At 36.9% G+C, this 121,896-nt stretch overlaps 2 protein-coding genes across 2 annotated transcripts; one reads left to right on the top strand and one right to left on the bottom strand.

Annotated features, from left to right (window-relative positions):
* The first annotated feature begins 2,107 nt into the window (after window positions 1–2,107).
* On the top strand, window positions 2,108–29,587 carry mut (methylmalonyl CoA mutase). Its single transcript, XM_038286080.1, has 13 exons — window positions 2,108–2,189; window positions 3,034–3,466; window positions 4,722–5,089; window positions 5,173–5,330; window positions 9,053–9,224; window positions 9,316–9,564; window positions 9,663–9,774; window positions 17,332–17,447; window positions 23,572–23,687; window positions 25,410–25,541; window positions 25,618–25,765; window positions 27,341–27,508; window positions 29,216–29,587. The coding sequence occupies exons 2-13, from the start codon at window positions 3,070–3,072 to the stop codon at window positions 29,342–29,344; spliced, it is 2,265 nt and encodes a 754-aa protein (XP_038142008.1). The 5' UTR covers window positions 2,108–2,189; window positions 3,034–3,069; the 3' UTR covers window positions 29,345–29,587.
* A 7,778-nt stretch (window positions 29,588–37,365) lies between these two features.
* Window positions 37,366–63,885, bottom strand: opn8b (opsin 8, group member b). The gene is made up of 4 exons (XM_038286024.1): window positions 63,579–63,885; window positions 50,405–50,698; window positions 41,308–41,633; window positions 37,366–37,945 (listed from the first exon to the last, which is right to left on the bottom strand). The coding sequence occupies exons 1-4, from the start codon at window positions 63,646–63,648 to the stop codon at window positions 37,601–37,603; spliced, it is 1,035 nt and encodes a 344-aa protein (XP_038141952.1). The 5' UTR covers window positions 63,649–63,885; the 3' UTR covers window positions 37,366–37,600.
* Between the last annotated feature and the right edge of the window lie 58,011 nt (window positions 63,886–121,896).

Here is a 121,896-nt window from a genome sequence, read left to right as displayed (position 1 = left end):
CACTGTCAAAATAAACTTGTGCATAAAAGCATAGTTGTGTGCATTTTAGTCAGAAGTTGTGCATAACAAAAATTTGTAAACTCATAATAATTGAAATCTCATTCAAAACATGCAACATACAGTTTAAATAGTTACAACTTCAATAACTAATAAATACAAATTTCAAGTTTAAATTTGTGCTTTATTCTTTATGAACACAACAAGTTTGGACTGTAAGTGTGAATTCTATTAGTGTATTTTACAATATTGTTAGAAGTATTTCAAATATCTAATAGAAAATACATGTGAATACAGGACTTGTGTGTTCTGACATGTTTTCCTTTTACAGTGTTTTTTGTAGTATATGCCAGCTGCGTTTCACACAAAGGAAAAGTTCACCAAAAACAAAAATGTATTTGAGTTTCCTCAACAGATTTTAAATGAATTGCAGCGTTTTATATCTAAATCAGGTGCGTATACCGCTATGAAGGACCAACTCTGCCATATTTAAAAATAAATACAGAAATAAATAAATGCTCAATAAATGTATAAGCATACAATTAATTGCCAACAAAAAAGTGAGACATAAATGTATATAACTCTTAATTAGCCTCTTTATTTATTTGCCTTTGTAATATTTACCTTATTTATTTTTCTGTCCTTTATAATCTTCAACTTTATTTTTTAATTACTTATATTTTTAAGTATTTATTTATGTGCATGTTATAATATTTTTGTCTGTTTTATTCTTCCTTTGTATTTTCTTACCTTAGTTATTTCTTCGCCGCTTTTTATTTCTCTCTGCCCTTTTTACATTTCTCTATGCATTTTTCCTCATTATGCAAATGAGGAGGGGGTGTGTCCTAGAGAGTCAACTTCTGCTCATTGGTTGGCTTGGCGGCCCATCTTCTTAACTCACAGAGCTCAGAGTACTAAGTTAAATGTTCTCTTTTCTGTTGCTGTTGTTCAATTAAAGTATGTTTTAAGATCATTTGAGGCGAGAACCTTATACTTTTAAGCATCACCATATGGCCCATTCACAGATTTAATGCGTAATTTAAAAGAAAATGTGACGAACTTGAGAGGACCGCGCCACCAGCGGAGCTCCGAAGCTGACGGCAGCCAGGTCTAACCACAGCCCATCTGCAGCGGCCCTCTCTCGGCATAGCCGTGTGTGAAGCGTGTTGGTTAGCATTTTACTAAATCGGTCGAATCTACAGGAGGAGAGTCTGATGTCGAGTCTGAAGTCATTAGAACTCGAGTAGGGACTTTGCCAAACTTTGCCAAATACAACAAAAAATCGCGATCATAGCCTGGCTATAGACCTGGCTGCCGTCAGCTTCGGAGCTCCGCTGGTTGCCACGGTCCTCTCAAGTTCGTCACATTTTCTTTTAAATTACGCATTAAATCTGTGAATGGGCTATATGGTGATGCTTAAAAGTATAAGGTTCTCGCCTCAAATGATCTTAAAACATACTTTAATTGAACAACAGCAACAGAAAAGAGAACATTTAACTTAGTACTCTGAGCTCTGTGAGTTAAGAAGATGGGCCGCCAAGCCAACCAATGAGCAGAAGTTGACTCTCTAGGACACACCCCCTCCTCATTTGCATAATGAGGAAAAATGCATAGAGAAATGTAAAAAGGGCAGAGAGAAATAAAAAGCGGCGAAGAAATAACTAAGGTAAGAAAATACAAAGGAAGAATAAAACAGACAAAAATATTATAACATGCACATAAATAAATACTTAAAAATATAAGTAATTAAAAAATAAAGTTGAAGATTATAAAGGACAGAAAAATAAATAAGGTAAATATTACAAAGGCAAATAAATAAAGAAGCTAATTAAGAGTTATATACATTTATGTATCAATTTTTTGTTGGCAATTAATTGTATGCTTATACATTTATTGAGCATTTATTTATTTCTGTATTTATTTTTAAATATGGCAGAGTTGGTCCTTCATATACCGCCATCTACCGGACGTCTAGAATAGAAGTAATTTATTTAAACTTTTTTTATTTGCAAATTGCAAAAAAAAAAATATTTTCGATTCGATAATACATTAACTTCCGGTGCTATAGATCAAAGTTCACCGCTTTTGATTCTGATACCTGATTGGCTCAGGCTGAGTATAGTGACGTTTCATTGGACATCAGGAAACACGCCTTCCGTTAGCTTGAGCCAGAAAGCACAACAAACTACAAGGTCAGAAACTTGTTCGTAAAACTTCTGTTAAATGTGCAAAGCTAAACAGAGAAGTGTAGAAAATTGCTTAGTTTTGTCTAGCAGTTTGCGTCCTGCTGTTAAAACTGACGCGAAGAGCGTTAATGTGTACTGTTAGATAACTGGATGTAGCATTTAGCACAAAGCTAACAGTTTGCTTTGCCTCCTGGGTAAAAAACAAAAACAAAGTAGAAACATTGAATTGTATACTTTAGTAAGCAGTGTGCTATTCAGTTGTAGGTATTATACTGATGCAATCTAGCTAGCTGGTTAATTTATTTAGTCTTTACTGTTGACATTAAGAGATGCGCTTTTTACGAGCTGTTCAGAGTGACATATCTGCACACATACTGAATAATCAAAAGTATTAAAAATGTTTTAATGCATTAATTAACCCTATATATTAGGATTCTGTTAGCTGTGTGCTTCTTTAGAAACCAATAAGAGTGATCTGGATTTTATATAAAGACAACATTTGCCAAAATGTTTTGTTTGAGAAACAGATTGTTTATAAATCAGACATTACGTCATGAAACTCCAATATGGCTGAATTCCTCTACAGATGCAAAAGACTCCTTCTTAGTTGTGGACAGTATTCATTTTTTAAATTCTAGGACAGGATGGGCTTTATAGCTTTGTTCACCTTTAAAAATGTTTTTTGTTTTGTATTTATTAACTTATGATCTCTTTGTCTGACAGAATTAATGGGATGATCTTAAACCGGTCAGCTCTACATGAGCTTTTGATTAAACAAATTATACAGTACAAGGAAAATTATACTTCATGCATCTGCTCAATAATTTCCCGCTCCTGTGTGGTCCTTAAGGTTGTCCATGTGTCTGTGACTGAGCCAGCCGTCACGATGTTGTCTGCACAAAGAGCATGTGCAGCCCTGGCTCTCCGCCACCTGGTTGGGGCCCGTGTGTCCTCAACTCAACAACACCGCTTGCAGATTCACACCTCAGTGTTATGTCAAGATGAGGTCAAGCTGGACCCTGAGTGGGCCGACCTGGCTAAGAAACAGCTTAAGGGGAAGAACCCTGAAGATCTGATCTGGCGCACACCTGAGGGAATCAACATTAAGCCGGTGTACAGGAAGTCTGATTCAGAGGGACGTGCTGATGAACTGCCTGGAGTCTTTCCATACACTAGAGGGCCCTATCCCACCATGTACACATACAGACCTTGGACAATCAGGCAGTATGCTGGCTTCAGCACTGTGGAGGAGAGCAACAAGTTTTATAAAGATAACATTAAAGGTAGATCTACTTTACCCATTCTATACTAAATATGTAATTTAAGTTTTAAGGCAATTAAGGCAACAAGATTTATGCATTTTTCTGTTATATATTTATTTCTATATGCATTATGCTTTGCATGGTTTTTCAAAGGGTGTTTTACAAAGCTTTAGGAGCACATAAGATTAGCATACATGTGGACAAGAGTTTGCCACAATTGGTTTAAAAAAAGCTAAACAAAAATCTCTGACCCAAAGCACTAATTATCACTTCCATATCACTTGCAGGTTGCGCGGTGCCTCTGCTGTGCTTGGCTTACCGTGGCACTGGGTCAATGTTGTTGGAGGGCATTAGATCAGATGTAGCCATCTGACTAAATTAAAATGCAGTGGACATGCTGTCTGCTTATTTTTAGCCAGATACAAGGAAAAATACCAATTAAATTATCTGAGAAAACTTTTCTGTACATGAGATGAGTACAGAGGCCGGATAACCAACAAAATCACTGAAAACTTATTTTTTTAAAGGAATATAATCTGAATATTTTACAAGAACTGAGTTATTTAAATGTCTTCAGCAGGAGGAACGTAAAGAAAGGAATCACGAATCACATGGATGGAAAAAAACAATTCACCTGCTGTAACTAAAGGAAAAAGAAATTATTATTCAATATTGCTGATGATATTTTTCAAATTGATTTAGTCTTAAAAGTCCAAAGTGTTGTGGCTGATTTAAGCAAACATAAACATGTCGCTGTGAGCAAAGACTTGCTCCTAGTCATAGCTTCAGCTAGGTGTTGCCAAGCCTCTGCAGTGTTTAGGTCTGGGCAAAAAGCCTCTTAAGTTTGTGATTTGATTGAGCTGAAATGTTCACCAGAGGGGCCCCCGAAGAGACTGGAGATTAGTGTTTTGATCAACATAGTTTGACATGATGTTACTGTAAGGTCTGCTGCACGGCAGGCAGCGTGACGTCTGCGTTGTTTGTGCAGAAAGTCGTCTTATAAGCGGAATCTGTTTGGATTCAAGCTAATGGTTTGAAGGCGCCCTCAGTTACAATTTAAACCAAATATTTAACATATATTATTTTCTCTTAATGTCAGAAATTAAACAAACTAAACTTATTCTTCAATTTGAGGGTAATATATTATATTATTGGCTTATCCTTTAATATCCTAATAAAATGCAGTGTTTTATTTGTGGCATTTACCAAGCAGGAGCATTCCAGCCGTCTCCTTTTCTCTTCCTTTTTATAATTCCTGGTGTCTGTTCCATTTCAGCTGGTCAGCAGGGTCTCTCTGTGGCGTTTGACCTCCCGACCCACCGTGGCTACGACTCAGACAATCCCAGAGTCCACGGGGATGTGGGAATGGCTGGAGTGGCCATAGACACGGTGGAGGACATGAAGATGCTCTTTGACGGAATCCCCCTGGAGAAGATGTCTGTCTCAATGACAATGAATGGAGCCGTTATCCCAGTGTTGGCCATGTTCATCGTCACCGGGGAGGAACAGGGAGTGCCAAAAGAAAAATTAACTGGCACCATTCAGAATGATATTTTAAAGGAGTTCATGGTGCGCAACACCTACATATTCCCTCCGGAACCATCCATGCACGCCATTGCAGACATCTTTGCATATACCTCTAAGGTATGAAGCACAGGGAAGCAAAGCAGCCTGCTGCAACTTTAAGGCTGTTAGTAATTCCACATTATGATTTTCTCTGTTCACAGCACATGCCAAAGTTCAACTCCATATCCATCAGTGGCTATCACCTTCAAGAGGCCGGAGCAGATGCTATTTTAGAAGTAGCTTACACCATTGCTAATGGGCTGGAGTACTGCCGGACGGGTCTGAAAGCGGGCCTAACCATCGACGAGTTTGCACCAAGGTGTGTAACCTGATTAGCAGTTCTAGTAAGTGTCTTTAAATTTTGTCCCAACTTTGACAGGACATGGATTTAAAATCAAGTATTTATTTGAGAGTACAGCATTTTAATACAAAGAGGAAAAAGTAAATAAAATAAAGCCATATTTGGTTAACTAAGGATGACATTTTTTTAAATCTGATTAAATAATGCCTCTCAACACTACACTAACACTAAAATCACCTTCATATTCCAGCTCACTCTAAAAGTTTGCTTAATACACTGTCAGATGAGAAGCTGAGTTCTTTAATAAAAAAGGGAGATGAAAACTCCCCTGTTTAATGAAAAGTCCTGCTGGCTAATAACATTTTTGGGGAGTTTTGATTGTCCAGATATAGACCATCCATAGGGCTAAATATGGCCCCCTGTAAAGGTCAGAGGCTCAGCAAAGTGTTATGGTTAAAAATACAATCTCCAAAATTGTTCAAACCAGTTTCATGGATTATAGTATTACAGCCCTGGACCGGATTTCCGGCTCATAGCCCGTGGGTTAAAAAGAACCCACTCGAAAATTAGGTTAATAAATACAAAAAGACAATCGAAATCCCAATGTTGGCAAAGGCATGCTCTGAAACTAACACTATTAGCCAAACAGAAAATGAAGGGGGCGGGTCTTAGGAAAGTGTGTACCTCCTCCTCTTGTTTCTTGATTGTGGTACAGTGCTGAAGTTTTTCACAGAAAGTCACCTTGCGCTGTTTACGGCTCCATTTAACGGAGAGACGTGTAAAGAGTCAAAAAATAAATAAAAGTAACTTTGTGTTTGGAGAAAAGGGCGATAGAGAAAACGGAATTGCATGGAGTGGGCACAATGCAGTTCATGAACTCCAGCATGCTGTGCTCCAGGAAGCTTATTTACACATCCAGCAGCAAAAAGGTGCTACGCTAACATGAATTAGACCCTGGTCATCAAGCTGCTGTTCGTGCGGTCACACACACTACTGGTTTGCCGGGAGCTACGGCAGCAGCTGATGTACCAGCGTCACTAACTGACCGTGTATAGATATAGATGAACTTTTGCCATCTTCTGGACATTTATGGTATTGGATTTCCAAAAGTCAAATTTAATATTCAATCATTCATGCAATCTGGCTGGACAGGAACATCTGTGCAGAGTGTGGGCTGGAAACCCTAAGGTCAAAGTGGGAAACACCCCCAAAGGTGGTAGAGAATGATCGAGCCAAGATCCTGTGGGACTTCCAGATACAGACGGACCGAATTGTAATGGCAAACCAACCGGACATTGTGATGGTGGACAAAAAGCAGAGGAAAGCAGTTGTGGTTGATGTAGCAATACCAAGTGACTGCAACATCAGGAAAAATGAACATGATAAACTAGAGAAATACTAGGGGCTCAGAGAAGAGCTGGAGAAAACCAGGAAGGTCAAGGCATCAGTGGTGCCCATAGTCATTGGGGACCTCGGGGCAGTGACCCCCAAACTGGAGAAGTTTTTACAGCAGATCCCTGGAAATACGTCAGACATCTCAGTCCAGAAGGGTGCAGTTCTAGGAACAGCAAAGAGACTGTGCAGAACCCTCAAGCTCCCAGGCCTCTGGTAGAGGACCTGAGCTTGGAGGAAAAACAGGGAGTTTCTTGCCTGTTTTTTTTTTTTTGCTTTAATCCCTCCATTTTTCTTCTTTCTGTGATTTTATAAATCTTTTCTGGGAGTTGACCTGAATTGTAAGTGCCACATGCTGGGAAACATGCTTATTTAACAAGTTGGGAGGCCTTACCTTTGCAAGCGGTGGACAGATAAGATCAGGTGGTCTCATCTTTACAAGATGTATTTACACATGTTTAAAGTTTAAACAAAGTTGCATTTTTCTTGTTTTATCCAAGGTTCATACAATGATTGATAATGAATCTTCTAATTTACCTTTTTTGCATTTTGTACTTTGGTTCAATGCACTTTGAGATATCCAAGAATTTCCCTGAAGGAGTAATCCCAAGGGATAAAGTTGAATATAAGTCTGAGATATTTCTATAAAGCATCCTAAGAATAATATTTATCATTATCATCATTGCTGTTATTCATTAGTGGCAGAAACATACCGACTGTAAAGAAGCTTGATGGGATTTTACATCAGAATCTCTCTAAAATAAATATCCAACAGGAAGATGAAGCCAAATTATTTTCATTTCTTTATTTCTGTTTATCTGTAAAATAATGTAATATTCAGGACGACAAATGACATGAAGCAGCCAGAAGCTGCAAATCAATAAGGAGATATTCAGTGTTTTCTTCAAACCACAATCAATGTAGATCTTTGTTTGATTGCTAACAAACAAAGCACATACAAGCTTCACAAAAGCTGCCTCCTAATAGCTTCTAAGTCATTGTAGAAGGCAGATGGCTGAAGCCATTTCAAGCTAATCAGATTTTTCACCTGTCAAGCATTGTAACCCTGTAATCTCCTGTCAGTGTGTGAGTGCTGCTGTCTTTTCTTCCATCGAAGCAATGGGAGACTTTCAGGTACATTTAATTTAGACGAATCTCCTCAGTCAGAGCCCGGTCTGTTGCTTGACCTTTCTCCTTTTATAGAGACTTCAGAAGCAGCTCTTAAAGACAGCTTCTTCGAATCACCGCACAGCCACCAAGTTCTATGTAATGGATTATTTTCTTCTCATTCTTATCTCTTATGTCATTTTTTTCTTTTTCTTAAACCACAATCAGATTTTCCACTTATCTAACCTTGACTTCATCCATGCTGCAGGGCTTTTTAAAGGTTAAAGTTGTAGTTGAAATAGTTTGATTTCCTTTGATTTCCAAGGCTTGCATCCGAAATAATTGCTGTGAACAAAGTAAGTGTATTTAAATCTTTTAGTTAATAATCTGTTAAAGCTATGCCCTATTAAAAGGGGGTGTTACTCTACCAATTGCACGTCTACAGAATGAAGCATTTGCTCAATCTGTCAGATTGAATAAAGTAGAAATACTTGAATTTCATTCCGAAAGAAGGAGCCTATGAATCCTCCTCTAAAGTTAATCTTAAACATAGTCTCCAGTCTTTTCTCATCACTAAGACATTTTCTTTAGGATCCGCAGCATCCTAGATTTACAGAAAAACTCTACATGGAATCACTTCTGTATTTTCTTCATCAATTAATTATTTTCTTTTTCTTGCAACTGATAAAAAACAGATATTTGAGATGAACAAATAAAGGTTGTCCTGCTTCCACCTGAGCAGTGGAGCTATGCACCCCCTCCAGAGTTACTAGAGGCTTTTACGCTCCTGCTCTCATTAAATGTCTCATTTTCCAGTCTGTCCTATAAGCTGTTTGTTTACTATTATTCTCTATGAAACCTCTGTGGCCTTCAATGAACAGAGGAATTTATTCTGAGATTAGAGGTGTTTTGTTCTAAGGTTAATTTGCTGCACTGTATCTTATTCAGAGAATAAGAGGCTGACATAAGCGTGCCACTGTAAAAAAATCTTCCTTTTCTTCCTACTTCTCCATTTTGCTCCGAACTGTGTTGTGCCATAAAAAAAGTCCCTCTATAATGCATTGAGGTTACGGTTCTATTGTGTGAAAGGTTAAAGCGGTAATACTTTTAAAAATTTAGAACATCGTTATTTTTTTCTTTTTAATATTTGGATGTGTTGTTCCTGCAGATATCTCTTTATCTGATCTTAATTTGAGCATTTTTTTTATTTTTATTTTTCTTCTTTTATTTTTTGCTCTCAGGTTGTCGTTCTTCTGGGGAATCGGGATGAATTTCTACATGGAAATAGCAAAGCTGAGAGCAGCCAGGAGGTTATGGGCCACTCTGATAAAAGAAAACTTCCAGCCCAAGAACCCCAAGTCTCTCCTCCTGCGCACCCACTGCCAGACTTCAGGCTGGTCGCTCACCGAGCAGGTGAACATATTCAACCAAGATTCAAGCATGAAGCGGCGACAAGGTCAAAGAAACGATTAACATCACAGCTCTCCCCTGCTCTTATTTTTAGGACCCCTACAACAACGTGATCCGAACAGTGATCGAAGCCATGGCCGCTGTGTTCGGGGGCACCCAGTCACTGCACACCAACTCCTTTGATGAAGCCCTGGGTTTGCCGACTGTGAAGAGCGCTCGGATCGCCAGGAACACCCAGATCATCATCCAGGAAGAATCAGGCATCCCTAAAGTCGCAGATCCCTGGGGGGGCTCGTTCATGATGGAGGCGCTCACAGATGATGTTTATAATACAGCTTTGAAGGTATCACGGAGATGATAAGATCCGATCTATAAGTTGTGTCTTATATATATTTATTGTTTTGCTACCCACTGATCAGTGGCTTGTGTTACTTTCTGTAGTTTATTAAAGAGATAGAAGAGATGGGAGGCATGGCCAGAGCGGTGGCAGAGGGCATCCCAAAACTTCGTATAGAGGAATGTGCAGCACGGAGACAGGCCCGCATTGACTCAGGTACTGCACTGATGCATCATCTTTTAACCTTTTTTTCCTAACAGCCCCTCATAGATCTGAGTTTAAGCTGCAGGGCTACTATGAAAACTAACTGATCTATAGTTTATGATCGTGCAAATTGCAGAAGTTAAAGTTTCAAGGTTTAAAGTGTAAAGCAACATTAACTTGTTTTTCAAATCTTTCATGCAAGGCTTCTTTTTTATTCCTGTTTTCACATGAACGTTTTTATTATTAATGGGAAAGGGCTGGAAGCAGACCAGAAAGAAACACTGACAGTGAGCCACTTTTGTAGTTATTAAATAATGTTCCTGTTTGCAAGCCTTCAGCGTGATCCCAGCTTTCATTTCAACATCAGTTACCAGCGTGGAAATGAGTCAGACTCATTTAGATGTTCTTAGGCAAAACCTTTAACCCTAAACTTTGTGGTTTTGTTCTAAAAAGCTTTTTTCTTCCTATGACTCTGCTGAAGGTTTGATTCATACTCTGGAACGAAGCACCATCTATTTAGCTTTTTGAGGCATTTTAATGGCTTTTAACATTAGAAAAAAATATAAAAAAATTCAATGTCAGCTCTTCCTCATATTTATAATTTTTATTTAAGCAAAAATTCACAACTAAACTCTTAATAAACAGCTGTCGACAAATTATTAAAAAGGATCCTGGAATCAAATTCAGTCAGCATTTGTTTGGGTCGCCATTGCCTTTGCCTGCTTAAAAACCCAAATTTAAAGTTTTGCTCTGGCATCAAATGCTTCCCTGTACTGTAATTCCCCCTGACATGCTCTTAAACTTTTAATTCTGCAGGGCTTTTGCATAAAGACATCTAAATAATTTATGATGCTCCAGATGGGATCTCCTGTGCTTCCTCCTAAAAGTTTTTTGAAACTTTTGTAACATTCTTCAATTGAACAGGAGGCAAGGGGACCATGAGCACAATTTCATTTCCTGCTGAGGCTACCCATTCGACCTAGGACATTTCTCAAAATCTAACTTCAATGTATTAAAACATGTTATTTTTTTGCAAGGCCTAGGCTCAATTTTAGCCAGAGATGTAGAAATACCAAATCACTTATATAGAACCTGATTAACAACGTAAAGTAGGCTAAAAATCTAAAAAACACATCAGGCCCTGATGTAAAGAAATTAAAAAGATGATGCACAACTACCTTATTGACATATATCTGTCTGGGTGGGAATTTTTTAAACATGATAGCTTAGTTGTACAATATTACATGATTTAGAAATTTTATTAGGTTTAATTATTTAACACTTAAGTATGTGAACACCCTGCTATTTTGCATGATCTCCCACTTAGAAATCATGGAGGGATCTGAAATTGTCATTGTAGGTTCATGTCAGTGTGAGAGACATTATCTAAAAAAAAAACCCCAAAAAAGTGCTTTTGTTTAGAGCAGGGAATATTAGCCCGAACCCGACGGGACCCGAGAGGTCCTGCCGGGTTTGGGCGGGTTCGGGCTGTACTTTTTATTATTTCATTCGGGCCGGGCCGGGCTCGGGCTTTAAACCGTTATATGCGCGGCAAATAAATGATCATGTGATAACGTTCGATCTATACGCGATGAATGCAAATGAATGCAAAATGGATGTTACAGAAGTGAAACGGAGATTAGCCCTTAATGCGCACAATTGAAAAATGTCGGGCTGCAAACGGGTCGGGCTCTACGAAGCTGTCAATCATAACGGGCCGGGTCGGGCACGGGCCTGGTTCTTTCGGACTCGGGTCGGTTTCGGGCTGACTTTCAAGGCCCGTTTCATGCTCTTCTTTTGTTTGCCATTCCAGAGGTATAACATTTCCTGTAGTTTTTCACTAGGTTTGCACACACTATAGGAGGGATTTTGGCCCACTCCTCCACACAGATCTTCTCTAGATCAGTCAGGTTTCTGAGCTGTTGCTGGGAAACATGGAGTTTGAGCTCCCTCCAAAGATGCATTTAGGTCTGGAAACTGGTTAGGCCATGCCGGAACCTTGATATGCTTCCAAAGCCACTACTTCATTATCCTGGCCATGTGCTTTGGGTCATTGTCATGTTGGAAGGCTCAGCCTCGACCCATCTTCAATGCTCTAACTGAGGGAAGGAGGTTGTTCCCCAAAATCTCCCAATCCCTGACCTTGGTCATCCTCTCCTTAATAGAGTGCAGTCGCCCTGTCCCATGTCCATCTCACCAGAGCCTTTTCTTCTAAACCCTGCCCCTCCACATCACCACTCTCAACCATGGGGTCCTGACCCCAATTGAGGTCACAAAATGATTTCTTTTGGTTGCCAAATCATTTTGGAAAAATGTAATGTGCAAAATTAATGTAGCCTCCGACCAAATATTAGGAGGGCAAGCAGTTGGTCTCATACAGGCATTTTATTACTCAAAACGGTTAATGTTCACTAAAACAACAACAACAAACCTGTCCGTTAAGGTCACAGTATTTAAAAGAAAGCTGTGGGAGTGGATGGGGTAAGTGTTGAAATGTTCCTGGAGCTTGAGGTCTTTATGGAGAGTTAACGACATGACCATTCAAACTATGAAACTAATTATTGCCTCTCACCTCAGGAACCAGCTTAAAAGTTTCAATAAGTACTTCCCAAATAATGACTCGCAAGAAAATTGTGATTGAATAGGTCTTTCACCACCTTCACCGCACACTACCTGTCATCAGAGCTGCAGGACATCCTGCTCAATTTCTCCTCTGATCCCACAGTAGACCGTTTTCTCTGCATGCCTGCTGGAAGAGTTCTGCTTGTCAGTAGCAACAAAGCTGCAACTGGTCGACTGTTTCCATTTGCTTCCGCATATCTGCTGAAAATACTTTTTCTGTGCTGACATGCATTGAAAACCAAATACAGATCATGATTCCCGAGAGCCAGCCTTGGGGAGGTTTACAATTTTTTCTCTAGTGTCTTTGGAGAGCGCTTTGGTCTTGGTCATGTTAGTAGTTGGATTCTTACTGATTGTATGGGGTGGACAGGTGACTTTATGCAGCTAGCAACCTTAAACAGATGCATCTAATTTAAGATAATAAATGAAGAAGAGGTAGACATATTGAAGGCAGACTAACAGGTCTTTGAATGTCAGAATTCTAGCTAATAGACAGGTGTTTAAATACTTATCTGCAGCTGTATAATACAAATAAATAGTTATAACATTATATATTGTGATTACAGCAAACATGATCATGTTCTTATGTATCAGCCTACAATCCACGAACGTCACAAGCAGATTATTTCAAACTAAAACATGTACATCAGCTACAGTTCGTAGCTCATCTTTTGCCTTTCTTTCACAAGTCTTTGAGGGCATGGGTATAATTTTAGTCTGACATGTTTTAATTCTGTGAATTGAGTGCAACTAGATTAACTCCTCTGCAGCGTAATGCTGACAATACTATACCCACATTTTTACCAAAATGTTTTTTTTTTTCCCATCTCACCAGAGCCTTTTCTACCAATTGCTGCCCTTCCACATCACCACTCTCAAATTTGGGGTCCTGACCCCAATTAAGGTCACAAAATGATTTCTTGTGGTTGCCAAATTATTTTGGAAGAATGTAATGTGCAAAATTAATGTAGCTTCCGACTGGACATTAGAAGGATGGCGAGCAGTTGGTCTCATACAGGCATATTATTACTCAAAACGGGTTAGTGTTGGCCTTAAGTAGGCTTTACTAAAACAGCAACAACAGACCTGTCCGTAAGGTCACAGTATTTAAAAGAAAGCCGTGGGAGTGGATGGGGTAAGTGTTGAAATGTTCCGGGAGCTTGAGGTCTTTATGGAGAGTTAATGACATAACCATTCAAACTATGAAACTAATTATTGCCTCTCACCTCAGGAACCAGCTTAAAAGTTTCAATAAGTACTTCCCAAATAATGACTCGCAAGAAAAGAGTGATTGAATAGGCCTTTCACCACCTTCACCGCACACTACCTGTCATCAGAGCTGCAGGACATCCTGCTCAATCTCTCCTCTAAACCCACAGTAGACAGTTTTCTCTGCATGCATGCTGGAAGAGTTCTGGTTGTCAGTAGCAACAAAGCTGCTTCGATTGACTGTTTCCATTTTGCTTCAGCATATCTGCTGAAAATACTTTTTCTGTGCTGACATGCTTTGAAAACCAAATACAGATCATGATTCCCGAGAGTTGAGTGAGATCTCTATGTGGCCTTTTCTATCATGAAGCCATGAATGAAGCTGCTCTGTTCAAACAAGCAGGTCCAGACGTCACATTTAATACACCTCTGCTTTTGACCAGGAAATTATTTTTTATGCTTAAGCCTTTTGAAACATATATTATTGTTTTATTTCATTAAAAATAAAATTAGGTTTGTGTCATTTGTTTGCATTTTAAACTCAAAATAATAGGATTTAGCGACCATTGTCGGTCTGTTTGGGAAGTTGGCCTCTTCATGCTGCTCCCTGTTTTTCACAGGATCCCACTATATGTCAAAATAAAAGTGACTCATAGCTAAAGTGAGTTAAGGCTTGTCTGATTATGTTAATTCAAAGTATAATTACATTGATCCGGCATGTGGGGTCTTGGGCAGCAGTGTATGTTATATTGGGCTATACATGACAACAAACAACACTTCTTATGGCTTTCCTTTTGGTACCTTCTTCAGATTACACAAATAATTACACAAATAACACTAGTCTGCATGTTTTTCCTCTCTGGCTCATATTCTCATTATTTGAGGTGTACAGCCAAATTAAAACTTTTAACTCTAAACTTTTAAAGTTTTAAAAATATGAGTTATTTTTCTTCCTATTCACAATAATAAAGCACTTTATGTTGGACTGCTACAGAAAAAATAAAAAAAGGTTTTCTAGATGCTTCCTATTAAAGATAATTTATTCTGTAAGATATATTTTTCAGTCATTAATTACTTGAACAACACATACAAGGTCGCTCAGCTACATTTCAAAACAAAAATTATACAACACCATATCATGGCATGATTGTATCTCTGCCGCATTGTGAGATGAGCTGAGGCAGGCCGTGGGCGGCGTAATGTAGGTATTATTAACTGAGACTCAGTTCAAGGTTCTGCTCTGCTCTGCAGGCAAATGTCTTTCTCTATGTCAGTGTCCAGCTTGATGTAGGCAGGCCTTACTATTCATTGGGTTTTCTGACTCACCTTGTCGTTTCTTACACTCATTCTCTGCTTTGAATGACCTTGAATTCTGATCGCCTTTCGATGCCTTTAGATTTACTGCTGTGAGACTTCATTGTAAAATGTTTTTTGATATCATAACTTAATCAAATTTTTTTTAAAGTCATTCAGTTCACACTCACAAACACACACTGATATATATATATATATATATATATATATATATATATATATATATATTTATTTATATATATATATATATATATATATATATATATATATATATATATATATATACTATCGTTCAAAAGTTTGGGGTCACATTGAAATGTCCTTATTTTTGAAGGAAAAGCACTGTACTTTTCAATGAAGATAGCTTTAAACTAGTCTTAACTTTAAAGAAATACACTCTATACATTTCTAATGTGGTAAATGACTATTCTAGCTGCAAATGTCTGGTTTTTGGTGCAATATCTACATAGGTGTATAGAGGTCCATTTCCAGCAACTATCACTCCAGTGTTCTAATGGTAGGATGTGTTTGGTCATTGGCTCAGAAGGCTAATTGATGATTGGAAAAAAACTTGTGCAATCATGTTCACACATCTGAAAACAGTTTAGCTCGTTACAGAAGCTACAAAACTGACCTTCCTTTGAGCAGATTGAGTTTCTGGAGCATCACATTTGTGGGGTCAATTAAAGGCTCAAAATGGCCAGAAAAAGAGAACTTTCATCTGAAACTGGACAGTCTATTCTTGTTCTTAGAAATTAAGGCTAATCATGCGAGAAATTGCTTAGAAATTGAAGATTTCCTACAACTGTGTGTACTACTCCCTTCAGTGGACAGCACAAACAGGCTCTAACCGGAGTAGAAAAAGAAGTGGGAGGCCGCGTTGCACAACTGAGCAAGAAGATAAGTACATTAGACTCTCTAGTTTGAGAAACAGAGGCCTCACAGGTCCCCAACTGACATCTTCATTAAATAGTACCCACAAAACACCATGGTCAACATCTACAGTTAAAAGGTGGCTGCGGGATTCTGGGCTTCAGGGCAGAAGAAACAGCCATATCTGAGACTGGCCAATAAAAGAAAAAGATTAAGATAGGAAAAAAAAACACAGACATTAGACAGAGGAAGACTGGAAAAATGTGTTGTGGACGGATGAATCCATGTTTGAGGTGTTTGGATCACAAAGAAGAACATTTGTAAGACGCAGTCCAAATGAAAAGATGCTGGAAGAATGCCTGACGCCATCTGTTAAGCATGGTGGAGGTAATGTGATGGTCTGGGGTTGCTTTGGTGCTGGTAAGGTGAGAGATTTTTACAGGGTAAAAGGGATTCTGAATAAGGAAGGCTATCACTCCATTTTGTAATGCCATGCCATACTCAGCGCTTGATTGGAGCACAATGACCCTAAACACACCTCCAGATTGTGCAAGAACTATTTAGAGCAGAAGCAGACAGCTGGTATTCTAGTGGTAATGGCCGGTGCAGTTGTCAGATCTGAACCCCATTGAGCTGTTGTGGGAGCAGCTTGACTGTATGGTACGCAAGAAGTGCCCATCCAACCAATCCAACCTGTGGGAGCTGCTTCTGGAAGCGTGGGGTGCAATTTCTCCAGATTACCTCAACAAATTAACAGTTAGAATGCCAAAGCCCTGCAATGCTGTAATTGCTGCAAATGGAGGATTCTTTGACGAAAGCAAAGTTTGATGTAAACATTTTTTATTTCAAATAAAAATCAATATTTCTAACCTTGTCAATGTCTTGACTCTATTTTCTATTCATTTCACAACGTATGGTGGTGAATAAGCATGACTTATTCAGGAAAACACAAAATTGTTTGGGTGACCCCAAACTTTTATATATACACATATATATATATACACATATCGTCATTGGTTTCAGGTAAATTCTTACTTTTATTTGTCTTTGTGTGAATGTAGCCCAAGATAATTGCATTGTTTACTTTTAAAAACCTTTAATTTTGATAGGAAGGTTAGTATAAATCAGGAATGTCATAAGTTGGTCCTCGATGGTCGCTGTCCTGCAGGTTTCCCTGCTTCAGCACAGCTTAGTTTTATTCATAGCTGATTCGCAGGCTTCTGCTGAACTCCAATTATCAGAATCTGCTAATCTGAAGCAGAGCAACACTGAAAACCTGTAGGCCAGCCATCCTCGAAGACCAGGTTTGGCATTAGCAGTTATAAAGCATTGTAGAAAATTTGAGATATTTTCCCCGTACCTGGCTATGAAACAAATAGACGCACCAAAGTGCTCTAATATTTTATGTTTGTGTAATATCCAAAAAATATATATTCTCCCAGAGTTCCTTCATGCTCATTTTGAACATAAAGCAATAAGTTATTTACCATCAAAAAATAGCTTGTTATGGTTTCTTCACATGAAATCCTTCTCTGGTTCTTCTTTGTTCAGGGACAGAAGTCATTGTTGGTGTGAACAAGTACCGTCTGGAGAAGGAGGAGACCGTGGAGGTGCTCGCAATAGATAATACTGTTGTTCGTCAGAAGCAGATTGAGAAGCTGAAAAAGGTCAGTCCAACAATGAATTTAAAAATGCTGTGCTGGTGAGAGGATTGTACTACTTAGACAGGCTTTATATGGGGGGTAAACGTAAGAAACTGTATGAAAGGCAACAAACAGAATTTTTTTTTTTTGTCATCGCTTCTAAAGCTACGTTCACACTGAAGACAAATGAGACCTTAATACACTTTAGTTTGCCTTAAAGTGACTCAGGTTAGATTCTTTCATGACTGGGTCAACAGACCAAGTCCTAAACAGTAATCTGACTGTTTCAAATCTGATCTGGGCCACATTTGTATGTGGTTTTAATTCTGATACAGGTCTGATCTTTGGGAATCTGACTGCAGTCTGAACAGCCCAGTGAAATATATCTGAACTGGCGGGGGCCCGGGAACAAAACAATTAGACAAAGAAAGATGAGGAGGATGATTTAAAAGAGATTAAAAATACACAGTGGGAAGGGATGGCAAGGTTCGCAACTTGCTGGTGTTTGACGCCACAACAAAGGAAATACTCTGTTGAGATATGTTTGGCTCAGAGAAAGAGAGATCAGACCAGACCTCTTAGAAACCCCAGTTTCTGCACTGATAGAGAAAGTTGAGGATTTCAGCTCCTCCTCCTCCTCCTCTTTGAGGATTCAGTCTAAACTCTATAAAAGGGCTTTTTACCTTGATATTACAATGAAATATGGTTTGGATTCTGCTTTACATTGTTGTCACCATTTACATAATGTAACCTGGATACAAACATTGACAAGCAAACAGTTAATTACATGTACAGCTGGGTGTCAACTAAATAGATCAACCCTAATCAGTGAGGTGATTGGCTGATTGTATTTTTGTATTTCTATAATTTTCCATTCTATGGAATGCTGGTCACATCAGGCAAAATACAGTTGCTATTATGTCATTATTATAGGTCTTGTCATAAATGACAAGGCAAGTTATTTATGTAGCGTAGTTCTGTACAATTCAAAGTCCTTAAGTAAAACAAAAGCACATGAAATAGAAAAAGCAAAGCAAATAAAACAGTTTGACCACAAAACTAAATGAATGAAACCAATAAATTAATGAAACCTCAGTTAATAGTTTAACTTTTACAATCAAAGTCTGTTCAGAACAAATAGGTTTCATGCTTTCAGCACTTTTATAAAGTTTGATCCAGATAAGTGGAGCATTGTGCTTCTACATGTTTGAAATGATATAAAGTTAATAACCCGGCACCACTGTAATGTAAAAACTCTGTAGAAGAGTTTTTAACCTTTATTTTACGTGTAAAAAAAACATTTTGGCTGGTAAAAAAAAAACCTTTCTGATAACGATTAAAGACCCGCCCTCTCCAAAAAAAAAAAAAAAAAAATGAGTCCGTTTACTTAACGTTCACTACTTTTTCCCCCTCATTTGGTCACATAGCTCCTCCTCCACTGTGCGGTGCCTGCGCCATCTTTGTTATTAGTCGCCACTGTCTCTTAGTTACAGCGGGCCACTGTGACAGCAAATCCCATAATAAATCCCACGATATATATGCCTCTTCTGGAGCCTTTCTTTTCTTCTTATACACTTCGTAGACACTTTTTCTCTTTCAAGAATTCTCATTCGGCATTTTCAAAGAACCATGGTGAGAAAGGCGAGCTTCAATGACTGGCTGAATCTGTAGCTCACCACAGATATACGCCTGAAAGTGTGCATGTGCAGAAAAAGATAGCTAACGAGACAAGCACATAGGTCAGCCTTACTTAAACATATCACCAGAATATTTGAAAGTTAGGAGGACCAGTTATTCTGATGATTCACCCGGAAATAAACATTTGTCCTGTATAGCTTAATTCTCAACCTTAGTGGTGTTTTTTTCTAGGTTATTTGTACATTACATTTTCTCCAAGCCCCTGATACACAGTAGAGTTCAAACTGCTTTCTATGATTAGAAACACTACTGGCCCCGATGTAGCAAAACGTCCCCAAACCATGACACTTCCATGTCTGTTTTACAAAGTTCCTATGAGATTCTTTTCCTAGAAGGTTGCATCGGCTGTATGACAAACATCTATTCCGTCATCTATATAATTCAGTTATAGGAAAGTGATTCCCTAAAGTCGAAGGAATGTGGCTGTTCCAACCGTTGCATTTCCAAATTCTCCCAAGTGGTGCCTGACTTTACATGAGTGAATAAAGTGAATGTGATCGGTCAATTATCAAGGGGGCAGGATTGTTGTGGCGGAAGGTTTGCAAGCAAGTTTGGTTGTGGCCGGTGTCTTGGAAGCATCTTGCTAAGCAGTTAGCAACTTAGTGCTGGTAGGTTCCCAATGGGAAATTACATTGGGTCCAAGTAGCACGACACTGTCAAGGACGCTATGGACGGCGGAAACATGCAAGAGGAGGAGAATTTTGTGTCGGAGGTCGTGGATGAGTCTCCTCCGTCATACATTTTGCTAGGGCGGCAGAAGCTTGGTTTTAGTGTAGAAGGCTTACAGCTGTACATCTTTGAGCCCTTGCCTCGCAACGCTGCCAGTTCTGTTAGCTCTACGCCTGCTGAAGACACAGACGTCCATCCCCGTGAACACTGGGAGGTAACTCAATGGTAAAGAAAATGATTCTTATTTGAACCGTATATTAGCTGCGTCATATGAATCAAGATGACGATTGATATATTATTGGCAGAATTTAGGTGTAGAGCTGACGTATAACTAACTGGCCTGCATGAAATAACGAAAAAAAAACACAGATTTTAAGACACGATTTTTTTAAAAGTAGAAATCTTCTAATTTTGGGACAATATAGTCTGATAAAGAGTACATTTACATACATGTTTAAACCAGAATGATTTGAAGTTTAAATATGACTTCCCTATGACTTTAAGTGATTGTCGTTGTTCTAAATTTCAGGGCCTCCTATAGGTCCCCTGTTTTTAGCATCCTACACTCTGCTTTCAGTTGGAACCAGCTTAGGAAGACAGCCTTAGTAGTCAGACTCAAAAGCACATTGGACTTCTTTTTTTCTGGTTTTATAGAGTAAATCTCATAAATAATTGTGAGTAATAATGTTTTCTAATCAAATGTGTTATAAGGCTGTGTGCAATTATTGCCTTTTTAGGTAGAGTCATGATTTATTTCTCTAAAGAAGTTGCATTTTTTATTTTATTTACAGAAAAAACAATCTTTTTTTATGTAGGGTTTATTGTTAATTTGTATTACTTGATTTTTTCAGTAGTCTTACAATTAACATTGAATATTAATGTATATGTGAGAAAAACATGGTCAGGGCAAGGTTGTCCTATTTTTTCATGACATTGTGATGCTGACCTTCACCCACTGGGAGAAAATTTCCTTTTTTTTTCCAATAAGATATATTATTTAGAAAGATTGGGAAGAAAAAAGTGGGCACTGCTTGGCCGGGGGTGACCAGTCTGCGCTCTGAGCTATATGCTTGAAACAGATGAGTTTTGAATTCAGAGCATAAACTGATTGCCCTGCAGAAATACTTCTTTAAAGTCCTAGAATATGATAATCATTTTAACCAACAGCAATTCAAAAGAAAAACCAAACTAACATTCCTCTCTTTAGTGTACGAATTGACTGTCAATTGCTGTTTTGTATCACAGCAATGCTGGGTATAAATAATAGAAAGAAATATTCATGGACAAAAACATGTAAAGAAAATATGGAGTGTTGGTAATTGGAAAAAGAAATGACAATAAAGATTGTACTCGTGGGTTCATTTGAACAAGTTTTATTCCCACCTACTTCCATCTAATTATATAATACATTTTTAAGTCTTTTCACTGTGCAGTTTAACTTGGTATTTCCTTCATGTGAAGTTTGTTCTTTAACTGTTATGTCTAGAACTAAATCATTAAAATTGTACCCTTTACCATCTAAACCTTTAATAAATATAAGGTCTGTTTTGATCAGGGTTTCTCTCTTGTTCCCTATTTTTTATTACTTATATAACTTGTTATATATTTAGTCAAATATTTCATATTGGTTCTAGTAAATCTTCAGACCAAATCCACAGGAAAATATATTTCTACCATTTTCTAAATCACGTGCTTTGCTAGGATTGCCTTAAAATGTATCTGTTGTGTCTCAGTTTTCTGCACCTCCAGCAGCTATCTGAGCAAAGAGCACAGCAGATGACATGACGCAGAGACATCTGCAGCAACCAATACAGTCACTCTTCCACCATTGTTTTGTTTCAACCCAGTTAAACAAGGTCTCATGAACTGAAACTAATGTAAATCATAGGAGTTAATTTAAACATTGATTTAACAGCTTCCTTCTTAGTCTCGATAAAAGAGAATTTGAAGTTGTCTTTGTCCATTCAACCTGCCGCCCATTGGGTCATTGGGTTATTCAGTAAACCAACAATCTGACAAATAGTTGGCGAAATGTATGAGTGGAAAGTAGGGCTGAAAATCTAAATTGCGATTATTTTTGACCAAAACTGCGATTTTATTTAGATTTTCCTTTGAACTTATCCCGAGCTTGCGGATGTTTCAACCCCAGGTTTCGGTTTTTGAAAGCTTGCTTTCCCATAGTCCATTGTTACCCGACTTTACTGTAACCATTGTATGAAAAAGTGTTTTTACTTCTACTTCTGTGCATGGATCTTCTGCTCTCTTCAAATCTCTCTACCCTTCTGTGTGGCAACAAACTTCAAGTGTTTAATCACCACCTAAAGGGATGGTGGGAGAAATTTAGTGTCATACTCTTCTTAATTATAGTGTGATTAAAAATCAGTGCCTGTACAATTTGGAAATTGCGTTTTGTTAAATTACAGTTATATTGTAAATGCAATTAATTGCCCAGCCCTAGTGGAAAGTCTTTTCTCAAGCAACAATAAATTGGTCTATTAATCTGTCCAGTCATCAGTTTGTCCTCCCAGCTGTTCATCCTTTCTTCTGTCCATCCATCCTTACATCATCATATTTAATCAATGACCACTGCTGAAGTGTCTTCTATGAAGTTCAAATGAACTTTTCCATTCATTTAAAAAGACTAAGGGATTCTGTACATTTTAGCAGGCAAAATAGTGTGTATTTCAGAGCTGGTTGATTAATCAATAATATCAATAATAATTTTTTTTTGTGCATTTCGATATAATTTTTTGGAAGATTGGGATTTTCAAAAGTCCTATGATACTGTTCTTATATATATATATATATATATATATATATATATATATATATATATATATATATATATATATATATATATATATACTCATATAAATTAACTCAATCTGTGATGTCTCTAGCTGCCAACATTGAGTATGTTTTCACCTTTTGCTCTGAAACCTAATTGTTTTATAAGCAGGATGGACAGCTTTAGATGAAGGTCACCCCCCAGAGGGGATGATTGCTTTTAAAAACAATATGTCTGTAGTTATTTTTATTATGACATTAAAGTGAGGGGAAAAAAGTCTATTAATTGGATTTGGTAGGAAAATGGGAGATTAGATTAAGTCATATTGCCCAGCCTTATTAAAAAAAACAAAAAATACAATCTGAATGAAGTTTATTGTGAAGTTGGTTTGCACTTAAAAGGAATTTGACAAATGCAGACAAATTTTATATATATATATTTATATTTATATATATATATACACACACAGAATACAGAATCTATAGCTATATACAATATAAAACATACAATATACTATTTTAACATATTAAAATGAATGTTTATGATTTTTCTGGTTATTTGAATAGCTTTAGTTGAATTACTTGAAGATATTTTCAAGACATAAGAGTACATTTCATTAATTTAACAATTTATACATTTTAAAGTTAACATTTTGTTTGACTCTTTGTCTATGTTACAACAAGTGTTGTGATTTTGTTTGTACGATCAGTTAACAGCAGAGTCAAACTCTCCATCTCAGGGATCTTTTTAGAAACTACATTCATACTTTCATTATTTCGTTATAAAACTGTGTATTTAGCTTGCCTTTCATGTCAGCCTTTACCATGTTAGTGATTAGAAATTGAAAATGTGCTTTTCGACATAGAAATTTTATTTTAAAATAATGTAATGTAAATGTTAAATAACACAAATGAACTTAATGATTTATATATTCTATAGAGAATAGCAGTTTCTGTAATTTCTCTGTGTATTTCACCCTTATAACTTATTCAGGTGAGACAGAGTCGTGATCCTGAAGTGGCAAAGAAGTGTCTGACGGCTATTGAAGAGTGCTCCCGATCAAGGGAGGGCAACCTCCTGGCCCTGGCTGTGGAGGCAGCACGAGCCAGGTCAGAGCTCCTCCACCAGAACAATCTTTATTTCTGCTTCAAGTCACATTCACATGCAGCACATCTTTCTTGCACTATATACTATATATATATATATATATATATTAATTTTTCCTGCGTGTGTAATTTCAGCAAGTGTGATGGTCTTACACTGAATGACTGGCACTCTTACTCTTATAAAGTAAAGTTATTCACATCTTTTCTTTAGAGGCTGTGAATGAGAGGTACTTAAACCTTGTAATAATTCTTCACCGGTTCTGTCATCTGGCTGATAATGAACCAACTGATCAAAGTCACCTCGAATCATCACCTTTTAAACATTCCCAGTTATCATTTTATGGACAAATTTTTACACTGGATGTCTAAATGAATGTATGAAAACTATCTTCAGATGCAATCATCTAGCTGGTAATAATTTCATATACAGTAGTGCTTGAAAAGTGTGTAGGAGTTTGTGAATACCAGTGTGGAAATGTTATATTGTGAACCTTTTTTGTGGGTCAGTGGGAATAAAAAAGGGCTTTTTACTCCACTTACAAAACAAAAATAAGGAAAAGGGGATAGTTTTAAAGCTCCTGTTTATAGATTAATAATATAAAAAAAAAAGATTTAGATATATCAGATCTGTGCTGGCTAGTCTCAGATTGTTGATCCGTTTCTTTAAGAGTCCCATTCTTCTGTGACTGCACCTTTATATGTGTATAATTATGTTTTGATTGCTGCAGATGATGGAGTTGTTCTAGAAATGATTTACTTGACCCCAGTGCAGCATTTGACCCTGCTGATCACAGTGTTTACCTCAGTGGGCTTAAACATCATCTCTTTTTTTCAGACTCTGGGGGACTGATTTTCCATATTTACAGGACAGAATGTTTGTCTGTAAAAGGAATTTCCTGCTCTTTAATCTGTGGGGTCGCCCTCAGCTCTGCTGTTTTTTTATTTATGTATTTTCTTCAGAAGCTATTTTTATGGTTTAATCTCCTCTTCAATCAACGTTACAATGAAATTTGGTTTTATATTGATAAATAACGTTCTGCTTATTATTACTTTTATATTATTTCCTGATGGATTTTAATGAAATTTGCTGTCTGATAATTTCAATGCTTTATTTATTTTTTTTTTTAACATAAACTAATTATTTCTTTTTATTGGGAGCCAGATGCAGGACCAAAACAGTAATTAATATTTCACAGAAAAACAAAACTTTGAGTCAGACACCTCCGACTGATGGTTTAAAGCAGGGGTTTGACAAAACTCAGCTTATTCCACGTTTTTACAGTATTAGGTTTATTAACCCCTTATCCACTCTGCTCATCATTAAAATAATTAAATTTGTATTATTTTATTATCTAAAAATATTTAACTGAGCTTCGAAGGCAGATTACAGTAAAACACTTTCAGATTAAAAGAATCAACTGGATGCATCATATTTAACCAATCATGATGATGAAATGTGAAGCTGTATACAAGGAAGTATTTATTTAGTGTTTTTTAGATTTTTACAGGCCTCCTTACCCTCTTTGTATTATTGCTTTGATTCTCTAAAACTCTATTATATAACCCTCTGATTGAAGGCATTTCTCCAGACATAATTCAAATGAAATACAAAAATCCTCTTGTAAAAAAGGTTTTTCTTTATTGAAAATGTATTTATTTTAATTTCAGAGGCAGCGGGGATGTGAAACCATGCTGAACCCTGTTCATTGTGTTTCTTTTGTATAGATGCTCTGTTGGTGAAATAACTGATGCAATGAAGAAAGTGTTTGGAGAGCACAAGGCCAGCACCAGGATGGTGAGCGGGGCTTACCTCAGCGAGTTTGGAGAGCATGAGGAGATCGCTGTGGCCAACAATAGGTAGAAAATAACCCCACTTCTCTTTTTGGCCTTAGTAATGTTTATGGTTGATTGACAGGTCATTCTCTTACATTAGAGTTACAGAGTTTAAGAGACACGAGGGCAGGAACCCACGGCTACTGGTGGCGAAGATGGGACAGGATGGACACGACAGGGGTGCCAAAGTCATCGCCACCGGCTTTGCCGACTTGGGATTTGATGTTGACATCGGGCCACTATTTCAGGTCAGTGATTCAGACTTGACAGGCGTCCTCCTGTCCATGGTGCACCACGTAACGGCGACCCTGCAGGGACAAGCAGGCATGGATGGAAAGAGTTTTCCTGGAGTTTGAATATGGCAGCCATGTTTGTTGTACCACCTCACACAATCAGGTGGAATTTAAAAGAACTTCTAAAGCTCACTACTAAAGAACTGCAGCAAAGATTGGCAAGAAGCCCGAAGTCTCCATGACAACTATTAGATATGTGCATCAGGAGTAGAGTTAACCTTGTATGTTCTGTATTTAATGTTTTATTATTTATTTTAAAGATAATAGATAAATCTGAAAGCCATCTGTCACTTTCGCACCCTGACCAATCGGTGGCGTGTGGAGTAATAATTAGCTGTTTTTTAACCAGATGTTCTGCAGATGCCAGTCATTGCTGACTTCCTTATTACCTTCTTTGGCCACATTTTCACAGATTTGCTAATTGGGTTGAAGCCTCTTTAGGAATGCAACTTGAGACATTTAACGATGCACAAACAGGTGCGCTTTAAGGTACGGAGGAAGCTGTTAGAATATAATTTATTTTTATAGTGTAGTCATTGGATTTGTTTATATTTTTATGCTATTACTGGGATCACTTTCAGAGAAAAAGTCACACGTATTTATAGATATAGCATCTTCAGATTGCTTGAAGTTATTTAATTATCATAAAAACAAAGTAAGGGATAAGAATAGACTATGGCAGGATTGTTTTTGACCTTGTCTGTCAAAATGACGGACAATATAAAAAGCTAGAGCAGCCTCTAATTTACATGCCATGTGTGCATGTTTGAGAGGCTTGACAGGTAAGAGCTCTTTTTGTCGCACCATCATATATAATCATCTGAAGTTAGCCAGACTTGACTAGGACTTTAACCAGAACCCTGTGCTTTTCTCACATGGACAAGTGAGCCATTTTTCTGCCACAAACACTGCAGGAGGGTTTGGGGTCCGCCCCCACTTCCTCTTCATCTTCCACATGGTCTCTGGAGTGGTACCACTGGGCAGACCTTACATCATTACAGTAGGAGAAAGCAATCAGCAACCAATCTAAGGAGGGAGGGAGAACACAGTTTCCTCTTTTACAGTAGTTCCCTTCTTCCCTCACCTCCAACATAAAAGCAGATCATAAAAAAGGTCAAATAAAAGCCTGGTCACCAATAAATTGCCAAATATTGGATAAACATTGAATCACTTTCTCTTCAGCCCTGAGGCTGAATTAAAAAGCTTTACAAATTTTTATTTCCTGACATCCATCTTATTATTCAGGCACTTCTCGCCGCTCATCGTATTTCCGCGTGTCGCTGTCAGAATGAAAAGAACGTCAGATGATGGGTTTGCTCTCAGCTCACCTCCTCTCAGGAGCTGTTTTTCTGTTTGATGCCTCTTGGTTTCTCTCACCCTCTGGAGACATATACAGGGACATGTGAGGGAAAATATTAGCTGCTAAGAAAGATATATAAAAAATAAATCCTTTATTGATGTTTTGTGGTGCTGGTTTATTGCTTTTTGTGTTTGTTATATTTCTGAGTTGCGAGCTTGTGTTTCCAACAGACCCCGCGGGAGGTGGCCCAGCAGGCCGTAGATGCTGATGTTCACTGTGTTGGGGTCAGCACGCTGGCAGCGGGACACAAGACGCTGGTCCCAGAACTCATCAAAGAGCTACGCAAGCTCAACAGGCCAGATATCCTTGTTATCTGTGGAGGAGTGATCCCACCACAGGTAACTTCTGAGTGACTTTACACTGCGTTATAACTTTAACCTCTTTTGTGTGAGTCATAGCATTAATCTATTAAAAATGCCTGCAGCTTCAGGGCTTTACTGATCAGTAAACTATTAGGATAAGTGTCTACCTACCTTTTTAAATGAGGTTAGAAATCCTAAATTAATTCAACTTTCACCTGTGAATGTGATGTTGAAACTGCAGCTTTTGTTAAAAAACGTATAAATTCATAAAGCTTTCTTGGATTCCTTAAAGGAATAGTACACCCAAAACATGATTAGCCTTCATTTTCTACTCACCCCCATGCTGAACAAAACTCTGGAGTACTTTTTTGATATCTCAAATGCATCTGGAGATCTGGGAGGCTTCTTGCTGTCTGCTGACATTCAAATAATGGAGGTCTATGGTGCCCGAGTCAGAAAGGTCCATAAAAGTCCACAAAAAACGTGTCAATATTCCTCCATACTGCTCTTCCAATGTATTCCAAGTGTCCTGAGTGGGTAGCATCCAGAATTTACTCGAAACGAAGTCATTTAGAATGTTTTTGGAGCATAAACAGTAGTGTATAGGATTTCCTGAAAGCGCGCGCCGGCGAGTTCATGCCGCTACGGAAACCGCGGCAGACCAAACCAGATGAAAGTGCGCATTCAGCGTCTGCTCTGCCGATAATGCAAGCGTAGAAGAAGAAATGTGCTGTTTACCTGTGCAAAGAAAGAAACAACGAAAGAAAAATGTCTGAGGACTTCAGTGTTGAGGAAGAGCATGAGTTCTTTGCCGAGCTGAATGCGCACTTTCATCTGGCTTGGTCTGCCGCGGTTTCCGTAGCGTCATGAACGCGCCGGCGCGCACTTTCAGGAAATCCTATACACTACTGTTTATGCTCTAAAAACATTCTAAATGACTTCGTTTCGAGTAAATTCTGGATGCTACCCACTCAGGACACTTGGAATACATTGGACGAGCAGTATGGAGGAATATTGACACGTTTTTTGTGGACTTTTATGGACCTTTCTGTCTCGGGCACAATAGACCTCCATTATTTGAATGTCAGCAGTCAGCAAGAAGCCTCCCAGATCTCCAGATGCATTTGAGATATCAAAAAAGTACTCCAGAGTGTTGTTCAGCATGGGGGTGAGTAGAAAATGAAGGCTAATCATGTTTTGGGTGTACTATTCCTTTAACATCTATTAGTTTATTTTTTTATTTCATTGTTTCATAACTTCAAGCCTCAAATATCTTTGTTTTGTTGTCTGTTATTTACATTTTTCTTCAGCAGAGGCCATTCTCCTTTGGATTACTTTCTTTTATTCCCTTTTATTAAAGTCAATGGACGTTTCGAGTTTTATCATCAGTGTAGTTGTGTTTTTATGTACTATAAAGCTGTGAAATAGACTGAAGGAAGAAGTTTATTTCTGAATAGTTTATTAATCACTGCATTTTGAGTTAATTTTGCTGCCAGTTTTTAAAAACTCAGACTTGTTTGCTAATCCTTTAAACAGTCTTTATGCTAAAAAAAAGACATTTACAGGTTTCTAAGTTCAGATTTCTGAATATTTCCAATGTAAGTCGATAAAGGTTTTCATTGCAAGAATGTGAAAATTATGTTTAGGGTTTTACATTGCTGTGGCTTTCCTACATTTTAAAATCTGCTGTTGCATGTTAAAGATGCCAACTCTGAGTTGTGTCTTACCTCTCTGTGTTTGTAGGACTATGAATTCCTCTACCAGAGTGGCGTCTGCGCTATATTTGGTCCAGGAACCAGGATTCCTCAAGCTGCTGTGGAAGTTATTGACAATATAGAGAAGAGCCTGGAGAAAATTCGACACGCCATGTAAAACAGTTTGATTTAACCTTTGTGTTACAGTATCGTAAAAGTTGAATTCTTTTCATCTGAATTTCTCTCCCCTCCTGGTGGATGGATGTGTTAAGTAGATCCTCTTCACATCGTGGATATTTCTAAAATGAGGGGAATAAATACTCATCGTGTCCTGACAGATGTAGACCTGCTATGAATGTAATTTTCCTTCCATTTCTAAGCAGGATGTAATTAAAAATCAACTTGTAGATAGAAACTGAAATAAAGTGTCCTTCTGTTTTATCTGTCCTGCTTCCATCACAGTAAACACTCTTTGTGTCAAAGGTCAATGTGTATTTTATTTCTTAAATCTGCATGTAGTGGTTAAAATAGTTTAAAAGAGCATCAATGAAAACAATGTTTAATGGGTTTGAGGTGGGATTTTTCTACTGGTGATTTACATTTTGATTGAACAGGTTGCTTCAAATAAACTTTGAAAGTGTGCTGTCATGGAGAGTACCTCATTTCTATGGTTTTTATTGAATGTATCATGATTTAGTTAGACAAACAAATTAGTGCATCTTTATGAAGCTGAAGAAAAAAATGCACAGTTTTAAAATTTGTATTTGTTAATACATAGTAAAATGACTTTTTGGTTTAATTGTTGCTGGGATGTGTCTCTACCAAATGATTGTGAGCAGTCAGATTAGGTAGATGGTATCTGTGAGCATCAGTTTCTTTCTCCATCCAGATTTAGGTTTGGATTCTCTTATTATTTTTTTTTTTCCAATTCTATTTTTGTTGTTATTTCTATTGGTAAAAAATACACCAGTCATCTACAGCAATCTGTTCATTACAACATTATTGTCCAGTAAACATCTGCAATTCCACAGGATATACAGGTGCTGGTCATAAAATTAGAATATCATGAAAAAGTAGATTGATTTCAGTAATTCCATTTAAAAAGTGAAACTTGTATATTATATTCATACATTACATACAAACTCATATATTTCAGATGTTTATTTTGTTTAATTTTGATGATTACAAATGACAACAAATGAAAATCTCAAATTCATCATATCAGAAAATTAGAATATTACTGAAGACCAATAAAAACAAAGGATTTATAGAAATGTTGGCCAACTGAAAAGTATGAACATGAAAAGTATGAGCATGTACAGCACTCAGTATTTAGTTGGGCCTCCTTTGGCCTGTATTACTGCAGCAATGCGGCGTGGCATGGAGTCGATCAGTCTGTGGCACTGCTCAGGTGTTATGATAGCCCAGGTTGCTCTAATAGTGGCTTTTAGCTCTTCTGAATTGTTGGGTCTGGTGTATTGCATCTTCTTCTTCACAATACCCCATAGATTTTCTATGGGGTTAAGGTCAGGAGAGTTTGCTGGCCAATTAAGAACAGGGATACCATGGTCCTTCAACCAGGTACTGGTAGCTTTGGCACTGTGTGCAGGTGCCAAGTCCTGTTGGAAAATGAAATCTGCATCTCCAAAAAGTTGGTCAGCTGCAGGAAGCATGAAGTGCTCTAAAACTTCCTGGTATGTGGCTGCGTTGACCCTGGACCTCAGAAAACACAATGGACCAACACCAGCAGATGACATGGCACCCCAAACCATCACTGACTGTGGAAACTTTACACTGGACTTCAAGCAACGTGGATGAAGTGCCTCTCTTCTTTTCCTCCAGACTCTGGGACCTTGATTTCCAAAGGAAATGCAAAATTTACTTTCATCAGAGAACATGACTTTGGACCACTCACCAGCAGTCCAGTCCTGTTTCTCTTTAGCCCAGGCAAGACGCTTCTGACGCTGTCTGTGGTTCAAGAGTGGCTTGACACAAGGAATGCGACAGCAGAAACCCATGTCTTTCATACGTCTGTGTGTGGTGGTTCTTGAAGCACTCACTCCAGCTGCAGTCCACTCTTTGTGAATCTCCCCCACATTTTTGAATGGGTTTTGTTTCACAATCCTCTCTAGGGTGCGGTTATCTCTCTTGCTTGTACACTTTTTTCGACCACATCTTTTCCTTCCCTTCGCCTCTCTATTAATGTGCTTGGACACTGAGCTCTGTGAACAGCCAGCCTCTTTAGCGATGACCTTTTGTGTCTTGCCCTCCTTGTGCAAGGTGTCGATGGTCGTCTTTTGGACAACTGTCAAGTCAGCAGTCTTCCCCATGATTGTGTAGCCTATAGAACTAGACTGAAAGACCATTCAAAGGCTTTTGCAGGTGGTTTGAGTTAATTAGCTGATTAGAGTGTGGCACCAGGGGCCATCAATTTTGAACCTTTTCACAATATTCTAATTTTCTGATATGATGAATTTGAGATTTTCATTTGTTGTCATTTGTAATCATCAAAATTAAACAAAATAAACATCTGAAATATATGAGTTTGTATGTAATGTATGAATATAATATACAAGTTTCACTTTTTAAATGGAATTACTGAAATCAATCTACTTTTTCATGATATTCTAATTTTATGACCAGCACCTGTACGGATAGGGATGATTGGTTTTCCCTCTATCACACACATACACCAAAAAAATTAAAAAAATTTATAACATACAAAGATTACAAACATAACAATAAAAAAGGAAAGGCTTAGAAAAAAAGAGGAAGAACGGGGAAGTGGATACAAGAACTATAGAAATGATGGACAAATCAGAGTGACATATCTTTTCCATCTTTTAATAAACAGATCCCTTCTTAGTCTTAAAATGAAAGTAATTATTTCCATCTTAAAGATGTTAAAATGTCAAACCATTCGTCCACTGTAGGTCTTAGTATCCAAAATAAATATTTTTCATTAGAAGATAAATTTTGTGATGGTAAAACACCAAAATATAATGTCACCAACCCAAAATTAATATCTGTCTGAAATACATTTTGCATAATTGTATATCTTCTGCCAGAAAGGTAACAATATTGGATAAGACCAGAATATGTGATAATGATGCTTCCAGGCCCCCACATTGTCTCTGACATATTGATGCATTGGTATAGTGTCTTTTTTGAGCTGGAGCAATAAAGAATCTACCAAGAGTTTTGCAACAAAACTCTCTCCATTTAGTTGGAAGTTTTCAGTTGTATCTGGCAGAATTTTTCCCAATGTTTTTCATTTAAAGTATGTGTACTGCCCCTCATTAGTTGCAAATCCCTATAGAGGTTTGAGATGTTTTTTTGGCCAGGACTTAAACATATGCATCCATAAATACTTTTATTACAATGTTATCCCATTGCTCTTGTTTTAATCTCTTTAATCAGTTGTTCAACATCATGGTGGACCTGTAGAAATCTAAAGAGGTCACCATTATTTAGACATATTTGTGTCTTTAGATTTTGAAAACTGTTCACTCACCTCTTATATACAGTAGTAAAGTTCAACATGCTGTTAATCCTTGAGATTTCTAGGTTTTGAATCTTGTATGTAGATTTTCTCGAAGTCTTTCTAACACTTGAATATGCTATGATTTGAACTATTCAGTAGCAGCTCTAGTTGGATATTCACACACATTCCCTCTCCCAGAATCCTCTCTGTTTACTTGCAGGCTTCTTCCTAGCATCTCTGATCAGCTGCTCTCTCAGCTTTGAGGCATAGCCTCCCCATGGCTCACTACGGTTGTGCCTTTGGCCTTTTTATCAGTGTTGAGGTGAAGTGAAGTCTTTGTTCTCTGACCTTTGCGTGTCAGCAAAAAAAAAACACAAACTCCTTTTGGGTTTCAGCTGAGCAGAGAACCTTCTTCCACATCTTTGCTGTGCCCCACCACATGGCTTTAGGGTACTGGCCCATCTAGCCATTTTCAGATGAATGATTTAGTTGCTTCTCAATGAGCTGTCTGCTGTGTCCCTGAGTCTTCATTATGCTTTTTACTCACCAGGGGAACTTCGAGGCTTTTACAAAAGTTCTGGAAGCCTGGGATGTATTAAGGGTTTGAGAGTTAAGCTTGTGAAATTGTAATCCATGTCACACTTCTGTTTTTGTCGCTGGATGCACAACTTTTCAATCACAAAATACGTTTAAAATTTCATTTTAGTATGACAAAATAAGGAAAAAATGCAAAATCTATATTCTTGCAGGGATCCATTTACGGCTAAAAAATGGTAATACATTTTATGTTTACGATAAAATGTACTGCTATATGTTTTTCCTTTCATTAGTTTGAATAAAGGTCATATTTAAGCAGGGTTGTAGGGTTTATTTTTCAACATTTGTGATAATCTTCTTGATATATATAGGGTTTGAAAACAAGATTAAGGGCATACAGTACATGACGTTTCGTCACATTCAGTTTTTTTTGCTTTGAAAATCACCCTAAAAAAACGAATCGGAGAAATTGCCTCACAGGCAAACACTGACAGCAAAAATTTACTAGGAATAACTGATAAACCACAATGAACATGCACATATAAACGTCTCTTGTGTAAACATTGGTGTAAAATACACAAAATGATATTAAAGATTGATACTGTATTCGTTTAAATAATTAAACTTGAGATATAGTCGACAGCTTGTGTTTATTCTGCCTTTATTAAAATGACAATTTGTGCACTTAGAAATGCTCAAGATTCTGAGCTTTAAACTCACAAAATCCTAAAGAAAATAGTCAACAGTAGTTTATTTCAAGAAAAAAAAAAGTTACATTCACAAAAATTCAAGTAAAATTATAAATATTTACTGTGGAGGGAAAAAGTTATATTTTTTCTTTTTTTTTCTTAAATCAATGAATACATACAAAAAATATACAGCCAATAGGAGAACAGTTCATATTAACAGATGCTGAAACACACCACACAGTACTTCAAAAACAAAAAAGAACATCTTCCAGACAGATTCATTTAACAAAATGCAGATGAGAGCAGTACAATAAATAACTGCTCCTTTCTTTGGAATGACAAAGATGCAAATCCCAAAATATGCCTGCCAGATGTCTCCTTTATTTCCATCTTTCCAAAGCATTGATTAGTGGATTTAAAATCTCTTTTTCTACGCTAGGCTCTGTTAAAAGAGACTGTAACCTGCAGAATGTACTGTAGCTCTCCTAAGTCTTAAAAAGTAATATTAGGTCTGTTGATGTAAAGTTTTAGAACATTTTGGCACGTGCTGATAAAATTTCCTGAAATTACAAAAAATAATGGACTTAAAAAACATTGATGCAAAGGAAAAGAACAAGACTAAGAAGAGTTGCTGAATCTTGTGCACAATGTGGGGTATAATAACAATGTAATGTTCTTATTCTATACCTGTTCTTACTCTCTTTTTATGTGTTTTGTTCCATTTGGCTTCTCATTTGCTTTAAGATTAATTTGACAGCTTGGCTTTGGTGCCAAGACAAAAGTCTGTCCACTAGGTTTAGGAATGTGTTCATGGGATTTAGTGAATGAGGTGTGCCAGTAGTCTTTACTTCAAGGTATTCTTTCTGGTTCTTTCTGGTATCCATGCCTCTGAACAACTTGCTTTGTGCAGAAGCCAGCTATTCCTGCAGAGTCTTAATCTGGAAAATATCTAAAATGTATAGGCTGCTGAAGCATTAAAAAGTTACCCCTGATCCTGAAAATCAGCTCACCATACCACAGTCTCTTGTGCACCAAATTTTAAAGCTCAACACAATACAGTCAGATAAGTACAGCTCCTCTGGCTACTGTCAAAGTAAGACAAATCTGTGGGATTTCCAGACAGAAAGCGTGATTCAAAGCTCAGTGGAGGCATCCATTTTACCACAGCATTTTGGGACATAAGGGTTGAGTTTAACTTTATCAAACCAGCAAATTGTTTCCCTAAAACTCTGCACTCTTGCAGCTGTGGGTTCGCAGTAAGTGGGTGGACTCTTTGCACCACACACCTCGCATCACCTGATCCCTCTGATTTTACAAGACTTGGCTCTTTGGAGCAGAGTTGCTGTCCTTTCCAATTGCTTTCACTCTATTATGAAACCACTAACAGCTGGCTGGGGAATAAGCAGCAGAGAGATACCACTAGATTTGGCTGATCTCCTGAAACTGATCCATTCTGTCACGTTTGCATGAACAGTCTGAATGCTAAGGTGGAATTGGTGTATATGGAATTATTAATTCAACGTAAAGGTGATTGCACTTCAAGCTTTCACTAAATACCTTCTCTATTAAACAATGTGACATATTTGAAAGATCTGCTGTTGTTTTAACATAAGGAAACCTTTCCTGTTGACCTGGCTCATACTTCCCAGTACCAAAACTGTGAAGACGTCACCTAATGATCCTGTAGACCTGAGATGATTGGGGACTTAGTTATATTAGGGTTGCCATTTTTCTCTCCATACAAAATTCAAAGCAGACTTTTTGAATGAAGTCTTCCCCTCTATAACTATTATGTTCCTGAGAATATCAAGAATGACACCTTTTCATCTCCTGAGATGCAGCTTATTCTAATCAAGTCAAACACCTTTATAGATAGGTGGCAGCTTTTACTTCATCCTCCCTCCACTTCTGGGGTATTTCTGTCCGTTTTCTCACTACACACTCCTTTTTTACGATTTTGTTAATCCATAAGGCTGTTTTGTAGTCAGGTTTTTGCATTTGATTTCCCTAGAGGGCACTGGCACCCTTTTATTTGCAAACCAGGGTTCTCTTCTTTAATCTGCATCAGAGGTTAGTTGCACATAAATGAACCAGACTTCCCCAGCAAAAGATGCCACTAGTGAACCGTTCAGTCTTACAGTGGCGTACAGACACCATTAGAAAGGTTTGGTCAGTAGTCTAGAAATAAATACTTCATAAAGTTTTAACAAAGCCCAACTTAGAACTGTTAGTTTGGAACATAAACTAACGTTAAATCACTTGACATTTATTCATTACAGGTGATACAATTGAAGGAGACTTGGTAAACTCTCAGGTTAGGGTGCAGTGGTCCTGGTTAAAATACATAGCAACCAGGTGAAAATGTTAATTTACAGCAAAAGGTGCTTTATGAACAATATTTTGCAGTCTTTTTAGCAATATGACAGCAAAGAAAAACTATGTTAATCCATCCTTCTGATCAGATGCATTAAATATTCCGTATTAAGCTACAGTGTGTTGGTTTGGTCAGAGTGTATTTGACATCAAGCAATGTCTCATATCTTTATAGGTTATTAATGGTACAGTGTCCTGAAAGAGTATTGTGATATTTTTGGCATTGTCACATTCAAATAACCGACCTTTGGGTGACCTATTAAGCTTTTAGACCAAAGCAAAGCGTTGCATACATTTGATAAGTAGATATAGTTATATGTGGTTTTCAGAAGCTTTTTGGTTCCAATCTTAAAATGATTAAAGTGTGAGATGCTCTTGTTTTCACCACCCCCAATTAAAGAGGGTCTTCTGGTCAAATGGGACAAAAATTGAACAGAAGGCTGAGACATGTTGGTGGCAGAATCATGCTGTGGGATATTATTCAGTAAGAACAGGGAAGCTAATCAGGGTGAATGGAAAGAAGGATAGAGATACAAAAATAATGCAGATTAAAAAACTGTTTCTGACAGCAAATTAAGTCTATCTTTCAACAAGGCTCCCTGTTAGGGTGCCACCAATTAGGAACTACAAGCATTAAAACATGTTAATCTGCTGATCAATGTGCTTACCGTAACTGATTGCTGTGTTCAGTTTGTTTAACATTTACTGGATGAGGATTATGTGCCAAAACATGATGGGGGAACATATATAAACAGCTGCAGAGCAGAAAGGTGAATGGTTTAAAGGTTTATTGTGTCATTGTAAATCGACATCTATTGGGCCAATATAAATGTCCAACAGCTAAACAAATAAACAGCTTTATGGTGCTAAAGTATTCTCCAGTTTATGAGCTATCTGTAGTGTGAAAAACATTTAGATTCTTTAAAGTAGTGGTAAGACCGTGTTACTGTGCTCTTCAGTAGGTCTGTCATACAAGGCTTTAACAGTATCAACATGCAATACATGATGTAACCAGTTACTTTAAGTATACAAACAGTGACTTTTAAAATGCATTTACTTATGTGTTGACTCTGTTTATAACCAGGTGTTTTTACCCACATTTTAGCCTTTAGAAGTCTTTACGGGTGCAAACTCCAAGCTTGAATTTAATACAGTTTCATGATTGTTGTTGGTTGAACATTCACAACATTTAACACAGTGCTTTTTACTCATCCTGCCAGTGCACCAGAGGACCCCCGTTATCTGGTGATGAAAAGAAAATGCAGAAGATGATTTTCTATCCTGAAAAGATGAGAGTTGATAAGTTTGCTGTCTTAGATTTGATGCATGTCCCGATTCCTTTACCCCAGAGTCACTTTGTTGACTCTGTGATCTCCTGCAAAGTTTCAAGCGCTACTTCTTTGGACTTGATGTTAGCGCTAACCATGTAAATGTTGTTGTCGTTGACGCTGTCGGTAACCCTGCACGGATTGGAGCCTCTGCAGAGCCATGACAGCTGCTTCACCTCCCTTTTGAAACTCTGGCTGAAGAAGTAGTAGATCAAAGGGTTGTACACGGTGGAGCTCTTCGCAAACATGCAAGGCAGCAGACTGACCTCAGGAGGGATTTTGCTGCTGTCATTCAAAATGGACCAGAGGCTTACCAATCCATAGGGCGCCCAGCAGCCTATGAAGCCAGCGCTGATCAAAACAGCGATCTGCAGCAGAACATCAGAACACAGTCAGTAAAAAAGATGTCCCACTGGGTATGTGGAAATATAACACAAATACTTAAATGGTTCAAAGAAGATTTCTTTAGCTGATTGTCTTAAACATTTCTGTGTTTTTGGTTTCAGGTTCTAAAAAATGTGACTGACATCATTTGACATCAGTAAATAAAAAAGGGGTCATATCCCTCCAGTCTGCACATCACTCAGTCTCAAGATACAACAGGGGTCAATACCCAAAGGTATCTGCAGTCATGACGTATACAAACAAAAGCTTATGCATCATGTATAATTCTCAAACTACATACAATCTCTAAAAACATTAGTTAAGGAAATCTATTTACAGTATATATACATTTAGTTTTTATACATCTTAACATTGAAAATTAGTTTATAGATGTAAACTTCAATACTAAGTAAACTCTAATATTAGCTGCTTTATTTTGTTGAAAAATCCAGTATAAATATTTTGATTGGATTTTAACTGAAGATGCATAATCATTGAACTGTTATTTGCTGTTTTTTTATAGTCAATAGAGAATGGTAAGGTCATATTTATACAGGTAGTATTGGGGATTAACAGCTCTACCTGGCAATCCAAAAACGTTAAAAGAAACAATCCACTGTTTCCAAGTTTAAAGACGTTTCGCTTCCCATTCAGGAAGCTCTTTCAAAAAAATGTAAAAAAAATCTACCCAGCAACAGATAAGATCAAGGGATGTGATTTATCTATTATCGTATTTTCGCGACCATAAGGCGCACTGTACTAAAAGGCGCAGTCTCAGTTATGTGTGCCATTACTGTATTTAACACACACATAAGGCACACCGGATTACTGTATAGGGCGCGGGTTTTATATACGTCTACTGCGTATTTAAAAATAGAGCGGGAGCAAAACTGAGTATGTTTGTGATTTATTCATTTATTTATTACAAAGTATTAATCAAACCTGGGAGCTGGCCGTGAGACAGACACATCGTTGATGACACAGAGCGCTGTGATCACTCCTCTGAAACAGTTTAAATATCTATAAGTTAATGTAAATTTGATTGCTCTCATTGTTCTACTAACAACTAATTGACTGTTTCCTTTAAAATCTGACTTTTCTCAAGTTTAGAAGGGTTTTTCCATAACATGTATGTCTCTATTTTGACCATATGTTGAGTAAATAACAAAAACAGCACATCATTATATTTCATTGTGTCAGCTGTGTTAAATACTGAGTGCATAAGAATGTGGTCTCCTCCCTGCCTTATTATATACATAGGCATATCTAAAGAATATAAGTAACAAGAACCTATTAGGGTGGTGGATAAGAACATATGTTAACAGGGATGGAAAACTATTATTTAAAGAATAGAATGTATATATAACCAAAGAAAATGTCTGTAAACTGTTGCACCAATTTACATTCAAACCTTTTATCAATATGTATGCAACTCTATGTGATTAACAGTCTTAGAAAACACATTAGCATATATTTACCATTTTACATTAGCTTTGTCAAACACTAAAGCTATTTCTGCACACAAGCTGCAGGAAGGCAAATCCCATCAAGCAGGCTGTAAGTTTGGCGTTTTAAAAAACTGTGCCAGGATTTAAAATAGGGTAGAAAAATATATTGCACTAACTTTTTTTTTTTTAAATTCTGTTCCTGTGTTTGAAACAAATTTCCCCAAGGAAGCTGATGAAATTCTTAGTGACCCTACGTGCTCTCCAGCCTTAAAACGGCAGCTTTCTGATCACAGCTTCTGCTGTCTGATATGTAAAATCCTTCGAAGAAGACCAAAATTTGTTCCTTAAGCTATTCCCCTGTTGAATTTTAAAGGGTTTAAATAACTTAAGATTCCAGCTTATGTCGTGGGGTACAGTGCCTGTTGCATAATTTGCCGCTTATTATGCTGTTTTTGATGTTCAGCTCTTTGCTCTAATTGTACTTACCCCCTGGGTACAGTATATTAGAAGATTTTCTGACTCTGAACACTGAAACAAGAAGTGGTTCTAATGTAGAGGAGATCTTAAAAACAACTAATCTTCATTGTACAAAGCAACTGAGGGAGGCAGAAGAATTTAGAGACAAAAAAAATGTCTTATAGAGAGTTCAGAAATAAATGATTTACTGAAGATGAAAAATCTGCATTTTTTCAGTTTTCATCATGAAATAATCCTAAATCAACATATTACATAAAAACTTATTATACTATCCAGTACATTTTCATTTAAATAGGGACTTGTTGTCTTCAGAACAATTATATATATAATTAGAAGTGAAACAATTAAAACTCAATTTACTGCCTTTGAAAAATTCTCCTGCACTTATAAGAAAAAAAAACAAGAACAGAATCAGTTATTGATTTAGAAACACATTTCAGAACCTCCCTCTCTGTTAAGAAATTTCTTTTTCAATATTTTCCAATCATTTCAGAATCTAGTGAGTGAAACAAAAAGCACTTCCAAAAAACTGCGACCCTTTGATGATCACTTAATCACTTAATGGTCATTTTTGCTTTATTTCAGTTTGTATCACCTCTTGTATCTGGAACAGGGCTGCATCTAGATAAAAATAGTGCATGCACACTGCTTTAGGAATTTTTCCCACAAAGCGTTTCTTAAACTGAATCATTATTATTCTTTCCCATCACACTCACATGCGTTGTTGCTCTTTTACGCTCACTGCAGCGACACTGATCAGTTGACTCCATCAGAAGGTCTCCCCCCTCTCTAACAATTCTCAAACTGTTTTATCAGCTCCATAACGACATCTAATCTCCAAGTCCTCTTCTATTAACCAGGGAAATGTAACGGCTGGTAGGATACAGTCAGCAGTTTTCATGCAGCTGTCATGCATAGCAACATGTTTACTGTTTAGTCCAGCAAATAAGTGACATAAATGCTCTTAGCTCAAGAAAACTTAATCTAATTAGCTTTAATGACCCCATTATGCTAAAAAAAAAACACACCTTAAATGATGTCTTGATATCTTTATCAGTATTAATCATCAAAAGGAAACTACAGGGTACTTCTATATGCTGGCATATTCAGGTCATTAACAAGTGTGATGACATTTGAGCTGAGCCAAATTGAATATAAGGCAAGAACCAATCATTTTAAAACCCACAGTCCTCTGAGTATCTCATGAAAACAAAGCTTGTGTTCTTGAGACAGCAGCTTCCCATCATATTAGCAAGAAAATCCCATTAATGAGGACTGATAATACTTGAAATCATTCCTTTTTCCATCTGAATCAAATAGTTGTGCTTGTTAAAAGGTGGAACTCCATTGATTTGGTCTGAATTTCTTTAGCTCCAGAAACTGTCATTAATTAGGTCATAAAGAACAGTACGGTAACTTACAATTAGAAGCCTTCGATGCAGTTTGATGATATTGGGGACATGTTTGTTGGTCGGAGACTTCTTGTAGGTGAAATAAAGCCTTATAGCTATGCCAAAGTAGCAGAAAACGATGATGATAGAAGGCATCAGCAGGTTCATGGAAAACAAAGAGATGACAAAAGAGAAGCCTTCATGTTTCATTTGTCCCCAGGCGAGAGAGCAGGAGAGGCCGAAGGGCTCCGGACCGTACCGGCCCCAGCCCAGAATAGGGAACAGAGCCCAGATCAAGGCGTACAGCCAGGTCCACAAACACAGTATCTTCACCTTCTTCCAACTGATCTTCTCCTCTGCAGAGAAACAAAGAGTAGCAGGTAAAAACATGTATTATTTTCATCTGTCTGTACAACGATCTCTGGCTTTCACCTTTATTTTATTACCAGAATCTATTTGAAAAGAAATGACTACAGATCAATGGAAACATTTCCAAAGAGGGTTGCTTTGAAACTATAAGATACTTCCAGTCATACCAGTGTGCACACTGGAGTTTTGACTTTATGCATATGATCATCAAACACAATTCCCCCAACAATGTTTAAAATGTCTTTATTTGATAATATACAGCTAAGTTTGCTTTGTCTGTGTTTCATGAGACCATTTCCCGAATCACCATAAAGAGGTAGATTTCAGCAAACAACTGTAGGATTATTTCTTAAAGTGAAGCTAAAGAAATGTCGTCAATGAAGACCATGGCTAACAACTAAAGATCAGTATGTGACAAAAAGGATTAAAGCGTTTTCTTTCTTTCTTTTATGTTTTTATCAGAGTCAGGTTTCACAGCAGGATTAACTGATTAATATTAAGCTGTTGTGACAGCGTTTGCTATTTACTGTCTATGTTGGAGCATCTAAAATTGAAATCACATGAATCTAAAGACTTGGACATCTGCTTATATCTGACTCTCTATGAATAGTGAACAGATGTCCTGAATATTGTAAGAGTGTGCCATTTTTTTTTTTTTTTTTTTGCGCTGTTTCCCCACAAATTGAAACAAAGTCCAGTATTTGAATGTTTTCCCCCAAAATATTCAACAGTTTTTTTTCTTAAGTTTAATTAAAGCAGAGCTGCATTTATTGTCACAGAGCCAAGCTGGCTGTTAATTAAAATACAAAGCATTGTCCCACGTCATGACCAGCCTGCGCACCATGCTCTTTAAATAAAACACAACAGGGGTCCGTAACAAAAAGCAGATTCAAATCTGCAATGCTAAATTGATCTAGACTAAAGTCGGGAACTCTGAGTTTTCGCTTTCACAATGGCTTGTTCAATCAAGTCTAAGTAGGTCCATCAGAGTTAAGTGCATTTGTAACAAGTTTAAAAAGCCATCATTAGCAGAGCCCCGATTCGATGAGTCACTATGAAAACAGGCAACAGGAAGGGCCTATTTCAACCCACTGGAACTAGAGATGTTAATTAAGAAATGAAAAAGAAAAAAAGAAACAGAAGAATGCAGCTGCAGCTGTAAAGGAGGGGCGAAGGAGAAGATTGTTGCTCAAGTGAATGCATCAGTTTATATGAAGTGGGTTATGGCAGGTCTTTTTATATTTCAGAATCAGAATCAGATTAATTGTGACTTGGTATTGATGGTGCAGATAAATTAGATATATATACAGAATACAGAATCTATAGCTATATAATTTCTTAAAAGCACTCTCCTCTCTGTTGTTTCATTTGTAGATCACTAAAATAAGATTCTTACCAGATCAAAATCGCACCCCTAGAATTAACTGTAATAATATATTTTCAAAATTACATTTTTGCAGGAGAAATTGAATTTCAGAAAAAAAATCATAAAATTATGCTAGTAAGAATGAAGTTGTATATACCTAGAAAAGTTTACAAATTTAAGGTGGACATGTTGACATTAGACTCAATATATATTTATGATATCTGAAATACATTTGTTCATAGTCAAAATAATACAAAAGCTGACCGGTAACAATAAGAATATGGAGATCTGATATTAATTTCTAGACACCCAGAATGTTTCTTCTAGATGTGAAGAATGTCACTTTGTTTGAAATGATGATTTCAACAAGTGAAAACGTTTTTTTTTTCAGATATCAGTAATCCATATTGAGTTTTACTAATACATATTAAAATGGTTTGCCATAGACTGTTGTCACCACAATAACAATATGGGTTTATTACTTGAATGGTAGTGAATCAATGTATCTATTTAGGTGAAATCATCTGGCAGTGGGTGTAAATGAAGAATAAAAACATTGTTCTAATAGATAGAACCTGTTCATCGTCTCATGGGTTCTCAGTTTGATTCTGTCTCCCATTACACAGTAAATACTGAGTTGCCCTTTCCAGCCGCCTCGGATGTTTTCAATCCCATAAATGGTCGTTATTAGCGGGTATCGGTGTCATAGAATGGCTTCAGATTGTACCAGTTGGCCCAGGTAGTATCACCGAGTGAATCCTAATCCTGACCCTATTAGTACTAGTTTTAATTCTCTGTAAAAAATTTGCTGATCATTTTTCAGTAAGATCCTTGTCAAATGGAAATGCAGTGAATCTAATGTGTCTAACGGACATATATATATATATATATATATATATATATATATATATATATATATATATCCGAGTTTGCTGAACAAAACCTGCTACCGACCAGTTTACCTCTGGGGAGAATGTCACAATGTGACTGAAACAGAGGTTGACCAAACTCTCTTCGTGAAACGGAAACCACAGAATTTCCCTTTTTTCAGGTTTAGAAAACTTTCAGTAAACCTACTTCATGAAACGGACCCCAGGTAAAGGATTTTAATATACGGTATACAAAATATAAGGAAAAATACATAAAAAAAAAAAAAAAAAAAAAGAAAATGTGAAAAAAAAGACTGGAACTGTTTAAATAGAGTGAGGTCAGAGAAAACTGATTCTCAGAAAGACCTCTTTTAAAGGTTATTTTTCTATTTCTTAAGAGAGTGTGAAGTAAAGCAACGCTGAAAAAGTGAATTGCATAATAAACATAAAAATGGAAAAACAGCCTCCGTCCCACATTGTCCTAATAATCATTCTTGTTGTTGTGCATTTGTCTTTTCGAAGCTCAAAGAGGCTCACTATTTCACTTTTTCTGTTTTTCTGTACTTCTGAGCTCCAATCATGAGTAAAATGCACAGTTTATTTGGTTTTACCTTACAATTTAGGGATTTTATTTTGTGTTTTGCCCAAAGCGGATATGTTTAACAATGTCACTGTGTCTCTTTTTCTGTCTATCGCATGACTTTGCCACTAAATTGCTTCGTAGGTTCCAAAATAGATCTGGGTCTACATTGGTTGTTGCTATTCAGACACAGTTAAAGAGACCAGACCCATGCATTTCACTGAGATGTAATTGCTGACTGTCCATCTGATCGGACTCTAAATCATGTCCAGTTTGTTTTAGCCATAAATGTGGAAAAAAACACCATACTGTAACTAATTTATTCAAATGAATCACAAACACAGAGAATCTAACAGTTCTATTACAAACACTTTGCTTGACCAAGTTAGGCCCCTCTTTAGCACTATATAAAATTGAATTCAGACCAAATGGAATTAAAATCTCAAATATAACCATATATCTTTAATTTTTATTCCAAATCTTGAGTTTCAGAATTGTTGGTGCATGCCCTTGTTGGTGTTTATATTTGCAAATATAGACTAAATACAAAGAAAGTGGGCTAAATAACAGAAATGTAACTGTGAATTTTTTAGTTTGTTAAATTTTTATATTTGGCACCCCATATACATTAGTGTGCCATGGAATGCATATAGAACATATTATATTTGAAAAGTGCTTTGGTTTGTTGTGTAGCCAATATATGTAATCCCCAAAGTCAAAAATGTTCTTGGATAGATTTTATTTGTAGCTCATCAGATTAACTACGTCTTTACCTAAGTAAACTGAAATCCATAATTACTCCAAAATGTTCTTTAGACAAGATGTGCTTTGACAAACTCTAGATATAAACCTTCTTCCACAGCGAAAACCAGTGGAAATCAGCAAACAGGTTATTACACTTTTAAAGGATATAAGTCACATTAAGCCTGGAAACGCTTTGTTATCAATCACCAATTACGTCTTTTTCTGTCTCCAAAACCTGGCATCTATGACTGAAATTACTATGGTTCTATAATCTGCTGAATGGGACCAAACATAAATGCAGTTCTTATTTGACACATTTGTTTGGCATATTGCTTTTTCGTATTATAAAAAAAAAAATCATGTCTTTTGATGTATAATTATCCCAAAAGGTACATCACATGTCCCTTCTTAATGTTCCCTCACTCTGTACTCCTGTAATGCTAACCACAAGGCTCTGAGCTGAGAGTACTCCACCTCCATCCATGTGAAATTGTCCTACTCTAGGTGTTGTTAACAGGTTTGTTAAAAAAACAACTAATTACATCTAATGTATTATATTTATTGTATATCCGAGTTTCCTGATATACATATTTTGTGAATTCTTATTTGTAACCCTTGGCTGAGTGGTAACGCCTGTTCTTTAATTGCGTAGGTTTTCTTTGTGTACTCCAGTTTCCTCCTGCACTCCAGATTCATGCATGCGAGGGTAATTGGCCACTCCAAACAGCTCTTAGGTGGGAATGCGTGTACAAGGTCTGTGTGTCTCTGTCAGTAACCTTGTACATAAAATAAATAGGACCTCATTTTTAAGTTGTAGATTTATAGATTTTTTTTCTCTGTAAATCAGTCACATCTAAAAAAAAAAGATGTCATTTTTTGACAAAAACAACTTATTGAGGTAAATAAGGCAATATTTAACCTCATCTTGGTCTAAAAGAAAAGCCAGACTTTTTGGATATTACGCTGTTTATTCAACTCTTCTTTGCTGGCTATTTGGAAATCTGGTAAAGATCATTTGATGTCATTTCCTGTGTGAGGGACATAACTTCGTGTGCTCCTGTGTTTTAATACTTTATAATTCTTCAGGAGCAGTTCAGACTCAAGTACTGACACATTTATATTCAGTTATTAAACTGAGCCACAATGCTGCCAGCCTAATGCCTGACAGATGCAAATTTAACATAACATTTCTCTTTCAGCAACTATTTAACATGGCAGCACCACAATACTTTGAAAGACTTCTAGAATGTTTTGAAGTAAATTATGCCAACCTGGTAAAGCAATCCTCCCCCTCTACAGACAGAAAATACTTAACTGCACGTTTGCTTCTTACATTAGAAATTGAAAAAGAAAACACTGCTTAAATTATAATTTTTTTTCTAACCTAACAGTCCTTAATAGGCATTTGAATTATAAGCTTTGTTCTTACTAAATAAGAATTTGTCTCCAGCCACAAAATAAAATCTTTTTAAAAACTCCATATTATAATGATTAAGGGGAAAATGTAGCCTGCAGCTATTAAACTTTTAGTTATTCTGTTAAAGAAATCCAGAAAAATTGCTTAAGCTAGTTGTTTTATAACCTTTATATTTAAAAGCACAGTCCTACAGTATGTTCTATGTTGTTAAACCTACAGGAGAGCCAAAAGAGCCACAAGCAGTTTTCTCAATATTTATTTAAGACGTAGGTTCCTCCGTGTGCTGTTTTAAAAATACATATGACCTTTAAAAAAAGCATGTCTTTCTTTACATTGGAAAATTGATGAAAAAAAGGGGGTCCATCCTCCTTTAAGTCTGCACTTTAACAAACCAGCACATCAAAAGAAGATCCAGATTTAATATGAGCAAATAATCTAGATGAATATAAAGAAATACGGTTTTCTGTATGCAAGTCATTTGTAAAACCATCTTAAACATCAGAAAGTCACATCGATATTATTTTAACATAATTCTGCACAGCTTCACAGCATTATTTTCGTTGTTTCTTTATTTTATTACATGACATTTTGTTGTAGATTTTACCCTTTTTTTGGGATCACCATCAATCATAAGAAAGTCTTGACTTATTAGACACATCCGTTTAATTTTGAGACATGTAAAGAAGGTAGGTGGCAGGAAATCAGGCCCAAATTATCAGAGACCCTTTTCATAGCAGGTTTACCAAATTCAAACGTAAATCATTAACTCTGAATAGACCTACCCTAAGCTTTGAAACTCTGAGTTTATTTCAGACCTCAGAAATAAATTTACACAGTCAATACTAAGTAGCTGTGCAGTTGTTTTCTGTAGTGCTGTTATTACACATCAATGTGTTCTGGCTGATGTCAAGTTCTGTTAAATACCTGTGTAATCTGTGTAAGTCTGTGTAATCCTGCAAATGTGGACAGATACAATCTGAATGTATGTGATGAGTTGTAAAGTGAAACATACTCATGAAGATAACTGAATAAGAAAGGACATCTATACGTGGTCTGACAACCCTTTCCCTATAAATATCTAATTCTCTGTGACTTAATGCTCGTCACAAGGACATGCTGTGTTTTTTATTTTAGACACCTAATGTGTCTAATGGAGCTAGTGAATGATTTATTCTCTAGTGCTCATGCAAAACTATGACAGAACTCTGCTAATTAAATCAGGAAATAGAATTATTGAATTATTATTACTGGGTTTAAGGAGGGTGGAGACACAAAGACATTCTGAGTATACTGAAAAAAACCTGCCCCTGAGCAGGTTAGCTTGGGAGCAGGTTTGTTACTATGGGAGCAGAATGTTACTGTGGTAACAGAAACAGAGGTTGAGTAAACTTTTTTTGTGAAACGGAAAACTCAGAGTTTTCAGTACACCTGCTTCGTGAAACGGGCAACAGACCTTGTGTGGTCTGTTGACACAAGAGTTAAATAAAATTAGGATTCATTGCTCCTCTTCCAGTAAGCAGCAGCTTAATCAAGCGTTCTACAGCTGGAGGCTGTCGTAGAAGAACGTTCACACAACAGGCCAAGATGACCCAAGTATGACTTTTTCCTTCTATGCAAAACATATAAGATGTTTTCACAGCAGCCTACTGGCCCAATTCTGATCTTTTCACCTTGCACTAAAATCAGCTTTGAGCCACTTCATATGTTGAAATGAACTGAATACCTATTTGATAGCTCTTATAAGAAATACCGGATATGTAACATGTATGCAGTTTTAGTGGTCATGTCACATTTAATCTGACTTTTACGTCTTTGCTTTGGCTCCTACAACACATCATTGTTAATAGTTATGCTCTGCTTTTTCTTACCTTCATCTTGATAGATGAAGGTAAGAAAAGACATTTTCGACTTTGAATGCTTAACAGCTAATATATAAGATATTAGTACAGAGATGCTGGCATGTACTATTGTTTCTGTAAACAGCAAGCTACTGTGTTGTTTAGTCCTGTTTTTCATGCCTGTGGGGCTCTGAGTTTAGAGAGGCTCAGACTAAAGTCTGACAGAAGTGGCTTGTAGACATTAGTGTACATTTTTAATTTTTTTTTTTTATTTAAGCAAGGACTTGGAATTGACCATCCTAACTAATAAACATCATAACATAATCTAATTAAGTGGTTCCCTTGCAGAGTTCCCACCAGTTTACAAGACAAGTAAACTTGTCTTCCCCCCATCTAAGTAAAGAATACAAGCACAGAAAATGAAAATTCACTGAATAATAAACTACAAAGCTCTTAATAAAGAGAACCATTAACTTACAAACGTCTATCTGAAATAAGTTTGGAAACATGAACTAACATTGTAAAAACCAAATAAAAAAAATAAAGACAGAATATGACTGTTGGGATCCGGAGGCTTGCCCACCAGAGGGCGCCAAGGATCCCTTCCTGGGGTTTGTCTTTCTGTTTGGTTTCTGGGTTCTGTCTGCCTTTCTCCTTCAGAGGGCGTTCTGGGTCTCCTGAAGTTGGAACTGACTTCACCAGCTGTTTCTCATCTGCTCATCAGGAGACCAGGATATAGGCAGTGGCAGGACTACACTCCAGCGCCAGAGTGTTAAGCCAGTTATGGTTAGCAAGCCTGAGCCAACCAGCCTGTCTGATTCTCTGACTCCCCTGAAAACCTGAACTTGAATCTAACCAGTTTTTGTCCTCTCTGCTTCTTAGGAAGAAACCTGAGAGAACCCTGGAACTCTGGAAGAGTTTTTCAGCTGAAACCTGCCTGCCTGCTCTCAGAAGGTCTGCTGAACTCAAACTATCAGAACCTGCCTGTCCGCTCTCAAGAAGAGAACTGGAAGAAACTCTGAACCTAAACACTGACAAGTCTGAAGTCGAGCCCTGCCGTTGCCTAGCCCTCTGCCAACCATCTGCCTCGGACCCTCCTGGTTCCCTCCCTCAGCTGCTTAGCCTGAACCACATCACAGGTATAGACCTGCACAACTCCTCTGACAAGATCATCAGCATCCTGGCTAATCTAACTGTCCCCATCTGCAGAGAACCCTGTTTGACCGGTTCTGGATCTGATTCCCTGCATCAGCCTGAAATATTCATTGTTGTTTCAATAAACTGTTGAACTTTTATTCCAGTCTATGTGTGTGTTCTGCATGTGGGTTAGGAACCTAAATCCCATCATGACAATGACAGGCATAAACAGAAATAACTAACATCGATTAAAAAAACTCCAGGCAAAATTATAAGCCTTAAAGGTAAAAAAAATAACAGGTAAAGTTTACTATCAAAGTAGGGCTGCAACTAATGATTATTTTGCTAATTGATTAATCTCTTGATTAATTTAGCAAGTAAACGATTAATAATCCGATAGCAAAAGGTTCCTTGAAGAAGCTTTTTTTTTACAGAATTAAACCAGGTCAAACTTGAGGAGTTCTGGATTGAGCTATTGACAGAAGAAAAAGTTTGCTTTCATCTTAAATACAAAAAATAATTATATATATATATATTTTACAAATGTATTTATAGTTAGTTATATTAATTACTGCTCTTAGTGGGTTTCTCTGTCAGCTAAAGGCATGTTTTAGGCTCTCAATCGATTACTATATTACTTGAAAATTATTAGTAATTGGATTAATCATGGTAAATCCAGTTGTTTCAGCTCTAATTAAAAAACAATCAGAAAGTTTAAAACTAATACACTAAAAAAAAAAAAAAAAAAAAAAAATGAATAAAGTTACCTTTACTTTAAGCCAGTCATTTCAGGGTGTGATTACTTACTTGGAGAGTGCAGATTGAGGGACACAACAAAACGCACAATGGCCATGACGGTGAGGTTCATGATGCTGGCAATCCCAAAGAAGAAGCCTGCCAGGCCGTAGTAAATGCAGGAAGCATTTCCACCAAGCCAGTGGTGACTCCAGGCAGAGGCAATGGCCAGGGGATACATGGTGACGGCTGTTCCAAGATCTGTCACGGCCAAATTCACACTTAGCAGCTCTGGCGGCTTCAGCCTTGATGATCTCCTGAATGCCATGGTGAGGACAAGCAGGTTTCCCACAACAGAGAGCACAGCTAAGACAGAAGGGAGAGAGAGAGAGACAGCTGAAATGGAGAGAAACTTTATGCAAAGATCCTTAGATTTGGATTAAAATGAAGCAAGGGAACACAAAGTTACTTAAAGGGAATTACTAGAAGCGGTTATTATTGTTTTTTAGAAAGGTGAAGGAGAGAAAAATAAAGTCAAAACACACTGATCCTATTTCCTTTGATCATTTTGGCCTGAACAGGATAGAAAGGAGCATATCCCAGCAAAACCCTGGGAAGAGCCTAAGCAACCTGTCGTTATGTCACATGGACACTTTAGTGCTGTGATTACACATAGCAAAAAATCCTTACATTTTTTTTCTAAAAAAAATCACTATTACTGTCTTTCTGTTTCAGAAAAGATATCTTCATACAAACTTTTGCTCCATTATAAAAATTACGTTGATTACATTGTTTAAAAGTACCAAGCATTATGTGTTAGAATTATGATGTGTGAGTCTGTTAACCCTAATAATATTTGTCTATTGCATGTCAGAACTAATGTTTTCCTGAGTAGTTTACTTAATTAGGACAGTTCTTCTGTCAGGCTATATGGTTATCTTCTTCATTATATACATAACACACAGAGTGGATCTTTCTTAACAGTAAGTTTTCTGTGTTTTTATCTGGGACACTGTGTAATAGTTTTATAATGCTGGAGCCATGGATGTCTCCTCTTTTACAAACATCTATGATGTAATGATGTGATGATGTGGCTGTTGAATAAAATGCTTCTTTAACTGTGATTCGAGGCCGAATCCAACGAGAGGTTAGCCCGGTTGATAAGCGCTGCCTCCTGTTAGTCAGGGAGACTTCTGTGGTCTGAGTAAGAGTACAATTTCTGTCAAAATCTGTTGTCATTTAATACATATATATTATGTATGTATGTATATATTTATATTATATTTGTCCTGAGTGAATCTCTTCTCTGGAAAAGAACTGGAGAGAGAAAGCTTAACACAGAGATTTCCTTAACATACCAAAGCCCTGAAAGGCAACTGAGAGAAAAAAAAAATCTTATCAGGAAAAGTTTTTTTGATCTTTATTTCCAAACCTGAAAATGATTTATTATTATTATTATTTTATGTATTTAGTTTAGGAACTGCGAAACTGATTCTTGGAAACCAGGCCTCTGACTATCCGTTTGAAGAATACAGCTGTCATTGAATTCTCTTGTTTTACCAGTGTTACATTGCTTGCAACATTTGATATCCAAGCATTAAGGCTAACATCTGGACCATTAGATGACATTCACTCTAGATCTACAGGAATTATATTACTCCAATAATTAATGAAATAATAATAACTTTACACAATCTGAAGGCAGAAACAGGAGAAATTGCACACCTGGATAGTGGGAACAAGCTAGAAGTACACAGAAAGAACCCAAATCTGAAATACAAAACAGTGACCCTCCGGTCCTAAATATTTTATCTGAATGGCTGCACTGAAAATAATCCCCCTTCTCAGTTTGTTTGGTAAGCTTAAAAATTGCAACATAGATGTTTGGCAGATTTGGATATCTCTTAAGAAAGGCCACGATATTGTTCCCTATGGACCACAGTGGAACTACTGTTGCTTTGCAGCAAGAAAGTCTCAGCCTGTGTGGGTTCTCCTGTCCTCTGGTCTCAGAACAAGAATATGATTATTAGCTCAGTGATTGCTTTTAAATTGCCCTTAAGAGTGAGTCTGTGTGCATGGTTGCTTGTCTTGTACATCTCTATTCGCATCTCCAGAAGGATGACTGAGATGGGATCATGGAAGCATAGAGGGCTGGATATACATCCTGCCTGTTAAACCAAGGTTCTTGAAATGCCAGAAATCCAACAAAAGTCTTAGGAAACTAAGGTGGTTGGGTACAGGTGACAAAATCTATGTTACACAGATTTCAGATCAAGCAAATCTACCCTTCACTGCCCCTTCACCTAAATAATACTGGAAACATCTTACCTTGCATGCAGGCAGTAATAGTAAAGACTGTGACTATGTGTTAGGGGCATTCGCTGATTTAAAAAAAATGATAGGATTCTTGAGTTTTCTTATGGCAGATTGCCCGTCAGGGCTGATGATGCTGAAAACTGATGATTTCTCTGTGCTCCTTTATTTTCGGAATCAAAACCACTCAATTATCCTAACCGGTACACTCACAAAGGAGCAGATTGATGAGTGCTTATTTATTTGGTTATTTGTCCGTCATGAGACCCCATGATTTTGGTGTCTGGGAAAATTTCTCTGAAACAAAACAACAGACTGAGTGCACCATATCACAGCCTAAATAAAAGCCATACCTGTGTGCATAAACAGTCAAGCCTGTAATGCCTCTAACTGTGAGAGAGAGTTTAAACCAATACCCAATGTTGAATTCCGAAAAGTGTTTTTGAAGCAGAATGTTTCCAGATAACAAAATTGACGAAAGACAAAATTCTGAATCTATAACAACCCATATGAAGTAAATGTTAGGGTTACCAATAAGGGAATGCAAAAACAGCTGTTCTTAAAACACAACAGTATATAATAAAATCCTTGTTCTTAGTTTAGATAATGTTGCTAAATGCAAATGTAGTGCTGAATTAAATAGTTTCACAGTTATCTGGGAACATATGATTTTCAAATTCGATTAAAAATGATCCGTTTATTTCGGCATCCTTATTTTTCAGGGTTTTATAACTCCAGGATGAATTGATTCAACATTCCTTAACTGGATAAATCAAGATCTTGCAAAACATCTGACAGGCTAATGGAAAAAATTACCAAATCACTTATTTAGCTTACAAGGGGCGCATTTGTTCTTGCTAAGCTGCAGCTTTCTAAAACCGTTTTCACCAGAGCATTTGACAAATATGGGAAAAGTCCAAAACTATGTCTTTGTTACTATGGTGACAATTATTTTCCAAATACAGATGCACATTTACAAACATTCCAGCAGATATAACGAATGAGAAATAAACCACTTAAAAAACAGAATGCTGTTATTCTCAGTTACATTTTCATTGGTATTTTCATCCTTACAACATGAGGAATAGTCCTGGAATTAAGACAGCACATACGGCTTGGCTGCATTTTCTCTAGACTTTAGACAGATTAAGTGTAAAATCCTTTTGCCAGAGTTGTGCAAGTCTGATAAGGTCATCTCTATCTGGTTTGTCAGGCCATTCTGAGAATAGTTTGCTTGTCCTTGTATATTTCAGCTTTTTTATTTACGCATTAGAGCATCCAAGTGCTACAACATATGTCCTAAACTAATTGGTTGGACTATATTAACTTTAGCTTAGCCATATGTTTCTATGTTGGTCAAGCAACGGGACTGTGAGCTCCAACTCCCCATAAGCCTGATCAGAATAAAGCAGGCACAAAAAAACAGTGGGATTGAAGGTCTCTATCACTATCATCCTCAGTAGACAAATACATTGATTCCAACACTGTAAAGCTAAGTATTGCCCATCGGTGATGGATTGTAAAAACAGTTTGAATCCAAAAAGGTTATTTTATTAAAGGAGAACATGCAGCTATTGAAATACTGAACAACGTGATTGCACTAATGAAGCACTGAAATTTCAGTTCAAATATTGGCAGATATGCATGTTGTCTTTTTAAATATCATTAACAAAATTTCAGCAAAGAATAATATTCTAAAAATTTTTTTATCCTAGACTGGATTTTAATAGCCCTTTAACGTTAAGTGATATAGGTAATCTTATTTTTGTGCCTGTGTAGGATCATCCTTCAGAAGGACTATCAAGATATCCAGATCTGCGCTCCAATTCAGTCACGTGGGTCGGAGTAGATTATTGAGTTTCCACCGCCGTACTGGAGTCAAAAGAAGTGATAGATGACTGTATAGCCTATGCGCAAACAACAGAGTGTAAAATACTTCTGATTTGCTATTGAATGTTAATTTTTTTCTATTCTGCAGATTTTTTTATTTAAATTTGTATGAGAAGCAGATACATTCAAAAAAACATCTAAAACTGATAAAGTCAGGTTCAAACACCCGTGAAATGTTTGTGCTCTGTGTTGGCTAAAATATGGCATTGTGGACTGAACTTGAGTATATTGCTAGATATGCATGTATTCTGGGTTTAAACTCAGCTTACTTTAGAGTTTGAGCAGGATTAATGGGAACAGGAACTATATAGATGGCAGTGGCTGGGCTGGGGGTTGGGTTGGATGTTGTACCTGGGGTAGGGGGTCATCAGAGGGTGGAGAACACATTGGGGTCAATAGGGGAGCTGGCTCCCTGGAAGAACCCTGTTCTCATATTCTTTGCTCCCCATCTCAGATGCTTCCCCCTCACCTGCTCTGTCACACTGCCAGACACATAGGATCTTGGGGGAAAACATCAGCGTGAACTGTGCCTGCATTTGGGTGAAGGGACGCTCGGGGGTGTCTGGCGCTTGGGCTGGGATGCCGTACTTGTCCTGGGGAGGTGGACTGCCTGTGTTGAGATTTCCTGGCAGCCATTGGTATTAGAGGATAGAACAGATGTAGGAGCCTGGAATGGCTTTGATTGGCTGTTGTGGGGGTGGGCTCTTTGGGGTTGGCTACATACTCTGGCGTCTATGGGGGTGGGTGTGCCACTTATGGAGGGATTCCATGGAGGGGCTCTGGCCTGCAAATCAGGAGATTTTTGTTGTAGTTCGATACTTAAAATTAAAAAAAAATTATTCACTAGATCAGTTATACGCATTAGGTTTAAAAAACCAAACCTTGTATGTCCTTTAGACGAGGATCCAATCAAAGAATTATTGGTGTTATTTCACAGAGAATTCAATATTTATTGGGAAAGGATTATTAGACAACTCAGTTGATAGGATATGAGATGTATTTGGTTTGTATGAGAATGCACAAGTACAAATATAAATTTAGAAACAGACTCCTTCTCTTGTCGTGTTGTCAAACACCTTGGGCTTATGGCATAGGAGCTGGTGGGGGTGTCTGGGGAAAGAGAGAATCTTGGTGTCTCTACTAAGACAGCTGTCCCTGCAACCTGGTTCCCAATGAGCAGCAGACAATGAGTATAAGTACATAGAGCAAAATGCGGGGTAATCCTCACCAAAGCAACAAGAAAATTGTCAAAGCAGTCGTGTGTCAGAATAGCCCAGTGAACGGGATTCTGCAAGACTCTCATACTGCGTTTCACCAGTGCTGATCTAACTGAACTTTGTTTTTGTTTTTTTGTGTTACTTTTGTGAAAAAAATATCAATAATAATTTTTCTGGATGATTATACTTATTCTGTTGAGGTAGAAAGCCTCAAAAGATTTCTACAAGCCAAAAGTTAATTTGAACTCTGAACCTCACAAAAGACTCACTCTGGGACTGTAAAGCAAGAAGCACAGAGGCCAAATCAACTTCCAGCTCACTGAAAATTACCTTCAAGGAGGCAAATCTAAGCCAATATAGCTCTAAAAACTCACTGAACAAGAACAAAAAGGAATCAATGGGGACACATGTTACCTTAAAAGTGGCTTTTCAACACTTCTATATACACTCACTGGCTAGATTTAATTAGAACTAATGCCTGCAAAGCACAATTAATATACAAAAGAACTAATAACAAAACAATTCACTTGCTTTTGTTTTCTTTCTACTAAATCTAACATTTCCACCACATAAAGGGAATTTATAGCTGATAGGACAACTGCCCAACAAGCCGCAGGGATGCAGTTTGTTGTGCAAGACAGAGATATAAACAGGGACGCTTTAATCATTCTAATGCTAACAGAGCTCAATATTGGTCTATAGCACTCTATTGACTGGGAGGGATTATACAAACGGAAGTGGTGAGTGGATGCAGCATGAGAGTAAAGGTAAATGGTAGAAACTGAATTATGCATTACTATTTGAAAAGGAATTAAAGAAGCATCTCCTTTACTTACCCTGTGGCTTTCCACAGAATGCAGCCCCTACTTTATAAAAAAAAACCTCATCAGGACATAAATGTTTTATTAGTTTGGCCATTTAATCACTTTTTTTTAACAACTTCAATGATCAGTACAAACAGGAATTAAATGCAATTTTTGAAACAATTCCTGTTTCTTTTGATCCACACACACAAAATGATTTAAAAAAATCTAACATATATACATACATATATATATATATAAACAGTCTGTAGGAGGGAACAGAAGCATTATCCCACTGTTTTGCACGAAAGCTGACTAAACATTTCCTGTTTTGAGTCAGTAAGGGTCACAATAATCCTTTCTCTTTGCAAAACACCAAAATACCAATGGACTTATCTTTCTTTCTTCGAATTCAGAAGTTTATTAGGATATGTTATTGTTAGCATATGGAAAAAAAAACTTTACTGAATGACTTGGGTTAGACATTTGGGTATCTCTCCACAAGTTTCCTTTAATTGCTTTCTAGAATTAAATCTATTCCTTCTAACAGAAGTAGAATAAATAAATTGGGTTAGTAGATCCAATTGCTGCTTAAACACACATTTCTTTAACCCAATCTTCCTAGATGACTCATCACCACATTCAATCATTTAAATCCTTCTTTAATAAACCAGTAAACTCATTATTTTGGAATGGGTCTTTCAAGTGCAGTTAGTCCCTAGTGATCCCATTGAAGTGCCCCAGTCTGTCCTGCTGTGATTCAGCCACAGAACAAGATGTTGCAATCACTAGTGCTGCCCAGCTAATTGCATCTTAAAAAGTGAAACTTGTATATTATATTCATACATTACATACAAACTCATATATTTCAGATGTTTATTTTGTTTAATTTTGATGATTACAAATGACAACAAATGAAAATCTCAAATTCATCATATCAGAAAATTAGAATATTGTGAAAAGGTTCAAAATTGATGGCCCCTGGTGCCACACTCTAATCAGCTAATTAACTCAAACCACCTGCAAAAGCCTTTAAATGGTCTTTCAGTCTAGTTCTATAGGCTACACAATCATGGGGAAGACTGCTGACTTGACAGTTGTCCAAAAGACGACCATCGACACCTTGCACAAGGAGGGCAAGACACAAAAGGTCATCGCTAAAGAGGCTGGCTGTTCACAGAGCTCAGTGTCCAAGCACATTAATAGAGAGGCGAAGGGAAGGAAAAGATGTGGTCGAAAAAAGTGTACAAGCAAGAGAGATAACCGCACCCTGGAGAGGATTGTGAAACAAAACCCATTAAAAAATGTGGGGGAGATTCACAAAGAGTGGAATGCAGCTGGAGTGAGTGCTTCAAGAACCACCACACACAGACGTATGAAAGACATGGGTTTCTGCTGTCGCATTCCTTGTGTCAAGCCACTCTTGAACCACAGACAGCGTCAGAAGCGTCTTGCCTGGGCTAAAGAGAAACAGGACTGGACTGCTGGTGAGTGGTCCAAAGTCATGTTCTCTGATGAAAGTAAATTTTGCATTTCCTTTGGAAATCAAGGTCCCAGAGTCTGGAGGAAAAGAAGAGAGGCACTTCATCCACGTTGCTTGAAGTCCAGTGTAAAGTTTCCACAGTCAGTGATGGTTTGGGGTGCCATGTCATCTGCTGGTGTTGGTCCATTGTGTTTTCTGAGGTCCAGGGTCAACGCAGCCACATACCAGGAAGTTTTAGAGCACTTCATGCTTCCTGCAGCTGACCAACTTTTTGGAGATGCAGATTTCATTTTCCAACAGGACTTGGCACCTGCACACAGTGCCAAAGCTACCAATACCTGGTTGAAGGACCATGGTATCCCTGTTCTTAATTGGCCAGCAAACTCTCCTGACCTTAACCCCATAGAAAATCTATGGGGTATTGTGAAGAAGAAGATGCAATACACCAGACCCAACAATTCAGAAGAGCTAAAAGCCACTATTAGAGCAACCTGGGCTATCATAACACCTGAGCAGTGCCACAGACTGATCGACTCCATGCCACGCCGCATTGCTGCAGTAATACAGGCCAAAGGAGGCCCAACTAAATACTGAGTGCTGTACATGCTCATACTTTTCATGTTCATACTTTTCAGTTGGCCAACATTTCTATAAATCCTTTGTTTTTATTGGTCTTCAGTAATATTCAAATTTTCTGATATGATGAATTTGAGATTTTCATTTGTTGTCATTTGTAATCATCAAAATTAAACAAAATAAACATCTGAAATATATGAGTTTGTATGTAATGTATGAATATAATATACAAGTTTCACTTTTTAAATGGAATTACTGAAATCAATCTACTTTTTCATGATATTCTAATTTTATGACCAGCACCTGTACTGCTGTCTGGGCATAGGGACAGTTTTAGCCAATATGACAAAAAAGTGATTTTTAAAAACTTACAGACTTCAGCTTTCAGTTTTAGTCATATTAATTTTAACAAGAGTAATTAACTAAATTTCTCCCAACAGCCCTTTAGGTGGCAGTAATATGCCTAATGTGTATTTTTAACCGTGCAGATGAAAATAGAGTTGCAGCTAGCACCTAGATTTCTGCATGCAAGAAGAATGTAGCACTTTTTCACACAACAGTTATTGTAAACTCCTGCAACAATTGACTCGGGACAAGCCAGATTTTAATGACATGGAAAACTGAAAACCTTGGAGTGGAACATTTACATGATTAAGGTTATTGTAAAAGGAAATTGTAATAAAATTGCAGTGAATTGCAGTGGCAATTTAGATCTGATTCAAAGTTTGTCTCATTAAAATCATAGATTTTATAAATATAATTTCCTAGCTATTGTGAAATCAACAAGTTTCAGAAATGATTATATAGATAAAATGATTTCCATTGGAGTTTAATGCTTTGTTAATGCGCTGTAGTTTATTTAATCATATTTTTTTAAAGTGTATAAGAACCATCCATTATACTCTGTTGGCATGTCTATAATTATACATTTGCTGTTTGGCTGATTGCTCAAATTTATTTGTTTTCTAAGCATTATAAATAAACACAGAAGTGGGTAGAGTTAAGCCTAAGAAAAACTTTTGGTTAATGTTAATTTAAGTTTCTTAAAAACATGCAATTGAATAAAGGCTTTACCATTTGCCCTTTTTCCATGTGTAAAATGTCTTTTTCAATTGTCCAGTAATAGATTTTTTTGTGGTTTTCTAACATGAACCACATCTTTTGAAAAAATATGAAATTTTAATAAAATGTAAATTTTAATTTAAAGCCATCTTGGCTTTGCTCTGTGTTTGGATCATCATTGGCAGCGGTTAGTGTACTTTCAGCCCAGTTTGAATGTGACATTTAGACCTAACTGTCTGTATGTGTCTTTGGCTGTTATGTCAGGGCTGGAGGCAGATGTAATGTGTGAGATAGCAGGAGGACTGTCAAAGCCACTGTCATCTTAGCTGATTACTATTCCTCCATCTGGAGCTTTTGCACATTACAACACTAGAGGAGAAAAGGATGTGGTAAAATAATCCTGTTGTGTAAATAACAGATTCACAGAATTGCATTCGGATTTACAACGGATGAGTTGCCTTGAGATATTCAGATGTCTGATATTAGGAATTTCTGATGTTACAGGAAAATTATTTTAGGCTAATATCAGCAGACATGTGTGATTTACCAAGCTCTTCCTTCCTTCAATACAGCACATGAAGATTAGTGAATAGCTCTGCTAATGAGGATTTACTTAGAATGTTGTTAAAAGCTATCTGCAAAAGTTAGCTACCTTGTACTAAAACTTCCCCAACTAAATTATAGATTTGATGAGTTAATAATAAACACTATCTTTAATCTGTCCCCGATTCAGGCATAAGCCCAAGCTAAGAATCTATTGATGAACTTATCTCCCCACAGTACTGCCCTGCTGCCTGCGTGAGGACAAGAAGTTCTACTTGTACCCGCAAAAGCAAAATCTGCAGCTCCATATTTCAACCTTTAACAATTTTATCTATAAATGCCCACTGAGCCCTTCATCTGTCCAATCTGCCAGTCATGATCAATATTTTATAGGTGGGGGACAGACCACTGAGAACTTTGCATTAAGGCTCAGCTCTAGCCCGAGGGGAACACTACATCTTTCTGCTTAAAAACAATACCCAGGAGATGGCTTCCATTCCAACTCCTTCACAATCGGTTGCAAAGATAACAGAATCACGTCAATCTGCATAAAGGAAAGGCTAGACAACACCTCTTCAGCATTATGTCTTGAAATCCTGTTCATGAAAGCCACATAAAAAGGTCAATGAAAAGGTCCAGACTTCGTTGCAGACCAACATATGCTAAGAATATTCTTCACATTTTGCCAAGAATGCAGACACTGCAGTTATTTTGTTTATACACTGATAGTTCTTTAAGAAAGCTTCCCCCCATATTATGAGGAAGCCCTCCAAAGCCCTGGAGACACACAGTCATGAGCCTTCTCCCAATCCATAAAACACAATTGGACCAAACAACCAAACTCCCATGACCGCATTATTATTTCTGAGGGGGCTGATATCTGCCTCTCCTGGGTTTAGGGTGAGGGGAGTAGGTTTGAACCGTCTGTCAAATCAACAACATAACTTTTACAGAACAGAGAACTAAGACAACAATTCAAACCTCTCTCAAATCTCCTTTTTTCTATGTACTAGTTCAGGGATAAAACATGTTTTTGAGTTTAAATTAACTCTAAATGTATAGCATTTAATGTAGCTCCATATGATTCCCGACATAAACACATTTGCTGCAAGATAAATCATCTATATCCAGCATATTTTACAGTGTGCCAAAATGACCAAAAGAAATAATCAATATTTGTTTTGAGTGATTACTTACCTAAAATTTTACTTTTAAGTTTAATCTATGCATCAACATAGACAAGATTGCAAAGGATTTTCCTCTGCATTCAAAGTAAAGCTAAATATAAATACACTCATAAACAAGCACAATAAGAACAAGAGATGGATTTTTAATTGAGAGCATGTGGTAAATAATTTTATACAGGCTAATTATTCAATTAACTTAGACATGGCTTAGTTTTCTTTGCACTTCCTTTCTAAGTGATGATAAAAAGTTTAAGGTAAGCCCCAAAGTCTCTGACAAGACAGCAGAATTGACGGTACAGTGTTTGCTCTTTTCTGAATGGTGTTTGACAAATTCATTCTTTATGATTTATGCAGCCAAAGGTTATTACTTAAAATTCTGCAGACATGTTCTGCAGCTCCAAGAAAACCACAGTTCTCTCTTCTATGAGTGCGAGTGAAAGTAGACTGAGATGCATGTCAGAAGCAACAAAAATACATAATAAACAATGAGTCATGTTATTGCTTCAATTTGAATTTTACATCCAATAAAAGCAAGGATATTAACAAATAAATTGGGCATTATATTGGCCATGGTCTGGGTTGTTGCTGGTGGTGTAACAGTTTGAGAATATATTCTTGAAACACTTGGGCTTCTTTAAAACCTGAACTTCATTTTAAAGCAGCCGCCTACCTAATTATTGTTTCTAATGATGTCCATCACTGAATGATTAATGTAACCCTTTTTTCCCCAAGGCTACCTTAAAGCAGGGCAATGCACCATGTGACAAAACTCAAATAAACTCAAGCTATTAAATCAAGAAAATTCAATGTACTCGATGGCCTCTTCAGCCAACAGATTAGAATTCAGTAGGACACATTTGGGATATGGCTGAACAGGCTATTTGCATCATGGATCAGCTGGCAGATCACCAGGACATCACCTCAAAATGGACCTAAATCTCTTAGGAATGTTTTTTACACTGTATGTCAACAAGAACTGATTCATCTTCTATGTAAGTGCCCACTGTATTTATGCCAGGATAAAGCTTAAATCTCTCTCTCTCTCTCTTTTTTTTTTTATCTTACAGCACTGGCGGTCCTAGACCAAATGTAACAGGGGGCCAGGAGGGGGCCAGTATGTTTTCACTGGGGCACAGAAAAGCATGATATAAAAAACAGGGCAAGGGATTCAAATATACCTATATAACAGCATGAAGTGAAATTTATATTCAATTAGATTTAATTGAAATTAAAAAAATGTCTTATTAGATCCATACACATTCATAATTTAGGAATTTTACATATTTCTGACTTAATTTAAGCTAAAATTACAGTTTTCTATAAAATATGAATTAGAACAAAAAAAAATTCAGCTTAAAAAAAAGAATAAAATAAAATTTAGCAGATGAAAACTTGGATCCTATCTCAATACCACTGAAGCTATCACTTTATTGTTTTTAAATGATTAGTAAAACAGAATTTGTAAAGAAAAAATATGAAATTGATCCAAAGGACCTATTGGTAACCATGTCTGTTATATCATCAATAGAATTTCTTTGAGTATTATGTATTCAGTACAGGGGCCATAACAGGGGCCAGGACATGTTCTACTGGCCCCTGTCTGGAACCACCCATGTCATATAGGTGATTGAAGTTTATATTTATGGGTGTGCATTTATATTGAATAACAGTGCAATATAAAATTGTTTTTTAGGATGCAGATAAAATATCTCATATCAGGGACCATCCTCAATATAACAACTGAGTTTGAATAGCAGTCTTCTGACTGATTCCAGCGGTCTATTTGTGCGTAATTCTGTCTCTATTTTAGAAGCCGATTATAAACCCATAAAGGTGGTATTTTCATCAACAGGTATTTTTTGAAATTTACCCAGGATCAATTTAGAAAGGCGGACAAATAACATCTGCATTGGTTTACCTACGATTAGACGTCAGGGGACAACATACCCAAACATCTCCCTGAAAGCAGGACAGCTGTTTTTTCTGGCTGTGTCTAAACAGATCGAAATATCCTGAAGCAGCTGACATAAAGTGTAAAGTGCGACTGCCCGGATATAAAAAAAAAGCGAAATCTAAGACAGAATAATGTGAATATTTTTCTGATAAAAAATAAAAATAATAATAAATAAAATAAATAAATAAATAAAAACTATTCGTGTCTTTTTTACTTACTTAAAACCAGCAGATAGCATCCTGTGCCGATGTCCAGCGCCGGTGACAGCGCTGAAGCGTAAATGTCCATTGGGAAGGTGAAAAAGACTTGTTCTTTTTTAGAAAAGAAGGGTCCATGCGATATTTAAGTAAAAGTCGGCCGCTGCAGGTGCTGCTGTCGGGTCTATCGGTAGGAGCGCACTGAGCCAAGGCAGGAGATTGCTGCTGTGCGCCCGCAGCCAGCGGGGTGCAAACAGGGAGATCGTGCGTTAAAGGGCAGAGCTGCTGTCCAAACTGTGCAGCCTCCCAGATGGTGCTGGGTGACTTAACCTTCTGAGAAGGAGGGACGGGTTAAAAAGGGCAGGAGACAAGCTTTTCTGATCCCACACACACAAAAATAATAATAAATAAATAAAAATAAAATGTATATATATTTATGAATAAAAAAAATAAAAAATCAAGTATCTGGTGAGTCAGCAGTTGGTAGACCAGGACTTGCTAAAAACGCATTAATGATCTTTGCGCCTCCATGATGCCACCTCCTTCCCTCAATGAAAACTTGAATTATTATGCAATGTTGACAAAAAACTAGTTAGAATATTATAAAAACTATTTATTCAACAAATGCCTGTTCAAAGTCTAAAACTATAAACATCAAACAAAAACATCTTTAGTGGTAATTAATTTCCCTTACAGCTAAATACCCCAAATTCAATATCTTAAAAAAATGATGATTATTGTAGAAAAAACACAAAATAGAAAAGAATAGAATTCAACTTTATTGTCATTGCACTGTCACAGTATAAAGCAACGAAATGTGGTTTGCATCCATCCAGATGTGCTATACAGGATATAAATATTATTACAGGTCTATGTACAAGCAAAAAGTAATAGTTAGGGATTGTAAAAAGTTGTGTATAAATATAAATATGAATATGGGAGCTACATGCACAGATTATACAGAATATACATAATAGGAAAAGGATTATATATGTATTAGCGGGTTTATAATACAAGATAAGTAATGGCAGATAAGATTTACAGATTTTATACAGATTGTGTATGTATGTGAGGGGAACAGTCCATGGTATGTGTGTGATTGTGAGGACAGTCCATATGTTATTATTGTAAGGGGGGATACAGTCCTTATAGAAATGTCAGCATTTGCTCTTGAAAACTCAATCAGTGCAGGTGATGCAAAGAAGATGTGGTTCTCCAGAGGTGTTAAGGAAGCCCTGATGGCTTAGAAGCAGCATTTGGCGTCTCTGCGTTATTGTCTCTGCTGTATTTTATAGTTCTCTTGACAATAGCACATTGATTTTTCCTGGGATTCTTGATCACACCCGTTGGCTGGCCAGTCAATGCAGGGTGTAGAGTGTGGAGATGTGGTTCTGCAGATGTGCTAAAGATACCGTGGTTGCTTCAGCACTGGCCTTCGGCCTGTCTCCATTTTTGGCTCTGGTGTGTTTTATTTTCCTCTTGACAATAGCACATTGATTCTCTGTGCAGTTTAGATCACGCCAGTTGGCTGGCCAATCAATGCAGCATGGTTTGGAGGAGATGTGGTTCTGCTGAGGTGCTAAAGAAGCCCTTGTTGCCTTAACTGCTGCTTTTGGCTTGTATGCATCAGTGTCTCTGGTGCTTTATATCTTCCTCTTGACAATAGCACATTGATTCGCTGTGGAATTTAGATCAGGACAGTTGGTTAGCCAATCAAGCATAGTGACATAATGTGCCTTAAATCAGTTATTGAGACACAAACTGTTTTCTTAGTAACACCATTAGTAACAGCATTATTTTGTCAATAACACAGAGATATAACTAATTACTTTTCTCATTTCTGCAATGCCGTTACTTTATTTGGAGCATAGCATGGTGTATTACTGCAACTCGATCAATTGAAGCGACTTTCCAAGTGCACCCTCTACAGCTTGAGAGAGCCGCTATTTATTGTAATTACAGGGGAGAGCAGGGGTGCTGAGATGGAGAGAGATGTAATGATGAGGAGACATTAGGTGGTGATGCACACAAAGACTGAGACCAACAACAACAAGAATTATGCAAGGCGAAGCACAGAGTGTCACAGATTCAATTATACAAAAAACTGATAGTGTTGCCTAATATTCCAAAAAAGTATATTTTATATATATGTAAAAAAATATATATCTTTAAAAAAAATATTCCAAAAAAGTTTAAAACTATGGACTGGACTTGGTTTCCAAGTTTGAAAAGTGGATCCAACGGATTGGTTTTTAATTTTTTTGGAATGACTATGACCTGGATGGCTGAGAACCTTCACCAGCATTTTAAAAACATACTTTATAACCAATTGTAACAATGTACCAAGTTCTAAAACATCTAGTTTGTTTTATACTTCTTACTTATATAATTAATAATAATAATCATATATAAAATATGCATGTATAAAATCTAATCAATACGTTTCTTGAGTTACTTTTACCACTACACACAAAATGTTAAGTTAGTTATACAATATTCTTTACCACTCTGCTTTCCTTTTAGGAGGGGGGTCTTGGGTGATATGGAAGCACTCTCGATATAGGCAACAAAAATAGCCGTCCCTGAACCTGAAAACCATGTGTTTCACTCTATTTATGTTCAATACTGTTTTTCCAAAGTCTGTTTAGTGAATAAATTAACAAATTAAAATTGTATTTTGGTTTTAAAGATATATGACACCTGTTTAAAAACATGAGTTGTTCACATTGCTCCAAGTTTTGTTTTTGTTTAAACATCAGCAGATTTTCTATCATTGTTTCAAAGAAACCAGCAACTTAACAGTTAAAAAGTTTTTTTCAAGTGCTTCTAGTTTACTGCTTTATGGTCAAACATATTTAAAAGTACTTCTGTAAAATTTGCTAATCGGTTAATCTGCTCACTTTTTTTAATAAACCAATAATTAGTGTTAACAATGATAATAATTAATAATCAGCCACAGAAAAATTATTTTACAGAATTTAGAACTTAGAGTCTGGATAGAACAACTTTGATCAGATTTATTTAAATGGACTGCAAAAAATTTAAATAAGTCATTTTTGCTTAAAATAAGTGAATTTTTTTTCTTGAATTGAGGAGGTAAGTTTACATTTAAAATAAGAAAACAACAATTGCATTGTCTTATTCGTTGAGCATATTATGTAATTATCTTTTTTAAGGGTAAAAATATTAATTCCACTGGCAAATCATCTTATTTACCAATGATCTTATCAAATTAAGGGAAAATATACTTAATTTAAGAAATCTTTAGTTATTTCTGGAACGCTTTAGCAGTTTGAAAACCTTTTTGATGCTTTAGCTCAATTGTTGCATTGAGTTTGTTTGTTTCTTGCAGTTAAAAGCTAGTTTTAGTGTCTGTATACTCCAGTTAATGATTACTCAATAACTTTCTTATAGAGAAAGGCAGACAGGGATTTATTACCCTGAGGCAAAGTAAGAGGAGTGTTACTGCCTTTATCATTGATTTTCACACTCTTTCTGCAAGCAGTTGGTGGACCAGGAGGACCTCATGGACACATTTATGCAAAGATGAAACTATGACATTAAGGATGAACTTGCTACTAGGGATTAATATAATGATCTTAAAGATTTGGATAGCCTTGAAACCAGAATTGATCTTCGGCTAATGGAAAGGAGGAGGGAGAAGTGCCGTAAGGATGAATCCATAAATCTCACCGGGATGACCACCGACAGACCTGTCACACAGGTTTTCTACATTTCCCACAGCTCTTCCTTCTAATGAGGAACCTTGGCACATTCAGAGAAGTTATTTAACTCTTGAGGAATAAGTTTGAAGCAGAATGGTCCCCCTATGTTTCTGTTGTGGTGGTATGGGCCATATGGATTCAAGCTGTTCTGCTACAAGGTCAGTCTTATTTAATAAAAGGAGGACTCTAATAGAGAAGTTCAAAATAATTAAAATCTCCCACTCTATCTATTTCCAAACTGACCTCAAGGTCTCCAGTCACATGCTTAATGTGTCTGAGTTCATAGAGTTCGGGAGGGACACAGAACTTATTGATCAAAAATTTGCCAGGGGCCGACGACTTAATCTCAATTTTACCTCATTGTCTTACAATGTTTTGACCCTTGATTGACAAATTCTCAACCTCTCTCACTTACAGACCTTACTGTCATTAGGTGGAAATCATCATGAGGAAATAATGTTTACTGAAATTAACTCCCCCAAACGATCCATTATTTTAGGAGCAACATGGCTCATGAAACATAACCCCATATTGTCATCATGCTTTTAAAAAAAATCTAATTTCTCCTTCTGCCTCTGTCAGTAAAGTTGAGGGAGCATATCCAGACATCCTCAATTTCCTTAAGATTACTGTAGTATGAACTGATCTCTCGGTTCACACTGGCTACATGATTATGCCATCAACACGGTGTGAGGTGCCTCATCCCCTAGAGAGGTCTCTACTCTCTGCTTGCTCCAAAAAAAAAATCAAGCTATATACAAGCCTGCTGTGGCCATATGTTCACTACAGAGACCTCAATGACATCACTTTTCTGCATGCATTGTTAGCTATTACATTCTTAAGCGCCTTTATATCAGCATATCATGTCAAGCTGCTGTTTAGAGGAGCTGGTGGAGATATCCAGATGTTTAGAACAGAGTCTGCTCAGTTAGCAGATAAAAACAACTTTCTCATGTTTTTGTTATTCTATAATTTTTGCATTAAACTTTAAGTACTTTTATTTCCATAAATGTATTTTTTACTTTAGTGATAACACTTGAATATACCTATTTCGGGTGCACTATAAATATAATTTACTACCGTATTTTAAATAATTATCATTATTATCATCTCCATCTCCATAGATTTTAGCCTCATCTTTCTTTTACAACCATTCTCAAACAGCGAGTATAGCATGCGATTTGCTTTTAATGGGTTGAACCAACTATATGGCATCGTCTTCAGATCGGAAGACCCCATGTTATGCAGCCGAACAAAATGCAGCCTTCTTTTTGTCAGTTTTGAAGGACGGTTCTGGTCTATTCTCCGTAGCCATGGGTATCCCATGATTGATTGTGAGTGCAAGCAGGCTGGCTGCTCTGTGTTTAGAGAAAAATAATGTAAATTGAGCTGAACTTTGAATATTGTAAGTGCAATTGAATATGATACAAGTGTGTGAATAGTTCAATCTGAAATGAATGAAAATAGTTATTTTAAATGGTTATTGTCAGACATGTGACAAATAATATTTGGTTTATTGATAGGTTGTATCTGTCCCTGTGCAAATGGGTTTGGCTGACATTTAAGCACAGATTCTAATATCTCTGCAGTGTGGGTACTGCAAATCAGATATTCGCGAAGACAGTACTCCTCCAAACATGCAAGTAGCACCCAGAGGAGTAGTGGGAAGTTCGATATCCATTCTTTTCCTCCTTTGTGTGTCAAATGTCGCATATAGAGTCAGGGGCAGTGGACTCTTCTGGCCTCCTTATTTTCACAGCCGTTGAAGGACTCAGTCCAGCTAAGCCAGGTCCTTGGAGGATACAGCTTCTGAAATGAAACACACCCATTAGCGCGATTATCTTCTTCTTTTATTTTAAGGCAGTTGAAAAACAACTTTCACATGCATCACCGCCACCAGCTGGTAAGAACTGCAACAATTTCATCAGTAGTTTCAGATTTGTAATCGTAAATTTGATTAGTACTTGAAAATTTGATTCGTATGAGTAAATGTGTGATTTGCACTTGTAATGGTGCAAAGTTCTAACTTTGTAATTTGCTTTTTTAACTTCCAAAAATAGTCACAGATGAAGCATTTGAGTTCACGTGTAATGTATAAGTTAACAATGAGTAATAAATGCACATTTTAAATATATTCCAGTTTATTGACTTTTATTTACAAGTTAAGATGCCTATGTATACGTTTTTACTGACAGTTATCTTACCCCATAGATTTTGCTCTTAATAAAATGGATGGTCCAAGAGGGCAATCCAGGAGGTAAGGACCAAGCTACTGATCCTGTGTGACCTGGATCCCACCAGGTGGTTGCATAATCTTCCCTGAGTTAAACAAGACTTTGATTCCCTTTCCTCATTCAATACTAGTCTTTCAGCACTTTTTGTTCTCTGTTGATATCAGTCAAAGGTATTCACTATTTAAGAAAGATTGGTTAACCAATGCCACAGCCGTGAGGTCCCTGTGTGTCAGGAAGAGGGTTGGAAAGACTCTTCTTAAGATGTTGATGGTTTACTCAAACTCAGCCAATCGTCCCCACATCCCTAACCCTTAACTACCAGGTTGGAGTGGAGAATTACAAGCTGCCACCTTGTTTTTTTATCCCTTCACTATCTCCAGGGCGTTACAGTAAAACTCTGTAGATGTGTGGGTCCATTCTTTCAAGTATCCTGGGACAATCCCTTTGTTCATTAATGATTTGAGCCCACTCCTCCAACTCAATTAAGTGATGTTGTACTAGCTTACACCGATTGTTTCCTCCTGTACAGATCACCCATGCATGCCACACAGTTGGGCATGCACGTGTGTGAGGAGTATTAAAGTGCTTCTGAACTCTGTGGATTTTGTAAGGGGATTAGGAACCAGCCAGGGAGAGGAATGTGATGCTGAGAAAACTTTCATGAAATAGTGTGGGACCTTTGTTTTAGGATTTAAATAGGCTAATACGATTTGCTTTATCTATTTGAAAAGCCCTTATGCAAAGTTATACCTCATCAGCACCAGCATAAATAAGTGTGGTTTTGAGTGCCGTGGAAGTCAATCCATGGTTAAAGTTTGATGTGGAGGGAAATTGTATGTCTGAGAGAAACAATGAAACAATGATTTGTGGCCTGTTTTCTCCTCCAAAACAATTTAATGGAGTGCAATATGCTGGTGAAGATTCTCAGTCATCCTAGTCATTCCAAAAAAAGAAAATTAAAAACAATCCACTGGATTTTGTTTCCAGGTTTGAAGACGTTTCGCTTACCATCCAGAAAGCTTTTTCGTTCAAAACGATGGAGGGACCTTTCATTCTCTCAATAAAATAGCTTTTTATAGGTTACAACCTTTGCTTGGAAAGCAACACGTGCACATTTTAAGCCCTGTTTTGTGAGTGTGGCACTTTTTAGAATAAGAAGTTAGATCTTAAACCAAAAATGTGGCTTCAGATGATTGAGTAAAAAACGATGCGTTTTCTGTTCACTTCACAAAAATGTATTCGATCTCTCAAATAGATTTTTTTTTCTAAAAGTGCATTACAACTTTTTTTTTAGCATGACCAAAAATTTTATTTTTCAAGAGGATGAATTCTTTTTTGTAGCACTGTGCATACACAGTAGGAATTTGTTAGCTCAGAAAGCAGAATAGTGTCCTATTATATGCTTGAAGTAATCTGTCATTTCTAGGAGTCTACACAATGCATTACTTTGGTTCACAGCATTTTTAAAGGCTTTGGGAGCTTAGGGAGCACAAGGATTTGGTATTTCTTTTTCATGCATGCACCGCTGGATCAAATAAGATAACTTTCAACACCAGTGAGAATTCAAGCTGCCTTAAATTCAACAGAAGACAACCTCCTTACAACAAAAAATATTTATATTCATATGTCTCCACAATAGAGGTCTTTCAACTTAAAGATATTCTGCCTGTCCAGGTCCAGGTAAAGCTATTTGCATAGATGAAATTAAGACAAGTGTTAAAAAATGTTTTATGCTTTTTATCTGATGTCTACATGCCAACCATCATGACTGACTTGCATTAAACGAAAGACCACAATTACATTAGCATCCATTAAATAAACTCCTGGCATCTCATGAAGAATAGTAGTCATCTTGCTGCAGAGTTTTTCTTAAATGTCAGTGACCATGAATAAGACATCTAAAATAACTTTTAATAATTCCAAGTTACTCAAATATAAACTAAAGCAGCATAATTCTAAAGGGCAAAGGAAAGAAGTAATAGTAGCTGTAGTGCAGTGTGTGAGGGGTCAATATGGAGGGGAACAGCACTTAGTTGGTGTCTAAGGTAATGAACCGCTAAAAAGCTTCAGAAACAAACAGGCGGGGTATTGTGTTTGGGGACACCGTGTGTCTCTAATTATTAAGAGCTGCTTTTAGTGGAAAAAGGCCTCAGCCTCCTGACTGAACGTGAATTCATCCTGTCGTAAAAGTCACAACATTTCCTTTTTTTCTAGATTCATTCAGGATGTGTCACTCATATGTGGCTTTTTGCCCTACCAGTACATCTTTACTCCATTTTGTATCCTTACAAGGAAAAGCTGTTTATTATATACATTTTCCCCAGATGGACTCACTGTGTGAGAAAGGAACTAAAAGGGTATTCTGGCCTGTGACTCCCAGGAGTCCAACATTTCTTTGAGCAGTGATGCTGACAAGTTTAACGCATGACCCATGAGAAGGTTGTAAATAATGAGGGATCTTAACAAAATATCCATGACCCAACAACAGAAAAGGGAACATATTAGATAATTACAGCCTTCTGATATATACTGAAACAGATAAGAGTGTTACCAAGCTCTGCAAAAAGGACTGGCCTCTAGGGCTGTTTAGTGTGATTTTCTGCACACACTTACTTATGTTTGCATGGTAGAGCAGCGTTTAGCATAAATGTCTAAAAGAAATACACCCGATGGAAGACAGTGGTAAAGTGGCTAATTTAGCTGTCTAAAAAGGTCTATAAAGGCATGAGTATTCACACGTTTCTTTTTTTTTTTCACAGCTTCACTGAAACATTTTAATTTTGAATAAAAACACTTTTGCTGCCAATTTTTCTGTTTACAGGTTATGATGATACCCTGCCACAATTTCTGTTTTACATTAATGGGAAGGGAAACAGCAGAATTTTTTTTGTTGTTAAATGCACAACTAAGAGACTTTTAATGAATAAAACAGTACTGAAACAATTCTAATTAATTTTAACAAGAAGCATAAGCAGTAAGTTAGCACTAAAGCATATAGCATTCATAAAAATAGAAAATGATGTTATCTATATACGAAAATCTTCAAAAAGGCATTTGGAAAAGCAAAAAATAAATGAGTAAACAGAACTTACATGACCTATGTACTTAATAAAGTGTCAGGACTCGAAATGTAGGACCCAGAATTCAGGCAAACAGAACACAAACATTTCTAAAACAGTGTTTTAACTGCTCAGTGATCTGCGGCTCGTCAGCTGGGACAGGATGGCTAGAATCACTGTAGAGGTAGAAACTCAGGTTAGTGATCCCAAAACTGTGATGGGAAATGATAGCGAGCATCGAGTTACTAACCTGGTTTTTAAGTTCAGTCTGAGCCCAGAGGAAGGACTGGAATCCAGCTGGATGATTTCTCCACAGCATGCGGCAGGAGCCACCCAGAGTTCCAGGAGTTGAAGCAGAGCAGACTAACAAGCAGAAGGCAGCAGACGAGGAAGAGCAGAAGTATCCGGAGGGAAAATCCAAAGTTGGTGTCAGTGCAGAAGCAGATGTCCAGGCCAGAAGATCGGAGATTCGAAGAGATACAGAAGGGAAACCCAAACCAGAGTCAGATCCAAGGTCATTAAGAGGCAGAATCCAAGTAGCAGTCTGAAGACAGGTCAGGCAAAACAGATCAGAACAGGGGCAGGCAAAATCAGAAGTCAAGAAACAGAAACTAGACAGAATCAGGTAATCAGAAACACACTAGGTATGCTAGAGAACACTTACCTACGACTTGAATAATGTGGCACTGATAGCTGGAAACGAGCAGATTTATATAGGACCTGGAACAGGTAGATCTGATGAGTGAAGATGAGAGCTGGGCGGAGCTAGGCCGGTGGAAGAAATAAACCAACAATCCAGTAGTCAGAGCCAAGATCATTACATAAAGATGGGAAAACATAATTCCATGGCCGTGGGAAGTAGGGATGCTTCAGCACCCTCTATCGGCGAGAAGGAGATAAAAAAAAAAAAAAAAAAACTATTTATAATACTTTGCACAATCTATACATTTCTTGTGAATATTTTGGGAAATTATTTAGCCTTTTTTGTATTTTACTATAACGTGTGTTATGGGAGTGTTATTTTTATTTTGTGTTTTTGTGTATTGGATGTGGAGAACTGTTCAATAACGTTTAAATAGTATAATAATATAATTATTTCCTTGTAATTTGCGTAAATGGATTTTGGAGCTAAGAGTCACTTGTGACGTAAACACAGTGACTCAGGTTCATGACAGCTGAACAAATCTACCTGTCACAGTCTTGGTTCTGTTATGTTTTCTTTTGAGTATTCTGTTTTACTTTGCTCCATGTTTTCTAGTTTTAGTGGTTTAATTCTTATTTTGTTGTGTTTTCTGGTTATTCTTCAGTTTTCTATTTGTTGCCCTCTGCTGCCCTCGTGTTCTCCTTTTTCCCTAGCTCCTTTCCTGTCTGCTCTGTTCACACCTGCTCCCAATCTGCTTGTTAGTCCTCTCTTTGTTCTGTCTCCTATAAATACACTCTTTGTGCAGTTCCTCGGGGCTGGTTCCTCATCTAACTTCCTCCAACTCCGTCTCACTGAGTTTTCCTCGTCGAGATTGTTTCCCCCTGATGTCTCCAAGGTTTCTGGTTTGTTTGACTTTTTTTCACATTTGACTTTTTTTGGATTCCTGCTTCTGTTGTGTGTTAACAGTTCATTAAATAATCAAGAAACTCACCTCTGCCTCCCTGCCTCTGCATTTGGGTCCTCAAACCACAACCAAATCCTGACACTACCCTGTTATAGTGTTATTGTAATGATCTCAGAATGTAGGACCCAGAATTCAAGGCGAGACAGGCAGTGGGAAAGTTCAAAGCGTTTATTAAACAAAACAGGTGCGCAGGGCTGCTCGTCTGCGGAAATGGGAGAATACAGGTCAGTGACTGGATGTGGAGCTTAACAAGACTTGGAGCAAAGTCACTGACCTGATTCAAAGTTCAGTCCGTTGGCGGAGGTTTGACCGCAGTTGCGGCGGGCGACGCCCCCAGGGCTCCTAGAGAGCGAGCAGCTGACGCCGAGCAGCAACAGAGTCCAGAAAGGAAATCCAAGGCCGAAGTCAGAAGACAGTTCCAAGTTAAGAAGCCTAAACATTCATAAAGGTAAAAAGAGAATGTGTGTATACGAATTGTTCTTTGGTTTGGATGAATGTCATGGTACAACGTAATACTTTAAGTACTTGAGAGCAGTGTTAATGTGCTATTGATGTATTTAAAATGTGTGTAACACACAGAAGAAAAATAAGTTTACCTGTTGATGCTAACAGGAGCTCAATGTATGTGTCTCGTTGTCAACAGCGGGGGGTAAGGTTGCTTAAGGACCCAGATGCAGAGCCGAGTGAAGCAGAGATTAGTCCTGACAGGTTTAATTGAAGAACAAAGGAAACAGAGGTACAAATCCAGAAATCTAACTAAAATGTTTAACAAACCAAAAACCATGGAGACATCAGGGGAAAAAACGAGCCTGAGGAGCCACGGGGAGATGAACTGAGTAGACGAGTACAGCATAGAGAAGGAACCAGCACTGAGTGACTGCAGACGTGGAGTATTTAAGGAGAACAAAACAAAAAGATGGACTAACGAGCTGAATGGGGAGCAGGTGTGGGTGGAACTGGCAAGAGGGAATCCAAGGGGAAAGAAAACAATCACAAGGGGGCAACAGAGAGTAACTAAAGAACGCTTGAAAATCATGGAAAATAAAAACAACTGATAACAACTGATAACAGAAAACAAGTCACAACAAATAAGAACCATAACACTTGTCTGTTCTATAACCCAGCATCACATGTTGAAAAGACAACAATCACATTATTCTCAGCTAAATCAAGCATTTGTTTCATATAATCAAACCATTGCATATCAGCCAAATATAACATTAGTATATAAAATACAAGATTTTCAATGATGGTGGCATTAACTGGGAAGAAAAACACAACAAAAACCAACATTGGCTCCATGGAAAATGATTAGACAATTTTTAACTATTCTGAAGTTCAATTATAAGTATAGAGGAAGTTTCAAATAGCAACAGATCCTGGCTGAAGGAAATTCGAGGAAAGATAAGAACCCACTCATCTCTTAGTTATTTTCTCAGTTACATGAGTAAATATCAAATGTTTGATGGAGAGTAAATGTAATCACATAATGCAACATGAGCCTGAGGTGTGTGTCCTGTGACATCTGTTGTTGTCAAAAATGGTATCTCTAAAAATAATGTTACCAAAGGGACATTTTAAATTAAGCTGTTTCCTCTACTTTGCATCACAATTTTCTACAATCTTGTAATCAGACATTTGGCCTACTATATATATATGACTACAGGTTGTGCTGTGGTAAAATGGTGTGTACCACACTCAACATGGACCAATGGAAAGAGCTGTATCAAGAGATTTTAAAGAAAATCATAGACAAGTATGTTAAAGATAAAGGCTATAAGACCATCTCCTAGCAGATAGATGTTCATGTGATAAGGAATCTCCTCACCTTATCACTTGTTTCGGCCGCAGGCTGTGGAGCTTTTTCCCTTGGTGGCTCTGTTGTTTTGCTTCCAGGTCACGGGCGGAAACACCAATTTGTTAAGGTGAGAAGGATTTGTCCCCTTGTAAGGAAGGCTGTAGCGCCCCAGGGGCCTTCTCACCGGTTCTTTTCCTGGGAGCAAGTTAGTTACTACTCTTAACTCAAACTCGTTAAAACCATATAAAAAAGGACTATAAAAACAGGAGTAAAAAAGTAACAGAGTTTATTCCAGATCAGGTCGTTACAGGACAGAGAAAAATGCTTAGAGCTATGCACAGCTGTGGTCTCAAAAATCACGTCCGCAAGCGTCCGGCAAAGTTTGAGCCCCGAACAACATCATCTCCTGCTTCTTATACCTTCTGAGTCTGTGTTGCATCATGTGGATGCTTAGTTGTCCGTATCAGAAACTGACACGCCATCCATGTCTTGAACTCCATGCAGGTTGCCTCTCTGTCTCAGGGTTACAGATACAGTAGCTCTCCTATCAGTCCGGCTCCAAGATGTGCCCATATCCTATGTATTCTTAGAGACACGAAGGCTGTCCTGATTAGATGACCTCCGTACACACCGCGACATCCACAATGTGAAGGAAGGCCTTCTGCTCTGTCTAATCTGACTAACAAAATAACAATGCACATGATGTATAAATAATAAAACCTAACACAGCATATGATAAATATTACTCAGAAATGTAAGATCCATTGGGCTGTAGCCAACCTCCCTGCTCAAGGAACAACGGTGTTCGATTTTACCATTTGTTGCTGAGTGAGCCAAGGTTGACTTGAGACAACCAAGAAGGACACAATTTTTAAAAACAAATCATAAAAAAGCCAGACTGGAATTTCCCATTTCCATGTTGACAAGCAACAAAGCTTCTGGAAGAATGCCCTATGAGTCAAAAATTGAACTTTTTGCCAAGGCACACAAGTTCTATGTTCATAGAGGGAAAATGAAGAATATCAAGAAAAGAGCTATGCTCCTCCTGTGAAACATGGAGGAGAATTGTTGGGCTGCTTTGTTTCCTCTGGCAAAGGGTGTCTTGAATCCCAGCAGGGTACAACGAAATATCGAGACTACCAAGGGATCCTAGAGAGAAATGTGTTGCCAAGTGTTAGAAAGCTTGGTCTCAGTCACAGGTCATAGGTCTTCAACAATGTATTGATCCAAAACACACAGCTAAAACATCCAAGAATGGCAAAGAGGAACATACAGTATTGAATTATTCTGAGGTGGCTTTCTAAGAGCCATGACCCAAATCTGACCCAGCATCTTTGGAAGGAACTAAATCATGCCACCCAAAAAAGGCAGCCTTTAAACCTTAGACAACTGGAGCAGTTTGCACATGAGGAGTGGGCCAAAATACCTGCTGAGAGGAGATGAAGGCTCAATGAATACAGGGATCTTAAGATTGTGCAACAAAAATCAAGAGTACCATAATTTTTGTATCATCTTTATTTTTTAAAAGTCATGCTGTTGAAGCTCTATGAAAAGGCATTTTATCAATTTAACAGAATTTTTGTTTCTTTTTACTTTTTTGAGATTCTGTTTGCTCTCTCAATTTCTCTCCATTATAGTTTATATATATATATAAACTACATTCTGCATGCCTTTATCACAGTGCATACTAATGCAGATGATGTAGAGTTGAGAAAATAGCTACATATCTAAGAGCATCTCGTAAAAGTGAAGGCCAGGAATCTTAAACACCAGCCCCCAAGGGCTGAATTGCCTCTTTAGCCAATGCAGGCAAAATTTACAATGCTCTGTTGAAAAGGTACTTATTGATGTTCTAACAAAGACATTTAAAATTTGCAGGAAGTGTATCCACGAAGACATGAGTTTGATATGCTTGTTTACATAGTTCACTTTAAGATAAGGACTAAATTAACTAAAATAAGATGTCAACCTGATTAGGTGGTTGTGTCTCATACATGCTCTGAGGATTTACTCACTTCTGTCAGCTACATTTTACTTCATAACAATAGCACAGGTGGGTGGTAAATAGTTGCATCTACTAGAGTAACATTTTGAATGAAATATACCTTTAGGATCAATTTTACTGCACTGTACTTGACACTTCATTTATTTGAGTCACATTCTTTTGAAGTAACACAGCTCCTACTTAAGTAAAAATGCTGGTTACCTTTCTTCTGTGAGATGCTAGAGCTATATGGAAATCAGGTGAATATACATATTCACTTAAAGTCTGTCAAATGTAATGATTTTCTACGGATTTCAACCTAGAGCTTTTGCCTAAGGGAACCTGGAGGAGGGGCTATTGTTTGCCCTGCAGCCTTGGATCGGTTGCAGGTAACGTGATGATTTCTTCCCTCGGTGTATGTGACTGGAATATGGAACAGGTGAGACACACAGAGAGTTCCTTTTAGCACCAAGCAGAAGATTTATTCTTCTATGTGCTCGCTCCTGTCTATGCCACCAGGGTGACAAGAGCCCCCAAGCGGTCGTATGTGTAGTTGCACCCAGTTGAATGGGATAACACAAAGATTTTATTAAAAATGAGGGATTAATACAAAAAAAATTATGTTGGGGTGCCTATTTTCATGTTTCTTGTTTTCATTAACTTATAACTTATTATAAAGGGAAATTTAAACAAACCATGTGTTAACTGGAAGCGTTGGCTTATCCACAACGCGTTGACACCTGCACTTCAGCAACTATATGATAGCTGGCTGGGTGTCTCATAAGTCTTTCCATTTGTTTCCCCCTTCCGTCTGATCCTCTGACACCACTTCCCCTGTGAGCTCATCAATCTCCCTCTGATCTTGTTCTCTCTCACAGATGTTGGATCTTTCTTCAGATTCTGCAACATGTCTCTCACTAACAGTGGCTTCTCTTTCTGAAGAATGAAACTCCTCAGCCGTTACACACAGTGTATTTTGATCTTCTTGATTCTTTCTGTTCACTTGTACTTGTTCCGAGTTCTGGTCGGCTTGTAATTGTTGTGGGTTCACGAATCCATAGCAGGGGATTCTACTCCAGCGATTAGACTTAGAAAGATTTTATTTGTCATTTTGTTTACACAAGTGTAAAACAAATCTAAATTTCGTTTGGAACAGCTCTCTGGACAATTTCATCTTTTTAAAAGTGCAGCCTTGAAAAACAGTAAAAAATAAATAAATAAAATTATATATATATATATATATATATATATATATATATATATATATATATATATATATATATATATATATATATATATATATATATATATATAAATATATATATATATTTTTTTTTTTAACAGTAATAGAAACATATTTACAGTTCTAACATTTTTCCCACACTGGTTGGGTAAACTGGACGGGTCTCCAGTCTGTTGCAGGGCAACACAAGAAAACATGACCATGCAAACACACACTTACACATAACGACAATTTAAAGGAGCCAGTTCACCTAACAGTCATGTTTTTGGACGGTGGGAGGAAGCCAGAGTACCCAAAGAGAACCCATGGGCAGAACTTGCAAATTATCCGCAGAAAGGCCAGGAATCAAACCCAGAACCTTAACCCAGAACCTTCTTGCTGCAGGGCAACAGCGCTACCCCCTGTACCACCATGCAGCCCGATTCCTGGCTTCCCTCAGAGGCTGATAATCCAGTTCCAGAGAGTAAAAACCTTACTTCTTGTTCCTTTATGCTGTTCACTTAACCAGGTGATTAGTCTGTGTTGTGGAGCTGGAAATGCAATTGGTTGGAACTGATCTCTGTACAGGCTTTTTATTTTCTGGACCTGGATTATCCGGCTCTGCTGTTATTTATTGGATTTTTAATTTTGTTCCCACCACTTCAATAAATCTACTGTACAAGAACTGCAGCTACCTCCGTCTATGCATTTGGTCCTCAACCACTCTTCAAATTTTCTGACACATTGATCCCAAATATTATCAATCAAAATATATATTTTAGTTATAGATATATTAGTTATATTTAAGTGTTATAACTATGCATTTTAAAATACCTTATGTAGTAAAAATCTTAAGCTGCTCATTATTTATGTTTGTCCTGCGTCTAAGAGGCTAGACTGCCTGTGAACTCATGTGACCTTTGGGACAAAAAATCTTTTAATCTTTTGATGCTGTACGGAAACAAGTTTGCCCAATATTGTATTCTATTTGCCCCATATTTTGATAATTTTTATCCAGCTCACCTACATCCAAGCTTTTGTTCTTGCATGTTCAGAAACAGGAACATGTAGACAGGCAGAAGCCTAAAGAAGAGCTGCCTTGTCACACTAACTGTTTACAGGAAGGGATACATCCTGATATACGACCTCGGAGATTCATATATTTTATATCAAACAGCTTTGTAGGAACCTTTGTAGTTTTAATACTTATTCAAAGCAGTTTCAAATGTTAATATTATGCATTAAAGAAATCCCAACATGAGTTTTAACACAGGCTGGTAAGACCAAAAAGGATTTTGATTGCATTTAGTTTAGCTTCTTTTGATGTCCTTCTTTTTATGTTTCACTGAATCACAGACTAAGCCTGCTTAGCTTCCTTCCAAACAAAAAAGTATAAAGAATGACAGAGACAACACCAGCGGTTTTGTGAACAAAAGCAATGTCAAAACACACTGTAAGCTTAAATAAAGAATTTTTGCATAAGCTTGTTTTAAAGGAATAAATAAATGTCTAGTCTTTCTGATTTTAAAATGAAAGACGTTAAGGCTTTGCCCAGGAGGTCAAAGGCAGTTTTGAAAATAACAATTATAGGATTTTTTGTTCACAGAAAAGTTGTCAAAGCTGCATGTAGCAATTATATACTGGTTTAAAGGAAATAGGATGACGAGCTAGGCTTCTTGGAAACTTGGAAATTACTGGAGCTGCGTGAGGCTTTTGTACATTACCTTTTTCCTAGAAGCCATGCTTGCATAGTTAAAAAGGAAATAACAGTGTTAATCCATACGGATGCAACATTTCCAGGCCAGTCCCTATTCTTATCACAGAGACCTTTTACCAGCTCACTGAAGGATAATTTTGCTGCCATTAGCAATTGTGACAGTTTATATTGTTACCGAAATATTTTCACTCTACAAGATGGATACAAGCTACAGACATTTATGGGCACAAAACTGAAGCTTACAAATGTAGAAATGTGCTGTTTAAATGGAAAACATTTCTTTTGATTGAATTCATATATCAAAAACAAGAACAAGTATGTTTTTATATTTATTCCAAGAAATACAGGTTAATATAATATGTTGATGCCTTGTTTTATTTTTTATTTTTTGCTATACATGTTATAATTATTTATGTTGTTAAGAGAGCAAAATTGGCATGACAGTATTCATTAATTCATCTTTTTTTTCATATATATCACGTTTTGATATTCTAGATCCAAGTGTAGACAGATGCAAAGAAGCAGTATGGTGAGTTTAATGATTTATTTTACTAAGCGTGGCAGGTACACAAAGAAACAGATGTGGAAGAGCGAGTCCAGAACTGAAAGGAGCTGAACAAGAGCACAGATATCGAAACATGAAGCAGAAATTTGGCACAATCATTTGTTCAAGTTGCGCATTGGAAAATAAGATGGCATATTGAGAGAGTAAAATATATATCAAAAAAAAGTCTGAGGAGGTGTGTATACTTTTGTGGATGCGACTTTCTCTAAGGCATTTTTGATAAAATACAGCATTTGTTTAATTAGAATAATAGAAGAACACTAATAAACAGGCAAGAGAAATTGACAAGAACAACAAATTAACTACAAATATATATATATATATATATATATATATATATATATATATATATATATATATATATATATATATATATATATATATATATATATATATATATATATATTCACACACACACACACACACACACACACACATATATATATATATATATATATATATATATATATATATATATATATATATATATATATATATATATATATATATATATATATATATATATATATATCTGTGTGTGTGTGTGTGTGTGTGTGTGAATATATATCATATTTTCAGTGAAACGTGCTTTATAAAAAAAAACTTGTGTTGCCTTAATAGAACACCACCTATGAACATTTTCATTTGAGCATATTTGCTTTTAATACTGGATTGGGGGCAAGGCAATACCCCTTTCATTGCAGCTAATTCCTGACCTATTACAACTGCTGCAAATTTATCTTTTTTAAATTGCTTGCTCATTTTAAGAAGGGTTAAAATAAATGGGATACTATATGATCTTATATTAAATATCTAAAGGAAAAAAAATGGGAGTGCTAGGAAATATGAAAGTTACACATTGCACATGTAGCAAAAAACAGTTAAACATTTATCTGTACTAAGGGCTAAAAAATTCACTGTGGAAGCACAGAGGATATGATGGGGCTTGAACAAAGCTAAGCAGTTACAAATGAGATCTTTAGGGTTCTCTCAACGAAGGTTAATGTTGGCTTTACTCTACCAAGAAGGCTGAGCCTCAGGCGGCGAGTGGCCATCCAATAGCACCTTAAATCACTATCAGCTCAATGATGGAATTGCAGGGAGGTTTGCGATCTGCAGGTGGCAGCCATGCCCATGCCCTCCAGCAGAGATACTCTGCAGGAAAGAGCTCATTCCTATATGCACATACCAAGATTATACTAAAATTGTTTTTATAATAGCTTGAAAATATTGTACAGTATAACCAACCAATAAAACAAAGCAATATAAAATTGAGTGGAACACAAAATAAGAAGGCAGAGACAGCTCTAAAGCACTAAATCTTTTTATAGTATTACATATTAAAAAGACAGCCTTGATTCTTATCTCCCACATTAACCATACATTAAGATGATCATTTGAGCTGACAACCTGGGAGCCTGTCCCTTGATAACCATCATCAATTAAACATGTTGCACAGCTGCACTTGCACTCTGTTTTTGAAATTTCAGCCTACAGCGAGAACTTGTTTGGTCAGATGAGCATCAGCGAGGTTTTTCACATTTCAAATATGTTTTCTTAATTTAAATTACGATGTGCTGTATAAGGTGTCTCAGTTCTTTACTATAGAGGCGTGGAAAGGAAACACCTAAGTGTTCAATTTAAGTACCTCCAACAGACTCCCTCTTCTCACATAGATTTTTAGGAGTGAGTATTCAGGTAAAAGGAAGGTTGAGAAGATTATGAAAAGTATATAAAATAAGAGCTTTCTGATAAGAGATAATTTAATAGATAGAAAAATCAATCCTAAATGGAACATTTTGAACTTATCTTGCTTACCTAAAAAAAAAACTGGAAAAATTATACATTTTTAAGATATAGATAGCAAATGAAACCTAAAACTCCATATCAGAAATTTCTTTAAAAAAGTTAAATATGCAGAAAGCTAAGTGGAAGAAAAGAGTGTCTTATCCAAAGAGGGGGGTCTCCTTTGGAGGGAGTCTGGATGGTTTCAGAAATCTGTAATCTAGATGGGATGCAAGCAGATGTTTCAGTGCAGCTTGTTTCATCTTGGTTACATATTTTCTCAGACTTACATAGATCAGGGGAGCTAATGCGCTGCCACATGCTAGGCTGAGTAAGAGCTTTACAGAATAACACAAGGCATAAAGCAGGGACGAGCAGAGGTATTTTTGCTTGAAATACAAAGTGGTTTGAGAGACTTGTTAGGAGGTAAGTACATTCACAGAGGTACCTTAGTGTGCACAGATAAATTGTTTTTCCAGCATCTTAAGCCCTTAGTGGTTTCTGAGTCATATGTACAGTGAGTAGTTGATCTTTCAAACCAAACTTTGAAATGTGAACAATTTGAGTGAGATGAGCGACATTATTAGCTGTTCAACTAGAAATAAAGACTGTCTTCAGAATGTATAAAACATGCTAACATTAAGTTTTTCAAATACCAACTTTTTTTTTTGAAGCACCTAAAAACAACAACAGCTCAAACTATCTGCTCTGAGTCAGTGACAGTCTTCCCCTAATGGTCTGAAGCACTTCTATCTTTTGGAGCTTGTGTGCAGATGTTCTTTCAGTTGCTTTTTCTACTTGCAGTGTTTTTACTTTACGTAATGTTTTGTCTTTGCATGTGGCACCAATTTCTGTGTTTGTAGTGGGTTACTGTTTTCACTCTGCTCTCTGTTTTCTGACAGGAGCATTTTTTCTTTTGCATGTCTTCTCTGTGTTTGTTAGAATTTGTTTTTGTGTGTTTGTCTTATTTTGATTTGCGGTGCATGTTTGAGTTTGCAGAAGGTTTGCACCTCTTTGCGATTGTTAGAGAATAATTTGGGAGGTCAATCATAAGACTGACCTGTTCACTTCATGCAAGAATAAATGGATGCAGTATAGAACAATAAAAAGGCCTGACTGACGTTTCTTTTCTTATATATGGTTTTAATGGCATTCCTAGATCACAAAAAAATCCAGTTTATGTGTTTTTATTTCTTTTTACTCTCATAAAAAAATAACACTTAGCCTGATACCCTGCAAAAATTCATAAAAAAGGTGTGTGTGAGATTTTGAAAGTGATATTTAAAGGGTTTGCCATGTTTTTATATCATCCAAGCAATCCTGCATCCAAGCTGTCCTTTAGCTTTAAGGCTAGATATAAGAAGCAATGAATAAAGTTAAAACCTAAACCAAAACTCAGGCCTTATGCAATGCCATATGATGGTGGCGTGCCATATTGAAACGATTGAAACCAGTCAAGCTCATTTCTCAGCTCATTTCTTTATACCCGCTGTAATTTAGCAGAGCAAAGTGTAGTTCCTCTTACAGCCTTAAGATCCTGATATCGTGTGCCTGATATTAAAGATTTCAAGAAAAACTAAAAACCTCAATAACCTGTGGTTAGGGCTGTGAGCAAGTAAACTGAGAAACTCTCTTCTCTTCTCCTTTCTCTGTACACAGATGGCTGCACCTTAGCAGACCTGTCTGTAAAACACCCATTGCCATGTTCCGATCCTGTGCAATGACAAACTCTACACAGACCAGGAGGTGCATCAACTGATCTGCTGGCATAGAGCTTAATCTACTCAAGACTGTGGAGATGACATAGGATCTAAGGAAAATACCTCCCCATACCATCCTTAACAACACTGTGTTGTCTGTTAATAAAATACCTTATGTAGAACCCAGAATTTCTTGGAACCTGAGCTAGCCCTTACATTAGACAGTTTGAAAAAAGCCCCATTAGAGAGAAGTTGAGTCTTTCATAGGCTGCTGCTCATCTTCTACAGCCATTTATCAGTTTGTCCAGGGTTTATCCATCATTTGGGGTAAATGATAATCCATTAAACATGTATGTGATTTAATTTTTTTTATATATTAAAGATAAAATACTCATATTTATACACAATTGCTATTATATTTCGTAAAGGTATTCTAATTCTAATCTGTTGTTTTTTTAATTATTCTCCGTACCACATTAGTGCCACAACCAAATTCATATTCTGCAATCCCAAACACAATCAAAAAGACGATAAAACTGATTCTGATTCTAATCGATTTAAATGCGATGTAAAAATGTTGCAGTACACAATGCCAAAGACTGCACTTATTTCAAGCGTACAACAATCATTCACCGGAATTGCACATCAAAATATATCAACTCTAAATAGTGCTGGTTCTATATTTTAACAGGCGTTAAACCCCATACTGAAGGATTTGCTGAATGCAATTCTTTTTCCTGATAAATTGTAGTTGACAGCATATAATTTTCACTAAAATGACAGGTCAGAAATAGGCCTTTAACTAACCAACAAATAATGCTTAAGAGCAGGTTTTCTAAAAACACATTGAACTACTGCCTGCTTAATTTCAGCATGTACTAGACCAAAAGAGAAACTACAAATTACAATGGGAAGAACACAATGTTTTTTATATTCAGAAAGACCTCTTCACAACAAATCTAGAAATTACAGGATACCGTGGGGAGCCTGAAGACATGAGATGCCTCATGGCATCGTCTAAAGAGAGAGTAATAGGCTGATCTGAAGACAGCAGAGTCAGAAGGGTCAGACTGAGGGGGTTTAATAAGAGCCCTTGTGGTGGCGAGAATTTATTCACGCTGATGTAAAAGACTCACTGCCAGGCATCACAAAACTCTAAAAAGCAGTGGATGCTGCTAGAGGGGCACAACCTGTTATTTGCTTCAGAGAGCATTTGCTCTCTGCAGTCGGGTTGATTGGCTTTGAGCAATCCCTTTCAATTTAAATTCTATAAAGCCCTCACCAAACACAGCAAAAGCTGTTAAAATACACCTAATAAATACAAAATGAATATGTTTCAAAAGTGCACCACTGTCAATCGAATGACTGCATCAGTATCTCACAGCAAAATATTCTCATACAGTGATGTCAGATAAGGAGGATTTCACTCATCAGAGGAATTTAAGTCTAGGTGCCTCTTATCATCCACACACAAGAATAGTGGAGATGATAAAGATAGGATCTTCAGATAAACTGGAAATCATTTTTTTCTGTACGTCTTAAAAGCCATGCTTTTACTTACCCCCTGTCTCGTCTGACAGCGTGTTCTAGTTAATGCTTTGTAGTTGCCATGCATGTGGTGCTTAAACTGCTGTATTTCATGCTTGAGGACTTGATATAAACTATAATGGCCTTTGGATATATATAGGTTTAAAAACAAACTGTAAATATGTACTTTTCAGTGTTAGACCCAAGTGTATGCTTGCTGTAATGTACAGAAAACTGTAAAAATTCAAAATAAACTTATTCTGTATTACAACTATGTCTGATTTAGAATTAAACGTTATTTATTTTCCCTGAGAAGTGTTTGACCCCTATGTTTGAGGCTCAAAAAGGATCAGTTTCTAGTTTCCAGTTTGATGATTTAAGGCATTGAACGCCTTAACTCTGCTCTTCTTTGCTCTTGCCTGTCAATTAACAAGCTGGTTTTTATCAGAAAACTTTACCGACTGGCATTATGAATTAAACGTGACCAAACTGTGAGTACCATTGAATCGTTGTCTATTTATTTGATTACATAAAGACATATTCAATAAATTAGAAAATGTGTTTTTTAGATTAAAAGTACCTAGTGTTTTTTACTTTAAAGTACCTAATTCTTAACCTATTAAAATCTAGCCATTCTCTCCCACTGACCTCGTTGTGTTTAACTACAGTACACTCAACCTTTCTTGAACTCAGAACAAATAACTGCCCTTATCTGATGTGTTCAAGTAAAGTTGCCAGATCCCACTTACTCCTTTATATCTTTATATCTTTTTCTCCTTGCTTGCCAATCAGGCCCAGGATAACAACTTATATTTTGTTCCATGCAATTGGGCACTTTGTACCCGCTTTGTCTTGGCAATGATGGTACATGCCATCCACATATAGGGAGAACATTATATCTTTACTGAAATGTTTTCAATACATCTGCAGTTTAATGAGAAATCAATTAGTCTGTTTTTTTTTTCTTTTTTCTCATCCTCTCATTTAATGATGGTTGGAGAACAGATTGTGATTTCGACGTCTAAATTTGTGATTCCTATGGTAGTGTTACTTCTAATTGTGTTGTTGCAAAGTTGTAGCTTGTGATCCCAACTTCTAATATTCTCTTATCTAAAGTCACATATTCCCTATCTGTGAATTGACAATAACAAACACATATAAATTTTAAATTTAATTGCATTATTGACCTACTTCTACAAAGTCATACAACTTAACAAATGTTCTTTTTATTGACAGTTATCTTATTCCAAACACTCAGCATCAGTCACATCTGGTGATTTTAAAGTAGTGATCTCTGCTTCCAGGGTCCATTTCTGTTTCAGCTCAGAGAAAAAGAGAAATTAAATTTAAAGTCTTTTAATAAGCAATCACAGGACAGCTAATTTATTCATTAAACAGAATTAGGATTTATATAGGCTATTATAACGACACTTGATCAACCAGTCCAAAGGGGAATGTCACTTTTAATGTTTGTTCTCACATCTGAGGTGTTAAGGGCAGCAATGGGGGGGTGAGGTTTGAGGGGTGTTTATCGTGCGTCACTTTTTATAAGTAGAAAAGCCTTTAAGTTTGACATAATGATGTCATTTGGTAAGGGGCTGTCATCAGTTTTTCCAGCTTTTAGAGGTGAGACATCTTCTGCTGCAAATTGACAGTTCACAATCCTCTGGCCAGAATGTGACTGATGTGAGAGAAATCTTTACTGATAGTCTGCGCAAGTCTCCATTTCTGGATTTCTCCTTTAAGTATTTCCATAATTATGGTTTTAAAATGCTAATTAAATACTATCTAGCAATGTTTTCAAGGAACATTAGCTGATTCTATCACTTTACAGGCTCTTGCAAGTGTCTGATCTAAATAACTTGAGGAATTTAAAACTTCTGCTGGTTGTGAAATTTCTTTTCTTGCATTTTGTAGAAAATGTAGGACAAAAGTAGAATGCTATAAGATATTCATACATTAGATAATATTCTTCCATCTCTAAAATGATTAAAGAGAAAAATATAATAGCCTTTTAAAGCCTTTTCATTTGGTATAGAATATTTTACAATAAAGCACTTCTCACGATTATAGTAGTTGTAATCATATAGTTAGATGCATTTACTTTATATGACTGATATAGGGAATAAGTGGAAAAAACAATGTTTCATGTTTTTTTTTAACATTTAATCCAGTGTAGAACTGCATTGTCTTTTATATTTTTTTGTTTTTTTTCGAATTTTATGTTGCTTTTAATATTATTGGTGGTTATTTTGTCATAGCGAAGCACAGGTTAACAAATTATTTTTGCTTTTCCATCCCCTTAGGACTTAAAACATATTTTTAGGTTGAGCCTTTGATAGACAACACAAGTTACTTTTTATTTAACTTTTAATACATAGGATATTCAGAGCAGCAAAGACAAATAACATTTACTCTAAAATCTTTGGTAATTTTCTCTGGTCCCCTCCTTGATCTGACCTGTGATGACATTCATCTGCTGGTTTTCTAGATGGTGTCCTGAAAATGATATGGGCTACATTGATAATTGGCAATCTTTTTGGGGAAAACCTGGTCTAATTCAGAGAGACAGCATCCATATCACTGTGGACGGTTCAGCTCTTCTTTCTAGGAATCTGGCCAAATTTAGTCCTCCAAACCCTGACAGTCCAGGATGCAGACCAGGAAGCAGAGTCAAATTTTAACACCTCTCTACAGCTTCTCTACTGTTGCTCACTCATGAATCCATCCAGACAGTGTCTTGCCTCTGACCAAAAACAAAGAAATTAGAAAAGAATCCTAAAGGAGTATATCATTAATCTGATTAAAATTAACATTACTCCAATTGGGAGAAAGTTAAAACTATTAAATGTGATTCAATATAATATATTGAATCAGTACTATAAGATATCTGGCTTCAAAAAGTCTGTTAGTTAATGACTTGATTTTTTATAATCAAATTCATTTATGTTGCCTTACAGAAACTTGGCTACAGCAAGAGGATTATGTGAGCATAAATGAGGCAACTCCCTCTAGTTATTTAAATTTTCAAATACCCAGAAATTCTGGGTGAGGAGGAGGAGTAGCAACAATCTTTCAGTCTGATTTACTGATTAGTCCAAAGTCAGTTTATAACCCTTAGTCTCCCTTATCCAAATTGCAAAACCAAAATACATTTGCTTTTTGTAACTTTGTATCGTCCACTAGGTCCTTACTCTGAATTTTTAGATGCGTTTTCAGTTCTTATCTGATTTAGTGTTAATTACAGACAAGGTCATCATAGTAGGGGGTTTTAACATCCATGCTGACATTGAAGGTGAGAGCTTAAATGCAGCTTTTAATGATATCTTAGACTCAGCTGGCTTTGTTCAAAATTTGAAAATTCCCATACATTCTCATCTTAATACTTTGGAACTTTTGCTCACATATGGCATTGAATGTAAAGAAATAACAGTACTGCCTCACAACTCTGTCCTCTCTGACCCCGTTTGGTAACCTTCAAAATTGCTTTAGTTCTTCTCCCCAAAAAGAAGGTTTCACTTTAGTAGATCATTATCAGATGATGCAGTTTTAAATGTTAAATAAGCTGTTCCACTCTCTCTGCTCTGTGTTGCTTAGCAGTGCTGCAGAGGGCAAAAGTTTAGGCCCCTTCACAGGTTGATGATTTTGTTAATGGGGTTGCTAGTTCTCTGCGTACTGCCTTACACTTGAGTTTTTTTGAACCCCGGTGACTTCAGCGTGAGTAATGAACAAAAGATTTTTCTTCCACCAAGGAAGGGGTATCAGGCAGATTGAGGAGATCCTAAAAGTTTTCCTTCCACCGTCCAAGCATGTCCTCTTTCAGAATCAGCAGCTCCCCACATTCAGTGAAAACAGTGTTAGCAAGGAACTGCTTTCCCCTTCAGAGGCTCCAGGTGGTTTTCCAGAATCGCTTTGAGGCCAACTGGGAGTCTTTCTCCATGGCCTCTCCAAACTCCTCCCAGACTCTGTTTTTTTCCTCTGCAACTGCCAGGGCAGTAGCACGTTTAGCCTCATGACACCTGCTTGCTGCCTCAGGAGTCCCACAAGCGAACCAGGCTCGATAGGACGAACATGGTGTTCATTATGGACAACCATCAATATGACTCACACAGAAGTCCAATAATGAAACACCATATGGGGCTCAGGACTGGGGGTCCATTCCTTATGATCATGCTCCTCCGGGTGTCACTGCTGTTTCCCACAAGGCCGTGGAAGTCCCAGAGCAGAATGATGAAATCGCCAGTAGGGATACTATCCAACTAGTCCAACTCTCACAATCTCTCTCTTCCCGCGGGCCACTTCAGAGTAGAAAAGAGTCCAGAATGTCTCAAGTAGCTGGTTTCTAGAGCCTATGCTATTTGTTGTGCTGTTTCCAGTCAGTATAAAAAGCTCAGGCTCCAACCCCCCCAGTGAGGTGACATTCCATGTCACCAGAACATGTCTAAGTGCCACTAGATTGGGTAGCTGAAGCCTCCACCTCGGACTGCAGCCCAACCCTCTTAGCACCAGTCCCTCGTGGTTCCCCGTGCAGATGGTAAACCCAGGGGGGAACGGCCTCGCGTTATTCCTTTGGACTGGGCATGGTCGGGTTCCACGAGGAAGAACCTGGCCCCCAGGAGCTCTTTAATTGACCCCAACCCCGGGCCTGGCTCTGGGTTGGGGTCAGAGTTCCTCTGTTCCAGGTGATGTCATGTGCTTCCATTTCTTTGTCATCATTGGGGCTTTGTTAACTGCTCTTTATCTTGACCTGTCACCCAGAGCCTGTTTGTCTTGGGAGATCCTACCAGGCCATTAATGCTCCAACAGTATAGCCTCTGAGATCATCCTTTGGGATCATCCTTGAACCACCATGTGGTGGTTCAAAATGCTTATCAATATTTCAGGTTTTACAAATTAACTAGTTAATTACTAAAAATTGTTAGAATTTAGGAAGTACATTTCTGATGATACACTCAAAGTTGGTTAATAGATTTAAGCTCCTTGTATATCCACCTTTGTTTGATGAATCTGGAACAGAAAAACAGTGAGAAAATTAAAATACGCAGCTGGCAGAAAAGCAAAGGGGTTTTACAGCACTATTTTACTGTCACCTAGACTGCAGCTGCTTTGAAATATGTCAACAATATTTGAATAACACTCCACAGTATTTAAACATATTAAGAAATTTATCTTGAACAGTATTAATACTTTATATTTATATTATCTTAAGATATCTCAGGATTTATGATATTTTTGTCAGTTTGTAATCAGTTTAGTCTTCTCCTTGTTCTGTCAAGGTCGGCATCATCTTCTTCCCTTTTTGCTATTGTTCCAAAACCCTCCTGTTGTTACCTTTGAGGTGTCTCACCATGGCTCCAACCGTTTCCATGACCTCCTTAACCCTGTGCTTCTCTATAACACACCAGCCTTTGCCAAAGCTGCCTGCTGGTTCCCATACACCCCGACAGCTGCTTACTGCCTTTGTAACTCATTTGCAGGTTTTCCAATACACCAGGATTCCCTTTGGTCATAGACACAAAATGACACCTTACCTACATAATGAACTAATTTCCAGATTGCTTTAGACATTTGAACACCACCATCTGAACCTAAATGAAGAGAAGGGCTTCTTTGCAGAAATTGTCATTTATTTCATTGAATTCTGTCTAAGCGCGAATGGCCTCAGCTTGCTCTATTTGAAACTTAGTCCTATCCTGCTCCTATTGGAACCTTCCTTTTCAGTGGAGCTCCCTGTTTTATAATTCCTGGGAATAACTGCTTTCTATCTCTATTTACTCCCTTAACTGCTCTGCCGCCACCCAACTACTACAGTACATTATATGAACATGCTTATACACATTTATATGGATTGCACTTCACACTGTGAACAGACCATCCAGCCAGGGCGCTGTCTTGAGGACATCCATTCTAAACAAGCTCCATGAGGGGCATCTGGGGTTGTAAGAAAAAAAATAATAATAATACATTGCAGGGAGCTGGTTTGGTGGCCAGGCATGGACAGAGATGTGGAGATTATGTTGAAGGATTGCGTAGCTTGCCTCACCAATGGTAAGTCTTGCCCACAGACACTGCAACCTTTACTACCCCTGCTTCAAGTCATCATCAACTCCATGGACTCACATTCAAATTGACACCTTCTACCACCTTCAAGCTAATGGTGGTGTGGAGAGCTCCAAATCCTCAAGAATAAGCTTAGAGCACATCTTGTGGAGGTTTTCATATATTCAAGATGTGCTGCAGAGCACCCTGCTTTACCATAACACAACAGTTGGTCACTTCCCCAAATCCCCTGAAGCTTGGACATGAGCTAAGGCTTTTTTATCATCTATGCCTTCCAACAGGAGATGCTCAAACACATTTTTTTCATGATTGTAATTAATTATTTACAAAGGTAACTATATTAAATACTCTAGATTAATATTTGCTTTAAAATAAATGGAAAAAAGACAAAAAATTGCAGTGTATTATACCCCACTTATTCTTTGCTTGGGCTTTCTCTGAAAGCAGTAAGCAAGAGTAAAATGTCCCGAAGGGAGTGACACAAAGAGCACTTGAAAGATGGGGTGAGATGATCTAGGGAAAAGAAAGTGATAGTTAAAAGGCTTACAAATTGAGTGGTTTATGAGTGTGAGAAAGCATTAATATTGACTAATCCATAAATTTGCTTTATGGAAAGGTATTTGGTCTACAACACTACTTGCATAAGGCACAGCAGAGAGTGGTTAAGAAAAAAAAGTTCAGATGCAAACATAAGCCATATCACACATATTTGCTTTTCACCATTTTCATAATTGCAGAGGAATAATCCACACATGCAAATCTTTCACAGGAGCCACAAAGCATAAATGCTTTTCCAGTAGAACAGTTTCCTGGTATTTCTCCATAGTATTGGAGCATTTCCTCTCCCAAAGTTCAAAGAAAACTCCTTGTCCGTCCTTCTGAGCTAAACCTCCACACAAGGATCTCACTGCAACATAATCAACCACTTAATGTTTATTTCTTGTTCTCCAGAGATCTTTTCTTGGAATTCTGCCAAAATGGTTCAGTTTATATATCATGATATTACAGACTTTTTTTGCCGTGACCTTAGTGGCTTGTAAATGTCATTTTGTAAACCCCAGCTGAGCAGTCGGATGCCATTTACTCAGAAGAGGCTTCTGTCTGACCACTCAAGCAGAAAGGTCTGATTGAAGTGCCGCTGAGACAGAGATAGTTTTTGAGGTTCTCCTTTCTCCATCACTGAATTGTTTGAGTTTAGAACAACACACCAGCAAGGAGCTCTCTGTTTCAGTTTCTCCTCATGTTCAAGTTTTAAAAAGAACACTGATGTTTTTTTTTTTTCTATTATTTTAGTAGCATTTGATCTAAATCTTTTGGTGACCTAAGGGTGAAAAGGTTTAACAGACCTTAACAACAAATTAAGAAAAAAATCACCATATAATTCCTGTGGCAACCGGTTTTAATATAAATTAATTAATTAATTAAAGCTACAGTGTGTAATAATTACAGGCATATAAAGTCAGAAATTTAATATATTATACATAACTATGTTATTTATCATCACCTATGAGCTCAGCCTTTTAACCATAATATTTGCGTTGCCTTAGAATTCGTTATTTATAATTACATAGGAGCGGGTCTCGCAGCCATGGAGGCTGACATCTTTGCGCTACGGCAAGCGCAGAGGCAACAAACTAGCGATTGCGAGATCTCCCATGACGCTCAAAAATAACTACGGCAAGTTGAGAGAGATGAACTGAGACGGTACTGAACAGTAGATGGCAGTATTATGCCTGAGAAGCGTTTAGTCTGCCTGAAATCAAAGAAGAAGAAGAAGCAGGTATACTGCGCCTCAGTAACAAGAAAGGTGAACAAGGCGGCAGGCGTGAGTGACTTTGCAAACTGTTTGGCACTGTGTGGCCAAACATCAGACGAATGGAGGATCATGCCTACTCTGTATCACAACGAAAAGCGGCGGACACCGAACCCCCGTCATCTAAGAAGCGGAAACACGACGAGAATAAACGCAAGCGTGACAAGAAACGACAAAAAACACGGATCAACATTGGCACGGCATTTACACGATGGAAGTCACTGATGGAGGAAAAAGGTTTTCAAAGTGACGCTCAAGTTGCCAGTTTTCTGTTGGACAGGTAATTAATCCTACACACACAATTGTCTAATATCACTGCAGTTTTTGGAGTACAGGATGCTCAGACCTGTCTAAAACAATAACATGCTGTGTGATGATGCTGTTACTCTCCAGTATACTTATTCAGCAACGTCCCTGACGTTTCATAGGTAATGATTCAGTAATTTTCTGTAAAATAATTTTCTGGATATATACCTCGGTTACTTCTCTCCGGCTCCTTTGGAGATCTTCAAGCGTTTCCTCCTCTGCTCTCACCCCGCTGGCTCCCCTCTCTCACCTGGCCCTAGCTGCACGGCCTCCCTGCCCTCGTCCTCTCCCTCTTCCTCGCGTTGTAACCCCCGTGCCACCAAAATGACTTGGACTCTGTAAACGGGGAATATATATTCTTCCAGCGAACACAATCTCGGTGTTAAACTAATGACTACCATTACTTCGTCTGTTTATATCACCATGCAAAGCAGCTCACCAAAACGTCACAACGATGTAGAAAAAATAACGGGTATATTTATTATCTTAAGTCTACATGAAATCTATACCCTACACAGACTAATGAAATACAAACCTCATCACTTGAGAGGGTAGGTGAAGTGGACGTCGTGGAAGAAATTTTGTCCCGTAACGCTCGCCGTACTGTTGGGGGGGAGAAGCGGTGGGGGGGAGATGTTCATGTTGCTGCGGTCTGCAGTCTGACCGCTAGATGTCGCTGAAAATTACACACTGTAGCTTTAATTAATGTAAGTAAAAGTGTCAGGAAAAGTAGGTACCTGTTGAGGACCCAGATGCAGAGATGGAGAGGCAGAGATGATTTGATAAAAAAAATAAAAACAATAATTTACAATTAGAAATACAGAACCGATGGACAAAAAAAACTCGGGAACCAAAAACTAGGAGACACTGGGGGGAGGGGGGGCAAAAACAAAACTTAAACAGAACCAAAAAGTCCAGAAAGGGCGGAATCATAACAAAAAGTCCATACTAAATCAGCGATAAAGGAGTTCCTTAGAAAAGACTATAGGCTGGAGGGCAGTGTTGTGCTCAGACTTTTTGAATGGCAGATAGATGCTAGGTTCCGGGTGTTCTCATCTGTCCTTCTTTGGTGAGTCCAGCCATCCCTATGTGTGCCCTTTTTATGATCTGGGGTGCCTCTGGATATTTCCTATATATATCCTGTCACCTCTTTTTCTATCCAGGGCCCTGTAGGACGAGTCTAGGGCCACCCACACCTGCTATTAAGCATATTTTCCTTCTAAAGCAGCTTTGTAAATCCTTAATACACAAGCATGCACATTCATACAAATCACGGGAGTTTGGTTTCAGATGTTCATAGACACACACTAATGAAAATAATAAGAGGCAGCTATAGATATATAGCACCCTGAATAATATTGTGTAATCCTCATAGGTTTTTGGGTTTGACACACATGGATATCTAAGGGATGTCTGTTGCTCTTGAAGCTTTTTTTAATGTTTACCTTGGTTGTCAGCTGTCTTCTTTGCATTATGATGTTCTCTGTTTTGTGTTAATCTCATCTCATACAGGTGTGGAAGTAACTTCTAGAAGTTACTGTATATCTTCTGTGTTGTCTATTCTTTTCTGTTTTGTTTTATTTTATGTCTTTTCATGCACTCTTTCCTGTCTATCTCTTTCTCTCTGCCCTTAGTTCTTATACCCTCTTTCTCTCTCCCCTCTCGTCCCATCTCTATGTCCATTGTATACGATGAAGGCACTTTAGCACAGATTTAGCGACTAACTACTGAGGTGTCAGTCTGCTCATCAAACAATGTTTTAGTTTTAAAGGGTAAAATAAAAGGATATCTTAAAAATATTTTCAGTAAGAACTTGCATAATGTCTCTTTGACCCTGCTTTAGACATGATTTAAACTGTGCCTAGGTCCTTAATCTTCATAATGCTGTTTTAACATTAATATTGCCTTAGAAACCTTCAAAGAAATGCTAGATTTGTGCTCATAATAAATTATAGAGAGATGCAATCCATTTTCTTATTATGCTGCTTCTGAAGGCAATTTGTTTTATGTAAGATTTGTCAGAGGAGCAAATAATAAGGTTATTTTTTTTAGACTTTTTTATTTATGTATATTTCATTATTTTCCTTTCCTTTTGCAATGATGCTCTACTTTGTGTCATTCTTTCACCTAAAATCTCAAGAGACGAGTGTTGTGATTTCAACATGACACTATTTGGAAAACTAGTGATGGATATATCTAATTTTATTCAATTACATTAAGGATATTTTTTTAATCTTGAAGAGATATTAAATATTTTAATTCATGGGGACCTGATTGATTACTTAAGGTCTTGTACAGAGATGGCAAAAGTACTCACTTTCCGTACTTGAGTAAAAGTACAGATACTTGTGTTAAAAAATACTCTGGTAAAAGTGGAAGTACTGATTAAACTTCTTTACTCAAGTAAAAGTAACAGGCAAGTACAGGCTTGTAAATTTACTTAAAGTATAAAAGTAAAAGTAGAAACCACTTTTTTCATGCCGTTGCCTACATTTTAAATGGATGTCTGCCAATAGGACTAGATCTCCGTTGTGTTCATTTTCAATCATCTCGTCGTCCATGCTACTATGCTAACGCCACCGCCACCAAGCTGCAATGATTTGCCGCCAATGAATACCGCCGAATCTGTCGATTCATCTTGTAGTGGTGCGTCAAACGCAACGTAGATTCCCATCCAATTAGATTGAATTTGGTATTGATGACGTGAAAAATAATAACCGTAACTCCATTGAAATGATTCAAAACTAAAGTAACGAGACAATTTTTAAAAATGTAAGGAGTAGAAAGTACAGATATTTGTGTAAAAATGTAAGGAGTAGAAGTAAAAAGTCGCCATAAAAATAAGTAGTAAAGTAAAGTAAAAATATCAGAAAAATCTACTTGAGTACAGTAACAAAGTATTTGTACTTCGTAACTTCCCATCTCTGGTCTTGTATCATATGACTTGGTGGTTGACTGCCCCTACAGGGCACATTAATTTTTCATTTTCATTTTGTTTATTTTTATGTTTTATTTTTTTTTATATTTGTATCCTCAATGTGAAGGTTTGCACCTGTAAGCAGGAAACCATTATTTGTCCAAAGAAATCAGGGATACACTTTACAATACAAGCTGCAACCTATTATTTTCTATCCTATTACACTTTTATAGAGTATTTAGAACCCTGGGTTAAGTTTAAACTTTAAGATGAGTTTATTAAAATAACTGTGTGACTCAACTACTCTGATGATATACAAAACTCATATCAAAAGATTTGTCTGGCAAATTTCACTCTAAAAAACAAGCTGATGAAACAAGAGGGAAAACACGATTGGTATCACGAAGCACCCTCTGTGTTCATCTATCCTTGGGGAGACACAAGATTGCCCTCTACTGCCCAACCCCATGTGTGGGATATTATAAAATAAATTACTCTCTTTAGTTCATTGATTGTTACTTTCTTCAGTCAGCGGCAACTATTTGCATTCGATTTAATCAGCAATAGAATAATTACCTAATTGCATCTAATTTACTTCCTGCAATTATCAGCCCCTGCTCTCATCTGTCTTTAAGACACACTGTTTATTGAGACCTATTCCTGATCAAAGGAAAAGGAGAAAGCTGAAAGAAGCATAAATTACAGTAAGAGGTAATCGCTTTAATTATAAGTGTAATAAGCTTTAAACTAGAACATCATGTCATGACAATGTTAAACAACTGACAAGAGTGCTGATTTCTACATGAAAGATCTAAGTTATATCAGACTTGAACAAAAAAGTTCACAAAACTATTACTAATAAAAATGTGACCAACTCACACTGGTTAATGGTCGAGATTTCAATAGTGACTTAATGAACTTTGGAGACTGGATTCACCTGTAAACAGTGGTAAGCTACCTTGTAGCCATATAAGCCCATAGGCTCCTATGATCATCAGTAGTAAGCAAGTGGATGGGTTACTTCTGGCACAGTGTTGACAAAAAAATAATGCGAGACCATGCAACAAGTAGAGATAACATAACATTTAATACCAGTAAAGCAAAGAGAAATCAAAACTATGTGTGAACGATGTAATGCAAAAAAAAAAAAAAAGACAAACTGAAATGTGCATAATGAAAAGAAGATGATCAACAGCAGAGCAGCAGCACTTTTGTCAAGATAGTCAGAAGGTAAAGATTGGGGTATATGTCCTGAGCCAAATCCTGATCATCTTTAGCCTGGCCAGCCAGACTAATATGTGATATACGACCTATTTCACAGCAGACTAAAAGCTGTTTGAGCTGGATTTCAAAGGCAGGACTAACAAGATCAGCCTTATCACATTAGAACCAATCAAAGGACTAGGAATGTGATGCAAAAACTACAACCACTCCTTTAGTAAATTTTATAGATGAAAAAATATTTCTTTTCATCTTTTATTTTAAACAGTGTCCTGTCTGGTAATTTGGCAATAAGAATAATTGCCTTGATGCCAAAAAGAGCCCAGCAGATTTTGCTTTCACAAGTGGAGCAGTACGGCTGTCGCCATAGTGTTCTGCTTGATTTATGCATATACATTTCTTTATTATAATTATGCAGGGACTTTAACAGATTATAGACACTGCAATGTACCGGTAAGTAGAACAGGAAAGGAAAAACAGACAAAAAAAGGAGAAAAGATGAAAGAAAGAGGAGATAAAAGGGAGATAATGATAAAATATCTTCAGTCTGCTTCATCACCTCAAAATAGATGTAAAAAGAACAGCACAACCAGCGGACATGGTACAAGATATACAGTACAATAAAGTAACATCTTTCATGGTGTCATGGTGTTTATAAAAACAAGACATGACACCAAAGCTGTCTGCTGTTGCGGTTTTAAGTTAGATCAGTCTCAGGAAATGAGAAAGGGCCTCATTTAAACATGGCTCTGTTGCAGTCGCCATCTTGCTGTTACGCTAGCATCTGAAAGAAGCTGAAAGTGATGCATCGTAAGACCTGCCTCTCACGTTGTGATTGGTCTGGGCTCGAGTCAACAGGAGTTTACAAGATTGAATTACGCTCCAAGTAATTCAGTGCTGATAAATCAAATGTATTATTGTTATATATTATTATCATAAAAAATAAAATCTACAAAATGTTATTTAATATATTCAAGCTCATAATAATTGTAAAACTATGCGTTTATAAATTTACATGGATTGTTGCACCCCAAATTGCCCAACTGTTCATATCATGCATCCATATATTTTGTCAGGAGAGCAAAAACAGAGATGCAAGTCAAAGTGGAGGAAACAAACACAGAAGATCTACTAGAAAACATGCTGAACTTATATATAATGGTTATATAAAAGAATACTTATTATAAATACTTATTTATAAAATCGAAATTCCATCCAAGAACTAATGATTAGCTGACAGTTTTTTTTCTTTATTTTCTATTTCCTATATTATTCCACAGAGCTTTTCATCTTCAAGTTTGATATTTAATGAGATATTATTCTTTTATATCTAGGCAAATATTTGAATGTGCGACAGACTTTAAAATTGTGTTTTTGCTGGTTATGAAAATGTAAAAATTTTGTATTTTGTGTCTTTTGAGAATATAATGTAAATGATAAATAACAAAGTACACATTGATGCCTCTTATTTTTTCTCTTTAATAGTCAAAAAAGAAAATATGTCTCTGCAAATAATCCACATTACAGTCCTAAAAGGGTTAAAGTAAGTTTCTTCAAAATTGACATACAAGCGGGCTAATAATTAGCTTGGACTGAAGTCAACTGCCACTTAAGCAGAACATGTTTTGCACAACTAATCAGGAATAACTGCCTAATTTAAATTATAAATGTAAGAATAAATGTTATGTAAGAAAAAATAGACTATTTGATGAATTTTTTCAACAGTATTTATCTCTAAGAAACAATAATTTGTTTCTTTTGAGACTGAGCCTTTTACTGTATATCAATTTTCGTTGTATTTTGTTTTTCTGTGGTACTTATGAGCAGTAGAACCTTATTGGTAGAACATTTTATGCATAGTTGTTGGCTGCAATCTACCCCATCTCTGAGGTTTTGAATATTGGAGTAGAGTGTGGGGCTTCCTGTAACCCTGAACAGGATTAAATATGGACAGCACATGAATACATAAATAGATGGTTGTTAGATAATAGGCATAGTAATCTTAGAACCATTTGAATTGAATATTAAAGAAGTGCAAAAGTTGTATTCTTTAAAGCCCTTAGAAATTCTTTGCTTAGTTTGTTTTCCTCTTCGATATTAGATACAAAATCTTCCAGTTTTTGCAAGTTTCATAAAGTTTGCTTGGTCACCCACAGGGCAGTACATAGACAGACAGATAAATGCTTTTACTTATATTTGAGGTCAATTTAGAGGTCTCTATTCAGTCCTCTATGCTTTGCAATTGCTTGCTTTTTTCCGAATCTGAACACAGGATAAATGTCACTTTTCCCGCAAAAGCAAGCATGCAGGATGATATTGCACAATTGGTTTGTTTTGACGATAAGTAATTATTGATTAGTGCCAAAAGCAAATGTCAACAAAGTTAGTTTGTCATTTTATTCAGTATTACTGAGTCAGGACACAAATTACTTTAATTGTTAGGAAATAACAGCCACACAGCCCTTTGTCAATAGTTTAATTTTAATGCACACCTGCCTGGTTAGATGTACTAGGCTATTATAGAACAACAGGAAGAGTGAATTTGCAGAAAGATACTCTATCAATGCCTTCACACAAACAAAATAAATACTGAACAACATTTTTAACAAAACACTCACAACACTTCCTTCAATGAGCTCTCTAACTAGGGTGAGAAATCCAAACGTAGTGCGACCATAGGGCATCTATCTTTTGCCACAAAATTGACCTTAATTTTATCTCTTCTGTATATTTATGTGGTGAGTTGTTTATAAGATTTTTTTTCTTTCCTGTAATCTTATGTTGTTTCCACTATATGGTTTTCAAATAATCTGTTCAGATTAAATTAATTTGTACAAATTATAGCTTGAGTTTTATTTCAGGAACGAGCAATCGTTAATGCACAATGAAAGATTGTTAATCTATACCTAAATAGGCTTGCAAATATTAAACCAAAGATGTAACATGCAAAAATAACCTATAATAACTTGTTTATATGCCAACACTTCTTAATGCTTCAATGTCCTCTCAGTAGTTATGGATACTTTCAACATTTTTCATTTTTTTCTCAGCATGCGTTCGTGGAAGCAGCAGTTAGCTGTTAATATCAAACAGTCTTGAGAGATCTTTTGATTTTCAATTTAGTTTATTCATATAGCTCAAATTCCCAACACATCATCTCAAGGCCCCTTACAGAGACAATCTAACCAGGCCATACTGTCAGATTGGTTGAAAATATTACATCAATGCAAAACATCCGATTGCATCAAACCTCACCAAGCATGCATCGGCGACAGTGGAAAACTCCCTTGTAACAGGAAGAAACCTACAGCAGAACCAGGCTCAGTGTGAGCGGCCATCTACTGAGGTTGACTGGGTTTCTACACTACAGTAAAAAAACTGGCTTGGTTTGTTTTATACTTTTTTTTAGCAGCATTTCAGTCATACCACAAAGACAAGCTGGTTACTGACATGCCCACATGCAGATACTTGAGGGGTTTCTGAAGTTGAACATCTAATTGAGTAATTTACTTTGTAAAATGGAGACCAGAAGCTCATTTCACAAAGCAGGTTACACAAACTCAAATCCTCAATTCTGCATATATCTAGCCGAAGGTTTGAAACTCTTCATTTTCACAACAGCTGTTGTTAGTTTCATCAGCTCTGAGTAGGTCCACTCAGAGTTGAACACATGAGTAACAACTATGAGAAGCCATTTTCAGTGGAGCACTGATTCAACGAGTCACAATATATAGTCATCATACATAGTCACATATTTCACACCATTGGAAAAAGAGATTTTACGTAGAAATGAAAAACAAAATTAGAGGACGTGTTTAGAAGGCAGCTACAGCTGGAAATGAGAGGAAAATGCCTATGTTTATATGAGATCCATTATGGCAAGTCATTTTAACATTTATTAAAAACTGTCAAGATTTGTCAAGTCTGATTTACTGTGCGATTCCCAACTTGAAAGGAATAGTCTCTACTATGAAACATAACTGGATTTCACTCAAAAAGCAATTTAGATGATCTATCTTTATTTTTGTATGACGGTCAGCATAGTTTTTACCCTTCCGGTCATATAGGTGAAAAACCGGCTGTCCTTCAGTTTTCCAGAACAAACAATGTTGTTCCATTTGTACAGTAGATCACTAAAATAAGATTCTTCCTGATAAAAATGTAATTTCTTGAAGGAATTGTAATACAAGATTTTCTAAATTACATTTTATTTTAAGAAAGTAAAGAAAAATTCTACTAGTAAGAATTTATTTTTTTTATACCTAGACATGTATATTCATTTTAAGTGGCTGTTTTGACATTTATCAGCTTGAATATATATATATATATATATATATATATATATATATATATATATATATATATGTATAATGTCTGAAATACATTTCATACATTTTTGAAATGCTCTTTTTGACATGGAAAAGATGTATTTGAGATAAAAAAACAAACATATTCAGTCAAACTAATGCATTTCAAAACAGCCTGCAATAGCCTGTTATAACGGAAATTACATTATCGGGGGACTAGTTTTGCTGCTTAAATGGTAGTGGATCACTGTATTCTATTTAGGTGCAATCACCTGGCATGATAAAGTATAAAAACATTGTTTTTATAAAAACAGGTCGGACCTTTGCATCATTTCATGGGGTTCCTCCTCAGTTTCATTCTGTCTTGCATTACACAGTAAATACTAAGTGGCTGTTTGCAGCCGCTTTGGATGTTACTGTATAATCCCATTAAATAGCCGTTATTATCAGTTATCAATCCCATGGAATTGCTGCAGATTGTGCCTCCTAACTACCAGTAGGCTCAGTAGGTTGTCACTGAATGAATCCTAATTCTAACCCACAGGTAATTCCTTTTTCCCATGGAATAAATCTTTTTAAGGGTAATCTGAAAATAAATTCAGTAGTTCTTTATGTATTGTAAAGGGAAAAAAAAAAATCTGCATGTTTCTCATATTAAACAAACCGAAAATGAAAAATCTCATATCCTGTCAACCAAGTTGTTTTTATTTATTACATTAAATCTGTGTGACTGAAGAATTTATCTGAAGTAAAGCTATACATAAAAAATAGGTATATTGTAAATAAAGTAGATAAAAACTACAAAGTAGGTAAAGAGTAAATAAATCTTATGGTTTTACACGTATCCGAAATTGCTGTTATCAACCATGAGCTGCATATTATCAGCCATAAAAAAGTGTACTAGAAGGTAGAGAAGGTGCAGTCTGAAGCCATTCTATGTGGCTGTTTGTAGTCTGACTGTGCGGTTGTTTTCTATAATGCTGTTATCACACGAGTGTTCTCTTACTGATATCAAGTTCTGTTAATTAACTGTTAAAGAAGTCTGTAATGCTGCAGATATGAGGACGGATAAGGTCGTGGATGGATGGATTGTGACGTAAAATGGTGGTGCTCATAGAGAATGTGAGAAAGACAATAATATAATACAAGCAGTAATCATATGGGCCTCAGTGTTTTACACTAATAAGCTGAAACAAGTAGTATAAGGTTTTTTGGCTGCGAAACTGCAATGATTAAATGTGATGCAGTATTAATCCTCTAAGAGTTAGTGTGTGTTCTTGTAATGTTTACCTATCTTCATAAGAAAGATGTCTCTCTTGTCATTGACTCTGAAAATCTGCGCTGCACCCATTCATTGGTGAATAGAAGATTCTTCCAACTCCCATGGATTTATATTTTTTTGAACTGCTGGTATGAGGATTATGGTATGGTATCAGGTTTAGGCATAGCTTTGTTTGTAGAGAACCCAAATACGGAGATGGAACCAGAGATGGTTTCTTGCAGGTTTAATAAAGAAGTCGATGGCAACAGAAGCACAAATCCAGACTGAACAGACAGGGAACTTAGGAACCAAAATGAGGAGACATTAGGAAGGAACATACATGAAAAATGAAAGAATCCAGTGATGAGGAACTGAAGAGGAGGAGTATATATGGGAAACAGCACAATGAGTAGAGTGGTCAGTTAATGGGAGCAGGTGTGGACAACAGCCACTAGGGGAAAGCAGAGGGGCAACAAAAAGTAAAAGAGGTCTAAAGTAAAACTAGAAAAGAACTTCAATGAAGCAAATGGGAAATAAGACCATTGACTAGAAAATAAAGACTGGCCAAGGGGAAAACTAAATAAGGGACAGAACTGGAGAATGATAACAATGAATCCATGGAAAACATAACCTAAAGATAAGAGAATAACTATAACTAAAACTAGATCAAGGAATAAATAATAAAAAAAAATGTTGAAAAGAGATAAGTGAAAGAAATAACAAGAAAGAGTAATAGTCCCATTCCTCTCACTTGGCTCTGAGAATACTCCAGTGAGTTCCCACCACAATTAAGTCCACTCAATGAGGGAAGTGAGGTAAAGATTTTCTCCCTAAGAAATGGGACACCACTAGTTGCAAAATTAAACCCCAGCCCAGTAGGTGGTAATACATTGCCTGTACACTTCAGTGATGTGTTTACCTACGCCCTGCATAAACACAACCTGAGTCACAACTTTTAGTGTATTTTTTCATACAACTTTGGAAATGCCAGCTCCAGTGGTTATTTTACCTATTGCTTTGGCACTGATGATCTTTCTCCATGTGGCCAACCAACAGGGAAGAAATGTGCAAAACCGAGGACCATATCTGGTTAAGGTATATTGACTAATTTGTTGAGACAATAGGTTGCGTTCACGTTCAAGAATTCTTTATCGGGTGGAGGGCAGGGTCCAATACAACATTGGGAACTGACATTTTTTTAATGAAAATTTCAAAACATTAAATTCACAAATCTTGTTCTTGGTTATTATTGGGCATTGACTGGATGCACAAAGTTGACATATTGTTCGTATGTCTATGACAGCTTTTTATTGGCCAGCATCACACATGTGTCTTTGAATATTATCTCAAATTTTTTAAAACCTTTATGAGAAGATAAAATACTGTGCTGACAGAGAAGACATTGGACAAAAGTTTTCTTTAATACGGATTGGCCCAGGACAATAGAGATATTACTCATAAACCTGAAAAATCATGTCTTATGACATTTACCGTTGTTGCGCTCTCTGCAGTAAACAAACGCGTAAATTACGCATAACAGTATATCGTCTGTGCTGCTACAGTGACTGTGGGAATTCCACACGTCAATATAGAAATGGTGATAACGAGATTTTGTTAAAAAATTTCATGCATAATCCACTTTATGTTTCTATAAAAAATGTTAAAAAAGCTCTCGGTAGAGTTGTGTACTATTTTGCAATATTTATGTTTTAACACAACAGTACAGAATTCAATTGTATTACAACAAATTCTTTAAAATAAATGCATGGTTAATTGCAAAACTATACTTACATTTTTACAGTTCTTTTCCACAGCCGGACGCATTTTTTCCTTTTCGCTGAATGCGTTCTGAGAAGGGACTTCCTTCCAAGTCACCTCTTGACCACCTTAGGCCTGAAGGGATCATTTGAAGGGTTGAAGGGCACTTCCCCCTAGCTTTTAAAATTATTGGGACACACTTACCTTACACGTGAATGTGAAAAACCAAGTGCTAGGTCCCAGAATGAGTGGAAGTGAAAGAAATGGGATCTTGACAACAACCATAAATGAAAGCATAACTTGGAACACAAAATGAAAACTTAAACAGAACAAAAAGTCCAGAATGGGAGATCATGACCTATGATCAAAGCCATTAACTGTCTCTGTTCATCCTTCTCTAGGTATAACTACTTTGCGTTTTGTTTTGCTTTTCTTTTTCACTATTCTTCCTTTTTTTATTATTTTTTTTTTAGCATACTACAGTAGAAGCTATTAAAAATTTCCCCGCTTTCATTAATAGGCCCTTGGCTGGTCCCCTACTATTCCTTTTTAACCGTCAATCTTTCTGTCATGATCTGTGGACATTAAAATCTAAAGAGAAGCGTCACATCCTAGTCAGACCCTGTAATTCAGTTAAGGGTGGAGTCAGAGTAAAAAAATATGCAAGATGGGGTCATTCCAGTGGCTGGAAGTTGAAGGAGAATTTGCTGGGATTTGCAGGGAAGTCGGCTTCCATTCAGGTGGTGTTTGACTGGGAAGGGGCCATTTTGAATGGCTGCTACTATAGCTTACCAACACTCAGTTTCTCAGAGTCCATTTCTGTTATGGGAAGTGTATCCCCACAACCACCCCTGTGTCCTAAAACCATCCCTACGCACCATACAACACATCAAAGTCTTTACCAAAATTATGGTTTTTAAGGAGGACAAAACAACCTGTTGTGTCTGATAGCACCCCGAATTTGCTGCTCTCAGCCTACATTCATTGACCTGGTCCTTACCTGTAGTTTTTTTTGCTAACAGAATACTTCTATATAAACTTTATCCATGAAAAGTCTTCTGCTTACTTGTGATCAGAATACAAATTGAGCAACAGGAAGAGGAGGGAAACCCAGAGAGATTCAGGAAGGAGATCCTCACCCTAGCAACTCTCCAGCTCAGATTGAGGGATGCGGGCTGGGGTGGTTGTTGTGATATATAGTCCCCTCGGGAGAGGGCAATCCACCTTATTATGCCTGAGAACAAAAAAGTAACCCACACTGTAATATCACGTATTTTATGGCCCCCCAGGTACTGTATCTGGGGGGCTTGGTGATCTGCCTTGGAAGAGATGAAGGTATTAAGCATCATACAGCAGAGCATCCTTTCCAGCTCCCAGATGAGCCCACAAAGCAGCAGTGACTCAGATTTATAATGATGACAGGGTTTACTTGGCATGCCTGGAAATGGGAGATCAGAAAGGCTGCATGATTTTTTTCAATATATGGTCTTTTTTCCCCCTTATATATCTTTAATTAAATGCACTATTAGAAATAGAGAAACACAAAGAAAGAGAAAAATAAATTCTGCTAGTTGTGGTGCTATTGTTTCTTCTTTACGAAGAGAGAGTCTTTCATGTGTAAGATGACACTGTGTGGCTGGGTGGAGGAACATTTTGTGGACAAAATGGCCTCTTCTAGGTCCCCAAGGGTTTCAGCGGCTGTTGCCATGCTTACTGCACTAAGTAAAGTGCTCTGGGCATCTGAGCTAATGCCTGCAGTTCTTCTACTTAGAGAATTATAATCTTCATCAGATTAAAGAGGGTTTTTCTTTACCTTTTAGGTGACTCTGTAGAACTGAATAATTTGAACAGCTGAACAATTTGACCCTGAACAGCATGTAGCAGAGTCCCTGTTTCAAAAAAAGAGGACAAACTGCTGAACAGAGGGTTTAAAAACTTTGGAAAACCAAAAAGTACCTAAAGTTCTAACTGTATTGGGCTTTGATTTTTTTTTGTTAATGTAGATGATAAGCAGATGTTTTCCCCTACTGACCTATGAAAAAGATTCTTTCAGGATAAGGCAGATAATTGGATTAAGTTGATGACGTTCATATGAACTGGGCTGCTTGTAATTAGATTTGAACCAAACATGTTTTCTTTTTATAGAGTTGTGTAATATTCTGTAAATACATAAACTGAAATAAAAGATAAAGGAATTAATAGACGCTATATTGAATAGCTGGGAAGTATAACTTTCCTATAGTAAGATTAAGAATATCTTTAATTTGTTTCGGTACAACATTTGAAAACACATTTTAAAGTTAGAATCAAATTGGTGCTTTCTTTAAACAAAAACAACTTATCAGATGTGTTCACTAATTGTATTCTAAAAACTGACAAAGTTATGGCTCACTTGGTGCTTTTAAAGGTAAACTGAAATGTCAATTTATATAGCTAACTTTGCTCTTTTGACTCTGTGGTTACAAAAAGAAAGACATTTTGCAGAAGTAAAATTCTTATCTATTTGGGATCTTTAGGATTTCCGATTAAAAGGACAGTAGGATTAAGTAAGAAAAAAAGAATGAGAGTCAGGTATAAAACTATGCATAAGGAACCATTAGGTATAAACATGGTAAATTGCAGAGTATCTAATAATGGACCTATAAGATCCATCCTCAGGTGGAGCTTGGAGCAAGTTTCAAAAACAAAGGCATATGCTGAGTGGGATCAAAAAAACAATAGATTAATGTTTGATTGTGTTTAGAGCAGGGATTGTATATATCCATCCATCCATCCATCCATCCATCCATCCATCCATCCATCCATCCATCCATCCATCCATCCATCCATCCATCCATCCATCCATCCATCCATCCATCCATCCATCCATCCATCCATCCATCCATCCATCCATCTTCTTCCGCCTATCTGGGTCGGGTCGCGGGGGTAGCAGCTTCAGTAGGGAGGCCCAGACGTCCCTCTCCTCAGCCACTTTGGCCAGCTCCTACGGGGGAATCCCAAGGCGCTCCCAGGCCAGCCAAGAAACATAGTCCCTCTGCAGCGTGTCCTGGGTCTCCCCCTGGGCCTCCTCCCGGAGGACAAAATATGGGAACTCTAAGTGCTGTCAGTATGCCTATAAAGAGAGTCTGTGTTTGCAGTTCTATGGGGGATTATTTTATGAAGATTTATTTAAATCTGTGCTCTGATGTATAATTTTTGGGCCTGATTGAAATAAAATCCTCCCATGTTCATTATTTGGGAAGAGAATGTTTCCTAATGCAGCTGCATTGCCAGCTGAAGGTGATCAAAACTCATAACCCAACGGGGCAAAACTAGAGTTTCTATTTATGTGGCCACAATATCAAGAGGTAAATATAACAGGCAATGATTGAAGAGAGTTACTATGTATAAACATATGAAGAGTTCCTAATTGTTCCATATTAAAAAGAGAAAAAAAGAGTAACAAACAAAAGACCTAAGGTGTACATCTGAGGTTTTATAGGATTGCATATTTACACTGCAAAAAAATTGCTATCTAAATGAGTCATTGTTTCTTCAAATAAGTACATTTGTCTTGAATTGAGGAGGTAAGTGAGACACTTTCTTAATAGGGGGTTTTCAGTGACGTCACTGGCCAGCGTCCGGTCCGCCATCTTGGGTGGCATATTATCGTATATCATGTCGCGAATGGATAAGTACGCCAGCACGCTAGAGCCACCAGATCATGGAACATATCTGAGAAAATGTTCCGTGATCGACCATATGGACCCCTATGCCCCTATGCCTTGTTTAGCACTAATCCAGATGATTGGCCAAATGTAGAGCATGGCGACATAGTTCATTACCCGGTGTTCAGTGAAAACCCTCTGCACACTCTTGAGGAATGAGAGCGTACAAGGGTCTAGAGGCTCACAACCAGTTCACATCTGGTTGGGTACGAGATGTTGAAGTGATGTACATGAAGGAAATCGCCATCATACATGGACGGGTGAGTTTTAATAAGATGGTAAAAATGTAAACAATCCGACGCAGGGCTCGCTATGCTAGGTGGCTAACGCCGGCGGTGTGCGAACAGTTCCAAAGCTACAAGTCCTTGGAGTCTCATGTGCAGTTTACGAATGGATGGGTTCAGGAGCTGCAGCTCATAAAGCCAGCAAACAGTGCTAACCGTTAGTGCTAACAACCACTCAGGCATGTAATGTACTTTTAACCAGCTGCTATGTGTTTCAAAGGTTTGGTTAGTAACGTTAACTGCCAAACCTCCATAAACCCTCCGGGTTTCTCACATATTTGAGCCTTTTCCCGCTGGTTGAAATCAAGTTAAGGTGAAATTAATCAAATTAAAACACGGCTGAGAGAGGGAGTCCAGTACGCGGTAGTCATAGGCAGTAGTCTGAGTAGCGGTGACGGAGACGGTCAACATTGCGGCCATGGTAAGTAATACGTCATGACGCCCAAGCCCTATTATTAATATATTCTTACATGTTTTAAATGCTTGACAGTTAATTACCTGTGACAAAGTGAGCACTGCAGACTCTGGCGTATTCCAGCTTAACACCGTCCAAATTGGACCTGGATATCCGTGTCAGCCATAGGTGACGGCGTTGTTCAGATAGCTGTTTTGTTTTTTCACATTGATTCACGATTACGGCTGGTATGCGATAGAAAGAGCGTTGATCTCCACCTCCACGGGCCGTGCAACCAACAATTACACACAATTTCACCATTTTTCACTGTCAATACTGCCTAAAGCTGCCATCCAATATGGCGGACGCGCTGAGTAGTCACGTGAGCCTGACGTCACCTGAAAACCCCCTATTAAAAAAGACAATTTAAATTTTAAACTATTTAAATTTAAAAGCAATTGTGTTGTCTTATTTCAAGTGCATGTTATCAAAGTTTCTTACTTTAATAAATCATCTTATTTACCTAATTAAATGAAGGGTAAACATGATTAATTTAAGAAATGTCTACTTATTTCTACATAGTTTTGGCAGTGCAATTATAAGGTTCAAGACAGCATAGTCTAATTAAAGAGTGAATAAATATGTCTTGTTTGTAAGGACTTCTAGGAAAAGGTCTTTTCCATTTCAAATACGAGACAAAGGCACAACTTGGGGTTCAAAGGTGCCACTGAAAGAGCCACAAGAAATCTATAACAACCTTTGAGAAACAAAAAAAAAGACCAAAGATATTTGGTCAAAATCAATGGGAGTGTGTTTGGTGAAAAAAAAAAAGGCAACTAGCAAAAATGATTCATACAACTCTAATTCAATCACTGCAAAATGGCTGCAAAAATAAACAGAGTTAACTACAAATTCCTTCCATGAATTTAAAAAACACTAAAGAAGGAACAAAGCTGAGTCCTAATAATGTCATGATGTATTGTAGATGTCAGACAACATAAAAAGAGAGGAGATGTACTTGAGATACTAAGACAGAGCATTGTAATAAATTTGATGTTAATTTCTGGCTCATATGTGGCATTAGTAAGTTTGACAAGAGCTCCTGGGAAGCAGATGGAGAAATTAAAAAAACTGAGGGTAGAGTTGATATTTTCCTTGCAGAAGAATAGCATCCAAAGTTGATGGCAGAGAGGTAGTTGTGACAGTTGAAAAACCATAAATTATCTCTCTGAGTTGCTCTTTTGGGACAGTAGGGTGAACAGATGTAGTATTAACACTGCAAAAACTGGGTATGCATGAGTAAAAATGTCTTAAATGAGTGTATTTAGCCTTTATTTCAGCAGGCAAATAGGATGATCTGCCAGTGGATAAACTATTTTTACTATTAAAATAAGATAATTAGATAATATGCACTTGAAATAAGATGATGCAATTGTTTTTTTTTATGTAAATTGTCTTGTTCAACTGCATATATTTTAATATTTCTTTTTTTTTTATTATTTCCAGTTTTTGCAGTGTAGTGACTTATTTTACAGATTTAAAGTGAGAATTTTCAGGTTTGTTCCAGTATGCACTTAGACCACACAGCAAGTGATGGAGGGTTTTCTCCATTAGAAACATGTAAATCATTGGTAGGCATTTCAAAGCTTGTTTTAAATAACTCAACGAGCAATCAGGCAACAAGAAGAATGGGGCACAGATCCTTACCTAAGAGATGATCAGTTATGAATGATCACATGAGTCTGCTTCTTCACCTGTGAAGCATAACAAAAAAAAAAAGAAGTGGGAGTGGCAGAGAGGAATGGAGACAATTTTAATATTAAAGCCCAGAGGAATATATATATTCTTAATCTCAAAGACAGCAGCACATCTTCAACAGAATGACAGAAAAAGAGAAATATTTAAGGTGCTGCAATTGGCTATTCATATCAAGTCCAAACGTCAGCCTTGATTACACCATAAGAGGGCTGTGCAATGATAGAAAAAAGAAATGAACTGAAGAGATTCAAAAATCGAATCAAATCAAAAATGAAACAATACATTTTTTTCAAGCCTGTGGTGTGCAACAAATATCAGCCGTCTATGTTGCTTTACAGAGGGTCAAGGTTTCATCATTACTTTCAGTCAAATCTTGTTTTACACATCAATCATGGCTTCTGTGCTCATTTATAACACAAAGGGATTCAGCAAAATTGATGGTGAATTATTAAAAGGTTGAAAGAGATGATGATTATTCACACACTGTAAGTACATAAACCCAAGTGCATGAAAGAAAACCATGACTGCAGCCAATCAGCATGACAGCAATGATGCTGAACACAGGTTTAGGAATATATATTGGACACAGAAAAAGTAAAATATTCTATAAGGTTGAACTAAGAGCTGATCCTTCTATTCTAATCTATTGCTGATTGAGCTGATGGTTTGCGGGTCATTTTCTTTATGGGTATGATCAAATACAGTATAGTAAGCTTTTTGTAGGTATATAAGAAAATATCCTATTTCTTATCCATTTCCATCATGAATCTGTTGTAGCTCCAAATCTTCAGAGTTCCTGACTTTATAGCTAAAATCGACCTATGAGGAAATGAGGCCCTCTAGTGTTCCAGCTATGCAAACGTTTTCATTTTTGAAAATACTGTAAACCAAACACAAAAATTAAGGATTAAAAATATCAGTGTTAAATATAATATACATAATGACAGATACTACAATTGTAATATAATTCCCACTGAATGGCATCAACACACTGCCTTAGTAAGTAATAACGTCCTGCTTTGAAATATGAAACAAAGGCAAAGAAGGCAGCAGGGAAATTCGGCTTCAATATCAATTTCACTTAATAATGCAACTGCTTTTGAAGGGTTGTCGAGTAACGAACAATAGTTATCTTACATATAAACAGAATAATGTTAGAATAATAATCTTGAGAGATAATGAATTGTTAGCAACCTAATAGGGAAAAGATGTTTGAGAATATCCTGTACAAAAATGCCTGCTGCATGCAATCTGATTACAGTGTCCTAATCTTCTATATTTCAAGCCACATACTTAGCTAATTTTAGTGCTTCAGATATGCAGTTCTAAATAACATTATGCCAAGAATGCACAGTTTCAATGTTTTTTTAAGAACCTGCAACATTTCTGAATTATGTTTTCAATAACTGAGTTTTTTTTAAGATAACAGAGTTTAAATGAAAAGCTAAACTCTTCTTTTATCATTGTAAACATGTATTCCACTTTATAGTAGGGCTCTGAATTATTATAACTGAGTATCAAGTTTGGTTTGTTATATAATTATATAAATTTGGTTATAATATAATTGATAATAAATATATGCTTTAGAAAATGTTGGTATTTTAGCAGATTTTTCTTTTAGCATTTTTATCTAAAAGATAATTTTTTTTAAATAATTTAAGTGAAGAAGAGTATGATGTGTAAAGCTGTTGGATTAATGCTCATAAGGCATTTTAAATTTCCATCAGTGTGTTCAAATGATCCACTATATAACATGAAAGAAAAAAACATTCCCCTTTATATTAAATTGACGAGTTAATTGTTGTGTATCATCAGATTCTAAATTCCAAATTTGTTTATTTAGTACTTAAGCAAAATGTATTAGAACTTTGCCTGATATTTCAAATCTTTATATTCAATCAATAAGAAAAAAAAAAACAGTAAATGATCATTTGCAAAGCAGGTAATCAATGGCTTTTTTTAATCCTAACCACACCTACAGTTTAAACAGACAGGTTGGGAGAATCTTTACCAGCTCATTAAAATGTGCTAGGACATAAATTTAATCTATATTATTTTTGTTATTTATTTACTGTCGCAAATTAACACAGAACTGCAGATCAATCATCCCAACAGACCTTCAGTCACATCCTTTATATTTTAAATGTATTCATTTTTTTTTATAAGCATCAGATTTTTTTTTTTTACTTAAAGCACTGGATTTCACCCTTGTTTTCAGACTTTGCGAAATCTTTGGATAAATGAACTATGTTTCAATCATGGGCCGTTTTAATTCAGCTTATTACCATGTTTTCATCAGTTATTATTCACCCACCTTATTCTAGCTGCTTCATTAGATTGATAACCGCTTTACATAAAAAAAAAATTTAATTACAAACAGAACATCTTAAGTTAGCAATTCAGCTGTTATTTTAAGAAGTATGAAATCTAAAGATAAAATATTTATATACCGTGTATATATTTATAGGCAGTAAATATCCTGCATACTGGTTTGCTTCCAAATATACCTTAAGAATTTTTTTCTTTTAAACAGATTCTGTCTTTTTATCCTAAACAGCAGGCATCTTTTTTTTTCTAATCCTCGCAAAGTTTTATTAAAACCTGGTGCCGAATATCTTCATGTAATTGTATACATTAGGTTACACCTCATTGATAAGATAAAAAAAAATAAAACTATGAAATTAATCCAGGAAAAGAGGCAACCAAGGTTCTTTAGTTCATGATCAGATTAAATTACAGCTGACTATAATGAACTGAAATATCACAGGTCACATAGAAGCTTTTCCTGATTCAGCTCATTTGAATGAATGAGATACCAACATATTTCTTGCAAGTAATATTAATATTGTGGAATGACTCAGCCACAGTCCAGTCTTTAATCTGCCAAGATTAAGGTGACAACTCAAAGCACTTCCAGCCTTTGAGTTTTGGAGCTAATCCCCAAGGATAAAATTTTAAGTGGTAAATAAAAAAAAAAAAAAAAAAAAAAAAAAATTTTTTACCATTGATTCAGTATAAATAACTAACATGTAAGTTAAAAAAAACAAGATTAAGACATTTTTGTGGTTCAAAAGTTGATACCGCTTACTAATTTTTGCCGTATTTTGATGGACTCCTGCCTTATTTACAACCACTGACAGACATGTTGATTTAGCACAAGGATTTTTACATCTTAATCTCTAAAAATGAAATGAATTAATAATTTTGGCCTTCACTGTATACCATAGGGATTCAAAAATTTTTAAACTGCTACAGTTTCTGTTATTATCCCTGGGTACAAATGACTTTTAGGATAATTGGCATCTCTAAATTCTCCTTAGATGTGAGTGTGTGCATGAATGGTTGTTTGTAATGTTTGTTTCTGTGTTTCCCTGTGATAAACTGCTGACCTGCTGTACCCTGCCTCTCGCCTGTAGACAGCTGGAGATAGGCACCAGCATCCCTCGTGACCCCACTTGGGATAAGCGTGACGGAAAATGGATGGATGTTCCTTGGCACGAGGTGCAACTTTGGTACCAATTTTCTTAAAATAAGTTAATAATTAAAGCATAGCATCTGTCTGAAGCCTCTGGTGTTTGTTCTGCTTTCACCTCATTCACTTACTCTGCTTTCTTGTTTGATCAGCAGATCGAGACTTTAAATGAGGCAGGGCTCACCTTTTCTGTATTTGTCTTCACTATAATACTTCTGGACTTTTTTGAGTATGACACTGAAACTGTCAATAGTCACTGCGGCCAACCTCTGGTTTTAGGGGGGGAAACTGCTTTTTTTTTTTGCCAAATAATGTTAAAGAATCCTTAAAAAAAAACTACATCTGGATTATGATGTAAATCATCACCAAAATGTAATGGATTGTTCCTTGGACTGAGGTGCACTTTTGTTTAAAAATGACATTAAAATATGTTCATAACTTTTCAAGTAATCTTCTACAAAGACAGACGGACAGACAAACATACAATCACACACACAAACTTAAAAAAAAAAACACAGCCTCATTGGGAGAGATAATTATCAGTTAAATTCTATAATAATTTATTTTTATTTTGCTTTTTTCCAGTGAAGCATAGTGATTGTAACCTGAAATTAGTTGGTAATTAGTCTGAGTCTCCCATCTTCCTCGTCACACTCATGCATTGCTCGCTAACTCTACTTTGGAAAAATCCTTACTTCAAGCAAGGTTATTGGTGGTCGCCTTTTTGTTTGCACATTTATTTTGTGTTTAAACAGTTTATGTTTTTTGTGACAAGAATCTTTCCAAATAGCTGAATCTATCTTTCTCTCAGCCAGCTGAGCAGGAGTCCCACTCAACACATGAGAGCTAAAATTGCAACTGTGGAACATGTTACCTGTTAGAGGTAATCAAAACTGCAGTTGCTTAGAGGTTTTGACTGATTAACTGTATGAAAAGAAGCAGTGGGCTTTCTTTAAGTAGTGACATTCCTTGCTGTGGCCCCAGAAGAGGTTAACTTTTACATGTCAGATATAAATGGAAAGTGTGGTGTCAAACAAGCATAAAATATTGTATCCACTCACTGTCTGAGGCCTCCACACACTTTCAGCACAGTGTCCACTCCTATGGCACACTAGGAGCCTTTAAACAAAACTGAAACAGGTAACCTGATCCCTGTTGACACAGCGTTTAAATGTCAGGATTCCATAAACACAGAGAAGGTGGGCCTCCTTCAGGGATTTGTATGAGCCTTTAGCTCCTCTGTTTGAAAAGCTTGTAGATGATTAGGTGGATCAAATGGCCAAGGGATAAAAACCACAAAGGGGTGCTCTGGTTCGTGTGAAAACATTAAGGTGCTCATTATGATTACTTACAACCTGTTGACATACTGAAATTGCTGTGAAATTGGCCATACTGTTGAGGAATGCTGGACCCAGACAGACAGTAATTGCATTTCCTGTTAGTCTCTAGCTTCTCCTCTGTGTGTGTGATCGAGCATCATTTTTAGGTGCTACAGCCAGAACTGATAATCAGAAATGATTAGGAAAGATAGCCCACATTGCACACAAGCAACACTTTTTACTGAATGTTTTTTCATATTTTCTCTACTGCAAAATGTAGAGCTGACCACAGGTTTAACTCAACACTACAGGATTTTCTAATGTATGTAAGGAGGGGCACCTTAAATCCTGGTTTTAGTCTGTTAGCATATGTGCTTTTATTCCTCTTCTAAAAACCTCCCTCTGAAGGAAAAGGGAACTCTAGAAAGTGTTTGACTGCATGCAGGCCTCCTGATGGATCCAGGCTCTGAGAACAAGTGCTCTCCACCAAGTCCTGTCTGATAAAACTGTAATCTGAACTTCAGCCTTCAGGGGCTTGGCAGGATGCAATGACTCGCTGAGGTTTGAAACCCCATTAAGAATTGTCACTTTATTTTAAGCAGCTGCCGCGCTCATGAGTCCCACATCCTCCTGGAAAACATATCAGAGCCCCAGAGTTGGCTGGAGAACGACACTGCAATGTCCATGCTGTGACTGGCTATGCTGTTCAAGTACATTTAACCTGGATTTCTTTAGCGTAATAGCTCCCAGCATATACAGTCTAAAGATAATTGGACTGTGTATGCTGTATAGAATGTATATAAATTTGAAATTTGATCAATGCACCAGACTAATTTTATGACACAATATGCATATCTTACCACAATCCCTCTTTCAATATTTCATTTCAGTTTTGTGTTGAAATTAATGCCTTTTTATTAAATTTAATTTTATGATGAGTTAACCAGCACTTGAACTACTTTAGGCACAATGTTATCATTTGAGCATCCCCATCTTTTAAATTCTCATGTATGTTCCTCAGCTGCATCTGCCTTAATGTGTCGTTATGGTTATGATGGTTCACAAACCCCATGACTACTGTTGCTATGATGTGAAAGCAGTAACAGTGACTCAGCAGCTATTTTGCTAAGATTTTCCATTGAACTATAAATAAAGGATATATTTTTAAAGATCAACTGGTCTCTCCAAAGGTTCTGAATATCATAAAAATGGTTCCTGCAGCTTCTCACCAGGTCTTCTCTTTGTCGTTTCATTTAACTATCATAATTTTTTTCTTTATTATTTAATGCAATATAGCATAGAGGAAAAAATATAATTTTTAAATAACTTTGATGCAAATTACATAATACATTGGATACAGTGTATAGCAAGGCTGTATAATTGAACCTATTTTAATTAGTTTTATAAAAGTGTATAAATGTGAAAAAAAGGCAAAAGATTCATGGTTTATGTTTTAGCAATAGAATAACATCACATTTTGATGCCTCTAAATTTAATTTAGTACAATTAGCTGACCAAATTGGTATCTAGAGTCCCACAAAACACTAAGATATCTGGATATAAATCCAGTTGTTCTCTAAGGCCTTAATCGTGTGTTGGAGCAAATTAGTGAGATTCAAAATAAACACAAAGACAAACCTTTGGAGTAAAAACTGTGGAATTGTTCAAATAAATGTAACTGTTAAAACAATTTTTTAACCTTTGATCTCCACAATAAGCATTGTTATCTACTGTATCTTCCTAAATAAGAAAGAGTCTGGCACAGCTACAGAGCTACCAAGACATCGATCTGCACCTCAACCAGCAAAGACACACAGAACATGAAATAATCTGTTGATCAGACAACTATTTATCGTGCACTTGTCCAATCTGGTATTTATGAATGGCAAGAGAGAAGTTGGGAGGAGGCTGCATGAGAACAAATGCTGTTTGACAAAAATCCCATGAGGTCAGAGCAAACATGTGGAAGCAAAGCAAATCTCTTTGTCCTATTAGTAAAAGGCAATGTGTGATGGAATAAAAAAATGAAAAAAACCTTATCCTAATCCTTAAATGCTTTAAAGTTGAAAATGAAAAAACAAATTGAAACAGCTTCAGTTCTATGTCATTGTTTTGCTTGATATGTTTTTGATGTATCTGTCATTTTGTCCAGGACTCCATTGAAAGAGAGGTTTTTAATCTGAATTGGAATTTTGTTGCGGTTAAATAAAGCTTATTAATGATAATAATAATGGATCTTAGTTGAATAAGTGCAAAATAAATCATCAAAAAAAAAAAAAAAAAAAAAAAAAAAAAAACAACCTGACAATGTTTCAAGGTTTCCTGAGGTATTTTGCTTTTAATGTGCAAGTAATTCTAAAATTTACAACAACAAAAAAAATCTGTGAAATGAGTGGTATCAATACTTTTTGTAGTATAAATATGTTTTTTACACCCCTACTAGGTCATCCTATTAAAAAACGCAAAGGCTGTCCCTTAACTACAATGAGCAGATAACCAGAGCTGCATGTGTTAGAGTGGCCAGGTCTAAGTACGAACCTGAAGGCAAGTGAGAACTTTTGGCTTAATTAAAAATCTGTCAATTAAATAAATTAAGTTTTTGTTATAAGAAGGTAAATTGAAAAATAAAATGTTAATATTTAGACTTTAGATTTATTTTTAATGGTACTGTATTCTGCATTGTGCTGTACTATCTTACCTCTGTGTGTTGCTGTCCATGTCTGCTTTGTTTTTTACTGTCTGATGCACAGATAACCAAACACACCACCAGAAACTATTTTCATGCAAATAAAACTGTTTGATCTCTATAGCATATGATATTTGGTGTCCCTCCAAAGTAAACCTGCCCTCTGCCAGACACGATGCATACTACCTGACAGCAGCCTCCGCTCCACCATGGTCCAGTACTCTTCACCAATGCTGTGCTTCATAGTGGGTGTCTGCCTAGCAAATCCATATATACAATCTGGTTCCTGTTGTGCTTCTGTCCTCCAGTTAGTACGGAAGAGATGAGTAAAAGAGATGAGTATAAACAAGCACAGAAACCCTGCTGTTTATTGTTACAGGTATAGTCTGCCAGGGCCTGGTGATGGGGCGAAAACATGGCTGTTTATTTTATATCCCTTTCTGAAGTGTGCCTGGAGACACCAAGAACAGGATGAATAACATGCTTTGGAGGAAAGAGAATACAAAAAGCAAAACAAGCAACAGCGGTGAAGAAAAATAGAGAAGGGAGTTTTGGGGGAATTTCACACAAATTTTGCAACAGCAGCGTAAAATTGCAAGACTGATAAAGTCATCAGAAACATGTCTAGTTAATGCTTGATTTTATTTTTCTTATAGTCATGGGGGGGAAGAAAGACGAAACTGCTTTGTTTTGGTCTGTAAAAAGTAAAGTGTTTAGCTAGGCAGAGAGCCAGCAGGGAGGACGGCCGGCTGGCTGCAGCTCCACAGTTCTGGTGGGCTCTGCTGCAGAGGTCAGTTAAGTCTGCTGAAATCAAATCCCTCGTCTCCTACCCACAATAACAACGTGGCAGACTGGCTCAAGACTAAGGAAATGATTGTTTTGTTGTCTTCTCGGCTAAATCTATTGAGTTCTGCTAGCCCTGTCTTTTTGGATTATGTATACATGCAAAACCACTGTAAGCTGAAGCCAGGTGCCATTTCTCCAATAACTTTGTGTGCTGCCGGAATGACAGAATTAGCAGAACCCCAGCACACATGACTCTGGTGTAACAGATCAGATCTCTTATCAACTTTCATGCTTGAAACCTTTTTGGCACTCTGTCAAACAGACATCTTCTGAAATATACTAGTTCCTTTACCAATTCCTAACTTTTGTTTAAGACCACTTGCTTGCAGCCTATAGAAATACAGGGCTAAAGTCGCCTAGCAAAGCAGAATACACCTGCACCTTTTTACACATACGATGTAATTTGATGGTAAAAATAGTAATACTTGATTTTAAATTACTTTTTACAGATTAAATTTGAATTTGAGACCAATAAGCTTTTGCCTTTAACTTTTTTTTTTTTTTTTTTTTTATCTGAGACTTCCAAACCAAAATCAGTGGAACCAACTGCATTCAGATGATTTGCATGATCAGTAATATGTTATTGAATCTCAGAATAATCCAGCTGTTCTCTGGAGGCTTCACAGTTTATTCCATCATCCAAAAAGTGATCGACTATGGCAGAACTGCAAAACCACTAAGACATGGCTGTCCACTCAGTTTCACAGCTATTTTCTTTCTGGCTTTTATGGAAGAGCAGGAAGATGACAGCCTTTTGGATATTGCTTCTGAGACCTTCAACCAAATCTTATTTTCTACTTTCACTTTGCTCTGTTACTCAGGGATTAATAGTGTTAATAACCTGTTCTCTGAAATGTCAGACAGAACAAATGAGGAAATGCTCCATTCATCAGAGGCTAACAAGGGTAGTTTTAAATTAACTGAACCAAGGTGACTAAGGACTGGACTCCAGGAGTACTGTAATAGTTTTGAAGAAAGACTTTACAGATTTATCCTTGTTGTAGGATAATTCTATTTTTGTTCTTTCCTTCTCAGTATATTGATGTATGCTATGTACTCTCTAAAAATGTTTTTTCTCAGCTAGTTTGTCTCACTTGCAAGGCCACAAAATGTTCGAGTGGAAGATGGTTATAGACAAGACATACTTTTTTCCCATAAAAAAAAACACATACTTTTTCAAGGTAACTGTTTAACCAAAGTTCAATTCAGTTTAATTAAATTCAGTTTATTTATATAGTGCCAAATTCACAACACATGTCATCTCAAGGCACTTTACAGTTCAACCAGATCATACAATCAAATTGACA

The sequence above is a fragment of the Cyprinodon tularosa genome, unplaced genomic scaffold, assembly GCF_016077235.1.
Source record: "Cyprinodon tularosa strain WSP-4 unplaced genomic scaffold, ASM1607723v1 ctg22, whole genome shotgun sequence".
Taxonomy (NCBI): domain Eukaryota; kingdom Metazoa; phylum Chordata; class Actinopteri; order Cyprinodontiformes; family Cyprinodontidae; genus Cyprinodon; species Cyprinodon tularosa.
This window is presented reverse-complemented; position numbering and strand designations above follow the sequence as displayed.

Bases quoted from the DNA above. Each gene is read 5' to 3' on its own strand.
- mut (XM_038286080.1), top strand. From the start codon at position 3,070: ATGTTGTCTGCACAAAGAGCATGTGCAGCCCTGGCTCTCCGCCACCTG. The intron at 9,565-9,662 runs GTATCACGGAGA...TACTTTCTGTAG, and splicing joins TTTATAATACAGCTTTGAAG to TTTATTAAAGAGATAGAAGA. The intron at 17,448-23,571 runs GTCAGTCCAACA...TAACTTATTCAG, and splicing joins AGATTGAGAAGCTGAAAAAG to GTGAGACAGAGTCGTGATCC.
- opn8b (XM_038286024.1), bottom strand. From the start codon at position 63,648: ATGGACATTTACGCTTCAGCGCTGTCACCGGCGCTGGACATCGGCACA. The intron at 50,699-63,578 runs GTAAGTAAAAAA...CTTCTGTCTTAG, and splicing joins ATGCTATCTGCTGGTTTTAA to CTGTGCTCTCTGTTGTGGGA. The intron at 41,634-50,404 runs GTAAGTAATCAC...GTTTCTCTGCAG, and splicing joins CCTCAATCTGCACTCTCCAA to AGGAGAAGATCAGTTGGAAG.